Source organism: Saccostrea cucullata, unplaced genomic scaffold (assembly GCF_032062105.1).
Source record: "Saccostrea cucullata isolate Sc308-1 unplaced genomic scaffold, CSIRO_AGI_Scuc_v1 ctg1250, whole genome shotgun sequence".
In the NCBI taxonomy this organism is placed as follows: Eukaryota; Metazoa; Mollusca; class Bivalvia; order Ostreida; family Ostreidae; genus Saccostrea; species Saccostrea cuccullata.
Genome location: NW_026928546.1, coordinates 206,751 through 342,544, shown reverse-complemented (window position 1 = coordinate 342,544; position 135,794 = coordinate 206,751). Strand labels below are relative to the sequence as shown.

At 34.8% G+C, this 135,794-nt stretch overlaps 8 protein-coding genes across 8 annotated transcripts; 5 read left to right on the top strand and 3 right to left on the bottom strand.

Moving 5' to 3' along the window:
• Positions 1 to 14,233: 14,233 nt before the first annotated feature.
• Positions 14,234 to 21,003, top strand: LOC134277890 (uncharacterized). Its single transcript, XM_062760181.1, has 3 exons — positions 14,234 to 14,297; positions 15,482 to 16,063; positions 20,885 to 21,003. The coding sequence occupies exons 1-3, from the start codon at positions 14,234 to 14,236 to the stop codon at positions 21,001 to 21,003; spliced, it is 765 nt and encodes a 254-aa protein (XP_062616165.1).
• A 4,784-nt stretch (positions 21,004 to 25,787) lies between these two features.
• Positions 25,788 to 56,548, top strand: LOC134277888 (uncharacterized). Its single transcript, XM_062760180.1, has 6 exons — positions 25,788 to 25,796; positions 26,653 to 27,873; positions 30,790 to 30,859; positions 36,401 to 36,592; positions 36,793 to 37,014; positions 55,613 to 56,548. The coding sequence occupies exons 1-6, from the start codon at positions 25,788 to 25,790 to the stop codon at positions 56,278 to 56,280; spliced, it is 2,382 nt and encodes a 793-aa protein (XP_062616164.1). The 3' UTR covers positions 56,281 to 56,548.
• A 3,350-nt stretch (positions 56,549 to 59,898) lies between these two features.
• On the bottom strand, positions 59,899 to 63,588 carry LOC134277899 (uncharacterized). The gene is made up of 3 exons (XM_062760194.1): positions 63,458 to 63,588; positions 60,917 to 61,050; positions 59,899 to 60,292 (listed from the first exon to the last, which is right to left on the bottom strand). The coding sequence occupies exons 1-3, from the start codon at positions 63,550 to 63,552 to the stop codon at positions 59,916 to 59,918; spliced, it is 606 nt and encodes a 201-aa protein (XP_062616178.1). The 5' UTR covers positions 63,553 to 63,588; the 3' UTR covers positions 59,899 to 59,915.
• A 5,824-nt stretch (positions 63,589 to 69,412) lies between these two features.
• LOC134277898 (neurogenic locus protein delta-like) lies at positions 69,413 to 94,080 on the bottom strand. Its single transcript, XM_062760193.1, has 11 exons — positions 93,845 to 94,080; positions 87,259 to 87,413; positions 82,365 to 82,497; positions 80,897 to 81,048; positions 80,448 to 80,584; positions 80,024 to 80,149; positions 78,999 to 79,475; positions 76,636 to 76,789; positions 74,242 to 74,428; positions 70,516 to 70,622; positions 69,413 to 70,167 (listed from the first exon to the last, which is right to left on the bottom strand). The coding sequence occupies exons 1-11, from the start codon at positions 93,887 to 93,889 to the stop codon at positions 70,005 to 70,007; spliced, it is 1,836 nt and encodes a 611-aa protein (XP_062616177.1). The 5' UTR covers positions 93,890 to 94,080; the 3' UTR covers positions 69,413 to 70,004.
• Positions 94,081 to 99,103: 5,023 nt separating this feature from the next.
• LOC134277883 (3-beta-hydroxysteroid-Delta(8),Delta(7)-isomerase-like) lies at positions 99,104 to 102,084 on the bottom strand. The gene is made up of 3 exons (XM_062760176.1): positions 101,603 to 102,084; positions 100,201 to 100,237; positions 99,104 to 99,522 (listed from the first exon to the last, which is right to left on the bottom strand). Exons 1-3 carry the CDS (start codon positions 101,892 to 101,894, stop codon positions 99,180 to 99,182), a joined length of 672 nt encoding a protein of 223 aa, XP_062616160.1. The 5' UTR covers positions 101,895 to 102,084; the 3' UTR covers positions 99,104 to 99,179.
• Positions 102,085 to 103,983: 1,899 nt separating this feature from the next.
• On the top strand, positions 103,984 to 104,886 carry LOC134277882 (uncharacterized). The gene has a single exon (XM_062760174.1). The coding sequence runs from the start codon at positions 104,062 to 104,064 to the stop codon at positions 104,707 to 104,709; it is 648 nt and encodes a 215-aa protein (XP_062616158.1). The 5' UTR covers positions 103,984 to 104,061; the 3' UTR covers positions 104,710 to 104,886.
• A 4,031-nt stretch (positions 104,887 to 108,917) lies between these two features.
• On the top strand, positions 108,918 to 112,032 carry LOC134277881 (protein CLN8-like). Its single transcript, XM_062760173.1, has 2 exons — positions 108,918 to 109,084; positions 111,143 to 112,032. The coding sequence occupies exon 2, from the start codon at positions 111,148 to 111,150 to the stop codon at positions 111,982 to 111,984; it is 837 nt and encodes a 278-aa protein (XP_062616157.1). The 5' UTR covers positions 108,918 to 109,084; positions 111,143 to 111,147; the 3' UTR covers positions 111,985 to 112,032.
• A 5,622-nt stretch (positions 112,033 to 117,654) lies between these two features.
• LOC134277887 (uncharacterized) lies at positions 117,655 to 121,782 on the top strand. The gene is made up of 3 exons (XM_062760179.1): positions 117,655 to 117,955; positions 119,399 to 119,475; positions 121,624 to 121,782. The coding sequence occupies exons 1-3, from the start codon at positions 117,655 to 117,657 to the stop codon at positions 121,780 to 121,782; spliced, it is 537 nt and encodes a 178-aa protein (XP_062616163.1).
• Positions 121,783 to 135,794: the final 14,012 nt, after the last annotated feature.

Sequence of the window (135,794 nt, the reverse complement as noted above, 5' to 3'; positions counted from 1 at the left end):
AAACTTTGAGGTTAGGTAGAGCTAAGTTTGGAAAGGTGCATAAGGTATATCAAATTTACCGGAAATGACGCACGTCGGCGCTCGCTATGGCCCGAAAATAGTCGTATCTTGAATTTCAAATTTTTTACACCTTTTCTACGATATTTTTTTACCTGAAAATATTTTGTTAAGACATACTGAACAAAAGAAGTGTAGAATTCCAAGACCTTTCAAATGATATCTCGACAAAAGGGCTAGCCCCTAAATTTAGGGGCCTGAAGGGGCCAAAAGTTTTTTCTTTATATCTCAAAATCTATAAAGAATTTTTAATACATCGAAGAAGCAAAGTTGTTCAAAATGTCAAGCTTAATGTATTGGCGTCGTCAAAATTCGTCCGGCGATGTCTCTTCCGGCCAAACCGGAAGTAGTCGGAAAACGCGAATTTTAGCCGTTCTTGACACGTTTTTAGGTAACAGATGTCACTGGGACAATAAAAAATTATTTTCCGTCCGTCGTCGTCACTTCCGGTCACACCGGAAGTAGCAAAAAATGGCTTATTTTTGCAATGATTAACATAGCTTTAGAGGATTCAATCTATTTCTGGGCGTTATTTCTCACTTTTGTTAAAAATAAAATCTACTTCCGGTCAAACAGGACGGAAGACCTACTCGTTGCTTTGCAACGAGCTCGGCTCTAGTTATTATTATTTCTATTCTTTTTTCTTCTTACAAAATTTGTGCAGAGGATTTCTCGGAGATGGCTCGATCGATTTTATCCAAATTTTTATGGCTGATGTATTGACATCTGAAGTTAATTCCGGCAAGTCTTTTTTTGGAAATTCCTTTTTAGTCGAGAGTTATCGCCCTTTTATCGAAATTTAGAGGACCTCCGTGTCTGTCACGTTACTCAAAAACGGCTCAAGCTAGAAAGCTGAATTTTTCAGGGATGATAGAGGACATGTTGCCATGTTGCACCTAGGTCATGATATTTTCCGGAAGTGTCTAGTATGGAAACTCGGTAGGGGTAAAATTTAGGACACGAATCAAGACTGATTTTTTAAGACATTTTGCATCATATCTTTTAATGTATAATTATTTTGATAAAACATACTGATCAAAATTTGTGCAGAATGACAAGATCCTTAATATGATATCAAGAAAAAAGTGCTGATTCATCACATTAGGGGCCGAGAGGGGCCAAAAATCTTCAATCGATAACTCTTAAGCAGTCAATATTTTGTTATACATTACTGAAGCAAAAATGTTTATCTCAACAATCTACAACTATATATTATAATTTGGATGTCCTATGGTGCATATTAAGGGTCCATAAGGGGCCAGAATGCTAAATCTTTGACGCTTCTTATCTCAAAAGTGGGAAATATTTTGATAAGTAATATTGAACAAAAGATGTTTCAAAATAATGTTCTAAACAATATGACACCCTTCATTTTTCGCTAAACGTCCCCATTAAGGAGTTGAAGGGTTGGCCCCTAAATATTTCTTTTGCAAATAACTCGAAAACGAAACAGAATCTCTGAAGAGTTGTTGAACAAAAAGTATTCAAAATCATGAGAACTTTGAGATGAGATCAGGAAAAAGGGGCTGGGCACTCAAATTAGGGGCCAAAAGGGGCCAAAAATCTTTTTTCGATAACTCTTAAGCAGTCAATATTTTGTTATACATTACTGATGCAAAAATGTTTATCTTAACAATTTACAACTTTACATAATGATTTAAATGTCATATGGTGCATAATAAGGGGCCAGTATGCTAAATCTTTGACGCTTTTTTATCTCAAAAGAAGGAAATATTTTGATAAGCAATATTAAACAAAAGATGTTCAAAATAATGTTCTGAATAATATGCAACCTTTCATTTTTCGCAAAACGTCCCCATTAAGGAGTTGAAGGTTGGCCCCTAAATATTTCTTATGCAAAAAACTCGAAAACAAAAAAGAATCTCTGAATAGTTGTTGAACAAAAAATGTTTAAAATCCTGAGAGGTTTAATTCAAAATCCAGAAAAAGGGTCTGGACACTCAAATTAGGACCGAGAGGGTCAAAAGTCTTTAATTGATAACTCTTAAGCAGTCAATATTTTGTTATACATTACTGAAGCAAAAATGTTTATCTCAACAATCTACAAATATATATTATGATTTTCATGTCATATAGTGCATAATAAGGGGCCATAAGGGGACAGAATGCTAATTCTTTGACGCTCTATATCTCAAAAGTAGGAATATTTTGATAAGTAATATTGAACAAAAAATGTTCAAAATAATGTTTTAAACAATATGACACCTTTCATTTTTCGCTAAACGTCCCCATTAAGGAGTTGAAGGGTTGGCCCCTAAATATTTCTTTTGCAAATAACTCGAAAACGAAAGAGAATCTCTGAATAATTGTTGAACAAAAAGTGTTCAGAATCCTGATAGCTTTAAGATGAAATGAAGAAAAAAGGGCTGATCCCTAATATTAGGGGCCGTGAGGGTCAAAAGTATAATTCTTAAGTCTTTAATTTTTAAAGTCTGTTTACAGCTTATGGAGGCAAAATCGTTCTTCTTCACAATCTTTATCATTCTTTTAGAATGAAAATCTCAATCAAAATCTCATCTCATCTTATCAAGATTCGGACGGAAGACCCACTCGTTGCTCGAAACGAGATCGTATCTAGTTATTATTGTTTTTTTTCTTACCGATTTTCGCACGCAATTTCTCGAAAACGACTCGATGGATTTCCCTGAAACTTACAGGACTTATGTTACATCACTTGAACCTTATGCGTCTTTTTGTGTTTTGATGACGTCACTTCCAGTCGGGAATTATCAGCACTTTAATGGTTTTTTGAGGGTCTGTTTGCCCGCACCATTTCTCCTAAACGGCTTAAGATAGAAACTTGATACTATCAGGTATGGTAGACCTATGTTTGTAGATTTGCAGCATGTATTTCGTTTTTATCGAAAGTGCCGCACGTCGGCGCTCGCTATGGCTCGAAAAAAGTCGTATTGCGAATTTCACATTTTTTAACACCTTTTTTACGATATCTTTTTCCCTGTTAATATTTTGTCAAGACATATAGAACAAAAGAAGTGGAGAATTCCAAGATCTTTCAAGTCTAATCTTGTAAAAAGGGCTGGCCCCTCAAAATAAGGGCCTGAAGGGGCCAAAAATTTTTTTATATCTCAAAACGTATTGAGAATTTGTAATATGTCAAAGAAGCAAAGTTGTTCAAAATGTCAAGGCTGAGAAGCTTAATTTATTTGAGTCGTCAAAATACATTCGGCATCGTCACTTATGGCCAAGCCGGAAGTAGCCGAAAAACACATATATTTTTGCCGTTCTTGATAGGTTTTTGGGTAACATATGTCTCTGGGAGCATAAAAATAAATTTTCCGTCCGTCGTTGTCACTTCCGGTCAAACTGGAAGCAAAAAATGCTTTTTTTGCATTAATCAGCATTTTAGCATAGAGGATTCAAAGCATTTTTGGGCGTTATTTCACATTTTTGTTGAAAATAAAGCCACTTCCAATCAAACAGGGGGGGACCTTTTCGTTGCTTTGCAACGAGCTCGGCTCTAGTTAAGGTCTTCCGTTTCAACGGAAGACCTTATTTTTCTGTTGTTTCTTTTCAACTTTTCTTATTATTATACTTACCGATTTTGTGCACGCGATTTCTCGTAAATGCGTCGATGAATTTTCATGAAACTTTCCCCATTGATGACAAATTAAATGAACTTTTTTTTTTAATTTGATGACGTCACTTCCGGTTCGGAGTTTTCGGCGATTTAGTGATTTTTAGAGGGTCATTTTGTCAGGCAGTTTTCTCAGAAAGCGCTTAACACAGAAGCATGAAATTTTCAGTGCTGATAGAGCAACTTTTGGAGATGTGTATTTGGTATATATCAACCACCAGAAGTATGAAGCGCCGACGCTCGCTATGGCCCGAAAAAAGTCCTACCGCGAATTTCAAAATTTTTGACACCTTTTCTTCGATATTTTTTTTACCTGGAAATATTTTGTAAAATATAAAACAAAAGAAGTGGAGAATTACATGATCTTTCAAATAATATCACGAAAAAAGGGCTGGCCCCTATAATTAAGGGCCTAGAGGGATAATACCTCAAAAAGTATTTAGTATTTAGAATTTGTAACATGTTAAAGAAACAAATTGTTCAAAATGTCAAGCTCAATCTTTAGAGTCGTCAAAATACGTCCGGCGTCGTCACTTCCGGCCAATCCGGAAGTAGTTTAAAAAACGTGTATTTTTGCCGTCCTTTACAAGATTTGGGGTAACATATGTCTCTAAGAGTATAAAAATAATTTTTCCGTCCGTTCGTCGTTACTTCCGGTCAAACCGGAAGTAGCAAAAAAGTGGCTTTTTTGCATTTAATTGAATTAACATAGCTTTAAAGGATTCAAAACATTTTTAGGCGTTATTTCTCATTTTTGTTAAAAATGAAAGCTCCTTCCGGTCAAACCGGACGGAAAACCTACTTGTTGCTTTGCAACGAGCTTTGCTCTAGTTATTATTATTAAAGTCTTCCGTCTTGAGCGGAAGACCTTCTGGTTATACTTCGGTTTCTTTCTCACTTTTTTTCTTCTATATTATTATTCTATTTTTCTTACCGATTTTGTGCACGCGATTTCTCGAAAACAGCTCAATCGAGTTTAATGAAACTTTCAGGACTTATGTAACATTACTTGAACCTGATACATATTTTTTTGATTTGATGACGTCACTTCATCGTTGATTTTACGATTTTGAAGGGTCAGACTTTCTAACAAATGGCTCTAGATAGAAACATGGAACTTTTAGGTATGATAGACCTATGTCTATAGATATGCGTAAGGTATATCATTTTTATCGAAAGTGCCGCACGTCGGCGCCATCTATGGTTCGAAAAATGTCACATTGCAAATTTCAAAATTTCTAGCACCTTTTCTACGATATCTTTTTACCTGGAAATATTTTGTTAAAACATATAGAACAAAAGAAATGTAGAATTCCAAGATCTTACAAATGAAATCTTGAGAAAAAGGGCTGGCCCCTACATTTAAGGGCCTAGAGGGGCCGAAAGATTTTCTTTTAATTCTCAAAAAGGATTGAGAATTTGTAATACGTCTTAGAAGCAGAGTTGTTCAAAATGTCAAGCTTCATCTACTGGGGTCGTCAAAGTACGTCCGGCGACGTCACTTCCGACCAAACCGGAAGTAGTTGGAAAATGCGTATTTTTGCCATTCTTGACAACTTTTTGGGTAACATATGTCACTAGAAGCCTTAAACTTAATTTTCCGTCCGTAGACGTCACTTCTGGTCAAACCGGAAGTAGCCAAAAATAGCTTATCTTAAAGGTATTTAACGAAAATTTGAAATTATAATGTTACTGTAGACGACTTAGCTCATTGCTTTCTTTTTTTTGACGTCACTTACCGCACTTCCGGTCAAAACAGGACGGAAGACCTACTCGTTGTTTTGCAACGAGCTTTGCTCTAGTTATTATTATTATTATTATTATTCTTCCAACCGATTTTGTATAAGCGATTTCTCAGAGATGGCTCGTCCGATTTATACCAAACTTTCAGATCTGAAAGATATTTAATTGATCTTGATAGGTTTTTCTGCTGCTTTTTGATTATCTCACTTCCGGTCGTGAGATATGGACGATTTTCTGATTTTCAGAGGATGGGCTTGTCCTGGAAACTCCTCCGAAACGACTTAAGATATCGACTTAAGATTTTATGTGAAAATAGAGGAAGGTTTGTTGAGTTGTAATTGGGTCTCCAAATCTTTCTAGCGCAGAAGGCGCCGGAACTCAGTGGGGCCCAAAAAATGTCTTAGAAATATCTCACACAATTTGACACATTTTCTTTCATATCTTCACACCTGTTCATAATTTGTTAAAGCAAATTGAAGGAAAAAATCTGCAACATCACAAGACTTTTCATTTGATGTCAAAAAAATAGGACTGACCCCTCAAATTAGGGACTCGGAGGGTCCAAAAGTCTTTTATCTATAACTCTCTAATGATCAATATTTTGTTATACATTACTGAAGCGAAAGTATTCAGTGTCAATCTTAAAACTTTATTTCCGTTTCACTGCCTTAGTTTTACTGGGCTAGATACGATATTTAATGTGTAGAATGTGTTAAATATACTTTCTTAACGTCGATATAAAATAAAGGCGATAAAAGCGTTTTATTTATTTAATTTTATTGAAGCCATCGCACCTTTTTAATAGATCAGTCTAAAGAAAATGCGCAAATATTTACTCGTGGAGTGTGGCGCGAAATTTTGAACAGTGGCATGCCTTTTATAATTCTTAGACAGGTGTACTGTTGCAAAAGTATACACAAAAATACGAAGTAAAATACGCAGTACTCAAATAGGGTTCAATCCTCCTTGTGACCAAAAATTTGAATCACTTTTAGCTCGATTTTACGAGGTTTTTTTTTTCCTGAATCGGACGAAAGACCTATCTAGATCGTATCTAGTTATTATTAAGGTCTTCCGTCTTCACGGAAGACCTTATAGTGATTCTGTTTCTTATTATTATTCTTCCTTCTGACCAAAATTTTGTGCAGGCGATTTCTCGAGAACTATTCAGCCGTTTTCATTGAAATTTTCAGGAATAAAAGATGATTATATGAATTTTATATAAAATTCCGTTTTTTTGAACATTCGCTTCCGTTGACAAGTTATGGGCAATTTCCTGATTTTAAAATGCAATTTTGTCGCCCCTTTTTATCGAAAATGGCTAAGGATATGAACTGGAGACCTATGGGAGATGATAGATCATGACTGTCTGGTTCGCAGAATTACCTTTTCGTGTGTCGTCAGTACATCCGGTAGCTAACGGAAGCATTTTTTTTAACATGTAATTTTTCAACATTTTTGTTTTTCAATATTTTTCATTCATTTTTGGTATGATAATAAAAACCCTTCTTATAATGCTTACTATATAAGTTGTTTGAATATTGATAAATCGAAACTCTAGATATTAGCATTCAAAAATCTGAAGCGGGTTCAAAATGGCGGCTGTCTCCGGCATTTCGCTATAAGGTGTACGGAGGCAGCCGAGCGTTTGCTTAAACGAAGGTAACATAAGGATAAATGAAATGTAAAGGACTACTTGGATTGTCATGTCTTAGTTACGTTGCCAGGGTTCTCCACATTTGAAAATTTAACCATGGAGGAAGCTGCGTGAAGACAAAATGTGACCGAAAACACAAATGCGCGTTAGACTTCCTAATCTTCATTAATCAATGACATTTGTAAACTTAACCATTGCAACACAAAACAATGGAATAACTAACACTGTTTAAAGTTAAAAAAAATAAAAATTAAAATTTAAAAGGATTTATCCTGTATTTTACCTCACAAATGTACCAGAATTTGCCCAAAACTGTAGTAATCTTCCGAGTGAATTAAAAAACTTGTTGATACATTAACCAGGGCAATATCATTCAGAAATTAATAATTGTAAGAATTGTTGTAGCCTGTTGTATGAATGTTTTGTTTAGATATGACTAAAACTAATGAACGGGTAGTATTTTTTTTAAGTAAACACACAAAGGAACAATTGGATAAGTGTCCATTCTATTTTTCTAGATAATGCGTTTTTCACCAAGTTTTGTTTACTTCTCCACGTGCCCCAGTGCTAAAAACAGCGCCACGCGACGTCTCATAACAACGGGAAGTAACTCTAACGGCGATTGACACTGAGGTCCTATGCACATTTTATCGAAATCGATAATAAATTTAAAGCTTAAAAAACATAGCATGGGAAATTGATTAAATACAGAGGAATATGAATTTTTTACAGAGTATATTTTTGGGCTAATATCATCAAGATTGCCGACGTTAAAAAAAAAACTATTTAGTTTCGACTGCCCTGGCTCGGATGCATGTCTACTACGAGACATCGTTACTATGTCTTTGAAATTTTGTAAATCTTTTAATTATTATGTAGTGACTGAACACAGTTAGAATTCAACAAAATAACGTGTAATACAAAAATACAGAGCCCCGTTAACAGTAGTTTATATAGTAGATAACTCCTCATACTGTTAAAACAGCTGGCCGACCGACCTTCTATTAATGAATTCTCACGCTTCACGGCACATTCGCACCGTGGGTAATAAGCACTATTATCTGTCCCCGTGCGCTTGGGGGCTTCACACCACGTTGTATAAACACAATTAACTACTCAGATAGTATATTGCAGGTGTCATCTCTGAAAATGCAAGTTTTAAATTCTAAAATTTAACCATGGCGGGCGCGGATTTTAACCATGGCGCGGCAAATTTAACCATGGCGCACCTCCATGGTAAAACCCCTTGTGGAGAACCCTGCGTTGCAATTCTGTGTCAAACCAAGTTCTCCTTAAACGTCTTCTAAAATTGGATTTGACTGGTTCTCAAAGTAGAAAAAAAAATTAAATGTGCAAATGAAATTCCATACCTAATATTTTCGGAAAAACGGATCTTCAATCATAGCTATAAGTAATAGTTTTTCAAGAAAGAATATCAAGGAATAAAACTGTTTTTTCCATGCACACTTGTGTCGTATTAAACTAATGGGGTTTATATTAACATTATTGCCTCAAAGATCTCATTCAAGCTATGGAGCACAAATGTTATCCAAATCCCTGACCGTCGTAAGGCGAGCCATGTTTTTCGCCGAAACAGTTGAACCTTTTCATGAAAGTTTAACTCATCGGGATAGTTTACTTTGGGATAAACAGGAAATTAACAAAAGTTAAAAATCCATAGCCGTTTCATTGCTTTAGTGTTACTTGCTTACATACGATATGGAATTTATAAACAGTGTTGAACATACTTCCTCGAATTATAGGGTATAAGAACACCTTTTTTTATTTCATTGAAGCTATCACACCTATTAAATAGAACATTCCAAAGAAAAGGCGCTAAGATTAACTCGTGGCGTTTGGCGCAAAATTATGAATAGTGACTCGACACCCATAATTCTAAGACAAAATCACTGTTAAACAGAGGTATGTATATACAAGATTTAGAGCATAATATTTTGCGCGTTGGATTTTCATGCTGGCGACTTGGATTCAATCACCCTTGTGTGCAATTTTTGTTTACTTTTTAAGCTCGATATTACGTTTTTTTTCGGAATCGGAGGGAAGACCTCTCGTTGCTCGCAACGAGATCTCATCTAGTTATTATTATTATTATTATTCCTGGGAAAATTTTGTACTCGAGTGATCTTGTAAACTACACATCCGACTTAGCTGAAATGCTTTAGGGTCAGTAAACATGTTATGTACCGTATATACTCGCCTATAAGTTGGATTTTTGGGAGTTAAACTTTGGTCCAAAACTCTATGTCCGACTTATAGGCGAGATATAAATATATAACTCATATTATGAGGATATATAAGTAGCATAGACAAGATGACATGGTTAAAATAGCAAGATTTCACACGCATGCACGTGCGCTTCGCTCTGATTGGCTGAAACTATAGTATCAATATCTTTCTTGTTTTTTTTATTAATAAAATAATTAATAAAATCCTTTGAAATTTTGAACGTAGCCATGCATTAGGATATCCTACAACAAGATATATAGCAATTATCATGAAAACACGTGCATGCACGTGCGCTGCAATCTGATTAGCTAAAACTTTACATAAATATAACTCCCTTGGTTTTCAACAAAACTGGATGGGATTTGGAACATAGATAGATATAATGGACTTCTACAAGAAGTTATGTCACCATGCACATGCATACATGTGCATGTACGTGCGCTGCAATCTGATTGGCTGAAACTTTAAACAGCTATATCTCCCTTGTTTTCAACCAAACAGGATGGGATATAGAACAAAGATAGATGTAATAGACTTATACAAGAAGGTATGGTCACCATATGCATGCTCATGTATAAACGTGCGTGCATGTGAAATAAGTAAAATCAAAAATACACTTGAATGAGCGTATTTTTTAATACTTTTGGATTAAATACTTTAATATTTAGTACATTAAAATATATAAATTGTGTAGAAAAGATGATATGGTCATTACGCACATGTATTCAAATGCGAACGCGTGCATTGCTAAAATTTTTATATAGTTGGTACACTTCTGGGTAAACGTTGTTAAAGTCTCAAATGCATAGAGTTTCTGTTATTAAATGAAGCTTACAGGGAATATGGCACTAAAAGGGAGTTAGGAGTGTTTGGGGAACATCTGTAACGGTCCCCGTTACAATTAGCACTAGTTTTACCTTTGCCTTACAATTTACCATTACCTCACTTTTCTCGAATTTGTTACCTTACCGGTAGTTTCAAAGAAACAAATCAAGATATACCATAAAACTTCAAATACTAACACATTTAATGTAGTGTGTCCTGGGCACAATATGTCTCAACCAGTTCATTCAACAAATCACATTTATTGAACAAATATCAGGTAAAAAGGTACAAAATAAAGAAAGTCACATTCAAATAGCTGTCTTCTATCAATAAAAAACTCCTAGTTCAATTTAAACATGCAAATTGGTATTGACACAAATGGCATTAAATAGTAAGAAAATAGAAAAATTACTAAATATGAATAAATTCTTTACAAAATTTACATTTATGGTATACAAATATAAGATATGATCAGAAGAACACAAACTACAAAATAACATCATATAAAAAAAACCAAAACAGCTCCGGTGAAATGTAACATGTTGTCAACATCACCGACCGTTAATCATCTGTATGCGATTTTTCACTATAAAAACTTGCCGTTATAACATTCATGTAACTTAAACAACATAATGATATTAATAAATGGTAAAAACATACATTGTTGTGGCATACAAGCTCCAAAATGGAAAAATCTGTGTGTGGTGTTTGCACGTGTTTACTATAACAAAAAGGGAGATAATTCTATTTAAGATCTATGGAGCCCAATACCTGTAATGAAATCCACCACAGTCCCCACCTGATATTGTAAATATCACTAATATATAAATTTAACATGAATTTTGGAAAATTCACAAGTTTCTACCTCACATAAAGTAATAATCAAACAAATAAGTGTAACACATATCATGTCAAAATATTTTATTTGTCCAGAAGGGTTAAGTCTCAGTCCTCGTGAATCAAAAGAACCAGTTCTGATATTGTAAGTCGTGCATTTGTCATCCTTTACTATTCTCACTTCCACTTTACGCACTTTGTCATCAGCACTTTTGATTGCGTTAGTTATGATTCCAAGCGGCCACTCACACCTTGCAGTGTTGAGTCTTTCACAAGAACAACGGCTCCTACACAGAGATCAGGTAAGATATTTTGCCATTTACGCCTTATTTGAAGTGTTTGTAGATATTTCTTTTTCCAGCGGTCCCAGAAAATATTAGCAAGATGTTGGAAACAGCGCCACTGTGATTTATATATATCCTTGATGCTGAATGGTCCAAAATTTGTCGGAATGTTGTAAGTTTTCTGAGTCAACAATATGTTTGGGCTGAGATTCATAGGGGCTTCTGGATCTAACACTGGGACGACTGGCCTGGAATTGACAATGGCACATACTTCGTTTTCTCGTTTTGCGAGTCGCAATTGTCAATGGCCCAAAGGTATCTAACCCAATGTAGGTGAAAGGAGGGCATGGTTGAATTCGGTCTGCTGGTAAGTCAGACATCAGTTGACAATGGTATTTTCCACGTAGTCGACGGCACTTTAGGACCTTTTGTAGGAGTGAGGATATTAAGCGCTTTGCTCCAGTATTCCAGAATCCTGCTGATTGCAGTGCCCCAGCTGTGAAATGTCTCCCTTGATGCTTTACCATTTCGTGAAAAAAACGTATAAGTAAGACAGCTGCGTGGTGATTCTTCGGAATGACAAGTGGATCTCGTTGATACTAACGTATCCTCTCTTCAATCTACCTCCCACACGCAGCAAACCGTTTTGATCAATAACTGGATTCAAAAAGATGAGGCTACTACTTCTTGGCAATAGCCTTTGTGATTGCAAACACACAATCTCCTGCGCAAAAACCTCCCGCTGGACCATGCGTATGATGAGGTCTTCAGATGAAAATGAGTCGTTAGAGGCTGCAAGATCCTTCGGAGAGTGATAACTCCTAGACAGTGCTCTCAGTCTGTCTATGGATCTCACTAATACTTTCCAAGTAAAGAATCTCTCAAGCCTATGAGTTACGCAAAATGCCTCAAGTTGATCGCTTTTGTCGTCGATAGTCGTTTTTAGAGTTTTAACGTCTTTAGTCTTGCGGATTTCAGCGTCATTCTCAGGATCACAGAGCTGATATTCTGTATTTAGATTCTCTGAGTTGAGGCGGTCCTAAAATCCACCTGTCGTTGATAATGTTCTCAGGAGTCATGTTTCTTGTGGCTGAATCGGTTGGGTTATGTTTAGTTGGAATATACTGCCATTGGTCATGTGTTGTTGATTTTCCGATTCGGTCGACCCGGTTTTCTACGTACTTTTAGGATCGCCTGATTTTCTTATGCATATAACCCAGGACAACGAGACTATCGGTGTAAAAACGCACAGAGTTAAAGTTCATGTCAAGTTCTTCACTAATAATATCATATATCAAGACAGACATCACAGCCGCACAGAGTTCCAAGTGTGGATCAGAATGTCCTTTTAGTGGTGCGAGCTTACACTTTCCCAGAACAAATCCCACATGAATGTTGTTTGACGCATCACTATATAGTGATACAGCTATAGCTGTTTCCGAGGCGTTGGAGAAAAATATGGAGCTCTGTGGACAAGGTCTCTTATAGAGAGATGGGCGCGTATGTTCTTGGAATATGCACATCTTCAAGGAATTTCAAAGAGCCTTTCCAATTAGACCATCTGTCCAATAGATGAGGAGGTAAGAGATCATCCCATTTGTATGAACCTCTTAATAAATCTCTCAATAAGACTTTTCCAGAGACTACAACTGGCGGAACGAATCCAATTCGGTCGAATATCCCGTTAGTTGTCGACAATAGTCCTCGCTTACTGAAAGGCCTATCTCCAACTGATAAACGGTAAGTGAATGATTAAGATTTAAGCTCCCAGTTCAATCCTAAGCTCCTTAAAATAGGAAGCTCGTCAACACTTACATCAATATCACTGAAGTCCTTTGCCCTGTCCTCAGGTGGAAATGCATCCATAACATGTTTGTCGTTTGATATTACCTAATGTAAATGCAGATTACCACCCACCTTAAGAGCAACTTGTGTTCGTTTAAGCAAGTCGATTGCTTCATCAGCTGTTGGGAGAGAAATCAACCCGTCATCGACATAAAAGTTTTGACTTACAAGATCTGTTTCGTCAGGTCCAAAAATATCCTCTTTGACACAGGCAGTCTTCCGGAGGCAATAAATAGAAACGGCTGGTGAAAGCGAATTGCCGAAAACGTGTACTCGCATTCGGAACTCCATCAACGGATTGTTTAAGTCATTGTCTTTGTACTAGAAAAAAGCGGAGGAAGTTCATGTGTCTCTCGTCAACTGAAAACAGTGAAACATAGATTCGATGTCTGCTGTTACAGCTACAGATTCTTTATGAAAACGTAAGAGTACACCGAGAAGTTTGTTGTTCAAATCTGGACCAGAAAGAAGAACATCATGCAGGGAAATATTCTGAAACTTGTCAGAGGAGTCAAATACAGCTCTCATTTGCGACGGCTTTTTGGGGTGGTATACCGAAATATGGGAAGACACCAACACCCTTCTTTTTTCATTAAGAGGGGGTGCGATTTCTGCATGGTTGTTGTCAAATATCTTTTAAATGAAGGTTATGAAATGCTCTCGTTTCATTGGGTCTTTTCGGAACCTGATATCCAGATTTTATGCTCGCTTGAGTGCGTTCGATCTGTTGTTTTGTAGTGGTTGTCGCTTTTCTCTAAATGGCAATGGAGCTTCCCAATTACCTTCAACACTTAGATGAACATCTTGATCAATAGTTCTGATGAATTCCTTATCATCTACCGAGAAACCGACTGTAACATCATCCTTTCGTTTCATGAAAATAGAAGAATCCAGATCTTGAGAATAGTGACCTGTATCTTTATTGTTGACTTCTACATGTATGTCATTGGGACATGGTTGAAACATGGATCTCCTCCCGTTAGGAAGCAGGTAAGTTTTGTTCACTACAACTGAGTTTGGACGATGAACTCTGTTTAAACACGATTCACCTACTATCATACAACCCAAGGTAAGTCTCTGCGCAAAGGGTGAATTTCTGGAACCTGTTCGCTGATATGCTACATGGTGTGCTTCTGGAATATCACAGCCAATCAAGATGAGAATCGGAAATTTTCGTCAACTTCAGGTATGTCGTCTGCAATGTCATGAAGGTGAGTATATGATTTCGCCTCGTCTGGAGTAGGTATTTCATTCCGGATGTCTGGAATGTTGCTTCATTTTATGACAATGGGTATGTCAACTAATGATGATCCATCAAGAGATGAAACAGTGAGATATCGGGCTTGTCTGCCTGGCATGTCAGTAACTCCAGCACAGGAAGTTAATTGATAGTCAGTCATTATACTTTCAATATCGAGCTGATCGAATACATCCGACTTTATCAGTGTTCTGTTGCTTTGGTCGTCTATTATTGCGTACGCATTTTGTGTCTTACTTGGATTGTGGGTTTGATTCAAGTTTACCATAACTACTTTAGCACACGACTTCCCTGAAAATCCATCTCTGCATATCTGAGTGCATATAATATAAGATATAAGATCAGATATATATAATATATGATCAGAAAAACACGAACTACAGAGTTACACCATATAAAATAAACCAAAAACAGCTCCAGTTAAAAGTAACTTGTTGACAACATCACCGATCTGTATGCAATTTTTCACTATAAAAACTTGCCGTTATAACATTCATGTAACTTAAACAACATAATATTAATAAATGGTAAATACATGTACATACTTTGTTGTGGCATACAAGTTCCAAAATGGAAAATTCCGTGTGTGGTGCTTGCACGTGTTTACTATGACAAAAAGGGAGACATGTAATTCTATTTAAGATCTATGGAGCCCAATACCTGTAATGAAATCCACCACATGTAGAATATTATTTGGTGAAAATTAGTAAAAAAGATTCTTCAAAATTATTTGCCTTTTCTAACATTGTGCATTTAACTCAGTTTTAAAGAAATCATTGAAGATATTTTCAAACTTCATGCACTAACGAAAAATTTCAGTTGCCTTATTAATCGACCCTGGCCGGGACATTCATGTCTGATGAAAATATTTTTCTAGTTTTCTTATGTTTGTTCTTAAGAAGCCAATCAGAGAGCTAGGAGTTATTCTATCTCAAATAATAATTTTATTGTTTAAAAAATGAGTATATATGCCGATATTACCTATAATACAACCAATAAAAATGTTTCTTGCCAATCCTTGCTTATGAGATAAATTGAAATAAAATGTATAATTACTCAACGGTGGGTTTTAAAATAAAACATTACTATAAAACAATTTCCTTCTTTTACAGTGGATGATGATGATTCACCATTGAAATCATTCATTAGGATTAACGCTGCAGATTTGAAATCAGATCCGTGCCTTGTATTTGACATCTCTGATGCATGTGAAAAAGAAGCCAATTTGGAACTAGGAAGTACTGCTAAAAACACTGCAAACCCGTGCAGTGCATTCGACATCACTGATACATGTGAAAAAGAAGCAAATTGGGAACTAGGAAGTAGTCCTAAAAACACTGAAGTAATTTATAGAAGAGAAGATAAGAAAGAGGAGAATGTGGACTTGTCTAGCCCACCAAATAAAAGTAAAAAAGAAAATTCAGTAAAGATAATGGCTCTCTCCTCAGAAGCTCAAGCTTCTATAGAAAATGATGAAATTTTCAAGAAAATCTTGTCTGGAAAAAATAAATTCCCATCTGTTAGCATACTTGATTTTGCTGGACAGTCGGCTTACTATGCTTGTCACCAAATTTATGTTACTCCAAAGGCCTTCTTCATCCTTGCATTGGACATGACTAAGAGGTTTGAAGATGTTGTCGAAAACGAGAAAGATAATCAAGAAGGATCAATCTTCTCAGTGTGGACATACAAAGGTAAAAAACTTGAAAATGTCAGATTTTAATAAAGTAAGGCCGGAGTTTACGTTTACGATTTTAATTTTGTTCACCGATAATAAACATCCATTCCTCACTTTGCTTCATAGATTAAAATATACAAAGAAACATTTTTAAAATATTTATGATGAAAAAATACCGTGCATTGAAATGATTGATTGGGTGTAAGTTTTTCTAAAATCCGTCCGAGAATATGTCTCTTAGCAGTGCAGGAACAGCGCACTAGACCGCTCGGCTATCTAGGCAGGTCAAAAAACTTTAAAAAAAAAAGCAATACGTAGGTATATGGGTTGTTCGAGAGTTCGAGAGTTCTTAACGCGAATTAACTGTAAAGTTTACACTTAATTGGGAGAATAATCTTGTTCAGTATCATCAGGAATTAGGTCTAGTTTGTGTTCATTCTGGTGAAGTTATTCAGTTTCAAAATACCATTAGGGCGGAATGACTTCAATCTGTGCATCCTGAACTTTTCTTTGTTTTTTCTCTGAGCGTCTGTCCATCTTGGGTTATGGTCAATCACCACTACTGTCATTTCCTCCCATTTGTGACCTTCAAGGCTGAAATTTTCCCCAACGGGTTCATTGAGTTTTTTGGTCCTAATTGTCGAACGGTGGTTATTGACTCTCCTGCGGAGATCTCCTGTTTCACCAATATACTGTTTGGAGCAAACTTTGCAACTGATGAGATAAATGCAGTTGTCAGTATGACAGGACAAATTCCCTAGTATTTATAGTTGCGGTCTGTAACAGGGCTGTTAAAACTGTCTGTGTCAGTGCTGTGCTTACAAAGAAGACAACCTCTGTCAGGGTAAGTTTAAAAGTCCCTTTTAAGTAATGAGTTGTCCAATCTGGTTCTTACTAACATGCCCTTTAGATTCCTTGGATGTCTGTATGCAGCTAATGGGGGTTCCTTTAAGACCTCTGCCATTCGTTTGTTTGAATGGGGAATTGGCAGGTTCTTTTGAAGGATACCACTAAGGTTCTTAAAGACGGGAGGGTATGTGGTTACCAGAGGGACACTGCCGCTATTGTCTTTCTCCTTATAGCGTACAGTGTAGCCTCATTTATCCGGACGCTTTGGTTCCCAGTCAATTTGTCCGGATATGTGAAGCGTCCGGATATCTGAATCACCAATTAAACAAGACAAAGTAACGTTTAAAAATTCTGTTCCGATGAAAAATCGTCCGGATACTGAAGCATCCGGATATCTGGCGGTGAGACCCTTAGGTACTCCCTTAAAAGTGTGTGGGCGATGACAGCTAGTGGGCATAAGATATAGGTGGGAGTCTGTGGGTTTGGTGTGGAGACTGAATTCGATTTCATCATCAATCAGGGTAGATGTAGTATCTTGGAATACGTTTTCAAATTAGATACGTCTGCTGTAGATTTGATAGAATGATGAAAGGTGTTGGCAAACGTAATAAATGCCCTGAGGCTCTCGCGACATTCCACCCACTTTATTTCTATATCGTCAATGAAACGCAACCAGCTATGGGGCCTAAATGGTGCTTGAAGTAACAAGTTGTGTTCAAGTCTGCCCATGTAGACATTGGCATAAGACAGTGCCATTTTCGTACCCATAGCAGTGCCATTAACCTGCAGGTAATGTTCTCCATTAAGAATGAAATTGTTGAACTTGAGAACATGTTCAAGGAGCTTGACAAGGGACTCGGTAAAAAGAATTTGTATGGATCTACTATCCCATATTCTCTATAGGCGTCGATACCCTCATCGTGCAGAATATTAGTGTACAAAGATGTGACGTCCATAGTCATGAGGAGGGTATGATATTGGAGGCCAGTAGAGCGGGCGTCTTGTTGATGTAGTAGGTGGTGTTCTTGAGATAGGATGACAAATTCTCTACGTATGGAGATGTAAATCAATGAATTCAGAAATTTTCTCCTTGGGGTGTTAAAGTGTGCTAACTATGGGGCGACCTGACATGCCTTCTATGTGTATCTTAGGAAGCAGATAGATATGTCCTGGTCTACAGTCAGTATTAATTAACGTTTCATAAACGTTCATACTAATCTCATTTTTCTCAAAATAGATATGTCCTGGTCTACAGTCAGTATTAATTAACGTTTCATAAACGTTCATACTAATCTCATTTTTCTCAAAAATGTCGTCAAGAGTTTTAGTAATGGCGGAGGAGAATTCTTTAGTCGGGTCAGAGTCCAGTTTCTCATAGAAACGTTCGTCTGAGAGTTGTCTTTAACCTTTGCCATGTATGTCTCTTTATCCAGTACTACAACTGTAGAACCTTTGTCTGCTTTCTTGATTACAATGTCATCCCCATTTTATTTTATGTTTTTAAGGCAGATCTCTTTTCCTTACTCAAACTGTCGGGAGTCTTGTCTGGCATTGATTGGAGATTCTCTATGTAAGTTCACAGTGACTCTTAGGCCTATAGAGAGAGTTTGTGTTCCTCTAAGTCGTGTAAATCTGGCTTGGAAGAGTCGTATGAATCTACTTCAAAGTCTTTTCTGGAGAAGTGCTTCTTCAAACAAAGTCTCCGGGAGAATGCTCGGGTGTCATCTCTGACTTGTTTTTCGTCAAACTCATGTTTGAATGAGATAGGAAGATTGGGGTAAGGGTTAGATTTATTGAATACTGGCCAGACGTCAGGAGTTTGTGTGGGTCCGTCCCTCACGATTGTCTTCATGGGCTTAAAGCATCTCGAGCGGGGTTTTACGTGTTTTGTTAACTCTGAACTCTGACCAGTTGTTAATAGACTGTGGCACACCTTTTTTTAAAAAGTCTTTTTGACTTTATTTGTTAGGGCCATAATATATGTGTCCAAATATTATGGGCTTCATCAACATCGGCCTGGAACGGGATCTCGTGTAGTGATGATTCTAAGGACTTGATCTCACTCTTCAATTGTCATAACTTGTGGATATCCCAAAAAAGACAGAGTGACATCAATTGTTTAGAACATCTTTTTGTAATAACATCCCAGCTTTTTTTGAAAGCGTTTGGAGAGTGGCCCTATGTTAGGCATAACATTTATCTGGAACCTTTCGGTAAAATGTCACACTCTAAGTAGGTCTGTAAATTAGAGATCCAGTGTTCAGTTTTTATCGATTTTTTGGTGTTCTTTCTTCAGAAGTTTGAATGATAGGTTATTTTTCATAGACATATTTGAAAGAAAATTCTAATAGCCTAAACAATAAAATTCCCTTTTTGATTTTAAACATGTGAAGTCGAAAATTCAACGAACGATTGTGATAAATTCTTATGCGTGAAAAGAAGAAAACACTTGCTGTGGCCTTCAACTCGACATTTAGATATATCGACGACGTATTGTCAATTAATAATGATAATTTCCATTCCTTCGTCGATACGATCCTGGTGAGCGTGAGATAAAAGATACCACAGAGTACGACACTTCTGCTTCATATTTAGATATTTTACTTAAAAAAGACACTAATGGTAATCTAACAACCAAGCTATATGATAAACGTGATGACTTTAACTTTTCTATCGTCAACTTCCCTTACTTATGCAGTAATATACCCTCATCACCTGCATACGGAGTATATATATCTCAGTTGATTCGATACGCAAGAGCATGCTCTAAGTATGATCAATTTCTTAAACGAGGTAAATTATTTACAAACAAGAATATCAACAGTCTCGATTAAAGTCATTATTTCGTAAGTTCTATGGTCGATACAATGACCTTGTCAGCAAATACAATTTATCATTGAGTCAAATGCTGACTGACGTTTGTCATACCAATTGTTAGTCAAATATTTATACATTGAATTGACTACGGATGTTTTCCGTTGTTTCCTGATCAACGAGCACAATGCGGGTGTGACCTGTCGGCGGGGGATGCTCACTCCTCCATGGTACCTGATCCCACCTCTGATGTTTCGGAGGTCCGTGTTTGCTCTGCTTTGATTTCGATTTTCTCTTACGAAGTTTCCGGAGATAAATCGTGCAAGAATTTAAAAATTAAAAATCAAAGGGTACATGAATAAAACTCTCTCTCTCTCTCTCTCTCTCTCTCTCTCTCTCTCTCTAGATATATATATATATATATATATATATATATATATATATATATATATATATATATATATATATATATAAGCACAAATTACAACAACTCTTAAACTAATATAACTGCCCTAAGTGAAGGAATATTAATATAGAAAGCACAGAGAAATTCACTTTTACATGGATACTCACTTCCGCCCCAGCCCGGGGTTGAACTCTCGACCTACGGAATCTGTCTCCTAGCAGTGCAGGAACAGCGCGTTAGACCGCTCGGCTATCTAGGCAAGTTAAAAAACTTGCTTTCGATGCCGATTGAATTCTCACAACGCTGCCCTACACTACACGGTCATCGAGAATGGAAGTGATATAAAGTTATTTGGACATAAGTTTTTATAGGATCGTTACCAATACATGTTGAGATGAAATTAATTTATTTAAAAAGCACAAATTAGAACAACTCTTAAACTAATATAACTGCCTTAAGTGAAGGAATATTTAAGAGTTGTTTTAATTTGTGCTTTATAAATAAAATTAATCTCTAAAAACTAATGTAATGTGTGTGTGTGTGTGTGTGTGTGTGTGTGTGTGTGTGTGTGTGTGTGTGTGTGTGTGAGAGGTGTGTGGGTGTGTGTGTGTGTGTGTGTGTGTGTGTATATTAAAGTTCTGGAGCAACTTTTCCTTTCCATGTTTATGGGTACAAACCAGTAGGGCTATACTCTAATGAGAGACACTTGCTTTTTTTTTATCACGATGCTTAATTTGTTATTTTAGATGATCTCTTTTTTTCTTTTAGACTACTTGAAGTTTTGGATTACTGCAATCAAAACATTTGGAGGCAAAAAGGCACCAGTTTTTCTTGTTGTCACACACACGGAAACAAAATCTAAAGATGTAAGTATGAGGATTGAATGAAACAACTTCGATAAAATTGCTACTAATCGAAGTAAAACAACAAAATTATACGTGATGGAAGCTATATTTATTTCAAATAAGAACTCAAAAACTCAAATAAACATGATTTCTATTTTTTTTTTAATCGTATTATATATAACGTGCGATTATGGTAGTCGCCGCACCTAAATAATGTTATATGATGAATACGCACCGTCATACGCTTAAACGTTTCCCCTTCGTTTTATTAAACAATATTTGTGATTCACGAATTGATTCACATATTTCACTTTCTTTAAGAATTCTTGGAACCCATTGTACACTCACTCTTTTTATAATTTAGTCTTCCGTCAAAATTCTTTGAACAGTACCATAAGATAAACTAAAAGTTTCTCATTTCGCTAAACGTGACACTGTCTTTTTTGACAACGTTTCCGCCCGACCTCCTATCGTTCGGTCTTTCTGTCCTCTGCTGATCATTCAATGACCCATTGCCCGCCCAAAATCGCTGAAACCATCTATAAAGAAGTCACTTATTTACATTCTTTCTTCTGTTCGTCTGATTACTGTAGAAGTGGAAAACATTACGGTGTTTTTAATTTCACTATGTTCACGATTTAAGAATTTTCCGCGAACTTTTAACCTCGTGATTATTATTTCATGTCATTTCTACCTAGAAACAGTCATAGTACCTGAATATTTACAAACGATTCTCCGTGAAATTAAAACCACCGTGAAAGGTAACTTTCTAACAACCCGTGAAATTTTAGACACGTGAAATTAAAGACGTCTACAGTAATCATCGTAACTGTCCCTTGTGGTAATATCCCATTGTTGAAATGGAAATGCATTACAGCCTGTTTCGGTTTTTTGTTTACCATTTCGACATTTCCTTTGTTCAATGTATCAGAGTAAAACAACAATGTTTATGATTAAAAATAACAATGATGTCATTTCATTTTCAACTAAAGACTAGAATTTGTCGTAAATATTTTCTTATAAAATATTTGGCGATTGGGCGCTTTTTAGATATTTTTAATGTTTGTCTTTTTTTTTCATTCTAAAAATATACACTTAAACGTGACGTTTAGTTGTGACAAGGCGACGACATCTCCTATGTTTATAAACATCTATAAAATAAATTAAATTAAATACTACGCAATGAAATTTTAAATTTTGATTAGACTTATTTTTATGCATATTATGGTGCATTATATTTGATAATATGATGCCAAATATAAAAGAGATGGACATTGTGACATTACTTTTGGATCAACCCTTGTATTTAGGCTAATAAAAATGTAAATAAGAATTGAATAAACAGATCCCAAATTACCTTTAGAATGTACAAGTTTTAAATATACTTCAAGAATACAAAAGAAAGGGTTTTTAGCCCATACGGATATAAAATGGTTAATCTTTACAAAATGAATTGGTTTCTATTTCATTTGATGACTAAAGGCAAAATATGTATAATAATTCAATTCTGTTCATAGCTCACTGAGTTGAAATATTTTCAGATCATCAGTTGTCCTGCGTCCATCCATCTGTATCTGTTTGTCCCTCTGTAAAATTATCACATCTTCAAGTTCTGAAATACCACTGAGCCAATATTAACCAAGTTAGCACAAAGTATCTTTTTTGTAAAGGGTCATGCTGTTTTCCAGTGGTAGATAATCAAGACAAAATAGGGAAAAGTCATAAAAAATTATCATTGACACAAGACGCACACTGTGCCAGAAAATAATTTACTCTATTGATACATGTAGCTTCCTGAGGAAGCGTACGACGGTCGAAAAAAATGTCCGCGAATTAATTGAATTACTAAAATAAAAGAAATAATATATGGTTTCAACGTTCGATATTTTTTATAGTATTCCTCTTCGATTTACATGCACATCTGCAACCGTTCTGCTCTTGCACGAATCACGTGATCTAGGCGGCCACGTGACTTGCTCCGTAGCGTTTTGTCACAAAAACCTAAAGTTTTTTGGAGTCTTGTATTTCTTACCATCAAGTTACTTGTTTTATAACAAGAAAACTCAAAGTGTCAGAAATGCCCAGATCTCTGCAATAGGATGGGTAGATAAGGATATCTTTTTCCAAATACATATTAGCATAACTACCATCACAATCTGAGTCCTCTGTCTCTGATTCAACATATGGGCGCTTCCTTTTAATCATATCTGATATGTTTAGAGTCTAAAGTAAAAGATATTCTAGGAAATTAATAATTATATAATTGTTCATGTTAAGACATTCAACTATTTTTCTATATGAAAATTCATAACTTTTTATAATAAATTGCTTAACATAGGAGACGTCTCTTTCTCAACTTGCATTATCCGGACAACAGAACAAATATCATTTTTAATCATCAACCTTTCTTCACTAAAACAATCAATTCAATCAAATTCTTGTTAGCCTTTTCTCTCTATCAACCGTGTAAAATTTTAATTTAAACTACTGCAAAGGAGTAACGAAGATAAACGTTAAACTGAACAACCGTTTGTTGCTATAGTACGACTGAGTCAACGTTTTTTTTTTTTTGTCACAAGTGATCTAAATATTGATGTAATTTCCACATTTTGACGTCACAACAATGGATAAAAACATTTCATTATATATGCTGTTAAAGAACATATGTATGACTATACGAGGGGTGATCAAAAAGCTCGCGAACTTATTGAATAACTTGCATAACAGAAATAATTTTTAGTTTCAGTGTTGATTATATTTTAAATTAATCAGCACATTTGTCAATATATTTTTTAGAGTTTTATATTTCTCTCCATGTAAGTTATTTTATATGACAAGAACTGTTCATTTGTCAGAAATGTTCAACAAAATGGGTGGATAAAAATATCCTTTCCAAAAATAAGCATGGCGATTATCAAAAGCCAAATCTTCTGTCTCGGAAGAGATGTTTATTCATTGTGGATAGAGAATGGGTACCTCCTTCTTATCATATCTAATATGTTTTGAATCTAAAGTGAGCGATATTTTAGGTATTTAATACTTATATTATTGTTAAAATATTCAACTATTTTTCAAATTGTAAATTGGACGTCTTTGATAGCAAATTGCTTAATTAAAAACATAACTTCTTTTAAACTTGCTTTCACCGGGCAACATAACAAATATCATTTTTAACCATCTGCCTTCCTTCACTACAACGACCAATCCAATCATTGATCTAATTTAAAGGAAGTCATTTGTCTTAATAAACTTTGTACAAATTATTATACATTGTGACGTCACAAACAATGAGCATGCAAAAAATGATTAAGCATATGCTATTTATAGAACTTTGGTATGGCTATGTGTGTACCAAATTGTTTTCTAATCTGAATTGTGGTTTAATAGATATAGAGATAGTTCGCAAGCTTTTTGATCACCCCTCGTATATGTGCCAAATTTCATGCTGATTTGAATTTTTTTTTATTAAATACAAAGATAGTTTGCGATTCAAAATTCTTCAAAACATGGTTCCTACGGATAGGATAGGACGTGTCACATACGTTACACATACTTATTGACTACCATATGTAACACATAAGTGTACATAGGTGTAAAACTATGCTGAAACGTATATGTTTCGAAAAAAAATCACATATTGTAAACGTAGGTGTAACAGAAATGCTGTGCGATTAGAATATTCAATTAATGCATCCCCGAATAAGAATTTGTACACCACGATAACTAACGTTTAAGAAAAGGTATATAAAACTGCTTTTGCGCATTTGTAATTCTTTGCTCTTCTCAGACCTTGGCTGTTTTTGTCAAGTGCATCTAATTGTAAATTTGTTTTGAGGGTTAAAAGCAAGGAATGCAAGTTTCTTTATTATTATTAGTTTGAATTTCAGACAAACGTGGATGACTACAATTTTTGATTTTTTAAAAACAATTGTTAATATATTCTTACACGCTGTCGTTTTCACTCATTGTTCAAAACATAGGGTGACCATTGAGTACTAAGTTTTCATCATTAAATGTTTTTTTTTTTTTTAAACAGTGTAAACTACCCCCAAGATAATGCGTATCTATGTGCTATGTGACTTAAAGTCAATCAAACATCATCATTGATAATTTGTTGAATTTTGGTAAACAGTAAAATGGTACCCATTTTTGATGCCCATTATATATATATTGAAATCCACCTGCTGATTTATCTAAAAGAAAGACATTGGTTGCTGTTAATTTCACATTTTTCAGGGATATTTATTTGGGATTCTTAGTAAGTTTTCAGCAGCTTCAATAAAACGTTTTACTTCACTCTAGTTTACTGATTCTTTACCACTCATTTTTAATGCAGAGTCTCGAATAGCCCTTATTTTCCAGCTTCTCACAATTAAACTATGTGATGAAAAGTTGTCACATAAACTGTAACCAATTCATTAAAGATTCAGTCCTGAGAGAAAGTTAAGCTTAATGTCAAATGATTTCAATGTTGTATATGTCACAGAGCTCAGGACATTATTTATTGAACAACCCTTGAAGTGTTCAGTGACTGATTGGAGTAACTTTTTTTTCAAAATGAAAACACAATAAGCTGATATTAAATAAATTCTAACTAAAGAATACAAGGGACAAGTCCTTGTTTTAAAGAAGAACATTCTTTAATTCACATCTGAAATAAAGGAATGGTTGTCCTCGAATATACAAAACAACGACATCTCCATGTAGTATGCATGGGTTTAATTCACGACACATTTAATCTAAATTTCTATGAGACCATAATACTAGGTTTAATTTCATGTCAGTAAAAATTGAAAAAAAATCAAAATTTGAAGAGCTGGGTCATGATGACTCAGGTAAGCAATGTGGTTCATGGGCCTCTTGTAAAAGTTCACTGTGTAAAAACACATTGCATATACAGTGCATGCAATAGTTATAAAAAATTTCTCCATTCCGAGAAACTATATTTTGCCTGTTGACATTCAAAGTGGCACTGTAATTCTACAATGGATACCAGATCCACAGTTTTATATGTAATCGATTTGAACTTTGTACCGATTTAAATACGAAAATACATGTTTCTCCATATTTTCAAGCATAAACAAATAATTTAACATAAGAGTAAATCATAGCATACAATTATGTTTTAATATTTTTATGCTTTCTTTATTTACTTACCGTTCACGGTAGCTCAGTCGGTAGAGCGCTCGCTCCGTGATCGGGAGGTCGTGAGTTTGTATCTCGGCCGCAACTGACCTAGTCGTTAAAATGGGTAGCAACTGTTCCTTCGCCATGCGCTCGGCACTTTGAAGTGAAAGTTGCGGATCCTTCGGATGAGACTTTAAAAATCGAGGCCCCGTGTCAGCAGCAGGCGATGGCACGATAAAGATTCCTCACTGCTCAATGGCCCTGAGTGCCGAGTAAAGGTCAAAATTTGAAGCCCTTCACCGGCATACGGTGACGTCTCCATATGAGTGACAAATTCTCTCGAGGGACGTTAAACAATATACAATCAATCAATCAACCTATAAATTAAAATACCTTAAACATATGCTGTGCTGAATTATTGAGACATTTCACTTACAATTCCTGTTAAATTTCCTTCCTTCAAGTCTTACTTAACTGGGCTTATTTTTAAAAAAGACTTGATTTACTTCTACCACTTTATCTCCTTTATTTTAGGGCTGATTCAATCTTTATTTACTTCTTCAGGAAATAGAGGAATACTTCGAAGAGTTCTGGAATGCTGTACCAGACGAGGACAGGGATTGGTTAAGTGATTCTCTGAATGATCGGGAATATGCAGTAGGTCTGGAGGAACTTAATGATAATACCAAGGAAATGCTGGAGTCAATAAAAAGGGCCATAGTCGACCTATTTACAGACGAGACCAATACAAAAATTGCATTGCCTTCTTCATGGGCTCTAATGGAGCAGTTATTGTATGAAGGAGGCTGGAAGGTTTTGTCCCTGAGTGAAATCTGGAAGCTCAATTCATCTCTTCCCGATGAATACCAAATCAAAAGTGATGAAGAAATGTCAAACTTTTTAAAATGTTTCTATGATAATGGCCTTCTTTTGAATTTTCAAGAAGCGAAATTGAAAGAACATGTTATACTAGACATTCAGTGGTTTGCTAATGCTTTCAGTAAGATAATTGCTGATGAAAACCACATCACTAAAGACTGTAAAAGGAAATTAATCAGAGAGTGGAAATCCTTTAACAAAACGGGGGAACTAAAAAATAAAGTGATAGATGCTTTGTGGAAAGATGAACCCTCTTACATGAAATACAAAAGTGAGATTATGTCATATATGGAGAAACTTCAAATGCTGGTACATTTGAATTCATATGAGGCTGTATCAGAAGGTGGCATGTCATGGTATGTCCCATGTATGAACAAAAAACAGTTTAAAGCTGACTTCCGTGAAGATGAATGGGAATGCTCGTCGATTTTGTGCTATCGATTCGCTTCCTTTGCCATGTTTGTGTTTTACAGACTTGTTGCATATTGCATAAGTTTTCTAAGATGGAGTGTTACAATAGACAAAGACAATGAAAAAAGTCCATGTCTTTATCAAACAGCAGCAGTGTTTGATCACAATGAACACACTGTTGTTGTTGGCATATGTAATGACGATATTCAGTTGCAGGTGCTGAGAATCAAACCATTGACTGTTGACAAAGAGGTATCAAATGAAATTGGAGTCTCCATTGATAAAGCAATAAAAAAATTGACAGAAACATTTATTGACACAAAAACATTCTACAGAGGATACAAATGTCTAAACATTATTTGTAATGACAAAGATGTATCTTTTATCCTTGCAAGTGAGCTTTCCAGAATCAAGGCCAGAGAAACGCAGTGCAAATGCCAACTTCAGGAGAAACATGTGATTAATGTACAGACCACTCTGGGATTTTGGGAAAAGGTAACAATTACTAATCTTTATACACCCTGGCAAACTAAAATTGAATAGTATATAGAAATCATGTCCGTCAGTCTGTATATTTCTACCTAGTCTATAAAGTTGTAGAGAAATAAAAAACACTGGAAAATCAATCTAGCACAGAATTTTTTACGACTTGAGGGAATCATTATTATTTCATTTTGACCAAAAGTCATTTGGGTTATTAAAGATCGATGAACAAAACAAATATTAAACTAAGAGACACTGGAAGATCACTTTACACAAAGATTGCTGACAGATGTGTCTTGATCTTGTTGTTACCTTATATAGTAAAAAAAGAACAATCAGAGGTTGATATTTAACTATAACAAACTCATTTTGAAAAAAAAAAAATATTTAAAAAATTTTTAAATTGTAATTTGGTACAGTCCACTACTTTTTCCCACATGCGACAATTTCAACGTTTCATCACATAGCAATGTCCCTAATCTTCGTTTAGCAGTGAGTGACCACTCAAATCAAAGCACATCAAGTTGTCTTTAATTTCCTTATTTAAAATCTCGAGGTGGCATGTCAGATTCGTTTTCCGGCAAAATGCGTCTGTCTGCGTAAACCTATGAAAATGAAAGGAAACATAGGGGAATTCAAGACTTCCCACTTCTTGATAAATTACATTTGCCAAGTTATTTTGTTACGAAACATACTCCTTATCAACAAGTATCAACAAGAATGAAACTTAGTTTAGTACATAATCACAATTTTTTTAAGTCAAGTCTGCAAACTAAGGATCTTGTAATTTTTCTGCACTAATCCTTTTTAATGATTCTAAAAATAATTAGAGGTATGTACCCAATACTGCCCAGAAATCGAAGACTGGGGGATACATAGTTTTCACCATGTTCGTCTTTCTGTTGTCTTGAAATATGTTTGCCTGTTTATCCGCAAAAAACCTGAACCTTGCCCATAACTTTTGACTGGTTGAGGCTATCGCTTCACATGTGTATTTTTTGTGACAAGTACTTTCTTTCATACTTCATATAAGTAAACCTTGTGACACGACCTTCGAATAGATACCAACACTTTTGATCCTTTGATCTTGACCTAGGAGATTTATACCTTGGCAATAAGATTTATACGATTAGGGCTAGGGCCTTCATGCTTTACAGATGTAATCATTGTGACAAGGCCTTCTTTAAGATACCAACAACTTTGACCTTGACCGGAGTTTGTCCTACTTTTAAAAAACTTTAGCCATCGACCATAAATTTTTATTGGTTAGGGAAATGGTTTTCATATTTCTCATATGTAATTCTATTGACAAGACCCTTCTTTAAATTCCAACAACTTTGACCCTTTTACCTTGACTTTGGAGTTTGACCTACTTTAACCCTGGTAATAACTTTTGAACATGTGGTGCTAGGACTTTTATATTTCACCAGTGCATTTCTTGTTGGAAGACCTTTCTTTGGGTTCCTACATATTTGATTTGCATTTGAGAAACTTAAGCCTTTGCTAAAAGGTGTCGTACGGGGAATCAGTGTTTCACAAACTCATCTTGTTGGATTTTTTATCCATGATTTCTTATTTTCTTGAAAAATTTGATAAGTAATGTGAAAAAATTTACGTGAAAGTGTAAATGTTCTTAATCTTTCTATGCTGTACAAAGTATTTTGCAAAAAACCCCAGCTGCGTCTATTCGCATGACAGATAATGTTAAATAAACTAATACAAATAATCTTAACATTTAACAAATGCTATTGTGACGCCATTTTCAAATTACGTCACAATCCGCTGATCTAACACTATCTCTTTAGTGTCTTTACAAACACTTTAAGATACATTATTTTTTCGTTGTTTTCCTCTCATATACATCATAAGTACCGATATATCTGTCACACAATTTGTGGCATGTGAATTAATTCTTCTTTTACTTATTTTAAAAAATTATTTCAAGTTTACTTTGTCAGCGTTCTCATGGAGGTAACGTTAAAGAATTTGATGCCCTGTAAATTAAATAATATAAATTAAACTAATTAGCATTAAATTATCGATGTGATTGATTGATTGATTGTATACTGTTTAACGTCTCTCTCCAGAATATTTCACTGATATGGAGACGTCACCATTGTCGTTGAAGGGCTGCAAATTTAGGCCTATGTACGGCACTTAGGACCTTTGAGCAGAGAGGGATCTTTATCGTGCCACACCTGCTGTGACACGGGGCCTCGGTTTATACGGTCTCATCCGAAGGACCGCCCCATTTAGTCGCCTTTTACGACAAACAAGGGGGTACTGAGGACCTATTCTAACCCGGATCCCCACAGGGAAAATTATCGATGTGAATGTGAGATTTAATTTGCAGGATCTTACGTTTAATTTTAATGAAATCTTTTGTGCTTATGGGGAATATATTCTTAGTACCCAATGTGTTTTTTGATTTAAATTTCAGACAATCGGGGAACTCTTTTACATACCTTTTAATGAAGATGTGTCACACAGTGATGATGTCACTTACAATCATTGAGCATTTATTATTAATTGATATGTTTTAATTCATATTGACACCGTTCATGGTAGCTCAGTCGGTAGAGCGCTCGCTCCGTGATCGGGAGGTCGTGAGTTCGCATCTCGACCTAGTCGTTAAAATGGGTAGCAACTGTTCCTTCGCCATGCGCTCGGCACTTTGAAGTGAAAGTTGCGGGTCCTTCGGATGAGACCTTTAAAACCGAGGCCCCGTGTCAGCGGCAGGCGTTGGCACGATTAAGATCCCTCACTGCTCAAAGGCCCTGAGTGACGAGTAAAGGTCAAAATTTGAAGCCCTGCACCGGCATACGGTGACGTCTCCATATGAGTGAAAAATAATTTTTCGAGAGGGACGTTAAACTATATACAATCAATCAATTAATTCATATTGACTACAATATTTGTCATTTCCAGAAACCTGTAAAAGATGCAGAAGAACACAGAGGTTTATTACAGTCCTCTTTAGATAGCCTTGATGCAGGAGGTAAGGCAATATAAATGGTGACTGAATTAGACAGCTTTGATGTGAATTTCATTTATCCCAAAAATTGAATCTTGGGGAAATTACTGTTTTTGTCCTGTCTGAAATTTTTTGCTGACCTGGGCTCAAGTGAGCTTTTCTGAACGAAAATTGTCCTTGTCTTTCATCGCTGTCGTCGTTTTCGTAGTGAATTTTCACAATTAGATCTTCTCCAGAACTACTGGGCCCATTTCAACCAAACTTAGCACAGAGTATCCTTCGTTCAAGGGAATTCAAGTTTGTAAAAATGAAGGGTCGCGCACTCTTTCAAGAGGATGTAATTAAAAATGACATCTTTTAAAAATCTTCTCTAAAACACTGGGCCAGGAAAAATAAATGCATGTTAAATCATACTCAGGTAGTGAGATTAAAGTTCATGATGACTCCTGGGGTTAGGGTGGCCACAATAGACAATCAAATTTTGAAAAGTAGAAAAGGCGGTGGCCTTCAACTCGACATTAAGATATATCGCCGACGTATGGTCAATTAACAATGGTTATTTCCATTTCTATGTGGATACGATAGATCCTGGAGAGCTTGAAATAAAAGATACCACAGAGTCTAATACATCTGTTTCATATTTGGATATCTCACTAGAGAAGGACGTTAATGGTAATCTAACAATAAAGCTTTATGATAAACGTGGTGATTAACTTTTCATTTTCCATTTTCTCTTTTTCAACATCCCTAACTTATGCAGCAATATATACCTTCATCACCTGCATCCGGGTTTTATATATTTCAGTTGATCATGCTCTAGTATGAATTAGTCGCCCGCATGGCGCAGTGGTTAGAGCGTCTGCTATATAAAGTCGCGAAGTAAGGAGTTAATCCTTACGTCGCGGTTTCGAATCCTACTGTAGGACGTGGAGAACGGTCCTTCGGTTTAGACCGCATAAACCGAGGTCCCGTGTCGTAGTAGGTGTTGGCACGAAAAGGATCCATCACTTCTAAATGGCCATAAGTGTCGAGTAAAGGACAAAATTTGCAGTTCTCCATCGGTAAGCGGTTGTGTCTCCATTTGAGTGAAATTCTCGAGAGTGACGTTAAACAACAACAGGTGAACTGTGCCGAAGCATATTCAAGAAGTGGTTTAAATCAAAGGTCGAATCTCAAAAATTTAAAAAAGTGTAACTACATTTATATAAATGTAATAGATTAAATAAAAAATTATCCATACTTTATCTATATTTTTATAGTTAAACTAGATGAAATATCGCACAAGCGCGGGTGAAATTGATTTCTTTTACTGCTAACAGAATTATTCCAAAACGTATCTTTCACTTTCTATTGATAATTAATTATACAGGCTTATTGCGTGAAAAATACTTCAAAATCTCGCAGTTAGTTTCGGAAAAGAAAGGATAACTATAAGATATATATATATATCCCCTGAATATTTTACAATTTAAAAATTGTCGTTTTCTCCTTTAATAACATGTTATAAAGCAATAAACATTTTGTTTGTTTTTTACCTGTAGTATTACGCTGTACATAATGTACTACGGATGTTTATTTACATTTTCTCTTTTCATGTTAGAAACCTTATTTTAATATCCATTGTAATATTGCCTATTATACTTCGAATGCTCTGTTTTCATTCACATCAAGGGAAAAAGAAGCAAATGTGCACATTTAGCTAAGTTTGTCGCCCTTCTTAAAAAATTAGCTTATAATTTTCACCCCATATGTAGACAGGCCTAATAGGTACACTAGTATATAGGTATTTAATAAAAAAATGTATTGATCAAAGCACACGGTTTAAAAACTTAAGTAAAATATATAAAATAAAAATGCTTCACTTTTACTTTATATACTTAAAGCAATATGAGCTGCATTTTTGAGAATTTTGTTTTACTGGTAAAATGCATTATTATGATAAATTTGAACGTAATTTAAACCCTTACAAGTAATAGCTTTTCAAAAAAGCTTGCCTGACTAATGCAATCAATATCTATGGAACCTATAATCATGATAAGTTTTATATATAAACGTTTACATTGGGGTTAGATTAACAGCCCGTTATGCATAAATGATCCAACGAACTTGACGGTGATTCCTTATATTCCTCAATCCTGGAATAGGAGGGACACTTTTCCTAAGTCTATTTTCTGTGTTTCATAGGAGAAAGAATTTTATCTCTGAAAACTGGGGAGGGGGTTGCAATTCCAGGCGAGATATGATCAGAAATATTATGTATATTTGGCCAGTTTTCCTCTTAAGAACTCTTTTCGGTTTCGTTTAATTTACTTTAAATGATGTAACTTCTAATTTATTTATATCACCTATATGTTTTTTCCCAAAGTTCGAAATTCCGATAAAAAGAACAGACTTGAAGTTTTCATTTCCATTCAGTGCAGTAGAATCATCCAGGAAAAGGGCGCGAAGATATACACGTGACATTTGGCGCAAAATGATTGTGACACCCCTTACCTAGAAGACAAATAGACTCATCCAATAGTACAGAAACGCAAAAAAAAGGTCAAACGGACATGTCCGTATATGAAATCGCATGAAATAAACAGCTGCATGCAAAAAACTAAAGGAAATAAACACATCAATATATTGTATAAGTAAGACGGTAATTTTTTTCTGCCAAATGTTTCCTTAAAGGGAGGTAACAAATTCCAGTGATAATCAGCATGCACAAAATTTTGCTGGCTAACAGTGACTTCTTCTCTTCGCACCTCGGAAATATCAATCCTTATACAGTCTGACGCCGTGACGTCAGGCTATGATCACTAAGACCAAAATAAAGTTTTAAAATGTTTCAGAAGAAATATTTCTGTACGGTCGAATATGCAGTATTATATAAGAAACCATAATTGTACAGGACGACATAAATGCAATTTGGCTTCAATGAAGGCTTATAAAAATTTCTTCCATCCCAAATATGAACAACATAAGTTCATAAATGTTCTATTTTTCTGTCATTGAAATTATAAGTCACAAATTTGCAACAAAATTTTCCAATGTCAAACATGCAGCTCATATGGCTTTAAACAAATAACAATGGCAATCAATCGACATTCATTTGCTTTATAAGCACAACTAATTTTCAAAATAAAGATAAATTCATATACTCATTGTGTTACCAATTACTTTACAAATATTTCCATACCATTCATGATTATCGTCTTGATTTTCTTTTTAGCATCGGGTTCGATGCCATCTGACATTCTAGAACTTTTAATAAAGAGTGCATGAGATTGGACATAAACGGAAAGGATTTGAGCATTTTGTCTTTTTATCAGTAATCACACTTATTTTTTTATATCACCTAAAATCATTGAATAATTCATCAATAATGTTAAATGATATGATTGAAGGTTTGCTTGTTGTCAGTTTCATAAAAAATGCCAGTAACTTAGATCCGCAAACCGGAACCACCACCTCTTTTTTGCGATTTCGAGCTGTTTACCAAAAAATGAAGGTAGACTTTTAAACAAACTTAGGATAATTACTATGAGAGTGAAATCTGAATATAGTTTACGGACATCACCTTAAATCAAATATATTTCTAGAGGAGCAAGTAAGAACTCTGATGCAGTCGTTTAGAAGTTTATTTGCAAAATTTATTAATTTATAAGTATATTATATATATTGTACACATGTAAATTAATTTTTCGTAGGTCATTACAAACATATTGTGTATCTTGATTTTACTTGGATCTAATATTCAATAAAATGACTGTGTGTAATGGTTAATGTTTCTTTTTTTGGAACAGAATAGTATCTGAATTACGAAAGTTGTCCAAAAAGTTCGTGGACAATGACGTTTTTGTCAAAATGAATGGTTCAAGATATAATTATTGTATACCAAAATATTAGTTATGAAAATCCAAGTAAGAATAGTTTGGTTTTATTGTTTGAACTAAATATTTTCGTAAAAATCGCGTTCATTCAAGGTCACCGATAGTGCGCACGGAACAGTGTTAAAATACCATAAACTTTTTAATAAAGTGTCGTGATTAAAAGAATATTTTCTTTATAAAACGAGTCAAAGCTTAATAAAAATTAAATGTATCACAAACAAAGCGGTTATCATAATTTTCTGATACAATGTACCTTTAGTCTCGCTGGACAGCATCTAATCATATAATTATAGTTTAATATGGTTGAAACGGCGTCAGACATAAAATAGCTATTCAAATAACTTGAAATTATTGGAGTATATTTTGTTCGTTGATTTGTAATTGGTGTATTTGAATTTTCAACGGTTTGTAAAATGTTGCGATCTATAAGCGATGAAAAAAACTAGGGTTTTTTTTTTAAATAGGGTATACTTATTAATGACGTTGTTATAAATCTAGCACCGTCGGCCTGGGCTGTGCGGCCCGTGTATGCGAGGTGTTTATATTGATAACGCTCGTAAATTATCGATTTGAATTTTAAAAATTAAATCAATTATGGTCTATACATATAAATTTTATTGACTTCATTTGGCAATGTGGCGAAATAAAGAAAATTAGCGTGTGTCTATGAACATGGGATAAAAATTCAAAATCCATATTTTTGACGTTATCATGAAATTAACGTTACGCCAGACTGGCCGATGCGGCTTGCATTTACATCTATGATGTTAATAATTTAGTGCGCAATGTTTTGATTTTTAATTTGTATATTTAATAAATTATGGTCTATATTAAAACATTATCGTACATGTTTCCTTCTGTCAATATTTCTCCTTTTCGACTTCTGAAATACAACTTTGCAAATTTTAACCAAAGCTGACACAATCATCCTTGATTGATTTAGATAAGTTTCAAATTTTACACAATACATGTATACGCAGAAAGGAATTTCCTTTACATATAACTTTAAGACCATCTTATTCTTAATGATATTGAAACATCCTTATGGTGTGTGGGTTTAGAGACCCTTTAGACTTAGGGTGAAGCTATGATATCGGGTCACACGTTTTTCAAGAGAAATCTTTTTAAAAACATGATGAAAAACAACAGGGCTAAAGTCACTCAAAAGAGCTTTGTGACCCATAGGTTTTTTTGTTTCTGTACATGTTTAAATGTTCAATTCAATGGGCTAATTTCATTTTGCTTAATGATTCCTTATTATAACTGGTGTGTTCATCTGGCTATTCTAGTTGACTTATAAAATTTTGAAATGCAAATATTGAATAATGCTGAGTTTCAACGGACAATGGTAAAAAGATATTTTTTTAAAGTGAAACAATTTGTATTCATTTTCATGTCATCTGTGTCACTCGGGTTACTAACTTTTATCGGTTTATGTACGTGTTCTTGTGTCAATTGTCGTCAATTGTACATTGGTCATATATTTCTGGATCCATTGAACTAATCTTAATTCGATTTTAGTGTATAGTATATTCGGATAAGAGAAAAAAAATGTTTATTTCATGGTATTGCCCCAAGATGGGTTTTGTTAGAACTATCAAATAAATGCAATTTATCTTTCTTGGAAAGCAATCAAACTTTTGGTGTATTAAAAAGGATTTGTTAGATCACTTTTCATTATTTTTATCAGAATCAGCATCAGGAAAGTTTCAAAAGACGATTGATAATTCACAGCGGAGTAAAGAACCAGAAACCTTGTTCTGCGAAGAATGGCATAAAAGTGTTGGTCACTTGGTGTGTAGTGATGGGATAGCTGGTACCGCATTCAGGGTTGGAAGTCGTTATCTGATGACAGCATCCCATGTGATAAGAAACACTTTAGGTTAGTATCTAAGCATTATGATAAACTTTTAGCATGAATTATATATCCTTCATTGTTGGTATTTTTTTTTTCAAGTAATTACTACCATACCAAAATGATGTATATTTATGTCCAATTTTTTCTTGTTAAAGTATCTGAACAAGTGCAAATGCTAACTAAAGTTGCTAAAACCAAAAAGAAGTTGTTTATAATTCGTCTAGAAATGTACACCGATAAGATCATAGAGAACACCCAGTCTGATCCATATCGCAGGATTAATTATTCAAGGCTATTGCAAAAACTGCAAGTAGGGGAATCCGGAAGAGATATTGAAGAGAAATTAAAAAATGGGATTCATGAATGGCTGAAAAAGACTAGTTATCAAGTATTGATCACCAGCCTACTGAGTGCTTTGGTGGATACAGGATTTTCATGTGCCAAAGGTAATATTTCGAATAATGGACACACATTTTATTACTGCAGATAAGATAAAATAAATGATCCAAGCACTTCAAAATAAAGATAAGATTTTCCAGGGCATCATATAGTCATACATTACATATATTTTGAACATTTATGCATGTTCCATTAATGTGGGATTTATAATCAATGTGTAGAGTTATCTTCAAGAGGGAACCTGATCGCTGAACGCAAGTTTTGTTTGGGCATCTCCATATGAGTAAAACATTCTCGAGAGGGACGTTAAACAATATATAATCAATCAATCAAATTTTGTTTGAAAAATAAGGTACATTAAAAATGTACCCCTGCTATAAAAGTATGTCATAAAGGTTATGTCCGTCCTTTCGTTTCGTACATTCATAACACTTTTAGGAAACCTATCCCTTATCTACAACTCCTCCTTTGTGTAGTCCCGTAAGGATCCGGGTTAGAATAGATCCTCAGTACCCCCTTGCTTGTCGTAAAAGGCGACTAAATGGGACGGTCCTTCGGATGAGACCGTATAAACCGTGTCACAGCAGGTGTGGCACGAAAAAGATCCCTCCCTGCTGACAGGCCGTAAGAGCCGGGAATAGGCCTACATTTGCAGCCCTTCACCGGCAATGGTGACTTCTCCATATCAGTGAAATATTCTAGAGAGGGACGTTAAATAGTGTACAATCAATCAATCAATCATTTGTGTATTTGCAAGTCTGAGAAAGATTAGTATAAAATATTTAGCAACAAGTATCCTTATCAGGGCTCAATGATGATTATTTTTCCCCCTGTTTGAATTCATGAGGGAGATACATGTACATGAATCTTTATATATCTATGTAGGAAAATTATGCTATCTTCCTGTAATATTTCAGCTTAAACTGATGTGAATCCGTAACAGAGGACACACTGGTTGTTAATGCTGCTATCATGACACCAAATATTAGTATATCAAGTATATATAAGGAGACTGGGAAATCTTCTGTTTGGTGCATGTCCATTCTGCTGTCATTTTTTTACTCTAGCAAAACCATAAATCAATGCATCAGAGGGTATGTCATATTTCATAAAATCTTCGGGTCAAAAAAATTCCCAAAGAGTCAAAATTAATAAACTTCATGAATGTGGTGAATCACAATCACACGGAAATCTTCTTTTTATAATTTATTATGACGATTAAAGGCAATAACAAATCCACAAGGGTTAACAATCAAAATACCACATTGGCTAAGATAATCAGATGGTTTCTGATATGTATTCAATATTTCTTCAATGTAAACTCAATACAAAATCGATAAACTCAATAGTTATCAAGATCACAAAAACTCTCATATATATAGTATCGAAGAAACATCTAGAAATAGAAACTTCGATAAAATTCTAGATCATCACATTCTTAAATATTCTAGAGACTTCTTGATAATTAATTCACGAAACATTTAGAACATTCTAGATTATACCTGTACATCATTCAATTTCTAGAAAATACATTAAAATTGCGACAATTCGCAACACTCCCAAGACCAAGGAAAGTTAATTTAATTGTTCCTTTATCAGTTTTGTCGCTCTTTCAGCGGCCTGTCTTTTTGCTCTAGGTAACGGAGGAATAACATCGACTGCTGGCTCTTCCTTCGTCATATCACTATCACCAAGGTCAGATTTATCGGTGCATTCTATGGGATAAAGTAAATTTAACGGTCGGTTTAATGTTCTTTTGTTAGGTAACATTACCTTTCCGGACCTGTATTGTCCATCTTTACTCATTGTCAAATCGCAAATTCTTCCAATCTTCCAGCTTCCTCTAGGGAGATCTTCTTTGATGAGGACAACATCACCAATTTGTACCGGCCTGTTGTCTTGAATCCGTTTTCCTTTTAATTTATAGGATGTTCTTTCTCTTAGACTTAAAAGATACTCATCTCTCCATGTCCTCCAGAATGTATCTAAAAGTCGTTGACCTTTTTTCCAAATTGCCAGTAAAGTGTTTACAGAGCTTGCAACAGGTACATAGTCTGGGTCCATGGGATCAAAATTTTCACTATCTTGAAGTCCTATTTTTGGATTCAAAGTGAGAAAATGCGCTGGAGTAAGGGTGATGTTTGAATTAATATCGTCTCCAATATAGACTAAGGGTCTCGAATTCACGACTGCTTCAGCTTCTGCAAGCATCGTTCTCATTTGCTCATTTGTTAAACAGAGTTTTCCTATAGTTTTTCTTAAGCATCGTTTGACAACACCAACCAGACGTTCATAAAATCCTCCCATCCATGGTGCCAGTTCCACAATAAATTGCCACTGAATCTCTTCATTTGCAATATAACTTTGGACATCATTATCAGACGTAACCTTTTCCCAACTTTTATCCAAAACCAGGCTTGCAAGTTTAAATTGAGCACCATTATCAGAGATAATTTGTTTTGGCTTGCCCCAACGCGCAATAAATCTCCTTAGTCCTAGGAGAAACTGTTCTGTGGACATGTCCTGCATGAGTTCAAGATGTATGGCCCTTACTACCAAGCAGGTAAATAGACAGACCCATACCTTTTTATTGCCAGTTTCTGTTTTGATGAAGATTGGTCCAAAGTAATCCACTCCCGTGTACGTAAATGGTGCTGATTCACTCACACGTTTCTTTGGTAGTGGAGGCATCAGTGGCATCTTGTATGGACCACCCTCAAACCGCTTACAGATTGTGCATTTATGAAGTATTCTTTTTACTTCTGCTCTTCCCTGCGGAATCCAGTAGTCTTGACGAACCAATGACAGTGTTTGGGAGATTCCAACATGAAATGATTTTTTGTGGATGTAATCAATAATCAGTCCCGTCACATGGTTCTTTCTTGGAAGGAGGATAGGAGATCTTGCACCTTCTGTCAGCTGAGCATGCTTGAGTCTTCCAATGCATCTGATAATCCCTTCCTGATCCAATACAAGTCCTAATTGACTAATTAAATTATTTCTCTTATTTTCCTTGAGTGAGGTTTTGACATCACCATAGTTTTGAGTCTGGATATTCTTGATTATAAGAATTTTAGCATTCTGCAGTTCTGAGTAAGTTAGATGGTTCCATGGCATTGGAATTTTCTTCACTCTTTTGATAAACCTAAGAGTCCATGCTAAAACTCGAGTAAGGTTTATAAATGATGAAAAATTTTGGTAGTCAATGATGTTTGGATATCCAGTTGATTCAGAATCTGAGTTGTTATTTCTTCCGTTAGGACTCTCCCCAGCCACCAGTTTTGCTTCATAAACTATCTTTGGAGTCTTGCATTCTGATTCTATGACACTCTGCATTTCTTTACAGGTTTGTTGACTGTTCCATGAAGGCCAATTGTCTTTCCTTTTAATTAACCATTCTGGACCATTCCACCATTGTTCAAATTCTTGAAGAGTTTTAACTGCTGTTCCTCTGCTTGCAATATCAGCTGGATTATCCTTTGTAGACACATATTGAAAAGTGATATCTTTGTTGTTTCTGATTTCTTTTACTCTGTTTTCCACAAAAGTTTTAAGAGGTTTCTTCATTCTTATCCAATGTAATACACATTGGGAATCGGTCCAAAGGATCTTTTCTGTGACAGGTAACTTCAGTTGTTGTTCAACAAAGTTAATGCAGCGGACTCCAATGACAACAGCCAATAGTTCCAATCTAGGCAGTGTTATTTTCTTGAGTGGCACTAACCGAGTTTTTGAAAACAACAGGTTGACAGTACTTCTTTCTTTTTTGCTCTGGTGTAAATAGATCGCACAGGCGTACGCTTTAGTTGATGCATCACAAAAGCACATTAATTTGTATGTCACTGTACCAGTGAGTCCTATAAAACGAGGAATAGGGCAATTGGGAATATCATCCAGGTCTGCGGATATATTTTCCCAGCGCTGAATGTCTTCTTTGGTCAGTTCTTCATCCCACTCTTTCTTTTGGTTCCATAATGTTTGTAGAAACAACTTTGTTCTCAAAGTAACTGGGGTGAAGAATCCAAGTGGATCAAAAACAGAAGCAATTCTTTGAAGGACTTTCCTCTTGGTGATAGGTGGAATATGAGTTTCATCTTTTGGACTGTTTATGAATAGGGAGTCCTCAGAAAGTTTCCAAGACAAACCAAGAATTTTTATGGTTTCTCTGTTTGCTTGATCAGCTTGAGGAATACACTGGCTAAATTCTGTGGAGTTAGATGCCCAGTCTCGTAAATTCATTGACATGGTACTGAAGATCTCTTTGGCGTCTGTATATAGTTTCCTAGCCTCTGAGACGGACTCTACACCAGTGATAACATTATCCACGTAAATATTGCTTCTTATGTTTTCAGCTGTTGCAGTGTTGTAGTTTCCAAGATGGTAATCTAAAGTTGCAGCTAATAGAAAAGGGCTTGATATAACTCCAAATGGAACTCTCGTAAATCTATATACTTGAATATTGTTCTCTGTGGATGGAGTTTCAATATCCTTTAACCAAAAAAATCTTGTCACATCTCTGTCCTTTCCTTGTAATTCAATCTGTAGAAATGCCTTTTCTATGTCAGCAATAATTGCAATCCTTTTCATTCTAAATCTCATCAACAGTCCACACAAATCATTTAGCATCACTGGTCCTCTGTAAAGACACTCGTTAAGGCTGTTACACTCTGGTTTGACCTTTGCCGATGCATCATAGACGATCCGTACTTTTGTGGTAGGCTTTGTTGGATCAATGACAGCATGATGGGGTATGTAGTGTTTGATACTATTCTTCACTTCACTGCTCTTTGTCACCTTTTCAATTATGCCTTGCTTGCACTGGTCCTGAATTATTCCATCATATTGGTGAAGCAGCTCAGGGTTCTTTTTTAATTTTTGAAGTAGAGATTTCAACCTTCCAAAAGCAAGTTCTCTGTTCTCTGGGAGTTCAGGTTGCTCATCCTTCCAGGGCCAAGTGACTTGATATCTACCATTGACTAGTTTTATTGTGTCGTTAAAGTTTTTTAAAGCCTTGTCATCATCTGATGAATTGGGCTGATCCTTGATTCCAATAGTTTCCAAGTTCCAGTACTCGTCTAGTGATGGCTTCAAGGGCAAACATTCATCGACAGACGAATGAAGACAATATTCCGTTGTTAGATTGTTTCCATTTACAATCAGCATTTGGTGTAAATTATCTCTGGATACCTCAAAGTTAGCTTGTGTTCTTCCAGTGAGAATCCATCCTACCTTTGATGAGAGCAAGTAAAGTCCATGGTCAACTTCAATTTTTTCTGATGATACCAAATCAAGATAATAGTCATTCCCAATAAGGATGTCTATGGTTGAATTCTCTGTAGTTTTTGGTAAGGTATCTGCAAACTGTAGATGTTTCACTGTACCTTTTCAATGATGTTAGGTGATAACGGTCTTCTGTGTATTGGTCCGGTTATTTGAGGCACAACATTTGCTTCAATTCTCATATAGTGTCCATCCTTCAGTTTAATTCTTAAAGATACATTTGGAGTTTTTACTATTTTTGGTTTCGTGGATCCAAAGGTGACAAGTGATATTTCCTCTGTTCTTTTTCTTTTCAAATTCAATTTTGAAGCTAATTCCTCGGTAACATACGTTCTTTGAGATCCAGAGTCCATGAGAATTCTGATTGTTTCAAATCTCGATCCAATCAGATCTGATGCATCAATTTTTGCAGTTTGCATTAGGACCATACTTCCTGATGACAGTAGGCTGTTTTCTCGAACATTGTTAACTGTTTCTGAGTCACATAGTTCGGATGTTTCAACAAAGTGTGAGGTTTCTCTCAAAGGCAGCAATTTCTTGTTGCAGAGACTTCGGTGATGTTTCTTTGTCTGATGGCAATGGAAACATGGTTTGTCGACTTTGCAGTCTTTGCTAAGATGACCTGGCCTAAGACAAATGTAACATCTTCCCTTAATCTTCTGTTTTCTGTCTTCAACTGTCCTGAATTCTTGGCATTCGTCACTCCAGTGATTTTGTTCACAGAAGATACAAATGGGATACTTTCTTTGAATTTTGTTTCTTCTTGGAGATTCTTTAAATGATGTTGTTAAGGCTTCCGCAGATGTATGTTTTCTTTCATGTTTATATAGCATTCCAGGTGATGGGGGTTTTCTAGCAGGTTGTTCTTCATGACCGGCTAGGTTTTCCATATCTGTAGACTCTCTGGCTGCTATGTAGTTATCAAGAAACATTCTCAGCTTTTGCACAGTCCACTTCTCTTTCTTTCCTTTCTGTATTTCTAATTGTAATCTGGCTTCTTTTGGTAACTTCGTTATAATCATGGAAACAAAGACATCCTGGTTTACGTCCTGTTCCAATGCTTCTAGGCTGCGCATATGCTTTTCTAAATCATCAAATAGTCTACGGAGACTGGAAGTATTATTGAGTGCAGGCTTAATGTTTATAAGGTCCACGTAATGTTTGTTAATTACAGACTGCACATCTCCGAATCGTTCCTTCAATATGGAGAGAGCTACATCATAATTTTCACGGGAGAGCATGAGGCCGGAAATAGCAGATTGTGCCTTTCCTTCCATTTTACTTTTCAAGTAGTTGAACTTCTCAATATTGGAAAGCCTTGTGTTTTTGTGTACGGAAGCCTCAAAGGAGTCCCAGAACTCTTTCCACTTTAACTTGTCTCCGTTGAATGAAGGGAGCTCAAACTTTGGTAGTTTAACTACTGGAGTCTCTTTGCAAATCTTCTCCTTTCTGTGCAGTTCCTGAATCTGGAGTTCTTGGAAATGCATCAGTTGTTCCTGCATTTTTGTCTGCAAATCTATCATGTGGTCGATTCGAGGGTCATTTGGTGCTTCACTTTTCATATATGGAATGTCCACTTGTTCCAGTCTTTTTTCCAATAGTAGAAGTTCTTCTGAGCGCTCTGTAACATCTGTGAGCAATTCAAACAACTTCTCACTATCTTCTGTAAATTTTTCAATTTCAGACTCATTGTCTTGTTTTGATTCCAAGGCAATGGAAAGTTCTTTCATCGATTCTTCTAATTTAGCACCAAAGTCCTTTAACCGTCTCAAGGAAGATTGAATCTGTCTTATCCTGGTTGTCAAATCCTCTTCTTCAGCTTCTGAAGAAAGAAATGTCTTACTTTTGATCATTTCCTTCAGCAGTAGATTCTTGTACCTTGTACAAAGTCCTTTCAAGTATGAGGTTGACATCTTCTTCTTTTCGGTGATAACTTCTTGATTTCAGGCTCCAATTCCCGGGTTCCGGCACCAAACAATGTGGTGAATCACAATCACACGGAAATCTTCTTTTTATAATTTATTATGACGATTAAAGGCAATAACAAATCCACAAGGGTTAACAATCAAAATACCACATTGGCTAAGATAATCAGATGGTTTCTGATATGTATTCAATATTTCTTCAATGTAAACTCAATACAAAATCGATAAACTCAATAGTTATCAAGATCACAAAAACTTTCATATATATAGTATCGAAGAAACATCTAGAAATAGAAACTTCGATAAAATTCTAGATCATCACATTCTTAAATATTCTAGAGACTTCTTGATAATTAATTCACGAAACATTTAGAACATTCTAGATTATACCTGTACATCATTCAATTTCTAGAAAATACATTAAAATTGCGACAATTCGCAACAATGAAATATATATTTGATTTGACTTTAATTCACTAAGAAATTGGAGTTTATAATCCTTTTAATAGTATTATAGCAAAATAAAACGTTTAAGTAAACTATGACACGATATCGAATCATTTTCAGTAGTTCAAGATGTTAGGTATCGTAAAATATTTATAGTATGACCCTTGGGACGAGTCTTCTACTGGTGGACTGAAAGTCCCTTATGGTCGCTAAGCCTAGTAGTTACATGTACGTCCTTCGGCAATAGTTTCAAAATACGATATCTATTTAATTGCTAGGGTAAAATTCAGAAATTTATTTCAAAATTAAGGGTGATTACTCTGACCCTTCGAAGCATTTGGATTCAGTCTTTAGCACCCTTTTTTTTAGCTCTTCAATGGTGTTTTAGTTGTTTTGTTATTGTTTTTAAATATTTCGGATTTCTAACATTTTGGCATGAGCATCATTAAAGAGACCTTATTTGTGGAAATGCGCATCTAGTGCATCAAAATTGGCACCGTATGAGATTCACAGTAGACTCAATTAATTTTTTGTTTTTTTTCAAATGATGCAGAGTCAATCCAATACCATGATTAAAAGCGAAAATGTTTACTAGTATGTAGAAAGAGAGTAAACCAATATTTCAGGTTAAAATAAAATAAAAATACATTTTTTAACTTTATTTTCAAACCAGAAAGACCAGCGGGGAAGTCATGTTAACAAATCGGAGTGCCATACCTTTCTCTCTTTAAATGTATAATAAGGGTATTTTTGTGTGAAATGATTATTTTGGAGTTTTCTCGATATTTCTGATGATGTACTTGATAAATAAGTTTAATCAAGATTTTTTGTAAAAATGTCCAAAAACTTGTAGTTGAGCTGGATTGGGGGGGGGGGGGTGGTACATATTGTCATTTTGTAAATATTGCCGTCGGCGACAATATATACCCACCATCACTGCACATATTTCCGTCCATTGGTACATATTATAGCCGGCTGAAAAAGTTACACATGAACATATTTTCGCTGGCGACATTATGTGCCTTACTCTCACTGCACATTATTTTTCCGTAAAGTTATCGGTGAGAAAATCTCACTGACATGTCTCATATGCTTTTTCATGTAGATTGAATGTAACGGTACATTTTGTCGTCCTGTTCATATTCACCGCTAATAATAATGTGAATCCACCCTCTCTGCCTTGTTTGTCTGTCCGCTGATATCTTCTGTACCATGCCTCAAGTCCATCTATGTTCTTTCATTTTTTTTCCGTCGCCATGTCTTTTTTGTCGATCTCTCTTTCGTTCTCCTGGTGAAGTCCATCGGTATATCCGATGTTTTCATTCTAAAGACATGGTAAATTCATTTCCACCATTTTTCCTTATTCTGGTCGGATATAGCAGCTGTCTGTATTCTTTCATACAGCTCCTCATTGCTGATCATGTTCGGTCAGAATACCTTGAGTATTTTACAAAGTCATCTTGTTTAGAAGGTGCATAGTATTTGGGTGATGTTATTTATCACTTTCCAGGACTCATATCCATAGAGGAGGACCCCAATGAGAGTTGTTTTGAATATGTTTATTTTGGTTTCGGTTCTGATAGTTGAAGATTTCCAAATGTTCCGCAAGTTTGCAAAATTGGCACGGGCTTTTGCAATTGTATTTTCAACGTCACGTTCAAGGTGGAATCTATATTGACTGTGATCTTGCTGCTAATGTACATAGAACTGTCTGCTTCTTCTTTTCTGTTTTTGTTTGCTGTAACTTTTTTATCTCTATTTGTGTTTATCTTCATTAATTTTGTTTTGTTTATATTTATCTTAGGTCAAATTTATCTGCTATACTTCACCAGGTCATCAGTTTTGTTTTGGATATCCTTACATTGCTGCGGTAGTAAAGCAATTTCATCTGCAAAGTCAAGATCTTCTAGTGATTGTTGAAATGTCCAGGATACTTTTCTATTAGCCTTACTGGTAGTGATTTTCATAAGCTAGTCTATACAGAGAGTAAAGAGCAAGGCTGAAATCAGACATCGCTGTCGTACCATCATTTAGATTTGGAATTTGTCCGTCAGCTATCTGCCACTGATCACCTTTACCTGGAAGGGCATGTACAGCATCTGAATGATTGAAATGATCATGTTAGGGATGTCATAGTGTCTGAGAAACTTCCATAAATCAGGACGATGTATACTGCCGAATGCTTTGGTTAAGTCGATAAAATTGACATACAGCGTTGCTCTGTTAAAAAATTTGTCTCGAAGAAATTATCTGGTTTGTGCCTGATTTTTCTTTTCTGAATTCAGCTTGTTCTTAAAAAGAAGATATGTCTACCACTGAGACCATTCTGTTTAAGAAGACATTGGTTAAGACTTTGCTGGTAACTGACAACAAGGCCCATTCGTCATTATTTGAACAAAATTGTTTTGTTTTCGTGTGTTTGTTGTTTATCATCCTTCTTTTTAGGAATTTTTCACTCATATGGAAATGCTACCACATGCCGAGGCGGAGAACTGCAAATTTAGACTTGTACTCGGACTCAAGGGCATTGAGCAGCGAGGGATCTTTTTTTCTTGCCAACAGCTACAAAATTTTACGTTTTTTTAAGCTTACATATAATTGTGATTAAAATTTTCTAACCCAGTAGTTTCATGTATTTAGAAGATTTTGAAAGAAAAATTGAAATTCTCCCAGAAGTTCTTGAAGTTGAAAATGTAAAAAAAAAGTTATCAGACGGATTAACAGACGGGCGACAGATAAAAAGTGATCGGAAAAGCACTCTTAAACTTTCAGCTCTGGTGAGCTAAATGTAAACCGAAACATCATTAAAATCAGCACATGTATGAAAATAACGCTAAAAATAATTTCCAGATAATCATTACTAATAAACAAAAAAAGAATAAAATTCAATCTCGAATTGCATTAAACGAAAAAAATAGGCTGATTTATAAGCTATATGATACAATGTATGTATGTATCTAAAAAATTACGGTAACTTTACATATCATAGTGATGTACACCAAACCTGAACGCAATTTTCTGATCAAAACTTTTCTATTCACGAGTCTTGCAAAATAAATACAATTTGTTTAATAATTGAATCTGCAATACACTTTGTCTATCCTTCTGTATGATAGTGTGTGTGTGATTGTATGCGAATCTCTCTCTCTCTTCATGACCTTAGTAAAAATTCCTAACACAATATATTGGTGGCAAAATGTGAAAATGTTCACTGCACATATTGTCTTCGAAGACAAAATGTTATGATGCGTGACTGTCTATTTTGACGTCCATTATGCAGGAGGAGGAGAAAATTTGTCTGGGTACATTGGCTGGAACGTTATTGTTGACAAACCAATCATGTAGAATCGTTCGTGCATCGTGCGTGATCGTTCGTGTAACGTGCGAGATCGTGCGTGTAACAGTCTCAATCGTTTGCAGTTTTAATCGTGCGTGAATGTTATCTGTGAAACAAGTATTTCGTTTATATTTTATTTTTTTAATCCAAATAAAAGGAATGAAGCGCAGTTTACATAATTGAATGCGGAACGAACTAACTATTGCTTGTAAACAAGCAGATTAGTAAGTCGTACAATATCATGTTCTCGTATAGCGTGACTTATTGTGATAAACCGTACTAAGATGTTTTACTATATTTTTCTGAAGTTCATTCTTGTTTGGTGCTAATTGTGGTAAGATATTTTATTTTTAATTTTCAAATAATCTAAAAGAAATATTTTTCTAAATAAATAAATATTTTTCAAACCTTACATAAATGTTTAGTATGTACATGCACGTCACGCACATGATTTTCGGGGTTTTGTTCAACCGTGTTTATCTCTGTAGCTTACTTTTAATAACTTTTTAAAGTAAAACAATAATTGGCAATGTCGTTTTTCATGTTTTAGAGATTCATGAACATTTTGAAGTAGTGAAAACATATAGATATAACTTTTAAGTTAAGTCATTTCATGCTGCCATTGTTTTCCCAATCGTATCTCTCATTCTACATATTATGAGATCCAATTCAATCAAATTTTACGGTCCAGCTCCTACTATCTTCTGATAGAATAAAAAAAATCCGTTTTCTTATGTCGGAGAATTATCTAAATAATTATTTATTATCTAAAATAATCTAAAAAAAAATCTTACATGTATTTAGCACCAGAAATACCCATTTCCGTTTTTTTTTTTCAAAGTCGATGAAATAATATATTTATTTATAATTATTTGAATCTAAAATCAATATAAAGCCCTATTTCGTTTTGGAAGTATCGATTCCTAAATAATTTGAACTATTTTGCGTGAAGAATCGTGCGTTTGCGTTAGCAATCGTATAAGATCGTGTGACGTGTAGAATCGTGAACGTGAAGGATCGTTCGTGTATCAGGTTTAATCGTGCGGAATCGTGCGTGTAACGTGATCGTTCGTTTAGGTTGTCATCAATAACGTTCCAGCCACTGTACATATTGTAGCCAGCGACAATATGTGTCGATGCATAACGATATGAGTAGTGAAGGTGAAAAGATATTGTCGTCGGAGTTAATTTGTACTGTCACAAAAGACGAAAAGATTAGTGCAAATTCGGCTTAACAATTTGTTTGAAAAAGTCAGTTATCATTCAACTTTATAATAAAATGTATTTGCTAGCAATGGCATGTTTAAAAGGCGTCTTCTTTTGCTGCCATGACAATGTTGTGTGATTTTCTTAGACTTTTCTTTTTAGAAATTATATATTTGTGTAAATAATGGAAACATCGCTGTAGGAAAAAATGTTTACGTGTGTTATAATTAACACATTCATAAGTAAATGCATAATTAAAAGCATTTTGAAACTAGTTGCTGTCATGAGACAATAATACCTGCACGAAGGAATTTCCCTCTAAATGTACACTACTTCATATTGGGCTTAACAAGGAAAAAGTAAAAATAATTTTAAAATTTACGCAGTACACTCGTCAAATCGAGCATAAAATGCTACGGTGATCATATGACCTATAAGCCTCTAATAGGTATTTCATATACTTATTTCATTACCAGTCTAGAATAATAGAATTTATTTAACGATGTAAATTACATTTTGATAAAAGGGTGATATAAATTTTTGCCCATAATTGGAACTTTTTAATTTTATTTTCTCAGCAGGCATGTTGCATCGTTTTTGCATTGTTTTTGAAAGTGGGGGCCAACCACAGATTTTTTTTTACTTACCTGTAAAAGATGACAAGAAAAAAAGGGAAAATGCCAAAACTCGAAAATCCTCTTTCGTGGGTGGGGGGGGGGGAAGGGGGGGGGATAGTGGCCAACTTTTTCCGAGGCCAACTTCCTTTTCCTTCAAATTTTTTTGCATACATTACTACATTTACTTCATATCACTATACTGTTGCAAGAAGTAGGGGGCCAACCAACTTTTCAGTGAACATTTTCAATAGTAAATGTAATATTGGGGAAAAAGTGTGGGAGGCCTGGCACCGCTGCCCCCCCCCCCCCTCCCTCTGTTGCTACGTCCCTGCTCAACAAGAACTAATATTCTTTTAGTAAAAAGAACGTTCTGAATATACTATGATTTTTGAATCCATGATATTGACATTGAAGTTTGACCTACTTTAAAAAAAATTAACATTATTTTGAAAGATCGGGAATTTATATTACTATCATTTTTTAAATTACCCCTTTTGAGATCAACATTGTGAAATAAGGACCCGATACCTGGCCCACGAGATGACCTGGCCTGACCGAGGCCGCGTAAGGCCGAGGTCAAGGCAGGTCATCGAGTGGGCCAGGTCTCGGGTCCTTATTTCACCATGTTGAACTCAAAAGGGGTAATCAATTGTTTTATCATACCGATATTTATTTAACAATATGAATCTCTAACTGTTATTCAATTCTTTCTTTGATCGGGATAGGGATTTGCTACGCTCCGTATAGTGAAGTTGTTTACATTGACGTCTGCAAGTCGAGTAATTTTTTGCATCATGATTTAGTGATTTACTGATCAAAACAATATTTGGTTGATAGAGACATACATTGTTATGACTAGCGTTTACTTTTCCTCTACACAGTCAAAATTTAACAAAAAATTCAACTCTTTAAAGAGCCGCTTCTAACGTGTCATTCCATATTTTGAAATGAGTAAACCGATAAAACTTTACCATTTTCTGTATGGTACTGCAAAACAGACCATGCACAATTTTAAAAACACGTTGTTTTTCTCGAATAATTATTATTTAATGCATTAACTTTACTCAAAAAGGATTTTTTGATTTAGAGGATATCATTTAAATATCGGTCATTAATAAAAATGACTGGGTCATTATATCCCACATGCAATGATTCCTAGGTCATTGTCGCTATAAACAGGACCATTTGGAGTCATTGTTCTGTTTTAAAATTACCAGCCAATCAATTTCAAGTTTATCAATAGAGGTATAATAAACATGTTTATTACCTGTGACAAGACCTTTTTTAATATATCATGACTTTTGACTCTGTGACATTGACCTTGAAATTTAACCTATTTTTTATAAATGTTATATTTTCTGATACTTTTTAATTGAGAAAGATAGAAATTTCATATTTGACATGTACATAACCTGTAACAAGATGTTCTATGTTTTCATCTTGACCTTGATGTTTCACCTAATTTTCAAAGATTTTAGCTTCGTTGATTTCTCATGGGTAACATATGATAGGCCGTTCATATTTGAAACAATACGCCATAAATAAAAGCATCCCATCCACTAAGACACGGAAAGGAAAGGGACCAAAATTCTTTAAATTTGCTGCTTAGTCATTTTGATATGGAAAAATCTTCTCAGTGTAGATTCAAGGTTTTTTTTTTTTGCTCTGCCTTAAATATGGTTGAGGCATGTACTGTTTTTCATGTCCGTCTTTCGTCCTTCCGTCTGTCTTTCGGTAGCGCTTTGCTTTTAGCTAAGTCCAAGCCCAGTTTCAAAGAAACTGTTCAAGCTATTTTTATCAAAATTTATTTTCTGATACATATTTATGAGAGCTATGCAACTGCATCAACGTTTCCTGACCTTGACCTTTCCTTTGACTTTGGCCTAACTTTTCTTAAACTAGTGTTTAGCTCAGTTTTAAAGATATTATTAAAGATAATGTAATTAAACTTCATATGTTGATGCATACTAATGGATTCATTGATTATATGTTGTTTAACGTCCCTCTCGAGAATTTTTCACTCATATGGAGACGCCACCTCTTGCCGGTGGAGAGCTGCAAGTTTTGTCCTATGCTCAGCACTGAGGGCCATTGAGCGGTGAGGGGTCTTACAGAACTTACTGCGACACGGGACCTCGGTTTATACGGTCTCATCCGAACTTCAGTGGAATTCGAACCCGCAACGTAGGGATCAAATCTTTACTAAGCGACTTTAGAGCAGACGCTCTAACCACTGCGCCACGCGGGCGCATACTGATCGAAGCTTTTCAACTGCATCAACATATTTGACCTTGACTTTTCGGTTCAACTAGCGTATACGAAAAGTAGATCAGTAAAACCGATTAACATCTATCAAATTTAAATATAGAAAGAAATAGATTCCTTTTTAAAACAAAAAATGAGTGTTTTGCCTCATTACGTCAGAAGAACGCGTTTAAAAAAGTCCACATGAAGAGTTTTTCTATGAATGGTCGACATTTGACACTTAACCTGCATTATTATCACTAAGGTTGACAGGTCAACAGTTGACACTTAATTTGCAAACTCTTATCTCTCAAAATTAAGGTGGACAGGTCTTCAAATTGCTAAATCTTATCCATCACAACATATGTCGACAAGCCGACACTTGACACTTAATTGGAAAAGTATTTTCTCGAAAACTACTGAGAGATTATGGTTAGTCCTAGAACCCATCGGAAAGATTATGCTTAGTACTGGAACCCAATTGAAATATTAGGGTTAGTCCTCAAATCTACCCGTGAGATCAGAGTTAGTGCAGGAACTTACTAGAGATAATAATCCGTCGACTTGTCAACCTGTCAACTCGTTGACTCGTTTACCTGTCGACCTGTCAATTTGTTGACCTGTCAACCCGTCGACAAGTTTACCCGTTGACCTGTCAACCAGTCGACTTGTTCTACTGTATACTTGTAGACCTGTCAAGCAAACAATCTGTCAACCTTTCAACCTGTGGACCTGTCAACCAATCGACTCGTCAAACAAACAGTATGTCAACCCGTCGACTTGTCATCCTGTCGACCTGTCTTCCCGTCGACCTGTCACCCTGTCCACTTGTTTACATGTTCACAATTTTACCAAAAAGATCCTATGCTACATAGAATTTCACCAAATTCCTCATATTCTTTAGTAATGCACATTAATTCTTCAGCTCTTTGGCGTATGAAAATATTTATCTGTACTACTTATCCATACATCCTAAATGACCATGACCTCATTTTTCTTTTAATAAGTGTCTAGATCAGTTTTTAAAAAAACAACCCAAAATATATTTATAAAACTTCAAATGCTGATATATATACTGCTAACAGTTATCAATTGCATCAACCTTTTTTGACCCTGACTTTTCATTTGACCTTGATACTGACGTAAGCTTTACAACTGCATCATCATTTTGACCTTAGCCTTTCCTTTGACCTTGACCTCTTCTTTCTTAAATAAGCGTTCGGCTCAGTTTCAAAAAAATCATCCAAGATATCTTTATCAAACCTAATATGCTGATAAGTATTTGTAAAATTATTCAACTTCATCAAAAAACTTTTCACATTGCACTTTCCTGTGACCCTGACCTCCCTTCTCTTTACTTTGTATTTTGCTTAGTTCTAACGAAACAATTGAAGATATTTTTACTAAATCTATAATCAATTATTTTAGATTTAAGTTTCAATTTTAAAGAAACTGTTCTAGATATTCTTATCAAATTTTATATACCAAAACAAATTTTCATGTTGTATTAGTAAAATACATTTAGTGGGTAATTCATGTCCTATGGACATATTTCTAGTTTTTCAAATCTTAACCTCCGAGGGTAGGATCAGGCCACAGAAAAGGGTTCAAAGCTTTATATAGGAAAAAAGATTTTTTTTCACTCATCAAAATTCTTCTTTTCAAAAACAACAAAAGCATGATCAATATGAAAACTTTCTCAAGAAGTGTAGATTCAAGTTTGTACAAATCATGACCATATGGGTTAGAAATGGGTGATTTGTTTACCTGCCCTTATTTGGCATCCACATGGAAATGCAAATTTTGAAAATATTTTACACATCCACGTGACAAAACCAATCATCTTCCAGTTCTGGAGAACCAAGTGGGCGATTAAACATGTTAATTAATAAAATTAAATTGACCCTCATCTGACCCCCCCCCCCCCTGGTGAAAAAAAAATTCCGAAACCTTGATGCACATCTACATGACACCGCCAACTATCTCCAGGAAGAAATTAGGCTTCTATGTGAAATGTAAGAAGAGTTCAGGGAACCAAGGGCTTTTTGCATAAAAAAAACATCATTTTTCGACCCCCATTTGACTCCAAGTGTGAAAATGAAAATTCTGAAACCTTACTGCACTTCTACATGACACCACTAACCATCTTCCAAAAAGATTATTAGGCTACTGTGTAAAATGTAAGAGGAGTTCAGGGAACCAGGGCCAATGAATTTGAATTAAAAACATTATTTTTCGACCCCAATTTAACCCCCAGAGTAAAAATGACAATTTCAAAATCTTAATGCAAATCTACCGTGTACATGACACCATCAACTATCTCCTAAAAGATGATTAGGCTTCTGTGTAAAATGTAAAAGGGGTTTGAGGAAGAAGAGTGTGGCAGACGGACGGACGGAAAGAAGGAAAAACAATATACCCGAAGTTTCTTTAGAGTCTAAAGAAGAACAGATATAAAAGTTTAAAGGATACATCGTATAATGTTTAAGGTCAGACTAGACGATCCTCAAAATATGTTTTGTATATCTTCGTAATATAAATAAAATATATTTAAAATTTTAATAACATTCTGGTTTCTAAACCAGTTTCTAAATGTTTTTAAAAATTCCAAACACTTAAACATTTGAAATTGGAAAATTATTTTTCTTCCCCAAAGGATTATATAAGAAAAACTACCCCTGGTATCTTGCAGAAATGCATGGTAAGGTACCTCCATTTTTTGTGAGTAAACATGTTTAAGTAGCAATACTTCAATGACAAACTATTAGAAAAACTTATTTATTATTAAGGAACTTCTCGTCTGTCCTTAAGTTCACATTATATTGATATGGTAATAAATTCTATAAAAAAAAAAAAAAAAAAAAAAAAAATCAATTCAAACTTTTTGTGACATTTATATTCTATCGATTTTCTCATGGTAAACTTTAAAAAGTTACGCATTTTCGAACAGTACGTAGAATTTTGGATAATTATAAGACATTCTTATTAGAGAACTGTATGTTAGCCTATTGTGGAAATCTACACAAAGTTAATGCAATAATTTTCCCTACTAAACTCTGTTATAATAAAAATACTAGAATTACATGCTTTTTGGGTAGCATGTTAAATAGTATTCCCTCGAAAACAATTGCTAACTGAAGGTAATCTGAGTTCTGCAAATATTTTCTAGGGGGTAACAATTTCACATGTTACCCTAATTAAACGTATTTTTTTTAATATTGAATGAATTTAAAATGTATCTTAAAGAAAACGTTACAGTGACCCGTACGCACAGACACCCTGAGCAGTTAACAACTTTTATACTATTACTGCATTTTGGTCAACCTATGCTATGTAATTTTACTCTGAAGAGGCGGTATACAAATGCTTTAAATTAATCAAATTTGACTTTTAAACGTGAAAGTATAGCATTGAAATATTTTTATATATTTTTTATGCATAAAGAGGGTTTAAATTTTCAGAAACATTTCCCATGGACACATCAACATTTCTTTGAATAATATACTTCTCTATTTAAATATATCCTTTTCACGCAGATAATACAAAGGGCTCACTATTACATCTACTAAAAAATGCCGTTTTTTTGTAGACAAATCCATGAAATACATCGAGGACAACCCTATTTATGTATATTTTGGTCGTACAAGAGAACACGTTAACTATAAACCATATCCTTTGAGATATGACATTCCATTCTACAGCAAACAGGAAGAAGATGACATTGCTTTATTAGAAGTTGATTGGACAGAATTACCAAAGCCATTTATTTTGGATATATCTCGCAAGCAACCAGAAAATGTAACCATTATTGGTCACCCAGCCTACCATGGCAATGAACAGATAATTGACAGAAAATGTCCTTTAATTTCGGAATGTGAAGCCTTTCAAACGTACTGTAAAGCACTTTTGTGGTGGAAGAGTAATTATCCTGAATTGGAGACAGAAAAAATTAAAAAAGCTTATGATTTCGACAAGAGGCTAAAGGTAAGGGTACTCTTCCACTGCTCAGAATCTACAACTCATGGTGCTTCTGGAGGCCCTGGGATCATTGATTTAGATAAAGGCTTGCCAAAAGTGTATGTAATGCTCCAAGAAGGAATCCCAGGCTTTGTGCATGATGCATCTATGAAAGAAATATTGAGGACTTGCCCTAAGGAATGCCTTGTTGAGAGTGGGATCAGCATGTCAAGAATCTATGAACTTTTAAGCAGTATACCTCAACTTAAAGAATTGCGAGATAACATTTTTCATACTTGATAATGATTGTGGTTTTCTTTAATCACTGTAGACCTCTGGATTTTTAATGGTAATAGTTGTCAGAATCAGAAAGCTAATAGATAAGCAAATTGATTAATTTGTCAGCATAAAATTTAAAATCAGACAGATGTGATACTTGACACAACGAAGTAATATCTTTACTATGGCTTAGGGACAAAATTGCGTTCAATGGTCCTATTAAAAAAATTGTATAACTGCTTATTAAAATAAATATGTAGGAGACACTTTAAGGAAGTTGTAATTTTTTTAAAAAGTGACCCCAAAACCATTAGGTTTCTGACAGATTCTTGTACAGGAAACAAGTAAAAAGTTTGTTGTATATGATGTTAAATGAAATTTAATAACCTTAAGATGTTTATATACAGTAAAACACACTTATAACGATAATACAGCTTTATTATTAACTTAATCTGTTATATCTGTTAAGTTCACAATATATGTTTTAAAGCCACGGAGAATGAAAATCTCTTTGCTGTAAGATGCATGTTTGCTGTAATCTCTACTACAGCTGCACAGTAGTAAAATTTCCAAACCGTTTTCCGATTTTCCTGTTTATATCCTGGGTTTTCTTTTCTCTGCTTGCCCTTCCCAACATTCAAAGACGACTCTTTGTCTCAGTGAAAAATTTTATTTTCTTGCAACTTTATCGAAGATTTCTGTATGAACAAAAAAATTCATAGTTTATTTATTTGCAGATTTTTTTTTCTTTTCTGAGGTCTTTTATCCCATTTTAAAAAAAAATCAAAATTACATTTTTCATGTTTTGTTTTCGTACAAACATTTTAAAAGGCAACAGAATTATCAATACTGTTAAACTCTTGTTCTTCAATTTAAACTTAGTATTTTAAGAAAAAATGTTATAAGACTATTCTAAACACTTCATTCTAAGTTGAGAAATAAAGTTTATTAAAGATATGTATAAACATAGACAGAGAAAAAATATTGATTTAAGTATAATGCTGACTTTATAATCCACTGCCAATCATTAAAAGATATAGTTGTTTTTCTTTATAAATAACCAACTTTAAAAATCAACATGCCCCGTGGGGATCCGGGTTAGAATAGGTCCTCAGTACCCCCTTACTTGTCGTAAAGGGCGACTAAATGGGGCGGTGCTACGGACCATATAAACCTAGGCCCCGTGTCACAGCAGGTGTGGCACGATAAAGATCCCTCCCTGCTCAAAGGCCCTGAGTGCCGAGCATAGGCCTAAATTTGTAGCCCTTCACCGGCAATGGTGACGTCTCCATATCAGTGGAATATTCTGGAGAGGGACGTTAAACAGTATACAATCAATCTATCAATCAATAAAAACCAACATCAAAGTCAGTTTCAAATGTAATCTTACATTCTCGCCCAACCTGCCTCCTCATTTACTTTTGTGTGATTCTCGACAACGACAGCAGGTACAGATCATCAAAAACCAAGTAATTTTTACAATGTATATGTCAATTTATTATTTCTCTTATACTTAGATGAGGAAAACAGTTTCTTACATTCATATGAGTTTCTTCCATTCATATGGTCGCCTACATGTACATGGCGCAGTGGTTAGAGCGTCTGCTCTAGAGTCACGGAGTAGGGAGTTAAATCCTTACGTCACGGGTTCGAATCCGACTGTGGGACGTAGAGACCGGTCCTTCGAAAGAGACCGTTTAAACCGAGGTCCCGTGTCGCAGTAGGTGCTGGCACGAAAAAAGATCCCTCACTGCTCAATGATCCTGAGTGCCGAGTATATATAGCACAATATTTGCAGCTCTCCACCGGAAAATGGTGGCGTCTCCATATGAGTGAAAAATTCTCAAGAGGGACGTTAAACAATATACAATCAATCTTTGTTACTCTGATCTATCAATCCATTCATATGTCGACTCGATATATCCCAGTGAGCATGAAATAAACAATACCACATAGTTTGGTACATCTGTCTCATATGTGGATATTTTACCAGAAAAAGGCATTAATTGTAATATAACAACCAAGCTTGAAGATAAATTTGATGACTTAACTTCTATCGTCAGCTTCCTTTACATATGAAACAATATACCTTTTAATCTGCATATGGATTCGATACGCAAGAGCATACTCAACATACGTACACTTTCAAAAAAGAATATAAACAGTCTATTAAAATGTTATCTTTCCGCAAGTTCTTTGGTCGATACAAAGACCTTGTCAGCTAATATATAATCTTTCAATAAGTTAAATTCTGACTGATATTTTCATACTTGTACTACCGTAAAGCGGGTGTAAAATTTGGCGTTTTGCTTGCTCAAAGGTATGCAAATAATTTTGGCGGACACGGAGTTCCATGCCAGGACAAAGCAAAAGAGAAGAAATTCGTCTTTTAGATAAGGTTCAGTATGTTTGATATACGTTTGAATAACAATTTAAACAAATATTGCTTATAAAACGGCAGATCAAAGTTATTTAAGTGATTTTTCTTGTACTCATTAGTGATAATAAAGAGTACAAAAAAAAAAATGGCGATCAAAATTTCAGCGGCTGACTATAAAACCGCTAAAATTAGCCAAAGTTAGCACCCCGCTAAAAATACCCGCTATACGGTCTTTGTCAACGAAATTTTCATTTATTTCTCGATCAAGGAAAAGGACAAGGAAAATAGGGCGTTGTGATCGGTCGGCAGGAGATATTTACTCCTCAATGGCACCTGATCTTAATTCTGATGTTTTAGAGGTATGTGTTTGCTCTGTTCCTGATATCTATCATTTGAATGGACTTTTGAGATTGAAAACTATTCGTTACCACCATATAATTCGTTTATACATGCAAACAGTAGTTCTTGGTTTACTTGCGATAAAATTGTAGTTGACATCCAACATATTATTTGAAAAATTGAAAATGATTCTTTGAATAGATAGACAATGTTAAATGATACAGATAACGTTATTTTCTTGAAATGCCAAAGTCAAAGCTAATGGATTTGTTTTAAAAAAAAATTGATACGACAAGCAACTTTCTAAATATAAAATCTAATAATTGCTGATTAAAAAAAAATTATGAAAATCAATTAAAATTATCGAAATTAAGCACATAACCCGAAAAGTCACTTTTGAGAAATGATTTTTTATCTATGCTATTCCACATGCTTCTTACGTTTCCGTACAGAACAACGGTCGAAAAGGAAAGTTCATCACAGAGCCGTATTGAAAACAATCTAATCCATGTCTAAAATTAGAATTATATGGTCACAATTGAAACCAAATTACAATCCCCAAGTTTTCTACCTCTGTCATTATATGGATGACTTATTTTACAATAAACGAATCTTTGTTTCTATGAGTCTAATAAATTGAATGAAATATTACCAATTTTGCACAATTTCATGTTGAGGGTATGTGTAAAAGAAGATAAAATTTCGTCTTTGAGGTACTGTATTATGATTTTTTTTTACTAATATATTTTCTCTTGAACATATATTGAAGAGATTCTCATATTAATGGGTTAAGAAATCAATACTCCATTATTTTTCGGGAAATTAGATTTGATGAGCTTTAATATAACTAACAATGATTGTACTTCAAAATAGTATTTTAACAATAAATAATTCTGTCTGAATTTGTTGCTTATTTGTTCTTTATTATAGAATGTCATCAGCCCTCTATTTCATTGTCAATAAGTCCTGCTTTATCGTTGGTCGGAGTATGTGCCTCATCTTTCCGTTCATCACTGTCTCCTGCTGTTGACCGGTCCTCGGGGTCTGACCCACCTGTCTGTGTCTCCACGTGCGATCTGATATCGATGTCACTGGGAGCGGCAGAGGCTGATGGACTACTGACGGATTCTGTCGTCGGAGTAGATGACCCCGGAGTGGACTCGACATTCCCCGGGGGACTAATGATATCACTGTATCTAGGAGGACCGTTTGGGTCAGATACTTTGAGGGTCCGGTGTCCGTCTTGTACTGTCTGAGAATAGCTAGGAGGAGGATTTATATCATATCTTGTATCTGGCAGTCGTACCACTGACACTGCAAAAAGAACATACATCTTTTATGTAACATAGGTTTAGACAAACAATGCAGATATGTAATATTGAATGTACCTCGCAATTGCTACTATTCAATTGCGGGGGAGTGGAGGAGGCTCTTAACTTTGCAAGATATCAGGTCGATACTATGGTTCACATTAGTGACTATCAAAGATTCAAACAATCATTATGCAGAAAGTACAATACATTACATTAAAACATCTACGTAAGACGAAAATACTTCCCCTGACCTTCCAATAGGATTCCCGCATTTCTACAATTTTTATCAGTTAAGAATATTTGCTAAAATTTATATGTCAAATTAATATATATCGGTGAACTGCCAATCAAAGGAACCACAGAGTCCGACATATCTGTTTCATATTTGGATTGTATACTTGTTATTCCCTTCCAACTTATTTGTTAACCAGGAGGATACTCTGATATACATTTAAGTATTAAGCTTGATGCGGAGAGAAATCAAGAATCGAACTCCAAGCATCATTTTACAACTCATTACCTAGGGACATCTGGTAAGGTATATATATACAAAACAATTAAGGAACGAGTGAAAGAAAAAAATGTCGTGTTCCCTATACTATCAATATCGGAGAAGATTTCATACCTGCATTTCCCGAATTGTTCTCTGTCTCTGGTGTTTTTCTCTTACATTTGATGTAACAAAAGAAACACAGAAGAACTAGAACTATGGATCCGAAAAAGAGACCAACAAAAATCCACATCAGACGAGAATTACTTCTGAAAATAAACAAAATACTCTAATTAAACAAGAATCCACATCACACGAGAATTACTTCTGAAAAAAAAAACAAAGCAAAAAATAAAAATGAAATAATATTTTCTGAGAGAAGGCAAAGTAGTCAAATGAAACAAAAATCCAAATCAGATGAGAATTACTTCTGAAAAAATAAACAAAGCAAATAAATCAAATGAAAGAAAAATCCACATTACCCGAAAAGTACTTCTGAAAAAATAAAACAAAGCAAAGTAGTTAAAAGAAACAAAAATCCACATCATACAAGAATTACCTAAAAAACAACGCAGTGTACTAAATTTAAACTAAGATCCTTAGTTAATGAGTTGTTTTTAAAGACAATACATAGAGGTCAAACTAAGCAATAATAAAAAATAGATGGTTTTTTTCTTCTGTGACATGTAACCATAAAAAATGGATATAATTTTTAGCTGAGACTGTGTCTATGCCCCTTTAAATACTGGTTTCACCTTTTATTTATAGTGCTCATAATAAGTTTTATACAAATGTATTGTTCTGTTAATTACCCTGAGCAGGCCAAAAGAAAAAGCAAGATAGAGTGAGACAAAAAAGTTTCAAATAAATTAGCTGCTCCTCTCTGTTACGTAATGGTATTTTAAAGAGACAAACTAATACGCGACTACAACTAATAAAGAGACAAACTAATACGCGACTACAATTAATAAAGAGACAAACTAATACGCGACTACAATTAATAAAGAGACAAACTAATACGCAACTACAATTAATAAAGAGACAAACTAATACGCGACTACAATTAATAAAGAGACAAACTAATACGCGACTACAATTAATAAAGAGACAAACTAATACGCGACTACAATTAATAAAGAGACAAACTAATACGCGACTACAATTAATAAAGAGACAAACTAATACGCAACTACAATTAATAAAGAGACAAACTAATACGCGACTACAATTAATAAAGAGACAAACTAATACGTGACTACAATTAATAAAGAGACAAACTAATACGCGACTACAATTAATAAAGAGACAAACTAATACGCAACTACAATTAATAAAGAGACAAACTAATACGCGACTACAATTAATAAAGAGACAAACTAATATGCGACTACAGGGAGGGAATATGGAGATTACGGACAGTTATCAAGCTCAAAGTCCATACAAACAAATCAAATCATGAGCAGAGCTAATAAAGATATCTAAATATGTATGTAAAATATCAATTTGACTAATGATATATTGCATTGCTGACAAGGTCAATCTTTCCAAAATAGAAAATGTAAAAAAAAAATTGACTTTAAACAAATCTGTAGATATCATTGTATCATCAGCTTATGTGTCAATAACCTGCCTCGTTTTAGGTATTATTTGTTCACAGAACAAGCTTTTATGTATCGACGTGGAGATAAATTCCAGATACAACTGTTGAAAGTGTAAGGAAAATTGTCCATAGAAAAATTAAAGCATCATGTTTGTCCTACGTTTTGGTGTTAATTAAATGTCATGCCTTTTTCTACCAAAATACATATTTTAAAAAATGGGCCAGGCTCTATGGTATCTTTTGCAGTATTGAGTTTAAGTTAATTAACCTTGTCAGCAAATTCAATTTATCATTGAGTCAAAAGCTGACTGACGTATTTCACTCTACATGTAATTAGTCCATTATACTTAATTGTCGACGTTTTTTTCGCTATTTCCCGATCATGACAAGGAACAAACGATGGATGTGACTGGTTTGCATTGGATGCTCAATCCTCCATGGCACCTGATCCAACCTCTGATGTTTTGGAGGTACGTATTTGCTCTGCTCCTATTTTGAATTGTTTGATAAACTTTTGATTGTGAATACTGTTCCTTATCTCCATATATTTCTTGGAAGGTAATCATTCTGCTCTATTTTGTAATTTGAACAAATAAAAGATTGGATAGCATATTATGAAAGGTAACCATCCTGCCCTGCTTTGTTATGAATGCGAATCATTGATTGGTTAATATCTCATGAAAGGGTACTATTTTGTCCTGCATTGTAATATATGTGAATCTTTGATTGGATAAATGCCAATGGAAGAGTGGTTATCATCCTACCCTGATATATCGGAAAGGGGATTCATTCTAACCTCTATAGGAAATCCAGGTTATTATTCTAATACGTATTGTATCGTGTACTTACTAAAGTAAGGTTATACTAACTCCTTCTGTAGGAGTAATGTATGACGTCATGTTAAGGGTTAACTCTGTGTTGTGTATTTAAGTTATGTTAACTCCGTCTGTAATAGGAATATATGACGTCAGGGTTAGGGTTAACCCTACCTTGTGTAATTACTTGATATATTAACTCCTTCTGTTAGAGGAATATATGACGTCAGGTTAAGGATTAACTCTGTGTTGTGTACTTACTGGCTATTTTGACTCCGCCTGTAGGAGGAATAGGTGACCGTTCTGCCTCTGTTGTATGTAACAAAAACTCTGCTCTCTACTTCTGGAAGGTACATTCCTACCAAAATAATTAAACAATACTTTCACGAAATACATATTTGACGATAACAAAGGGTTGCACATTGATGATATTTAAATTTCTTAACTTTTGTAATTTATTGTCTTTTTTTTCAACGAAAACCTATGTTTCTGCTTCGGACAAGAACCATTTTGACAAAACTTTTCTTGATAGCTTATATTACACTCATTTTGTCAAAGAAGAAAATCATACTACAGGTATATTTTCGCCCCATCCCCCTACAACAGGTGGGTGAATTAAAAGAACACAGTATAATTTCTTAAATAAAACAGTGAATGGGCGAATTTAAAACGGAGCGGAATTGTTTGCTAGACTAAAAGGGCGAAAATAAGACGCAGCGAAAATAATCCTGTATAAACTTTTTTATGAAATCAACAAAAAACAAAACGAAACATAAAAATTTCAACGTTCAGTTGTACAGAACGTGCACTAAATAAGCGACTGCAAGTAATTTATCAGAGTAAATGCTTTTATGATGAAAATGTAAGAATATTCAAATCTATTTTTTCGAAATTTATACTTCCTGTGTTTACAAGAGAAATACACCCTAATTTAGTATGTAAATCGGAGTATTTATTAAAGTATATTTGTATTTTATGTACCATTGGCCAGTTAGTTTGATATTAAGACGCGGAATTATGAGAAAGTTCTAAAATAAATAGAGATGAAATGAAGAAATGCATTAATTTTATTAATAAAGGATTCATTGAAATCGTGAAATTAAGTGATTGATTATTAGTGTGTAGTGTCTAGTTTAATCTACATGTAGATTTCAAGTTAACATTGATACACAAGGTTTGTAATACAAGCCTAAGATTTACACTGAAGTGTTAACAACAGTGATGACTTCCGGTTACTTCCGCTCTTAACAGGCGGAAGTTCTTAAGTACAAATTCATTGATAACACGTTATAGTAATTGTATTTCTACGCTTATCTCTATCTTATGTATTACATACGCTTACAAAAAATTCTTTCGCCTTTTCTTTTCTATACTAAATAAAAAGTTTTATATTTTATATTTAGTATCTATATCATTTTCAGTATATTGTTAACATGAAAAGGATAAATATAAGAAAAGTGATTGATCTTACTAAAACATAAAAATATACAGAGATGTGAACATATAAACACAAACCTCAAACATTAAGATAATTAAATATGTGAATATATACGAAGCCCTGGTAGTTCTAAAGGGGATAAAATGCATAAACAATAGTTTAGATTAATATCACAAAAAAGAATTGTACCACTCAAAACATGAATTTAATCTAATATTTAAATGTATTTATAATTTAATGGACTTTCATGTGAGTAAGATAATCTATGTTTTCATTACAACAAAAATTGAAATGTTCCAGTTTTACAGGATCAATTTCGTGTACTAAGTTAGAATTTGTATATTTTCATTCTTACAGGATTGCTGATATAACGTGACTTATTTGAGTCGTAAATAAATCTTTTTAAAGGAAGAATTTTTTATATTATGTATCAAGAAATGTTGATACGAACATAAAAACTCCTTAAAAAGATATCTAGTGTTGATCTTCAAAAAATGATAATTTGTTTAATTTTGACCTGATGGGTTAACAGCAATATTTTTTATCAAAATACTAAAAACTTTATAAAAGCAAGACTATCAACAGTATCGTTTAAAAGTATCATCATGAGTTCTGTAGTCGATACAATGAGTCTGTCAGAAAACATAATTCATCATTAAATCAAATGGTGACTGACATTTTTATACTGATTGTAAGTTCAGTGTTCATACACTGAGTTGTCTACAAATATTTTCGTTATTTTCTGATCATGACAAGAGCGGGTGTGACAGGTCTGCATGGCTCACTCCTACAAGGCACCTAATCCCACGTCTGATGTTTTGGAGGTCCGTGCTATGTCTGCTTTTATTTTTATTGTTTCATTGGCTTTTGAGCTCAATTACAATTCGTTATTTCCACATATTTGATATATATATATTACATGTCAAACTATAATCGGTTTCTTTGACCGAGTTTGAGGGTAATACAGGAAAATTTGAATAAGTGTCAGTGTTGTGTTAAACTATTTATTTTTAAAACAATAAAAAGTTCTTAGATTAAAAACTTACCATATATAATGCTTAATATTAAACTCCATGCTCCATGGAAAAGGGACTCCATCACGTCGTGCATATATGAATATTGATAATGTTACTATAACAATTAGTCATGGTGAATTAAAGCGACCCGGATGTATGGACGGACGTTATTAGCTCAAGTCGCTGAACCATCATCCATATATTTATCATGAGTAATTTACAAACTAATAAAGACATTTACAGCACTGCACCATCTCTATCATATGTCCTCGGTCAGACACTTAATGACCCAGTGTCGTCACAGTCAAACATCCGCAATGTTACACCAAGATGACGTCACTGTAGTGCTCGGTACATAGCGTTCTCATAGATTGATTCATTGTGCGATCAATCGATCGATTGATTGATTGTAGGACTACATACTCCTTAATGTCAGATTCAAATCTTCATTTACACTCCTAGGGAGATTTAAAAAAAAAATGACTTTGTTCGATACCTAGGACCACGAGGCACTGGTTTTTTTTTGTTTTTTTTTTTGTTTTTTTTTTGGGGGGGGGGTTACCGGGGCAAAGTCTACCGTGAAACGAAGCCTCGGTTTTTTAAAGGCTCATCTGTCAAACACGTGCCTTTCAATTCTAATGACGAAGGAACAGTCACTACTTATGTTTACGTCTTAGAATTCACCCCGCATGGTGAACAAGATTCTCGTTCAAAAACACGAATACGAGGCAAAACTTACATATGTTAAAAGGGATATAACATTTCTATATCTAAAAAATTTAATCATTTTCCTTTAACGTAAAACTTTGATAATAAACCTTCTACTAGATGACAATATCAAAATCAGATTTTAAAAAAAAAATTATAGGTATCGGGTAGCGAATTTTGTAATGTACTCATGTTAAGGTAATGATAATGATATAAAAATCATAAGTTCGATCGTCTGTTCATTGTTGTTCAATTATTTGTTCTGATGTAATTTTTAAAATCAGTAATGGAGATAATTTTATACGCCACTATTCTACTAAAAATATGGTCCATTGTAAATTCAAAGTAAGTTAACCATTTATATTTTAACCTGTACAATTATACAGAAGAAAGAAGAATATGATTTTTAAAATACTTAAAATCCAAATATTAGGACAAGCATGGATTTATACACGTGCTTTGAATATTTCATTTAGTCAGAAACCAAACAAGAATCCCTTCATACATACTTCTAGGCATATTATTGAAGAAAAAAAATAATCCCAGAATGTTTTTATTTGACTATTAACCCTGTTGGAATATCTTCATAAAGTCTACTAAAGTGTTGTTTTTTTGCCTTCTTTGATTTATTTGACAAATATCTTGTGATAAATTCTTCTTATTAGCGGGATTTAAGATTGGCATTCATCAGAGTTACTTCCCTTACCCTAACCCCAAAAGATAAAAAAGCACCATGTGTTTGTGATAAGAACATTCTGTGAATCTCAACAAGCAGAAGAGAGTATTAGAAAATTTTATTTTCAAAAACCTCAAAGAAATTGTTTTTCATAAAACTAAAAATTACGAGCATTGTCCGATCTGAAAAAAATCTTTTCAGCAATACAAATTTCTTAAGTGGGCAAAAAACATTAACCGACCCAGAATTTAGATCAGTATCTGTAATGAAATATATTTAGATAAAGAAAAGTACTCAAGGTCAACCTTTTTTGAAACAAGTCAAATTTGAAACAGAAAAAGATGGGCCTCCAAAACATCTGCCATAGAGGCGCCATGGAGGAATGCGTATTGAATCAACTGAGATATAAACCCTTTATGCAGGTTATGAAGGTATATTTTTGCATGAATACGGAAAGTTGATGATTTAAAAGTCATCAAACATAAAGCATTGTTTTAAGCTTACTATATATGTATGTATCAAGTAAAATTTTCAATGTGAAAACAGATGTGGAGACTTTGAAGTATCTTTGATTTCAAGTACACGGGGGGATATTTCGGATTGGCAATATCTATGTGGTTTCTGAAGACCAGGTCTTCCAACAATATATTGGAATTCCCTTGGGTACCGACTGCGCTCCGTTATTAGCAGACCTATTTTTGTATTCATTTGAAGCAGAAATTGTGCAAATCTTTGTGTCCTTCAACTCGACTGTAGATATATCGACGACGTATTGTCAATTAACAATAGCAATTTCCATTTCTACGTCGATAAAATATATCCTGGAGAGCTTGAGATAAAAGATACCACAAAGACTGGCACGTCTGTTTCATATTTGGATATTTTACTTGATTGATTGATTGATTGTATATTGTTTAACGTCCCTCTCGAGAATTTTTCACTCATATGGAGACGCCACCATTTGCCAGTGGAGAGCTGCAAATTTTGTCCTATACTCGGCACTCAGGGCCATTGAGCAGGGAGGGATCTTTTTCGTGCCAGCACCTACTGCGACACGGGGCCTCGGTTTATACGGTCTCATCCAAAGGACCGGTCTCCTCGTCCCGCAGTGGGATTCGAACCCGCGACGTAAGGATTGACTCTTTACTTCGCGACTCTAGAGCAGACTCTCTAACCACTGCGCCACGCGGGCGACGATATTTTACTTGAAAAAAACGTTATTGGTTATCTAACAACCAAACTATATGATAAACGTGATGACTAACTTTTCTATCGTCAACTTCCGTTACTTATGCGGCAATATACCTTCATCACCTGCATACAGGAGTTTATATATATCAGTTGATTCGATGCACAAGAGCATGTTCTACATATGAACAGTTTTTAAAACGAGATAAATTATTGACAAGCAAGTTGATGAAACACGAATATCAGCAGTCTCGTTCATGGCATCATTTCGTAAGTTGCATGGTCGACACAATGACCTTGTCAGCAAATACAATTTATCATTGAGTCAACTGCTGACTGACGTTTTTCATAGTCGTCAAAATGTCCAAATATCGAGTCGAAGACCACAGCATTTTTTTTCTCTCTTTTTATGAACAAAATTTTGGACATAGTCTGCTTTAATTGAATACAAAAATATTTCTGCTAATAACAGAGCAGTTGGTACCCATGGATATTCCAATAAATTGTTTGAAGACAAAAACTACATATAATTAACAGAAACTTAAGTTTTTTTTCCTATCGACCTATCTATTCCGAATTTTTAAAAAATTTCCTTGAATTTTTAGGTATACGCATCTTATTAACAACACTTTGAATATGTTAATGCATAGTACCCCTGAAGTTTCTCCTTCGCTATTTCTTATCATTTTAGTTTGGGATAAAGAAAGATAAAGAGGCTTGATAAAACATATACTGGAGGCGCTATATATCTGTTGTAAAGACCACTACGCATCACATTCTGACCTGTTGAAACATTGAACCCTACCTCAACGTTTTTGAAAGTGATGGGGGGGTTGTTAGGGCAGCCAGAGAATTTTTTTACTTACCTGTAAAAGTTAACAAGCAGAAAAAAGAAAAGAGGAAATTGCCCAAAGTCGAAAATTCTATTTCGTTGGGGATGGGGGGGGGGCGTTTTTCAATGAAATCTTCTTTCAGTACCAATTTTCATTAAACTCAAAACTACATTTCCCCTGAAAACAATGGAATGTTTATAGACGTGTTTCGGAAATCGACCACTGCTCGTTACATTCATCTTTAACCTTTCACCTTTAGCATTACTACATGGTCTAAGTACATGTAACACTCTTGTCCATAACCTGGACAAACGTTTACAACATGAAGAAGAGTTTTCAACAAATCATAATACAGCATTACTGTATATATATTTATTTTTCAAAATGCATAACTAATCTAGACATTCCAAACATCCTCTGATATTCATGTACACACAAAGAAGAAGGGTTTTTAATGTCAGTACAACATGTGTATCAGTACAAAAGTATTAATTAACAAAATGTATATAAATGCTACCTCTAACAAGAGATTGCCTACTACAAGTAATAGAATAGTGTTTTAAATTGGTAACTAAAAAATCACTGCAAACTTTTCAGTCATGGCACAAACATGTCTTATATATAATAATCAACACCTTAATTGGTATTGTCTAATAACGTCAAATTGCATCAAAAACATTCAAACAATTCACACTTAAGTCAATTTTAAATCAAAGCAAGGATTCAATTCACGTTCCACTCATGCAGAAAAAACCAAGATCACTCCACATAGTCAGTCCTGTTGTTAAGGCAGTGTGATTATATTCTTTTAAAATGAATATACAAAAGCATATGCTACAATCGAGTCCTCAATTTGGCACACTCTTAGAAAGCATTTGGTTTACAAGCATTTAAAGAAAATGGCGCTGGCTGCTTGATGTTGAGACATTTGTTAAGGTCCACAGTGACGTCACGGCATTGCTTTAAAATTCACTTTCCCGCTCCCCTGTTTTTGGTTATTCATTTCAAAATACAGAGAGTTCTCAAAAGACTGAGCATTAGAAGTATTAGAATCCGTCACATTTGTACTGCTCCTCGCCACGTTTGCTTTATTGTCCATTTCTTCTAGAGATCTAATAGAAAAATATATTATTATAAAGAGAACAACAAATCAATGTTCTAATGACCTATTTCAATAATAATTTTCAGTTTGTAAATTACCCCTGATATATCCATAGAAAGCCATAATAAAAACTTACTTTTTCTGGACTGTAGCTTGACTACATATACTTTTCCAGATTTAAACTTTAAACTAGTCAATTAAATCTTTCTTTTCTTGACTGCAGTTCAATAAAAACATAAAACTTTTCATTGTAGCCTGAATAAAACTTACTTTTCTAAATTGTACCTCGATGAAACCTTACTTGACTGAAGCTTGAGTAAACCTTACTTTTCTTGACTTTAGCGTGTCTAAAACTTACTTTTTCTTTCTAATAATGATAAAACCAATGACAAACATCACAAGAGCTACGATGGCTAAAACAGCTAGTAGGACAACGAACCAATAATGATGAATCCAGCCGTCATGCTGTAAATAGAATATACACTGCTATAGATGGAAATCAAACTTGACTATTACAAATGAATAATAGTGTATTAATTCATGCAACATACTTTAAATAAAAATGTATTTGCATGTGTATACTCTATGAAATGATACAAGTAAATAAATATAAACAGAAATGGATATGGAGATAGACTTTGATATAAATATTTCACAAACAAATGTTACATAAGTATCAAATAAACTTCGTGTAGGGTATGAATAAATTATTAAAAATGTAAATATAACATTTTTGTAGAACATTTATTTCCAAATTTTCAACAACAAAGATCAAGAATACTAACAAGGTTTGTAGTTTTTACTTCGATAATTTTGCCATTAAAAAGATTGTTTGATCCTTAAATTAAGGAAACTTGCTTTTCAATATGCATAATTTTATTCTCTCTCTCATTATTTTTACAGTAAACACTGCTGATTTCATTCCCTTTCTTGACGTATATTATTAAATGATACAGATATATGTCAAGATTTAATTAACAAAACCATATATGCATGCATACGTAAATCATTCATAAAAGTATTAATTAGCATTAAGAGATAAACAAATAACGAAATAAAAGGAAATTTCCTGAGTAAAAAATTGACATTTTTTAACTCAGAGAATGTCTTTAATGCCAAATATCATAAAGAGGTGTGTTATTATAATTTAACTTTTAGCCCTCGTGTTATCTTTTCAGAAAGGTGTTACATGTACGCAACTACATTGTAATTATTAACATAAGGGAAAACTTTTTTAACTCAAGAGAAAGCTAGTTAATTTACATAAAAAAATACAGTGTACAAACAAATCCAATTTATAGTTCATCATTAATATACAAGGCTTGCGGAAGTATTTGTAAGTTAAGACAATTGGACAAACAATATTCAAATGCGTCATCATTAAAACCATCTCTTTTCTCTGTATATACGTAAAAGTCGGTATGCAAAGCGAACAAATGTGTTGCATAAACTTGGAAATGTTTAATAGTAAAATAAAAGGAAGAAACGCTTGACTTCAGAAAAGATAGATCGATTATTGGTTTCTGATTTGATATAAACATTGTTCAGTGAAATATGACCAAACGTGACCAAATAATTACATCTTAAAAACATATACAAACTTAACACATGCATATTCCACTAGATATTCCGAATAGACACTTTTGTGTGACATCATATCATTTTTTTTTTAAATAGGAAAGTCTTCGTTTCATTTTGTTTCTAGAATCTTAAGAATTCCAGAATTCAAATTGCCCAGTAAACAAAAGTATGAGAAAGTCAGGAACACATAATATTAAACAAATATACTAGTTATTTACGCTTTGATATTACAAATACATGTTCAATGTGAAAACAATTAATTCAAAGTTGCTTTGCTTTATGGTAAAATTGACGTCTACACAAGTAAAGATAAAGACAACTTCTCATCCCTCCTCTAATATTCTGGAGGTCCGTGTTTGCTCTGCTGCTATTTTGTATTGTTTTATGGACTTTGATATTGATTACTGTTCGTTATCTCCATATCCTTCTTTTGTCCGCTTAATATTTAATATGACACCATTTCATTTTTTTTTCTTTATACAGGCGAATGAAAAATGAAAATAACAAACATTGATGGATCTCATAATTACAAGTGAGTGATCTTTGTAACAGGTGTATATATAATGTTCTTAGCTTTTTTTAAGTGGATGAATGCTTGTTGAACATAAACAATAGTTGAATATATATCATCAAAATATTGTATTTTTAAAAGAAATCATGTTCTTTCAGGAGATTTGAACATTATCTTTGTCCAGTGTACTCATCTTTATAATCAGATGTTTTGTTAATTACGATAACGTTGGTTCACTTCAATGAAAGTTATTTAAGGTCAGACGAGACGTTCCTCAAAATATGTCTTGTATATCTTCGTAATGTATGAAAAATATTCAAAATTCAGATAATATTTTAATAATATTCTGATTTCTAAACCAGTTTCTAAACGTTTTTCAAAAAAAAAAACCACTTAAACATTTAAAATTGGAAAATTATATTCTTCCAAAAAGGATTATGTAAAAAAAAAAAAAAAAAAAAAAAAAAACTACCCCTGGTATCTTGCAGAAATGCCTGGTAAGGTACCTTAATTTTTTGTGAGTAAACATGTTTAAGTATCAATACTTTAATGACAAACTCTTGGAAAATTTTATTTATTATTAAGGAACGTCTCGTCTGTCCTTAAGTGTATGGTGGTTCACAGTTCAGTAAGTTGTAAAGGGTAAAGTTTTGATGATTTATCTCACAAGTCTTTTCATTTCGCATAGTTTTTTTTAAATAGTTCCCTTAGTAAAAAGCAATTTCTTTTTATTCAGATCCAATCTTTGTATACACAATACACTCTTTGATCACTTAAATAAAAGAAAATAATAAAATGATGATTGATTGGGGTACAAGAAATATCTCAGTTCTGAAGGGCAAGTCAGCCCTAGTCCCTAGACGTTATCTTACCTTGTCCAATATGCCTGCCTCACTATTAATTCAGTACTAATAGTTAATAAGCAGCATATATCTAATTCACTTTTCGAGGGATGTGAGAGATGTACGTAACTTTAATTGTCTGGTGAGAACTGACCTGAATTTGTTTTTGGGAGGAGTTTGGCAGCGGTGTATGGGTGTGGCTGTTGGGGTGACTTACTGACCTGAATTTGTTTTTGGGAGGCGTTTGGCAGCGGTGTATGGGTGTGGCTGTTGGGGTGACTTACTGACCTGAATTTGTTTTTGGGAGGCGTTTGAAAGCGGTGTATGGGTGTGGCTGTCGGGGTGACTTACTGACCTGGATTTGTTTTTGGGAGGGGTTTGGCAGCGGTGTATGGGTGTGGCTGTTGGGGTGACTTACTGACCTGGATTTGTTTTTGGGAGGAGTTTGGCAGCGGTGTATGGTTGTGGCTGTTGGGGTGACTTACTGACCTGAATTTGTTTTTGGGAGGCGTTTGGCAGCGGCGTATGGGTGTGGCTGTCGGGATGACCTAATGACCTGGATTTGTTTGTGGTAGCGTTTGACAGCGGCGTATGGGTGTTGCTGTCGGGGTGACCTACTGACTTACTGACCTGGATTTGTTTTGGGGAGGCGTTTGACAGCGGTGCATTGGTGTGTCTGTCGGTCGACCTAATGACCTACTGACCTAGATACTGTAAACCAACTTTTATTCGCGTGCAAAATATTTTCGCAAAGTTCGCGAAAGCCTCGTCATAGCGAATATTTCTCGCCGCGAACCGTTCCTTATAGTATATAATATTTTTGTATTAAAAACAGATGCAAAAAGGCTTGATCGCGAAAATTAATCGTCGCGAATTAGTTTATCCCTGGTAAATCGCAAAATAAAGTCGTCGCGAATAAAATTGGTTTACAGTATGTTTTGGGGAGGCGTTTGGTAGCGGCGATTGGATGTGGCTGTCGGGGTGACCAACTGACTTACTGGCCTTGATTTGTTTTGGAAGTATTTGACAGCGGTGTGTGGGTGTGGCTGTCGGGGTGACCTACTGAGTTACTGACCTGGATTTGTTTTTGGGAGGCGTTTGGCAGCGGTGTATGGGTGAGGCTGTCGGGGTGACCTACTGAGTTACTGACCTGGATTTGTTTTTGGGAGGCGTTTGGCAGCGGTGTATGGGTGTGGCTGTCGGGGAGATTCCGCGGAATCGGGAGATAGCTATCCACCATTGAGGCGTGGGAGTCAGAGAGCACGCGCTGTAACTCTCCGACATTGAAGGGTTCTCCGTCCGACGTTCCTCTTACTCCTATCTCAGTTAAGATTTCACTGTAACAGAATGTAACAAAAGCTGTATAATATCTCTTTATTGTCCGTCAACACATGATTATGTCTTGATCTTTCAAACATTAATATCTCCTAAAACCGTGTATACCGGGTAACGCGGGGAAGACGCTAAAAGGCATTGGGGTCGTTTTCAGCGTATAGGGGAGTAGATTTCCACCGCTTCGGAGTCAGAAGAGATGTGGGTCACGTCGTTTTGGTATATATGAATAGTTTCAAAGTGTTTTAGAAAATTAAACATATAAGCTAGTCGGACAAATGACCAAGACAAAGCTTTACTATTGCTACCTTCCGAGGGCTATTTGTATTTTTTAAATACTTCTTACATATACTGAAAAAAGTCACATCTATTCTGACTCCGAAGCGATGAAAATCTACTCCCCCATACCTTAAAAACGACTCCCCTAAACTTTTTAGCGACTCCCCCGCGTTACCTGTTATATACAGTGTTTATAATCATTTAATATATACCTTATTATGTTCCCCAAACGGAGTTTGGGAACATATTGTTTTTACTCTGTTTCTTATTATTATTATTATTATTATTATTCTTTTTTTCTTATTTGTTCTCCGGTACTTTTTTGTCCGGAAGTGTTCTCAGAAACTGTTCACCCAACTGACCTAAAACCTTTTTAGGGTTAATAGGTGTGTTTTGAAACTCATTATATAAGAATATATTGATAGTGTAAATAATATGACACTGTCAAATTAGCACGAACTCACGCGCATGCACGTGCGCCTTGCTCTGATTGGCTGAAACAAAAATCTCAATATCTCTTTTGTTTTTTGATGAAATGCTTTGAAATTTTGAAAATTGTCATGAAATAGGATATATTATAATATAATATGGAAAAAATTTCATGAAATCACGCGCATGCACGTGCGCTGCAATCTGATTGGCTGAAACTTTAAATGGCTATATCTCCTTTGTTTATTGACGAAATGCTTTGAAATTTAAAACATAGTCATGCATTAGGATATCCTGCAATATGATATACAAAAAATTTAAAGAAATCACGCGCATGCACGTGTGCTGCAATGTGATTGGCTGAAACTTGAAATGGCTATAACTCCTTTGGTTATCAACCAAACAAGATGAGATTTAGAACATAGATAGATATAAGGGCCTCCTACAAGAAGGTATGGTCATCATGCACGTGCACGCACCTGCCTGCATTTGGAACGAGTGAAATTAAAAATATACTTGAATGAGTGATTTTTAATACTTTTGGACTAAATGCTTTAATATACAGTATATTTAAATATATAGAAAGTGTAGACAAGATGAAATGATCATTACGCACGTGCATTCACATGCTCACGTGTGCAATGTTAAAATTTGAATATAATTGGTATCCTTCTTGGAAAACGTTGTTAAAGTCAAAAATGCACAGATATTGTCTTATTTAATAAAGCTTACAGGGAATATGGCACCAAAAGGGAGTTGGGGAGCGTTTGGGGAACATCTGTAACGGTCCCCGTTACAATTAGCACTAGTTAATATTGTGATTTTTTATCGATTCTGTTTCATTTTTGAAACAGATTTTTTTCTCTATCATTGTTTCATTCGAGATATCATTATTCACCACCTCCGTCGTTCCCTGTGACATTTTTAGTTGTTGCCTTTAACAAGAAATTTAATTTTGGTTTAAAGTCATCATTTCGAGTGTTTTATTATCGACATTATGGTAAAGACTTTGTAAGCTAATACAATCTAATATTAAGTCAAATGCTGACTAACATGTTTCATACAATTCGTCAGTCAAACGTTTATGCTATTTCAAGATCATGACAAGGAGCAAACATGGGTATGACTGGTCGGCAGGGGATGCACCATATCTCACTTCTGATGATTCCGAGGTCCGTGCTTGTTAAGCTATAGATTTAAAATATGTTTTTTAGCTCAAACACTATTCGTTATCTCTTAAAATTTTATATACTATTAATAACTAGTTTATATAAATTTGAAGGATGCTTATTTAAACGTAAACAAAAATATTACGTTTTGATAATTTAGCTTTAAAGGTGCATTGACACAGATTTGAAGTTAATATTTCCTGTATAATATTACGACTTACATATTTTAATAGAATTTCACACAAAAATATATTAAAAATCTTATTTCATCTAAAAGTTATTGAAATTTCAAATTTTCAGATGGTTTTGTGTCTAATTATATATAACATACATACCCCTCCTCTGTTTTAAAGACATCCTTCTCAATGTCCAACGTCAGCGTCCCTTTAATATTTGTAAAATCATGTATAATTTTCATAAGTGCTTTTCTGACTTCCTCTTCATTTCTGTTGTCTACCTTCCCGCGTAAAACCACCACAGCTTTCGGCGCTGAAAACAAAGTAAACATTTGAAAAACTACATCTACTTTCCCGCGTAAAACCACCACAGATTTGGTGCTAAAATTAAGCTAAGATATGAAAAACTACATCTACTTTCCCTCGTAAAATTAGTTTTGGTGTTGCAAATAAAGTAAACTATACTTTTACTTTCTTCGTAAAATCACATCAGCTTTTGGCCCTTCTAAGAAAGCCGACTTATGATACGGTCAATTCATTATTTTCATGGGGGTGAAATTTTCGTGGTATTAAGAGACCCGTGAATTTATGTCCACCCATCACGAAATGCAATTTTTAACATATATTATCTCTGAATAGTTCCACATATTTTCGTCAAACTATGCCAATTTGAACCCTTGAAAATATGTGATTTTACAGTTATCTACTTCTAGTTTCCCCTGTCAACTCATGCCAGCTATTTGGCAATGCAATGATATAAAGCTTTTGATAAACTACTTTTTCCCGTAGAAACCCACTCCAGCTTTGGTGTTGCAAATGAAATTATGATAAACTACGTTTACTATCCCTCGTACAACAGAATCGCTTTTGACGCTACAAATAAAGTAAATTCATTGAATTGAATTGAAAAATGCTACTTTCATACTCAATCTTAAAATGATTCTAATTTATTTGATAGAACTTTGGTGTATACATGTTAGAAAAAATAAAACTGAAATTGTTTTTAAAATGGTTTTGGTGAAATTATGCATTACACACTGTTCACTGTTATAGTTTTCTTGAAGTTTTAGAAATAGACCCTTTTCCTATGACATATTTTGTCTAGGAGTTTTTCCCCTTAGCCGCCATATTGTAGGGCAACATTCCCAGATTCCTTCATTATTCAATCAAGTTTAATTTGTTATACTGGTTACTGTGGTAAAGATAATGCTATTTTTCATATGAATATTTGTTTGTTAAAGCCTCTATTGATTCATGATTATAAGATTGTGAATATTTCCCCCCATATATGCCTTGCATGCATGTTTACAATTGGTTGCTCAAATTAGGTAAATTCACTACTTTGCCCTACAAGATGGCGGGTAAGGGGAATAACTCCTAGGCAACATATGTCACAGGAAAAGGGTTTATTGAAAGTACTTTTTACTTATCTGTTAATATATTTAAAATTCAGATAAAGTAAATTTACATTTCTTAATTCAAATAACACCAAAAGAAGCTATTATATCGTTTGTTTCTTAGCAGATGGTTGTAATGAAAAAGAGACTGTAAAATTTAATTTTAATCGTTAATTGTCATTAAATGACTTATTAGGTAAAGGACGAAAATAAATGATTAGATTGCTCTAAAAAATCATTCAATTATTAAATGTAACAGCACGGCATTTATACTGACATTACATAATGCATGATGATATTGAATCAGGTAACATTTGTATCATATTATTTTTACAGATGGAACAAGTGCTACAAAAAAATTCATTTGATATTTTAATGGGTATAGTTTGTTTAGTATAAGAAGGTATGTTATAATTATTTGTAAATTTATTTGTGATGAAATATAATATGGAGATAATGAAAAGCATTCAAGCCTAACTGTCCATTAAACAATACAACATAGAGCATAACAACAATAGACCTCCAAAACATTAAAGCTGGGATCAGGTGCCCTGGAGGAGTGAACATCCCCTGCTGATCGGTCACACCCGCCATGTGCTCTTTGTCATGAGCGGGAAATAACGGGAAAACCCGTCGACATTTCAGTGTGTAAATAATAATCTAACAACAAAGTATTAAAATTATCATTCAGTACCATACTAAAGGATAGATTGTACATGTATTTGCTTGTAAAGTAATCGTATTCAAAGATTAAATGTAATATCCTAAATGACTTATTTTAATGGTTTGGTAATTTTTCCACTGGTAGATTGAATTGAACAAACATCTTCATAACTGACCACTTTGTTAGAATATGGTTCAGAATGATTAGCATATTATGACAAAATGATTGTCATTTAATGATGGAGAATTAAAATTAACGTGATCAGTAATTACGTTTCATTTTTACTGTTAAGTGTAGATGGCGCTGAACAAAAAAGTGTTTGGGTATTTTCAATCTAATAGTGATATATAGTAGTGAAAGAATGTTAATTAGTATATTGCTTTCATGTTATTTTTGATGTATTTAGCGGTATAGGATAAAAATGATTAATTAATGGTGATTACTAAGAATCTATGCCTCACCTTCAGTAACAGTACTTGTGGGGACAGGAGTTGTCGTTACTGTCTGTGTTACGTTAACGTTATCCGTCACATTTTCGACGTTTGTTACATTCTTAACTAACGTTTCACAATGCTTTCCTATGTAATGCACGGGACAATCACAGAAATACCAGTCCTCTTTGTAATTCTCCTGTATGCACTTTCCACCATTCAAACACACGTTTTCCTGAGTTAAACAAACACTGATATTTTCGCAGTGAAGTCCCTGTGAATCTATAGGACACAGACACATATATCCTTCCTTATCTTTAGGTATACACGTTCCATTTCTCTGACAGGGATTGAACTCACAGGGGTCATACTCCTCCGCACACCTATCCCCCCGCCACCCTATAGTACAGTTACAGGTCAGGGTATTGTTTGTCACGTGACAGGATCCATTGTTGTGACAGTAGCCATCAGAACACTCTGTTAGCACTGGCTCTGTACAGTTGTCTCCTACAATGTTGTGTAAAGGCAAAGATATTAGACGTAGGAATAGCGTTTTAATTTAATTTTTAAGGGATGACTTAAAATAGCAAATACTACAAAATCACATATTTTCGTGGGGTCAAATTTTCAGTTTTGATAAAAACTCTTGGTTTCTGGGGATTTGAATTTGTGGATGAAGAATTGCTAAGTAGATATGTATGTAACATTTTACATTTCGTGGTGGACATAAATTCGTGGGTCTCTTCATACCTTGAAAACAACGAAAATTAACCCCAGCGAAAATTTGTGATTTCACAGTAATAGTAAAATAAAACCAATGAATATTGTAGTTTCTTTAATGGAAAAAATTCTATTACTTTGATAAACAACATTTTTTATAGTCAAATAAATAAATTTGTTATTCAAATACAATAACTATAACGAGATCTTTTCAATATTTTACATCAAAATTTTGTTTAATTTGAAAAGAACTAAAATATATCTAATAATGAAATTTTGAAATACTTTAAATTGAACCTTTAGACTCATTAAATTGAAGATAATTTTTCCCGTACCTGTAAAACCTTTAATACACCCGCAGGTATATTCTGAGGTGGCATTGTTACAGATCTGGTTGTGGCCACATCGCTGTGTCCCGCACATCTCCTCTGGCTGTTTATCACAATTATCCCCCTCCCAACCTTAAACAGGGATAAGCTTTCGTTATTATTTCATTAAGGTACTCAGATCCTCCGCCAGGAAGGATAACTCTTAAATTTGTAATTTATCACAGTTATCCTCCTCACAACCTTAAAGTGTGAAGGCCTATCATTATCATTTCATTAATTCTTAATTACTTTACTTGTGTAAAGATTCACTATCTCAGATAAGTTCAAACTTTTAAGAAATATCAGATATTTTGTTTTGAAAGATGTATGAGAATATCCTGTTTATAACATTTAGTTTTCCTGAAATAATCAATTATAACATTATACATACCCTCCATACACACTTTCGCTCCTGTCTTCATGTCACAAGTGTAATGTCCTGTAACATCATTACGTTCCTCACACATTACATCACATCCGGTTCCGTAGTAGTTCTCCTCACAATAAACACTCACTTTGTAATCTAGTCTAAAACAATGGAAACGTTCAGAAACGTCAATAAAAATACATATAAACCAGCATGATTATTTGGAGAAATATTCATATACATACTATCTGCTGATGCAGGACACCAAACAAAACAAAATCCATAGTTATGATTGTGTCAATAGTTAACTTGTGTACAGGATTAATTAATAAAGGCATTGCCTACTGCCCGATCCTTTTTTGATTATTCAAAAAACAGGATAAAATATATTGTTTAAATAAAAACTGGCAATCTTCTTTTATTTGTCAATCTGTTTACCATGCCTGTTTGACAACAGAGAGCCCGATACTTACAAAGTCCTAGGTGTCGCTAACCGGAAGCTCTGGTCACGTGACAACTTTTTAGTTTTTGCTGCAGATAATGTGAAGTTCCCATACAGAAAGTCTACTTTATCATCTGAATTATCATCTACATCGAAAACATCAACCTTAAGTTGTGCTTTCTCCTGTAAACCAAAATTAATGCAATGTAATGTAACTCATCTTCATCAAACATCAAACTTAAGTTATGCTTTCTCCTGTCAACCAAAATTAATGTAATGTAACTCTTCTACATCCAAAACATCGACTTTAAGTTGTGCTTTCTCCTGTAAACCTAAATTAATGTAATGTACTCTAACTCATCTACATAAAAAACAACGACCTTAAGTTGTGCTTTCTGCTGTAAACCAAAATTAATGTTATGTTACTCATCTACATCAAAAACATCAACCTTAAGTTGTGCTTTCTCGTGTCAACCAAAATTAATGTAATGTAATGTAACTCATCTTCATCAAACATCAAACTTAAGTTGTGCTTTCTCCTGTAACTCAAAATTAATGTAATGTTACTCATATACATTAAAACATTAACCTTAAGTTGTGCTTTCTCCAATAAATCAAAAGTTAAGGTATACTGGGTATAATCTACATGTATGAATATACAGAACTGGTTATCCATATTTTACTATGGAGGAAACACAATATAAGTAAATGAGCATAAGAAATGTTATCACCTTGATTAAGATAAGTTCTTATCTGTCTGTTTACAGCCTCAATGGACGAATGCGGACGATGAACTGTTTTAAAGCGTTTAATAAAAAATATAAATATCTATAATGTATTTGTTTGAAAGACTTTCTTTAATTTAATTCTAAGTTGTAGGAAAGAAATTAACTTGACTTTGCAAACCCCTTTATTTTCACTCACTGTATGGTAATTATTTGTGTTCTTTTTGAGCTCAAATTGCCAGATTTCTTAGCTTGTCATAGTACCTTTCTCATTTTAACCATATTACTACATTTCAGATGTCTTGTTAAAATATCTGTAATTATCATTTCAACAGTTTACATCTACATTAATTTCCTACCATCTGAAATCCTCATCAATAATATTAATTAAACAAGATATCTAAAAAGAATATTAATGAAATAAGACATTTAAACAGTTGATATTTACATTCAAAAAATTAAGTCTGAATTATACTCCATACCCTCAACTAAGTAGTATCTTATTACCTTCCAGATATCTAGATAAAATATCATTGGATTTCTCACTCCACCAAAGGACACAGCGAATATATTGACACTAGGCTGTTAATAATTACCTTCCAGATATCTAGATAAAATATCATTGGATTTCTCATTCCACCAAAGGACACAGCGAATATATTGACACTAGGTGGTTAATAATTACCATCTAGATATCCAGATAAAAAATCATTGGATTTCGCACTCCACCGAAGGAGACGGCGAATATATTGACACTAGGCTGTTCATAATTACCTTCCAGATATCTAGATAAAATATCATTGGATTTCTCACTCCACCGAAGGCGTCGGCGAATATATTGACGTTAGCGTTATCAATGGCGCCTGACGACTTTCTCCCTATAAGACAACGGTTCACGTCTCTGTTGCTGAAAAAACACAAAAATAAACAACTAAATTCAAAGTGTGTCACAAGAGCTGTCAGCAAGTGCTAAGATACAGACATGATATTAGGTACTGTAGGTGTATTTAAAAAAGTAGGCTTCATATTTTGAAAGATTTGGTTCAGACAACGGTGTGCTTATTTATGAATATAGCTAAGAAAATCATTTGTGTATAAAATACATGGCTCGGAGATGCATAGCACTTATTCATGATTACGCTAACAACTCCATACCCAGTGACTACGCTAAATTTTGAAAACGTCAACATAAGTACACGTACTGTATATTGACGTCTCTTTCACAAAAATTGATTTATAGCTTAAAATCATGTGAGGCACAGTTTTAAATAATAAAATGCTTCTTTGTTGTAAGTACGGGAAGAAATTTCGCAGCTATTGCAGAAAAAATCTGGCGTATGTGGATTTTGTAATTTTTTTCTGCAATTCGTGCAACGTTAATTCCCTGAATAACAAACAAAGAAAGCATTTTATTGTTTATATTTACATTTGTATTAAAAATCATTCAAAGTAAAATTGAATTTGTGAACTTTTATTTTGAGATGAATATGTAATTGTATGTAGAAATGATGGAACAGCCATTGTTTGATAAAAATACACACATTGCTTGCACAGTGTTGTTCATGCACTGATTAATGGTAATGACAACAAAAGTGAAGGGAACAATATTCAGTGGATGTAAATATTTGAATTTTCTTTATGTGTTAATCATTTTTTAAAACTTGGCATCGCTTTTGGCATTCGTGTTTATCCATATCTTGATTTTTCATTTGCATAAGTTTTGTTTTGTTCAAGCTGTTGATGTATTAGTAACTACACATGATATTTGGCATAAATCAATGACTAAATCTACGGAAATATTTCTTATCTTTCTGTGCAAATTTTACCTCATTTTTATACCTTGTATTGCTTCTATTTGTTTACGTTTAAAACTTCAAACTAGATTTTATATAGATTATGTATGAAGCCTGATTGTTTCAAGATAGGATAAGACAGTAACAAAGGACATAAGCTTTCAAGAACTTTTTGTACGTTTCTTTTTTTAAAACTATTTTGAGGAGTTTTTTAAACCCTATATCTCCCTATCAAGTTAGAACAAGAAAACATCAAAGACATGAATTAACCTCTCTTACCAAACATAGCTACAGATATTCCATCTTATTCACACGGATTGGATAAACAGATATTAATGATAAGTCCATTATCACCAGTGATCTTTTTTAGTTACTTAAGTGTATAAGCATTGTACCTTACGTAATGATAACTTTTAAAGACATTCTAAGATAATAGTGCCATTAGATCATTTAAGATAAAAAAAATTAGGATGCATTACCAGGGGTTACAATTGATGACAATTGATGAAAAATATTGAATAATTCAAATAAAAATTTTCAAAAACATTCTTAATTTGTATTTTCGGTATTTTTTTTTCTCAACCTTGTTTCAAAATATGTACACAATTTCATATGTAGACAATAAAATGTAGAAAACATTTCCATAAAGTATTGAAAATGCAATACAGTTCAAACTTCGTTGAGTACATCTTAAAATCTATCTCATCTGAACTTATCTGCTTCATCTAGACAGATGACAAAGCAATGAATACATTTACTCACCTGCCTCATCTAAACAGATGACAAAGCAATGATTACATTTACTTACTTATCTGTCTCATCTAAACAGATGACAAAGCAATGATTACAGTTAATTACTTATCTGTCTCATCTAAACAGATGACAAAGCAATGATTACATTTACTTACTTATCTGTCTCATCTAGACAGATGACAAAGCGATGATCACATTTACTTACTTATCTGCCTCGTCTAGACAGAAGAAAAAGCGATGATTCCATTTACTAACTTATCTGTCTCATCTAAACAGATGACAAAGCGATGATTACATTTACTTACTTATCTGTCTCGTCTAAACAGATGACAAAGCAATGATTACATTTACTTACTTATCTGTCTCGTCTAAACAGATGACAAAGCAATGATTACATTTACTTACTTATCTGTCTCATCTAAACAGATGACGAAGCAATGATCACATTTACTTACTTATCGGCTTCATCTAGACAGAAGACAAAGCGATGATCACATTGACTTACTTATCTGCCTCACGTAGACAGAAGACAAAGCAATGATTACATTTACTTACTTATCTGTCTCGTCTAAACAGATGACAAAGCAATGATTACATTTACTTACTTATCTGTCTCATCTAAACAGATGACAAAGCAATGATAACATTTACTTACCTATCTGTCTCATCTAAACAGATGACAAAGCGATGATTACATTTACTTACTTATCTGTCTCATCTAAACAGATGACAAAGCGATGATTACATTTACTTACTTATCTGTCTCATCTAAACAGATGACAAAGCGATGATTACATTTACTTACTCATCTGTCTCATCTAAACAGATGACAAAGCGATGATTACATTTACTTACTTATCTGTCTCATCTAAACAGATGACAAAGTAATGATTACATTAACTTACTTATCTGTCTCATTCAAAGATATGACAAATCAATGATTACATTTACTTACTTATCTGCCTCATCTAAACAGATGACAAAGCAATGATTACATTTACTTACTTATCTGTCTCATCTAAACAGATGACAAAGCGATGATTACATTTACTTACTTATTTGTCTCATCTAAACAGATGACAAAGCAATGATTACATTTACTTACTTATCTGTCTCGTCTAAACAGATGACAAAGCAATGATTACATTTACTTACTTATCTGTCTCATCTAAACAGATGACGAAGCAATGATTACATTTACTTACTTATCGGCTTCATCTAGACAGAAGACAAAGCGATGATCACATTGACTTACTTATCTGCCTCATGTAGACAGAAGACAAAGCAATGATTACATTTACTTACTTATCTGTCTCGTCTAAACAGATGACAAAGCAATGATTACATTTACTTACTTATCTGTCTCATCTAAACAGATGACAAAGCAATGATAACATTTACTTACCTATCTGTCTCATCTAAACAGATGACAAAGCGATGATTACATTTACTTACTTATCTGTCTCATCTAAACATATGACAAAGCGATGATTACATTTACTTACTTATCTGTCTCATCTAAACAGATGACAAAGCGATGATTACATTTACTTACTCATCTGTCTCATCTAAACAGATGACAAAGCGATGATTACATTTACTTACTTATCTGTCTCATTCAAAGATATGACAAATCAATGATTACATTTACTTACTTATCTGCCTCATCTAAACAGATGACAAAGCAATGATTACATTTACTTACTTATCTGTCTCATCTAAACAGATGACAAAGCAATGATTACATTTACTTACTTATCTGTCTCATCTAAACAGATCACAAAGCAATGAGTACACCTACTTACTTATCTGTCTCATCTAAACAGATGACAAAGCAATGATTACATTTACTTACTTATCTGTCTCATCTAAACAGATGACAAAGCAATGATAACATTTACTTACTTATCTACCTCATCTACACAGATGACAAAGCGATGATCATATTTACTTACTTATCGGCTTCATCTAGACAGATGACAAATTGATGATCACATTAATTTACTTATCGGCTTCATCTAGACAGATGACAAAGCGATGATCACATTTACTTACTTATCTGCTTCATCTAAACAGATGACAAATCGATGATTACATTTACTTACTTATCTGTCTCATCTAAACAAATGACAAAGCGATGATTACATTTACTTACTTATTTGTCTCATTTACTTACTTATCTGTCTCATCTGAACAGATGACAAAGCGATGATCACATTTACTTATCTTGTTCATCTAAATAGATGACAAAGCGATGATTACATTTACTTACTTATCTGCTTCATCTAAACAGATGACAAAGCGATGATTACATTTACTTACTTATCTGCTTCATCTAAACAGATGACAAAGCGATGATTACATTTACTTACTTACCTGCTTAATCTAAACAGATGACAAAGCGATGATTACATTTACTTACTTATCTGCTTCATCTAGACAGATGACAAAGCGATGACCACATTAACTTACTTATCTGCTTCATCTAGACAGATGACGAAGCAATGATCACATTTACTTACTTATCGGCTTCATCTAGACAGATGACAAAGCGATGATTACATTGACTTACTTATCTGCCTCATCTAGACAGAAGACAAAGCGATGATCACATTTACTTACTTATCTGCTTCATCTAAATAGATGACAAATCGATTATTACATTTACTTACTTATCTGCCTAATCTAATCAGATGACAAAGCGATGATTACATTTACTTACTTATCTGTCTCATCTAAACAGATGACAAAGCGATTATTACATTTACTTACTTATCTGCTTCATCTAGACAGATGACAAAGCGATGACCACTTTTACTTACTTATCTGCTTCATCTAGACAGATGACGAAGCAATGATCACATTTACTTACTTATCGGCTTCATCTAGACAGATGACAAAGCGATGATCACATTGACTTACTTATCTGCCTCATCTAAACAGAAGACAAAGCGATGATCACATTTACTTACTTATCTGCTTCATCTAAACAGATGACAAATCGATGATTACATTTACTTACTTATCTGCCTCATTTAATCAGATGACAAAGCGATGATTACATTTACTTACTTATCTGCTTCATCTAAACACATGACAAAGCGATGATTACATTTACTTACTTATCTGCTTCATCTAGACAGATGACAAAGCGATGATCACATTTACTGAAGCAGAAGAATCCCCTCCCGTCACAGCAGTGTCCGTTCTCCCCGGTCCCTGCGTGGTTAATATATCGGACGAACCGTACCTCCAGAATCGCTTTGTTCAAAACAGTCTACCATAAAAAGCATGAAATAAACATTTAAAACAATTTGGTTATTAATGTTTTACACAAATAACATTACTTGCAACCTCCAGGCTGCTCTATACATATAAGTTTAAGTCTTCTTTTATGAAGTGAATCTGTAAAAAAATATATATATTTTTCATATTTAAAATATACAGTTGCTTATCATTTACTATCGAAAAATGACAGGTCCCTTTTTAGAACATCGAAATTACTTATCGCATAAAAACGTACTCTACACAATTCGTGTTTTTTTTATTCTTAAAGTGAAATACATTTTTGAATAGAGGTTATGCATGTGTCTGGTTTTACTTTATATTTTATGCAGCCAACATTTAATTGAGAAATTGAAGTTTAAAAGGGAATCGTTTTAGTTCAATTTATATCCGACTAAAAGGTTTCAAAATATTCTTGACTGTAGTCCTCATTTTTAAGACGCATGCCTTTTTCACACATATCGAAGTTGTTTGATGATCAAGACTCAATTCCATTGTTTTCTTTATTTATTTCCTGGTCGACAATTGATGGTTACATCAATGTTATCATATATATGATGATATATATGGTTTTTCACATTCACAATACACGTGTCTTCACGCTTTCGTTGTTATAAAATTAAGTTTTACTTTTCTGCAAGGGTCTTTCAGGGTATAAATGTTTTACTTGTACAATGAAGGTAGACACTACGTGGAATATAATCAAGTTTTACTTTTCTGTAAGGGTCCGTCAGGGTATAAATGTTAAGTATACGGTGAAGTTTAAGCACTATGATGTACAGAGGCGCTATTTGTTCAGTCTGTTTATACGACGTTGTCAGGGACAGACGGTGTGTAAAATAATTCTGTGGTTTTCGCGGCAAGTCTGTATATATCACAGAATTGTTTTAAGCTGTTAATATTTTTTTTAATGAAAGCAAAATGCTGTTCTGTATAATATAAAGTAAATCTTTCTTTTTTAAAAAAATGAATCAGTCTAGCTACTTGACAAATATATGAATTAGACTTGGAGTATTTTAAGGTATTTACAAAGTGTTCAGCAAGATGCATGCAAGTTGGGTAATATTTTCATGGACATTTACTCAGCATAAAAACATGTAAGAATAAAGTGTTTTTAATCTGGTTTTTTGAAATCGTTGTTACAATCATTAAATTTGTTATCTACTTGGTTGAATGAAACGAGGAATGTTGATAAACTGTTTATAGAATGCTGATAGACTGTTAATAGAATGTTGATAAGCTGTTGAAACAATGTTGATAGACTGTTGATAGAATGTTGATAGAATGAAGTGTGAAATTATTGTGGATTATTGTGGACACAGTGTAATCATTTCATTATTCACCGGTCTTTATATGTCTCCAATTTCATTCGAGGCACACAAGCACGTTCTAAGATCAATTTATAAACCGAGTCATGCTACCGATTACGAACATGCTGTTACAGGGCACTCAATATTCTTGTTGGCAGAGTTTACCGCGATTTGTATCAGGTATATTCCACACTTATTCTTAGGTTACTGTTATATAGAATTTTATAACTTCAGAATAAACTATATGTAAAAATAATGATACATGAATCTTCAAACTGGGGGTTATGTTTTTTTTTTATCAAGAAATAATAGAACTGCATTGATACATGATACGCAGAAAAATCAAACAGCCCCAATGTTTTATCTCTAACATCATTAAGAAGTGAAGACCTAGGTAAGGGTTAGGAACAGACCCAATGTTTTATCTTTAACATCATTAAGAAGTGAAGGCTTAGGTTAGGGTGAGGAACAGTCCCAATGTTTTATCTTTAACATCATTAAGAGGTGAAGGCCTAGGTTAGGGTGAGGAACAGTCCCAATGTTTTATCTCTAACATCATTAAGAAGTGAAGGCCTAGGTTAATGTGAGAAACAGTCCCAATGTTTTATCTCTAACATCATTAAGAAGTGAAGGCCTAGGTTAATGTGAGAAACAGTCCCAATGTTTTATCTCTAACATCATTAAGAAGTGAAGGTCTAGGTTAGGGTGAGGAACAGACCCAATGTTTTATCTCTAACATCATTAAGAAGTGAAGGTCTAGGTTAATGTGAGAAACAGTCCCAATGTTTTATCTCTAACATCATTAAGAAGTGAAGGCCTAGGTTAATGTGAGAAACAGTCCCAATGTTTTATCTCTAACATCATTAAGAAGTGAAGGCCTAGGTTAGGGGAGGAACAGACCCAATGTTTTATCTCTAACATCATTAAGAAGTGAAGGTCTAGGTTAATGTGAGAAACAGTCCCAATGTTTTATCTCTAACATCATTAAGAAGTGAAGACCTAGGTTAATGTGAGGAACAGACCCAATGTTTTATCTCTAACATCATTAAGAAGTGAAGGTCTAGGTTAATGTGAGGAACAGACCCAATGTTTTATCTCTAACATCATTAAGAAGTGAAGGTCTAGGTTAGGGTGAGGAACAGACCCAATGTTTTATCTCTAACATCATTAAGAAGTGAAGGTCTAGGTTAGGGGGAGGACCAGCCTCAATGTTTTATCTCTAACATCATTAAGAAGTGAAGGCCTAGGTTAGGGTGAGGAACAGTCCCAATGTTTTATCTCTAACATCATTAAGAAGTGAAGGCCTAGGTTAATGTGAGAAACAGTCCCAATGTTTTATCTCTAACATCATTAAGAGGTGAAGGCCTAGGTTAGGGTGAGGAACAGTCCCAATGTTTTATCTCTAACATCATTAAGAAGTGAAGGCTTAGGTGAGGGTGAGGGACAGACCCAATGTTTTATCTTTAACATCATTAAGAGGTGAAGGCCTAGGTTAGGGGGAGGAACAGCCCCAATGTTTTATCTCTAACATCATTAAGAAGTGAAGGTATAGGTTAATGTGAGAAACAGACCCAATGTTTTATCTCTAACATCATTAAGAAGTGAAGGCCTAGGTTAATGTGAGAAACAGCCTCAATGTTTTATCTCTAACATCATTAAGAAGTGAAGGTCTAGGTTAGGGGGAGGACCAGCCTCAATGTTTTATCTCTAACATCATTAAGAAGTGAAGGTCTAGGTTAGTGTGAGGAACAGAGACAATGTTTTATCTCTAACATCATTAAGAAGTGAAGGTCTAGGTTAGGAGGAGAACAGTCCCAGTATTTTATCTCTAACATCATTAAGAAGTGAAGGCCTAGGTTAGGGGGAAGAACAGACCCAATGTTTTATCTCTAACATCACTAAGAAGTGAAGGCCTAGGTTACGGGGAGGAACAGCCTCAATGCTTTATCTTTAACATCATTAAGAAGTGAAGGTCTAGGTTAGAGTGAGGAATAGACCCAATGTTTTATCTCTAACATCATTAAGAAGTGAAGACCTAGGTTAGGGAAGGAACAGCCCGTATTTAAGGACCCGTCACTTTATGCCTGCTTTCTGCTTCGAGACGTCGCGGGAAGAAACCGCTTGTTTTTATAATACAGTGGAGCTTATGATTGATAGTGATACCTAGACCATCAGCAATAAAACCAGTCTGATTCCTCGTGGTCTCCACTGACCCACTGCGGAAACATGGAATCTGTGGTCACTGAACTTATTCTGGAGAATATACATAAGGAAGGCAAATGCATACTAGTACTTAATCTCCGGTTTTCAGTTTGTCTAGAGAGATTTCTACTGTTCGTTATCTCCTTATCATTCTATCATCTAATAGAACCCTTACCGGGCTCAATGTATTTCTACTGATATGTTCCTATATGAACTGTCAAACCTAAGTCAAAAATGACAAAAAACGTTTATGTAACCATCAATTTTCGACCGGGAAATAAATAAAGTAAACAATGAAAATGAATCTTGATCATCAAACCATGTGTGTGAAAGAGGCATGCGTCTCAATGATGAAGATGATAGTAGTGAATATTTTGAAAACTTGTATAATCGGATGAAAATCGAACAAAAACGATTCCCTTTAAAATTGTTTCAATTCCTCAAGTAAATGTTGGCTGCATAAAATATAAATTGGAACCAGACACATGCATCACCTATTTTCAAAGATGTATTTCACTTTAAGAATTTAAAACTCTAACTGATTACAATACGTTTTTTGTGCATAAGTAAAATTCGATGTTCTAAAATAGGGACCTGTCGTGTTTCTTTTTTTTTATAGTAAATGATGAGTAACTCTACGTACTAAATGTGAAAAAAATATATATTTTTACGGATTCATGTTGTGGAAGTAAATATGTTGTGTATCTCGTAATTTATAAAGGGAACGAGCATTCTGATTAACAATTTATTTAATGTTTAGAAAACCTTTAATTCTGAATAACTTCTCCCACCTCAATTCCCATATACCAACACTTAAACTTATATATATATAGAGTAGTCCGGTCCTCCGGGCTGCAATAATTTGGCATGCAATCATGTTCAACTTCAGATTTAAAAAAAATAATAAAAGACACATGTTAAAACTGCATGTTTCCAATAAATTGTCTGTTTTAGATCAAGATAAGCTATACACACTGTACACATGCGTGTCGTGTTGGACAACATAAAGAACCTGAATGCCACCGTAATTCCCTTACTACACTGACAATACAATCAAGCTGCATTATGTATATTAAGTGTCACATTTGGACACAAATTGTATGTTTTTAATCAGTCTACAAGAACGTTTAGTGTCAACCATTTGTTGAGAATGTTAATGGATGTTTAACGATTGAGTACCTTTTTATGAACTTTTTCTACAACTGCATTACGTTCAGAATACGTACTTCATCACTTATTTTTATTTTAGAGTCTATCTCAAATGATCATTCATAAATTATTGAAAAGTACATGATTAATTATAATACATATTTCAATGTCGTTACTTTTTATTAATGTTTACAACCTAGACATGAGCAGTACTACGTATTTATTAGCTCTAGCTCTGTATGGCAAACCTGTTCAACTTCTTCTTTAAAAAATGAAAATATAACTTATTTGAGAAAACACGATACAATACTTCACAAAAATGTAATTACTCTTTGTTTCTTTCACAGAACATAGAAATAAATACCTGATGCTCAATCTATCATAGATGATACAATGAAAGTTGATAAAATGATCAATCAAGTATTTTAATGTGAATTCCTTTCCCCCTCCTGTTTAACGTTTGATTCCTGTTCTCATTAATCAGACTTTGTTTTTTGTTGTGTTTTTTTTTTGTTTTCTTTTTTCTTTTTTTTTTTGGGGGGGGGGGGGACTAGCAGAACATCATACACTAATAAAACGGCTATCTTTACCACTGATCTTATACAAACCTATACGATACAAACCTACAATACAAACCTACATGCTACTTTACTGTTCATGTCATTAAAACAAAAATTAATTTAAGAACTATAGTCATACAATTCAGTCATGTATATTATAACAAACAAACACACAGATACTTGTATATCTGTAAACGTGGATTACATTGGAGAATATTGTAAACAAACACAGACCGGGGATGAAGGAACGCTTCACAAACATTAAGTCGTTAGACCACAGACAACCTGACAGACGACAAAACGGCTCTGTCAGATAAGTCAAGTCTAAACCAGAAAAATGTATAAATGAATAACAAAATGGTTCGTGTCATCCAAGAAGTAACATAATTTCAATGGGTTTTTTTTTTTAAAAATCATAATTAGAATAAAAGGACGTACATAAAATACTTCAAGGGAAAATCTTCTTTTCGCTTGATTTACATATTCGTGTCACGGAACAGAAGATTGCAAAATAAAATGCAGTAAATTTTCTGGATTAACAAACTACAGAGGTCTAACAGTAATATGTTATTGAAAAATGACGGGATAAAGACAGAGGCGTTACGATAATTCTTTGTGTTATAATGACAGGATAACGACAGAAGTGTTACGATCGCGACCTCAGGTAATTTCCAAACATCTTATGACAGTTACTTCTGGAAACTTTTACATCTTATGCTAATTAAACAAAATCATGTGCTTATGAATCTGTATAGCAGCTATTCGTCATTATCAATAAAAATGTGAGGTTTATCTGAAGCGTGCAACTTAAGATATAACCGAAGACACAGTGTGGTAAATGTCGTAGTTAAATCTGTGAATTGCATATTTAAGTAAGGTTAAATGTAAAGGACAAAGTCAGCCCTACTGTCGAACACCCACTTTAATTACGGAAAAAACAGAATCACCTCTGAGTTATCTCTTATATACTCTGTTTTACCTGCTAATACAGTCTGTTGTTTATCAAAGCCACATAAAGTAAATTCATGCCTTCATTATGTTTTCCTCTGAATTCTAAACCCTGAATTCATTATTGATTGCACAAACGGAAACAAACTGAATATAAAATAAGACTGTCACAGTAAATCGCCTTGAAGTTTTCCATGAGCTTTTGACAAGCACAAACAGACAATACATAAACATGTCTAAAGTTCTCAACTTACCGGCAAAATTACACAAAATATCAATCCTAAAAACACAAAATCCATCTTGTCAAAGGGAAAAAAAACTGTAAACGGATGCTACTTCAATGGAAAAATATAAGTTAGCTACTCCATCTCTGATTCAAAATAAAATCCGAAGGAAAACAGCGTTAATAAAGTGTGGGACTGAGAGAGTGTGTACACAGGCTGGTGACAGGGAAACGCTGTAAGGTTGTTGACAGGCAGCTATAAAGAAACACAGCCCCGGGACAAAATATGACGTCACGGCATTAATCATTATTGTGTTTTTAATCAGGTGTGGTTTGACTATTAGGTAATCAATTTTAATTTTTTATTTATTATTTTTTATAAATAAACTGAAATTTTTGGGAGTAAATGAAATTATTACATAAAACATAAATCTACTATGAGTCCAATGTATGATATTAAAATATAAGTGAACTATAATGCGTGTTTGAAGTGAACAACTGCAGGTGCGCTAAAGATACAGGTATTCGCTGCTGACTCAGGATAAAAATATTATCTCTTCATCAAACAAGCATTTCCATCATTTTACAGGAAACAAGAGACAGATATACAGGGTTCTCAGTTTCAGTAAAGAAGTAACTTTTAATCCGTCATATCTCAAAAACTCTGACGATCTCCGAGAAATGTAAAAGGGGAAAAACCTTAAAAACCTACAAATCTAATGATATTTAAAACAACTTTATCCAATAAACATAATAGAGTTAAAATATAAAATAAATCAAGATTGATAGATTTATAATTCCATGTCAGACAGACTTAATACATGTAATTTTAATATTTAGTATTAATACCACTTTATGGTTCTAGTTCGTTATCTAATATTTATGTCAAACCTCTAACGTAACTGACTATTCTCGTAAAATATCCAACACCAATACTGAATTTTATTCTCTATTTACTAAAACATTCTAGTACATTGTTAAATAATTCCTCTCAATTAAAGGCCACGTGCAGGAAAATAAATTATTTTGTTTGTTTGATGCTTAACATATATATACCTCTCAACAAAGCTATTGAACACTGTTCTGAAGAAAATATTCTGCAAAGACAAAATTTTATTCAAAGTTATTTAAACCAGTTTTTTTTAGAGTTATTTCAAATGTCCTTTTGAGAACGTGTGATAAAATTTTAAACAAAAATCCGGGAAATATCAACTGACGTCTGTCTATATTACTGAAGTAAAATTTAAAAAAAAAAAAAAAGGTTAACCGAATATATTTTAATTTTCGTTCAACGTTTCACGATAATGGGATTTCATGTGACAATGTAGAGAATGAAAGGACGGTTGTAGAGTTAGAATTTTGAGCATCGTAGCACTAGCTAGTTTACAATTTCTTTAAAACTAATATTTAAAAAAAAAAATTGTCCGAAAAAAATCGTTTATCATATATCTATTTGTTTATTGATTCCTTTATTTAGCTATTTAGTTTGTTTAATCTTTAATTTTTAGCCATTCGGTGAAAAAAATTGATACTTTATAAAGCAATGATAATCATAGAAGCAGATCTGTAGCTCTCCCAAAAATATATGTTTTTCAATTAATGTCGAATGAACCACATGCATACAATTTGTATAAAAGTCCAAGGGCGGACCTTTTCCAACAGAGACAGGCGGACCTGATATGTTATCGTATTTGGTCCGGCCGGACCTTTAAACGAGGCGGACCAAATGTTATGCGACAACGGTTTGCCAATATATCTTTTTTGGAGAGCTATATACAGTTTTGTAGGAGAGTTATATACAGTTCTACAGCTATAATAATTATATATGCTTTTGACAGAAATTTAAGGGCCTGTTTATTCCGTATTATTTAGTGTTCTAATTTAATCTGTTGATCTGCCAATTAATATTAATACATACAGCAGTGTTACTTCAGGAGGGAAGGAAGGAATCAATTACAACTAGTGCTTATTGTAACGGGGACCGTTACAGATGTTCCCCAAACGCTCCCCAACTCCCTCTTATAGGCATATTTCCTGTAAGCGTAATTAGATAAGACAAACTCTATGCATTTTATAATTTAACAACGTTTACCCAGAAGCGTACCATGTTCATTCAAATTTCATCAGTGCACACTTGCGCATGTGAATGCATGTGCGTAATGACCATATCATTGTCTACACAATCTATATATTTAATGTGCTAAATATTAAAGTATAAAAAAAATCGCTCATACAAGTGTTTTTTTTTATTTTACCTATTTCACGTGCACGCACGTGCATACATGAACATGGTGACCATACCTTCTTGTAGAAGTCCATTACATCTATCTATGTTCTAAATCCCACCCCGTTTGGTTTAAAACCAAGGGAGTTATAGCTATTTAAAGCATAAGCCAATCAGATTGCAGTGCATGTGCATGCACGCGTTTTCATGACAATTGCTATATATCTTATTGTAGGATATCCTAATACATGCCTATGTTTAAAATTTCAAAGGATTTCGTCAAAAAACAAGAAAGATATTGAGACTTTTCAGCCAATCAGAGCAAAGCGCACGTGCATGCGCGTGAAATCTTGCTTTTTTGACCATGTCGTCTTGTCTATGCTTCTAATATATACCTATAATATGAGTTTCAAAGCATTTCATCAATAATTTAAATAGCTACGTCTGTATCAATTATGTTGGACATTTCTCATGTTGCACGTGCAAGCTCTTGCAAGCACACGTGCATGCACATGCTTTCATGATAATTCTTAAATTACAGGCTGTCGATCTCCCTAATGTATGACTATGTTAAAAATTTCAAATGATTTTATCAAAAAAAAAGAAAGATATTGAGACTTTAGTTTCAGCCAATCAGAGCAAAGCGCACGTGCATGCGCGTGCGATCTTGCTATTTTGACCATGTCATCTTGTGCATACTACTAATATATCCTTACATTATGAGTTTCAAAACATTTTGTCAAAAAATAGAAAAGTTACGGTTTTATCCATTATATATTGGTCATTTAAAGTTTTGCACGTGCGCGCAAAATGACCTTGATTCCGCAAATCTACATAACATTTCTACTGACCCTAAAAACATTTCACCTAAATCGGATGTGTAGTTTACAAGATCATTCGCGGACAAAATTTTCCCGAGAAGAAAAATAATAATAATAATAATAAGAAACAGAGTAAAAACAATATGTTCCCCAACTTCGTTTGGGGAACATAATAAAGAGCTGTGTAAATTAACAAAGCATACAAAATCATAGGATCACAGAAAGTAGAGGGGTGTCAAGGTGTAAATTAACAAAGCATACAAAATCATAGGATCACAGAAAGTAGAGGGGTGTCAAGGTGTAAATTAACAAAGCATAAAAAATCATAGGATCACAGAAAGTAGAGGGGTGTCAAGGTCATTTTTATCAAATATTAACCTTCTGACATTGAAACAAGAACTTTGTATAAAAGAATAGGAAACATCAATAAATATAACAGAAGGGACATAATGGAATTTCTGAACTCAAAAATAATTTAAAGAAAGAAAATTTTATTCTGCAAATATTTCTGTACCCAGTAATACTCACTGCTATTTAACACATGCCAGGCATAAAAGACAATTTTTTTTTATAATACTGATTTGCCTAAATTCTGTCGATGTTACATTTGTTTTCCCCAAATGATGTGTATCGGCGTATTTATTTAAGCATTGAATTCATATTTTTGGATGTCTTCGGTCCTATAACACACCTGGCCGTGCCTACAAATTGAATACCGCGCGTTAGCGTCATAGTGTCATAAGGAATATTACACTGAATGTAAATATTCTTGATTGGACAAACACTATAGCCACAGACAGAGTTAAAATTCTTGAACTAAATTGTTCGTTTGCTTGTGTTTTTTTTTTCTTTTTTTTTGGGGGGGGGGGTGATTATGTTTTTTTTTTTAAATATTTGAACTTAATTGTACTGAAGTCACGGATTAAGCAAATATTTTTTTTATCAGAAAAAGGATTAGTGCACGTGCTAAAATGAACAAAAATTTGTTAAATATTATTCATCTCATAAAGAAAGAGGGCGTATAAGGCGTGTACAATCCCCCGCTCTGAGACAAAATGTTTCTCAATTTTCAAAATTCACAAAAAAGTTTTTTTTTCTAAAATCATGTTCTCGGTATAATGTCATCTTCAAAATATTTTATTATTTTATTTTACTGAACGACTTATCATTTGATAATCTTTATTTCAAAGTTGACAGTTAAGGATATTTAGTGGAAAATGGGTTTAATAGAGCTATAAAAAACGAATTTTGAACATGAATGGGTCAAGTCTCCATTCTTCGTGAACGCTTAAATGATGGAAATGTAAATGTGAAATCCGTTTCATTTGTCAAAAAAATGGAATCTGAACCCATTCTATATGAAAATCGAACTTTTCTGAAAAAAATTTCGCTTCAACAAATCCGTCCATTTAAATCACACTGAAAGATCTCAATAGTGCATATACTTCGTAGCGTAGTGGTTAAAACGGTTGGTCTTGGACCAAGCCTACCTACGCTATGGAGAGAGTTTTCTCTCTTTTTTTTTTCAAATGTCTTAAAACATGAGTAAAAATAAATTATTCATAAATTGTTAAAACAATGAAATATAGAATTTGATATGTAAAAGATGATATAAACCATAAAATTTTGAAAAAATACTACTTTTTGAATTGAGAAATGTCTTTTTCAGAGCGGGGGATTCCCCCCGCCTTGTACGCCTCCATTCTTTAACCAAATCAAAGAAAAACATGTTTCTTGAAATCACACATGATACATTGCAAGAAGTGACCAAACATTGATTAGTTACTGGTAATGTATATCTGTAATGTGTTATGGATTTATCCCCCTTTTAAAAATTGTTCGCGGGAAAATTCTTAGTGGAAAAAGACAATAAATGTCATCAAAGTAAGATTCCTAATAGAATCACATGTTAACTGACTGTTTTGTTTTGTTTGTTTGTTTGTTTGTTTGTTTTTTTTTTTTTGTTGTTTCTCTTGTGAACAAATGCCAGTCGTTTATAAGAAAGCATGTCGTGATAGTTCTCAATAGAGAATGTCCTACCGCGGTACATGTACCTATATATATATAACCTTTTGTTCTTTAATCCAACAGTTTGGATGTTGTACCTAGGATTACACCGATATCTGGAAGATAAATTCTGTTCTAATGTCTAGAAGTACATATACTATAATTTACTCAACAGACTCCTGATAAGAAATCGATGACCAGTATCGGTATATTCAGTCCTTCTTTAAAAGAGAAGACGTTTAAAACCGATAGTTTATTGTAAATAACAAGAATTAAAACATTACAATTTACATTTGTACACCTCCGGGTACAGTTTATTTCTGTTTCTTTCCTCTCGTCGATTCCCTACTTGTCCCTACTGTCAGTGCTATATACGCCTGCACTATAAGAATTAAAGGTACAAAAATCCAAAATAAGTTCAGAAACACAAAATAAAACCAAAAATGTAGAGGATGTCCGAATTCCCCGTGGATAAAACCGTCCTTGGCTTCTATACACATATACAGTGTGTCGCCGTACAGCTGACAAAGGGAGACAATTAACTGAAGCGGATATCTGTGACGACTTCCGGTAAGATGCGCAATGGCCGCCGCGAAACTCAGCGGCCCGTCAACCAGCGCCGTAATGGTCTCCATGCAAACAACAAAGGAGTCTGACCTGAAAATAATACCAGAGCAGCGTCATTTTTACTGATGAATACATAAGATGTGTGTTAATGATCAACTTCGAAGTCAAATGATTTATTTTTTCATACATGTATTTCAATATAAACAGAAAAAAAATACACATTAAATTAAAAGGAGGCAGATCATGAAAATTATTGACATATTTGTCTCATAAATACAGTAATTTTTTTCTTTACGACGCATATAATCCATGAAGTAATTAATATATTCAGTGAATACAATCCTAAATTTACGCTTGTATTTATTCCTAAAACATTGTAATTAACATTGAAATAACGACTTTATTCTAACATCCTGTATTAACACTAAACTACACAGATCTAAGGAAAACAAAATGACATAGGGTACACCTTACCTGATCTACATCTAACTTGTATAGCGTAGTCAATACATGTATAAGTTTTACGTATAGCTTAGTCAATATAAGATTTACGTATAGCTTAGTCAAAATAAAATAATACTAAATAAGAATTGTTTGAAAATTTATCAACACCCTGTTCTAGATAATTTCTTACTCAAACAATTCGTCTTACTTCATCAAACATTAGAGCAGCACCCGAGATGCTATCAGAAAAGGAGAGGAGTGTGTGTGTGTGTGTGGGGGGGGGGGGGTCCGGACTGTAACTTCTAGATTCTATTTATAACTTACGTTAGGTATCGACTGTCACCATGGGCGTATTCTTTCCCTAAAAAAAAAAACAAATTATTATAGCGGGAGAGAGATTAAATCAAGATACATTTACAAACTTTCTTCATTTCTCATTGAATTTCTTGTTTCAACTGAATTAAAAAAAACAATTTTAATGTCTGCAATTCCTTTCTAAGGTACTTCTAATTATCAGCAAAAATATGAACATCATTTGTTGGTTTACAAAGGATTGATTGATTGATTGTATACTGTTTAACGTCCCTCTCCAGAACATTTCACTGATATGGAGATGTCACCATTGCCGGTGAAGGGTTGCAAATTTAGGCCTATGCTCGGCAATTACGGCCTTTGAGCAGGGAGGGATCTTTATCGTGCCACACCTGCTGTGACACGGGGCCTCGGTTTATACGGTCTCATCCGAAGGACCGCCCCATTTATTCGCCTTTTACGACAAGCAAGGGGGTACTGAGGACCTATTCTAACCCGGATCCCCACGGGGCGGTTTACAAAGGAGATACAGAACTTAAAATCCTTCATAATGTTAACAAGGCTTGTGCCTTGTTTTTGTTTACATATATAAAATATCACATTTACAACAAAACGAAATTGGTCAAATCACTAGAAACTATCTAATCGTTTATAATTAACTCCTTTGTTTACATAACAAAGGTTTGAAGCTCTAAATCAGTCTTGTATATCTCGAAAAACTGAATTCAAATTTTTGATGTATATTAGAAATACTTATTACATGATTTGTAGTCATAAAGATATGGATTTTTATTTAGCTGAAACTGTGTATGCCCCTTTAACCTAACTGACAATTTACATATAATATAAACATGTGTATTGTAAGAGATACAGAAACCACGCACCTCAAAACCTGACTTCTCATTCTGCCTTTATGAACGATTGTCGGATTAACATTTTATGGGGGGACCCCGTAACATTAGATCCGCCACAGTATACATGTTTATACTACAAACGGAGTTATGCTACATGTATAATTATAATTATGAAGTATACGCACTGTGTTATCCCTTCTCTCTGAACATTATACATGTGTAACACTTAAAAACTGTTTACAAATTATTTTAGTAATAGTTCCGCTGTTTTATATGTAATCAGTTTAATATCAAGTATCCTCTTTATACTTTTGACATAACGTTCATTCTCATTTAAACCATTTTAAGGCATCCAAAGTATTTTAAGTGGTATGCATTTGCTCACTGTATATTAACATGCATATATAATTATTACAATTACCTTTTTATGATACAAAGAAAGAAATAGGAAGATAAAGAAAGTTGTTAACGATAAGAGAGAGAGAGAGATTAAAAAGAAAGAGCAGAGAGAGAGATGAATGAGAGAGAGATGAGAACGCTAACAATACACAACAGCTTACACATTTCTGCCAGATAGGATCCGCCTCCCACAAGTGTTTTGTGATTTACCGCGAAGTATCCCTCTAATACACAGTGAATAAAACCACACGCCACAAACCAGCATATTATCACGCGATCCGCGCCTCCTTTCTTATAACGTCCTGCTAAAATCCACGTGCCGATAAGCGCCAGGGCGACCAAGCCAAAGAACAATCCTAGGAGTTCCGTTAGGGGGACACGGTTAGGTTTGTATCCCAGGAGACTCAGGGAGCGGGGGAAATAAGGATGGGGGGTCTCATCTCCCTCAGGCATTCTTCAATAGCGGACCACCGTCACAGCACGGGTAGAGAGACACGCCACCACTGTTTACATGTCGTCTTCACGGATCATTGATTTTCTCCTGACTTTTAAACCTTCATCGTCACACTCTCAGGGTACAGATGTACTGAGACAGAGCATGGAAAGTCCCGCGTTACTGATCAGGGATTCTGCCGCTTCCAATTAATAAAGACAAGGTCAGACTGATCGCTTCGATTGGTCGAATCTGTGTATAAATATTAACTGTCTACTGAGTTCCGATAAAAGGTCTGAACCCATAACATGTTTAACACTCTTATTCAAACAGTTATTTTTACTTTAGTCACAAATAATGTGTTTTATATTCATAAAAAAAAAATATTCAAAATTATTTTGAATGTCTATTTAGAATTTCTTGACATAATTTATAAAACATTCATAAAACTTTTTATTAACCGCAAATGTTACACCGTAAAGCACTTTATTTGCAAATAAAACCTTTTCTTTAAATTTTCTATGATAAAATGCCCCCAAAAATATTAAATAATTTAAAGGAAATATCGGCCTTTCAATGCTTAAACTTCAGTTTATTTATTTTTTTATTCTGTGGCTCCAATCATATTAATTTAATCAAATGCTTGCGTCCGTGATATTATCACGATTATCGTTCTTTGATTGTTAGTCGAACGATTTCAGATAATGAACTACTGTAGGCGTCGGAACCCTGGGTGGCTGGTAGCATTTAGCCCCCCCTCCCCTCTTATTGCAATGATAGACTTAATATAGGCATTTAAGTTTTCGGAAAGTTGGTTAAACTCCCATTTTTAATTAGCCCCCTTTCAATTTTCTTCCGACGCCCATGCAGTGACTAATAAGATTGTACACAAGGTTTACGATATAATATGAACAGCGGTAATAATTAATTTGCCAGTCAAACAGGCAAAAATTTTGAGTATAGTTAATATCTACTTGTTCGAAGCTAAGGTTTACAGAATACGAAAGAGTATAAGAATTTTGCAAACTTTTAAATTAGTGTATCCCTAACGCAGACAGAAGGCATGCGTCTATGTTAATTCAGTATCTCTGGCGCAGCTCTCGTCAGGCTGTGATGTTTAACTTCTAGCGGGAATTCATCTGTCAGACCTGAGTCTGGACAGCTCATCACTCCCCTCACCATTATTACGCGGGCGTTAACCTCCACGGTTTTGGCATTTCATTTGTATGGAAGCCTGGAGAGATTTTTCCACCATTGAATTTAAGTTCTACTGATACCAAGACCACAGGAATATCCTGAATTATTAAGAAACGATTTAGTGTTTCTGGTACAACTCCATGATTTACTGCCCCTGTCCATTCCCGCTGTTGCTCCCGAGGGTTCACGAATAACCTTCAACTTCCCTGCAGAACTGTAGCTCTCCGATTTGTTTTTATCGGACAGACCGGAGGTTTTGTCCATCCGATTTTTTTCAGACCAGCAAGCTACAGTTCTGCAGATACATGTAGATGTAGATTAAAAATGCTTGTTTGTTGTCCAAGCAATAATTTTATTGTAACTTTTGAATTCACCGGGATGGGTGGGCCTAAAATCCTGCGATTGATATTGCATTAACACGATACCGTGGTATATTACTTGCAAATATACTACTGAATGAAGTACAGCCTAATATATATCTACCATTGAATTATCGTGTTTTTGTAATAAAGAGTAATTACTTCAAAGAATCTGCAGAAACCTCTAGTCAGGGATTTCTTGGAGTGGACCGAATTCTTACCTTCTAATACCAACTCTTAAAATGACCGCATTCCTGGGGCAATCAAAGATTAATTTGTCCCGGAACACGAAGTCTGTAACAAGAATGAATCTTAAGTTACTCCCTACTTAAAGCTGTATTCACAGGAAAAATACAGAAAGTTTTCTGAGTAAAAAGAAATATTGAATGTCCACTCTTGTGTATCTTTACATTCTTATACAGAGCCCTCGGAATACGACGCTTAAATAACATTTTATTCCCTACTCTAGACGTACTTGAATAAAACATTCATAGAAAATCGTAGGGAAATTTTCTGACTGAAATGAAACAATGACTTGTTCAGTGGATATTATATCAAAAGCGGGGCATCGTATACAATAGTGAATTGTCTGCATTCCAGGGATTCTACACGAGAGAGCAGCAGTGTTATTATGGAGGTCCGCGCGGTGGTCTGGTTTGTGTGTTTGTTTGTTTGTCTGTCCGTGGTCAGCGGTTGTCTAGTGGACGATAAATACAATGAAGTGACCCCCGAGGATTTGGTGTCGCGGCTCCAGGTCATTGTGTACGGGGAGGTGATTGATTTCGTCCAGGGGGACCCCCTCATTGACGCCACATTCCGTGTGTTCTGTATCGTCAAAGGCAACACGACAATCCTGGAGAACATCACGATAGAGGGCGTCAGTCCGCGATCCGCCTGCTCAGGGACCTACGTCTACTGGGTCAAGGTCACCTCAAACTTCGAGAAAACCGGCGCCGTCATGATCCTTGGTCTCCGGGAAACTAAAAGGTCGGGGGTTTACGAGTTCCACGAAATCAACGATCTTCAATCCTCGGCCTTTAACGATTCTTCAGAGTCGTGGAAACTAATCAGCAAGGTCGTGAAGACAGACATGTTCCCTCCCATCAACTCGGCATCAAACAGGTGTCCGGAGAAATCTGACCAAAAGGGTCCATCACCGGACACGAATCCAGTGGCCAGCGAACAGGGAGGAAATAACAGCGTGACGATCAGACTGGACACCGTGACGCTCTGGACGTGGGTCATCATGGGGTCACTACTGTGGTCACGTGACCCGTGACATACGTGAATGGTTTAATATGGACGTATTAGTGAGTGGGGTGAGATTGAGAGAAAATGACATGAACCTTGTACGACATCTTTCTGTTGATTCTATTTATTTTCTTAGGGTCGTTGTGATCACGTGATTGTTAACATTCTATTTGTTCCTTGTAAGGTAATAAATTATTTACTATAATTCACTCAGTATTTTATATATATATATATATATATATATATATATATATATATATATATATATATATATATATATATATATATATATATATATATATATATATATATATTAAAAACTCGTAGCACATTTTACAAACACGCAGAAAATGGTTTATTCAATGTGTAGGCGGTGACACAATCTGTTAGTGCGTGTTTATGTTTTATGTCAGAAACAGGCGTGTACGGACGGAATGGTCTTATATATGTATATCGTTTATATTAACCACTGTGTTAACATATAAATATAGTGTAGAATAACAATTTCTCTCTCTCTCTCTCTCTCTCTCTCTCTCTCTCTCTCTCTCTCTCTCTCTCTCTCTCTCTTGTTCTCTCTCTCTCTCTGGAAACAAAAAGAAGTGAATGCACTGCATTCAAGACATCACATTTAATTTTTTGTCATATTATGAACTTTTTTTTTCTAAGGCCAGATTGCGGAAAATTCGATTTCTCAAAAATTATTTTTATTATTTTTTTAATTCCTTGATAAGGTAAAAATTGTTATCTTTTTACAATGCTGATATTAATACTTTAAGGGTCATTGAACCATTAATTAATTTTAGGTGCATGAAATAAAATTTTTGCACACAACGACTTCATAATCAAGATTTATACGTTTTAGACCTTTTTCTTTAATAATGCTTTGCAGGGGAGCAGATTTCCTTAAGTATAAGTCACATTATCCAACGATGGGATATACGATGAGAAACCGATGCGTTTTTTTGATGAAATTGGCGTGGTTGCCGGCCGGGCACCACTAGTGATCGGACGGTGACTGAATCCTTTTTGCGAATCGGTGGGGTCATCGGTAGGAAATAATTCGTAGTTAAAATTCAGCGATGTCTCCAACGATGCCTCACATCGCTCCTCATCGATAACCCATCATTAACACATCTTTCAAGGATCGGCCGATGTATGGCCGAGCATCGTCCAATATCCGTTGAATCTGAGGTCATTGGGGGTTGAGTGGTGTTCAACAGATAACGACCGATCATCGGTCGATGTTCGACCAAACATTGGCCCGTAGTCGACCGATGTACGAACGATGTTCACCAATGTATGAGCGATGTAATATACATCGGCCGATTATCCTGGAACATCGTTTTATGCTTAGCAATGCATCGCTGAACCTTTATGAGTCCGGCCGGCAACCACGCCATTTTTCTCATAAAACTCATTGGTTGCCCATCGTATGCACATCGCTGGATAATGTGACTGATACTTTAAGGACTACTGGGCCGATGTGGACCGATGTTGGGGCATCGTTAACACCACGGATTACTACCGATTACCACCGGTCTACGGCTACCGGCCGGGAAATGTGACCTAGGCATTAGCTGCTTTAAGATATAGATTTTCTTGTTCTGTTTATCTTTTCTTTAATACAAGATGAAACACAGAATATTTAGGCAAAGTATATTCCTGAATACACACGTATATAGCTACCGATAGAAGAATTCTAACAATATAATTCACAGGCACTTGACTTTACTTATTATTTTTTTAATAATAAAAGTATAGTCATATTACCCATACCTAATAATAAAGTATCGGTATATTTTTCTTTATTTAAAGAAAAATAAGCAACGTCAGGTGCTTGTGTGTATTATAGATATTGTACTTCGGGTGCTCTTATTTATTTTATCCGGCAAAAAGAAAAGTAGCCAATATGCACATTTTACTGATTAATTGAATCTTAAAGAAATATTTTGTTAAAATTAGCTCTTAACTTCCTATGAATACCCCCAGTAAACCGAGTATTCAATACAAAAGACTATTCAGAAAAAAACTGAAATGCATTGATTAAAACACAACATTTTATCACAGCTTTCAGGCACAGATCCATCATTTTCTTCCGGGGGGGGGGGGGGGGGGGGGGGGGGGGGGGGGGGGGGGGGGTCAGTCACTCTAGTGAAAAAAAAAATTCCAACCTAGAAATTTGTTGACAAGCAAAAATAAAAACCTTATCTCGCCAAAACATGAAAATTCTTTTTCGTGGGGGTGGGGGTGGGGGTGGGGTAGTCGCTGACTTCCAAATCTTCTTCATTACCAACTTAACCAATAACCATATCCAAGTTTTTGAGGGGTATGGGGTAGGGTCTGCGTTTTCTAGGGGGGGGGGGGGTCCAAGATCACTTTTTTACTCGGTTTATAGTAAATAAATTTAGTAGCTCTGCAAATTCCAGGGTTCCCCCGACCCCCCTCTAGAACAGCGCATGGCGTTAAATGTATTTGAACAATACCATATTCATTGTTCCTAAAATTCTCCTTTTATGTAAGCAAGTTAATTCCAGTGTTTAAAGTGTACTTGGGGTTCGTTGCCACGATGCTATCAGTAAGGAATATTCAGTAGTATACAAAATTTATCGATAAATTTATTTGGAAAACCTACTAAAAGTTTTTTGTTATATAAATATATTCACAACTGTTATCAATGATTTATCATAATTTCATTTCAAATCGACGAATGAACCCTTTTTAATCCATTTATTATTATTCAAAACTTGTTTTTCATATCATTTCAATAAAGTTTTGATTGAATAATTCAGTGGTGACATAACATAAAATAAATAAACAATTGCCTTGTTGTCATTTTCATTTAAAATTGCCAGTAACTTGGATCCGCCAATCGGAAACGCCACCGTACTCACATTTTTCAATGTATAGGAGTGAAATATTAACATAGTTACATCATCTTGCAGCTTCGTGTGAAAGCTTCTTATATATTTCCGCAAAAATTTCTTCATTACTTAAACCGTATTTTATCGTAAAGCACGACGGACATTTAACCACACAAACAGCGTAAGTTTTTTTTTTTAGGTTCAGCCAATTTAGTTATCACCCTAATCCAGACACGCGGTGATACTAACTGTATAGCATTTCAGGACGCAGATTTTAAGGGGAGAATGGGATTTAAAATAATATTAATGAATGTTCATTTTGGCACTGGAAATAATCAGTTGCTATACATGTACTACATAATGAAACACTAGCATTTAGAGGGTAACCACAAAATCTCTTTTCTCTGTCTTTTTCTCTGTTCTCTCTGTCTTCCTCTCTCTCCCCTCTCTCTGTCTTTCTCTCTATCCCCCTCTCTCTCTTGCTCTCCTCCTCTCTCTGTTCTCTCCGTCTTTCTCTCTCTCCCCCCTTTCTCTGTCTTTCTCTCCCCCCTCTCTCTCTGTTCTCTGTCTTTCTCTCTCTCTCAGTTTTTCTCTCTCTCTTCTCTATGTCTTCGCTCTCTCTGGCTCTGTAACTTTGTCTATTCTCTCTCTCATCTCTCTCCTCTGTTTCTCTCTCTCTCTGTCTTTCTTTCTGTGTGTGTCTTTTTCTATCTGTCTCTTTCACTCTCCCCCCCTCTCTTTCATCTCCCCGTCGATCTCTTCTCTCTCTCTGTCCGTTTCTCTCCTTCTCTCTTTCTTTTTTCCCTGTGTGTCTGTCTCTTTCCTCTTTATATACTGGTCAGTTGACACCAGTGCCTGAGGGATTAGTCCTGCGATCAGGATATATTCGGCTTTCTCTATATCTCTCTCTCCCCTCTCTCTTCTCTCTCTCTGTCTTTCTCTCTCTCTTTATATATCTGGTCAGTTGACACCAGTGATGTGGGATTTGTCATACAATCAGGATATCTCCGGCTATCTCTCTCTCTCCCCTCTCTCTCTTCACTCTGTCTTTCTCTCTCTCTTCACTCTCTCTGTCTTTCTCTCTCTCTTTATATACTGGTCAGTTGACACCAGTGCCGAGGGATTAGTCAGGTACAATTAGGATATCTCCAGCAATCTCTTTTATCCCTATCGTATGTGTATAAACTGTATAGCTGTACTTGTTCATATATACACGCAGTCTGATCGTAGGGTCCGCGGCTTCGTCCATGTTTACACGATGTGTAGCCCGTTACGTTTGAGTGCGTTTATAATGTTAGACCTGTATGATATGAAGTGATAACGGAGTGATAGGGAGATTTAAGTACACATGTACCGACTTGTTATCATTTCTCGTGATATACCACGAGATTTCCTATTGTCCAGTTTAGATGTTTAAAGCAGGACAGAAACTAGGGACATAAACATTTTCCCCAATCCTAGAGGACTGAGAGGAGGAGCTCTAACCCGACCGTCTAAGAGAAGGAGAACTAACCCGACCGACTGCAGACTCCAGGATTTAAGGTACCGCGATAAACAGTGGGGAAAAGTATGATAAATATTTACAAATACTAGTGTCCTCTACAAAAAATTATAATTTACAATTAACAGTCATATTCGACTGTACAGAAATATTTCTTCTGAAACAATTTAAAATTTTATTTTGGTTTTATTGATCATAAGAGTTTAAATTACACACAAATTAATCATAATTTATAACACAATTTAACAACAGAATAAATTTATCAAAATGCAGCTATTAATGCAAAAATAAATAAATAAATAAATAAATAAATAAATAAATAAATAAATAAATAAATAAATAAATAAATATTTGTAGAGGACACTAAGTTACCTGATTAGTGTTCCTGTATTTGGTTTTTATTACGGACCTTGTTTTATTTTATTTTCTGCAAATTAATATAATTGAACCATTACAATGGCAGATAGAGTTATGAAAACAATATTTTATTTTAAAAAGTAGATAAATAATTTTTAATTGTTTTATTTTGTTTTAAGGCTTTAGTATATTTTACCTGTGTGGGTGAGAGGAATTGGGGTAGGGGTGGGGGAGAGAGAGAAAATCACGTAAAGTACTGAGAGTATCAGAATGCCTTGAAAATAGTTTAGATATATAATATGAGTCGATATATTAAAATTAGAACATATGAATATAATAAAATAACAACTACATTATAATTGATAAGTAGCGCAGACTTCGATATTTCCGACTTGGAACCTTATCAAAACATGTTATGTATATCATATCTTATATATGGGGTATATATCTGAGCTAAAAAAAATAGTAGGAGATTGAGTGTAGATATACATGATATGTTATTTATGTTTACGTTCACATTCAAATTTCTCCAATTTTGAACTTGAAGAACCTCACGTATTTTTTAGGAGTCGGTATATTGTATATACAGGGAAATTTTCGCCCAGGTTTATTTTTCGCCCCTTTCGCCCTCGTCGGAAGTGGATGAATTTAAAACGGGGCGAATTCAAAGTAAACAATATAATATCTTAAACAAAAATCTTTCTGGGCGAATTTAAAACGGGACAAACTTGTTTCCGAATATGAAAGGGCAAAAATAATACGGGGCGAAAATAACCCTGTATGCAGTATATATCTACAGAAGCCCATTTAGGACTAAAATATATATAGCTTTGAATTCGAAATATCGATTAGTTATGACGAATTAAAATCGTTATAACAATAAATTGATTAATTATTGTATTGTTTTATATATATCTTTGGAATTCCATTGATATAAATTGAGTAATTTACTAAAAAATCTTATCTTTGTCAAAAGTAATAAAACAAATAGAAAGATATTTTAAATTTTGGTTATCGGAACATATCAAAAAGACGCCATAAATGTCTTTTTTTTTAGTGTAAAAAATGCATCATTTTTATCAAATGATCCATCAAGCCATAATTCAAGGCCTAATCTAGCAAATCAAAATCAAAATATCCGATTTAATTTCGGGAAAATATCTCCCTTTTCTTATAACGTAAGCATCTGATTCAACAATAAAATGCTAAAATATCATGATCATGTGCCGCATCAGTATACGATTTCTCTCCTCAACTGCGACCTACTCCTTCCGAATCCAAATCAAAGGCGCCCCATTCCTTCCGTTCTCCGCTAGGTTTTAGGTTTTATAAAAACAAATTTCTTGGTAGTAACCTATTTTTGGAAAAAAAAGCTGAACTCGAGCAAACATGTGTATATTTAACATGTAATTCGTCAAGACGGCAAAAAAAAATTTTTTTCTTTTATTATCTCAAATAATGGAAAGAGGTAACTAAGGAGATTTCTTTGCTTTGGTACCCAGCACGAATTCTTTATGCTAGCTACTAGCGTTCAAGACCGAAGCTCCACGTAGAGGCTAGGCCCTTCTATCTTGAGCGCATTCTTTGTAAATGTTTCTTTTAAACCTGTTTACGATTTTCGGACCGTGTTCAGCTGCTATTGTTCTGTCTTTCAGACCTATTTACGGTTGTCTAAATTTTCATTTCAATTTCCAGCTATGATAACCACCTTTAGTCTAACTTAATCTTTGATTCTGTTTCAGTCACGATGGGACTTGTGGAACACATTCATCCTGCTTTGGCAGAAATGGATTATCGTAAAGGGACTGTAAAAGCCGCCTTCATTTTCGGTTCATTTATGTTTTTCGCCGTCCTGTACGTTCTGACGGGAACAGTTTCCATGGCAACGTGGACTTACCGGAACTTACGTGAAAAAGAGAAGATGTTTTGGAAGTTGGCGGTTGTCCGCGCGGTGTATGGGATTTTTTGCACTATTGTCGGGATGTGGGCGATTTTCGTGGACACAGAGTTAGAGAAGGACCCCGTGTTCGCCACGTCCCCCACGAGTTATTTCGCCCTAACCGTCACGGTCGGCTTCTTCGTGTTTGAATGTAGCGCCATCATGGTGTCTGACATTGTGTACAGAAAGGTGAGCATTCTGTTAAACATTCACCACTGGCTGTCTTTGTTTGGCTACACCACTCTGATGCTCACGGAGGCTGCGCACTGCTTCGGAACAAAAGGACTGATTCTAGAAATGAGTACCCCTTTCTCGGCCATCTGTTGGACCGTGCTGAAGGCGGGGAAAGCGGATTCTTTGCTTTGGCGCGCTAACCAGTTTATTCTGGTCCACACATTTCACCTGCGTTCCGTGGTGGAGTGTTTTATGTGGTACCTGACGTATATTCACTGGGAGCGGATCTGGTCGGCCATGCCGTTGTCCATCTTCTCTTTCCTTTACATTCAGCTGACACTTGTAACCTTTCTCATGACGCCATATTGGACCTACAAGAAAACGCAGCAGATGATCACCCCCGTGGACTGGAACTTTGAAGACTCCGAGGCCAACAAAGCGCGAAACGGTGACGTCAAGAAGTCCGCGTGATTTATAGAAAACTTTATTTCTCCACGGTAATGCAGCCTGACAACTAAACCGTTCTGAACTGAACTGCTCACTTCAAAATACTCATGTCTGTCATGATCTCATCATCAGCCTCCTACGGAGGGAAAAAAGTCACGTGACAGAAACTTCCCTACCTCCTGATGAATGAGATTGGGCAACGTTTATAATTTTAATTTTTTGTAATTAATGTGTGCATGGCACGTATATATATTATACATCACAATGATTATTTATCAAATGTTTTTAGATAGATTTTTAATCGTCTTTTATAAATGCACATGTTGTTGTTATGTTAACAATAAATACCCATATATCTCGCAAGTATGAGTTTAACGAATTGACAAAAAAAAAAACCTGACACATATTAGTCAAAATACTATCAGACTAACGTTAGTCCGTACTGACATTTAAGTACTGTCTAGCCGATGTAAGTTACTATTCTTTTGAAAGTTACATACCGTTTTATCGTACTCATGTAAGTATTTAATTTTTTACCGTTAGCGGTAAATGTTACCCATGTAAGATAAGTACTTTTTAACCTCGCTGTTACGGTATTTTCATACTCATGTAAGTTACGGTATCAAATGGCCAGCCCAATATAGCCTAGGGTAGTTTCTGAACTGTGTAAGCCACGGTACTTTTTAAACCATACAAATTACGGTATTCTGTGACCCTCCGTGACCTTATACTTTCTGATAATTAAAGCCCTGGTAGATGTTTCCCTATTTGTAAGGGTACAATGTGAATCAATAAGTCACATTAATATTTTACGCCATGCGCAAGATTCCAGATTGCAGCCCACTACAGAAAGAGGTGCAAATGGTATCCTCATCATCCAAAAAATGGGGAAAAGTAGTACTTGAACATACAAGCACATATCAAATTACAAAATTTACTGAGCATTGTTTACTTAAATATTGAAGATTTTCATTCCTAAATTTTATTCTCTTAAGGAGGCTGGGGGGTGATCTAATTAACCATCAGATTTAACTTAATTTTTCATATATGATATCTTTAGCTATCGCGACCCCCGAGCCCTCTAAATATGATTTATATATCCAATTTAAAGTAATCTCTCCTTTAAAGCTGGTCAATAAACCTTAAAAATAATGTGAATATATGTATAAGTTTAACTAGTCCAGAAAACAATAGCCATAAGTGAGTATAACTAGTTTAGAAAACAGTAGTCATAAGTGTGTATAACTAGTCCAGACAACAGAAGTCATAAGTGTGTATAACTAGTCCAGATAACAGTAGTCATAAGTGTGCATAACTAATCCAGATAACAGAAGTCATGAGTGTGTATAACTACTTCAGATAACAATAGTCATACGTGGGTATAACTAGTCCAGATAAAAGTAGTCATAAGTGTGCATAACTAATCCAGATAACAGAAGTCATACAGTAAGTGTGTATAAATAGTCCAGATTACAGTAGTCATAAGTGTATATAACTAGTCCAGATTACAGTAGTCATAAGTGTATATCACTAGTCCAGATAACAGAAGTCATAAGTGTGTATAACTAGTCCAGATAACAGTAGTCATAAGTGTGTATAACTAGTCCAGATAACAGAAGTCATAAGTGTGTATAACTAGTCCAGATAACAGAAGTCATAAGTGTGTATAACTAGTCCAGATAACAGTAGTCATAAGTGTGTATAACTAGTCCAGATAACAGTAGTCATAAGTGGGTATAACTAGTCCAGATAACAGAAGTCATAAGTGTGTATAACTAGTCCAGATAATAGTAGTCATTAGATAACAGTAGTCCTAAGTGGGTATAACTAGTCCAGACAACAGAATTCATAAGTGAGTATAACTAGTCCAGATAACAGTAGTCATAAGTGTATAACTAGTCCAGAAAACAGTTCTTATAAATGGATATATCTAGTCCAGATAACAAAGGTCATAAGTGTGTGTAACTAGTCCAGATAACAGAAGTTATAAGTGAGTATAACTAGTCCAGATAACTGTAGTCATAAGTGTGTATAACTAGTCCAGATAAGTAGTCATAAGTGTATATAACTAGTCCAGATAAAAGTAGTCATTAGTGGGTATAACTAGTCCAGAAAACAGAATTCATAAGTGTGTATAACCTGTCCAGATAACAGTAGTCATAAGTGTATAACTAGTCCAAATAACAGTAGTCATAAGTGTGTATAACTAGTTCAGATAACAGTAGTCATAAGTGAGTATAACTAGTCCAAATAACAGAAGTCATAAGTGTGTATAACTAGTCCAGATAACAGTTGTTATAAATGGATATATCTAGTCCTGATAACAAAAGTCATAAGTGGGTATAACTAGTCCAGAAAGCAGTAGTCATAAGTGTGTGTAACTAGTCCAGATAACAGAAGTTATAAGTGAGTATAACTATTCCAGATAACTGTAGTCATAAGTGTGTATAACTAGTCCAAATAACAGTAGTCATAAGTGTGTATAACTAGTCCAGATAAACAGTAGTCATTAATGGGTATAACTAGTCCAGATAACAGAAGTCATAAGTGTGTATAACTAGTCCAGATAACAGTAGTCATAAGTGTGTATAACTAGTCCAGATAAACAGTAGTCATAAATGGGTACAACTAGTCCAAATAACAGTAGTTATAAGTGTGTGTAACTAGTCCAGAAGGCAGTAGTCATAATTGGGTATAACTAGTCCAGATAACAGTAGTCATCAGTGTTTATAACTAATCTAGATAACAGTAGTCATAAGTGTGTATAACTAGTCCAAATCACAGTAGTCATAAGTGAGTATAATTAGTCCAGATAACAGTAGTCATAAGTGTGTATAACTAGTTCAGATAACAGTAGTCATAAGTGAGTATAACTAGTCCAGAAAACAGTTGTTATAAATGGATATATCTAGTCCTGATAACAAAAGTCATAAGTGGGTATAACTAGTCCAGAAAGCAGTAGTCATAAGTGTGTGTAACTAGTCCAGATAACAGAAGTTATAAGTGAGTATAACTATTCCAGATAACAGTAGTCATAAGTGGGTATAACTAGTCCAGATAACAGTAGTCATAAGTGAGTATAACTAGTCCAGAAAGAAGTAGTCATAAGTGTGTATAACTAGTCCAGATAACAGTAGTCATAAGTGAGTATACCTAATTCAGAAAACAGTAGTCATGAATGGGTATAACGTCCAGAAAGAAAAAAGTCCTAAGTGAGTATATGTAGTCAAAGTAGTCATATTGACAAGAAGGTTGTTGGTATAGTGTATATTCTGTGTAGTTTATGTGGGTATAGTGTACATTCTGTGTAGTTTATGTGGGTATAGTGTATATTCTGTATAGTTTATGTGGGCATAGTGTATATTCTGTATAGTTTATGTGGGTATAGTGTACACTCTGTATAGTTTATGTGGGTATAGTGTATATTCTGTATAGTTTATGTGGGTATAGTGTATATTCTGTATAGTTTATGTGGGTATAGTGTACACTCTGTATAGTTTATGTGGGTATAGTGTATATTCTGTATAGTTTATGTGGGTATAGTGTATATTCTGTATAGTTTATGTGGGTATAGTGTATATTCTGTATAGTTTATGTGGATATAGTGTATATTCTGTGTAGTTTATGTGGGTATAGTGTATATTCTGTGCAGTTTATAAAATTAAAAGTTTTCTTGTACTTTGTGACAGAGTTAGATAAAAATACGATTAATAGCCATTTATTATTAAGTCGACACATACAAACTGTTGATAATAGCAGAGTCATTACCAAATGTACTACTGTTATAATACAAATGTACTTTTTTTGTTATATCAAATTATCAAGATCGGTATCTTAATTAACTCAAGGAGTGATACATAATAAAAGAAAATTGAAAGTCGAAGTCTTCATGGGAAATAACATTTATCAGATGAAAAAATAATCAATAGTAATGAGAATTAAAAATGTATAAAGGGCTCTTGAAAATTGTTAAATCCATCACAGCGTAATCGGGAGGTGAAAGATGCTGCTCCGTCAATTAGTATGTCCCTGCCTTTTCATTGTTCTGTCACTGAGTGAAATATACTGTTACAGAGGTAAGATCTTTCAAGGTTAAACGGAACATACTCCTACAGGGGTAAGATTGTTCTTTCATTAAATGGAACATATTCATAAAGGGGTAATATTGTTCACACTGACTGGAACATATTCATACAGGCATGAATTGTTCTGTCATTGAATGGAACAAATTCCAACAGAGGTACATGTAGGGATTTTAAACAACAATGATAGGGTTTCGTAATACATGTACATGTACATGGGCATATATGAAAAGCTTTATACTCTTTATAAAAATTTGTCTTAAGCAGTTGTGTTTTCAGGAATTTATGTATATCTTCAGAGTTGGTGAGGAGAAAACCATTTTCAAAATTATGAACCTATGTATACGTTGTTTTATGCTCACATTTTAGCACATGTTTGTACAATATGGTAGAAATAAATAATAAAAATAATAAAGGAGAGATCAACATCTGCCACAGTACAAAAACATTGACTCTGGGAGATTCCGTTACTTACGAATATTTGACTGAATTTGTGTTTTCTTTAAGAACCATGATTTAAAGTTCGAATCATTTCCTTTTCAAATGCATTTTGTATGACGTTCTAAGACAAAAAAGAATTGTGGCCCCCCGCTTCCGGTGTCTTTGTAGATGAGAAGTCATTTTTTACGACATATTGTCTCAAATACGAACGTCCTGTCATATGTCATTTAGAAATTAAAAAACAATCCTGAAGGTCAAGGTCAATAGGTCACAATGCATAGCATGCTAGGAAATATTTTGTCACAGGTAATGCACATGTCAGATATGAAAGCCATATCTCTTCTCAATATGAGGAACAAGAAGTGTTTGTGAAACAATGAAGACCACTAATGGCAACATAGCGAAGATGAAACTTTTCTTAAATGCAAATTAAATATATTATTATTACCCAAAGATTTTTTTTTGAAGTAAAAGTAGGTGAAACTCAAAGGTCAAGGTCATTCTTGAAATCCAATGAAAGGTCCTGTCACAAGGATTAAATATGTAAAACACGAAAGCATTAGCCCTAACCCTTTAAAAGTTATCGTTAAAGTTTGTTTTTTAAAAGTAAGTTAAACTCCAAGGTCAAGGTCAAAGGGTCGAAGTTCTTTGTATCCAATGAAGAGTCTTCTCACGAGAATTACTTAAGTGAAGTATGAAAGCCCTATCCCTTACCGTTCAAAAGTTATGGACAAGGTTTAAATTTTTTTCACAAGTAAAGAAATCTCCAAGGTCAAGGGTAATAGGTCAAGGTTGTTGGTATCTAAGGCCATGCCACAAGAAATACATATGTGAAATATGAAAGTCCAACATTTTAGCATTTCAAAGTTATGGCCAAAGTAAAAGTTCGGAATTTTTGTGTAAAGGTAGATCAAACTTCAAGGTCAAAAGGTCACATTTGTTGGTACCCAAAGAAAAGTTTTGTCACAAGGTGTACACATTATTTAAAACAAGTGAATGAATTGCACTAAAGAAAATCAAAGATATAAGAGAAACCGTTTAACTTTTATTTATTTATTGGTGATCTATACTTTTTTGAGATATCAAGAAATCTCGAAAACTGACCCCACCTCTGGATTTTCCAGGTTTCCATATTTTAGCCCATTTCAGTGATTTCATAGATTTGTATCATATGTTGTTTAGATCGTTTTTTTTAAATATTTTTCTGACAGTTGCACGGACTCACAATTATTTTACCGAATGTAAACGTTGTCACGAGGAGGGAACTGAGAGATGTGAGCGACTGAACGTTACAGGGTTTGAGTTTTCTTCCCGCTGTATTTGTATATATGGTTACGTCGGTCTTTACTGCCAACACTACGGATGTCGCCATGACGAGACCTGCTTTAATAACGGTACGTGTGACGCTAGCGACATCAACACAGATGGGATCTGCCGTTGTCCGCCTAAATGGTCCGGAAGTAAATGTCAATGTAAGTTCTAATGCATGATTTTGTACTTACTAAATTTCTTTACTTGGAGAAAACTTTCCTGCTTTTAGCAAACATTGTTCACTAAGCAATCTAGTTGCAAAAATGTAGCCTTCTCTTCCTTTTTGGAAGGGGCCACAACTCCGTAAGATCTCTGTAATAGTCTCGGTGCGGATGTGATCTTTAATTGCTACAGTGGGATTCGAACCCGCGACGTAAGGATCCACGCCTTACTTTGCAACTCTAGAGCAGACGCTCTAATCACTGCTCCACGCCGGCGACAACAAAATATTGATTTAATTTGTCCCTTAGGATTTCTTTTTGTTAGGGCTAATTTTGTAATAAATCGGAATTAGCAAAGTGGGTTGAAATACTAGTAGGCAATTTTGAATCACCCAATCAAATTTTATTATGTGTAGCCAAAGAGAGTTGATGTTTTAGCCAACCAAATAATTAAAATTATTAACCAATCATTAGAAATTAGGCATAAAAAAAGGAGAAATAGTATAAATACAGGGATCAATCTAGTTTCGTTTACTTTTGGTGTTTTTCTACTTGTCGGAGTTAGGTGACTTTGGAAGGGTACCTGGGCTGTGTCGGGAAACAACAGAATTGTTAGTTAGACCACTCAGCCAAGGGACCCAGGGACCCAGGTCCCTAGTGTCTTTGTGACTAGCTATGGTGTCTCAGTGACTTTAGCTTGTGTCTAACCAAAAGTAATACAGTGTCCTGTTGATAGCAATGGTGCCCTTGTGACTTTAGCTTGTTTTTGTGTGTCTTACGGTGTATCTGTGACTTTGTGATTTTTATAGGGTGTGTTTTAAGGTAGTTGTAGACTGTGACGGGAAACAACAGAATTGTTTGTTAAATCACTCAGTCTGCAGCTCCTATAAAATACCGTCATAAATATAAGTGTATGTTGTATATGTAAATATCTCAAAATATGATATAAAATGTTATATTTTTATGTTGTTGAAGTTGATATCTCGTCAACCTATTGTCTGTAATGTTGATAACTTGCGCACCAGAAGGTGATATCTTTGTTGTATATTCGATATCCAGTCAGAATATGTGTTGTAATGTTTTTGATATCTCATTAGAAGACGATATCTGAGTTGTATTTGTTGGAATTTCATCAGAGGGAAATATCTGTGTTGCATTTGTTTTTCATCAGAAGGCAATATCTGTTATGTGTTATGTGTTGAAAAGTTGATATCTCGTCATATGTCGATATCTATGTTGTAATGTTGTATTTATGGATACTCAGTATCTCCTCAGATGACAATATCTATGCTTTAATGTTTTATAGATATCTCGTCAGATGTCAATATCTATGTTTTTATGTTATTTTATGGATATCTCGTCAGATGTCGATATCTGTGTTTAATGTTGTATTTATGGATATCTCGTCAGATGTCGATATCAATGTTGTAATGTTGTATCTAGATGGAATCTATCGGTTTGGGTGGGACATAGACACAGAAAAGGATTTCGTCAAAACCGGAAATATTACCTTCCATCCAGTAAGTCGTCATTTTTAAATCATCGCGTATTTCATCTACATGTATACATTAAATCATCTCCTAGTTTATCAATACAGTATATCATCTCTTATTTTATCTATATAGTAAATCATCTCCTATTTTATCAATACAGTAAATTATCTTATATTTTATCTATACAGAATATCATCGCGTATTTTATCTATGCAGTAAATCATTGCGTATCTTATCTATACAGTAAACCATCTCGTATTTTATCTATACTGTAAATCATCGCGTATCCTATCTATACAGTGAATCATCGCATATTTTATCCATTCAGTAAATCATCGCGGATCTTATCTATACAGTGAATCATCGCGTATTTTATCCATTTAGTAAATCATCGCGTATCTTATCTATACAGTAAACCATTTCGTATTTTATCTATACAGAATATCATGGCGTATTTTATCTATACAGAATATCATCGCGTATCTTATCTATACAGTAAGAAGGATATTGAGATAACGAACAGTATTCCATATCAAAGTCCATAAAACAATAAATAATAGGAGCAGAGCAAACACAGACCCCCGAAACATCAAAGGTGGGATCAGGTGCCATGGAGGACTAAACATCCCTGCTGACCGATCACATCAGTTGTGTGTGATTTTTGTCATGATCAGGAAATAACGGAAAAACCCGTGTTTAAATAATGGACTAACAATTAGTATGAAAAACGTCAGTTCCGCACTTGACTCAATGATAAATTATATTTGCTGACAAGGTCATTGTATCGATGATAGAACTTACAAAATGATGACTTTAAACGAGACTGCTGATATTCTTGTTTAATCAACTTACAGGCAAGTAATTTAGCTTGTTTTAGAAATTGTTCATGCATAGAGCATCTCGTATTTTATCTACACAGTAAATCACCGCATATCTTATCAATACAATAAATCATATTTACAAGCAGTTCTCTCGAGTGTCCAGTTTGTAAACAAAACAGTTTTAAAATCATTCTTTCTAATAAAAACATGAAAAAAAGAATAATTATTATTTGGCTTTACTAGAGTATATTGGTCAAAAATTTTTAATTTTAGTAAAATTTTGTGGAATTATTAGAAAAACACCTTAAATGGGCTAGGGATTGTGGCCATTTTAAGACTATTTTGACCTCCTTTAGAAGAAAAACTCCATATTATATAAATATAGCCCTTTGATGAGGTCAATCCATAGATATATCGACTTCACAGAAAAGCATATCGAACGAGCACGAAGTGCGAGGTCGATATGCTTTTCTGTGAAGTCGATATATCTATGGATTGACCGAATTAAAGGGCTACATTTGTTATATTATTTTTCACATAGATTGACAAAACAAATTATGAAAATAATTGGAAAAGTTTTCTCCCTTTAACATTTAGAGACTAGAGATCAAAATAAATTACACCGTTTAATGAAAATGCGTTTCCTTATATTGATGGAGTGACTTAGAAGATTTACTTATTCAGAATACTTCATTTATTTGATTAAGTTTTGTACCAATATTTGACACACATATCAAATATGTTTGAATTAATGTGAAGAAATCCTAATCCAATGCCTTCTTTTGACTCATCAAATACAGAACATTGAAAAAAAGTTGGTAAAAGTTGAAATAAATATTTTTTTTTCTATAAACATCAAATCATACACTGTATTAGCTTTGATTGAATACAGTACTATTTTGTTTCACAGAAATTATCTCCATTTTAAGAAACCTCAAGTCGATATGCATTTCAGATTCTATAAATAGTAACTCAAGTCTTTATGCTGTTATATACTAAATCATGTGATCAAGTTTGAGCCAATCAGAGAGCTGGGAATAAATGATAAAAATAATATAAAAATATATAAAATTGTCAAATGTTAAAACTAAAATGTATGAAGTTTTTCTTTGCTAAATTGACTGTTGAAAGCTTAAGATATCATATTTAGTATTTAACTTAAAAGTTAAATTTGGTGGTTAAACGGTTGACTCCTCAGCCTCCTTAAAGTTAAGTGGAATAAAGAGGTACCTAGGAAAAGATACGATGCATTGTAAAAAATGATACTACCTTTAAAGTAAACTGTAATTATACAGTTTGTCTTGGATCTGAATGTTTATTGTAATTGGTTTTGTTGACCCTTTACTTATAAAAGGACGGACAGGATGGCACTGTGCACCACGGCCGGATTATAAGGGGCGAGAAGTTTGAGCTGACCATCTACGGAATAGGAAAAAGATACGACAGTAAGACTTCAATTACCAAGATTAACTTTAATTTGACAAAAGGAAAAAAGTGTTTAATGGATTCCTAAATGAGTGAGTAAATCAAAAATATTTGATCTTTTATATTGCTGTTAAAGTAAACAGCCCATGTACGTAAAATGTTAAGTTAATTAACAGCCCATGCACGTAAAATATTAAAGTAAACAGCCCATGCACGTAAAATTTTAAAGTAAACAGCCCATGCACGTAAAATTTTAAAGTAAACAGCCCATGCACACACGAACTTTTAATCGCGCGATGACATAAAGGAGGAGGAAATAAGCACCTTAAATATACCTGATCTTAGAAGCTCTGTCAATCATCTGAAATTAAGCCTGGGATAGGATACTTTGATTTGATTGACATATAGTTTTCTGCCGTTGTGTATATCTTGTTTACCTTGTGTGGACACCGTACCGACTATCAAATTAACATTCAGGCTTTTGATGTCTAGCGCACATGCCGTCGTGATAATGAAGCAAGCAAAGTGCTCTTGTTTAATTTATAAGAATATGCCATAAGTAAAATCAATCCATCAAATAATTAAATAAATGATTTTAATTTTGATAGGGGAGGGAGGGGGTAGGGGTCATTTCACAGTAATTGCAATTACAATCGATCATTTTAATTAGTCAATTCATTAGTTAACGCACATTTATTCATCCATAATGCATTAGGCGTCAAAAGCCTGAATATTAATCACAACGGCAGAAAACTATATGTCGATCAAATCAAAGTATCCAAACCCAGGTGTAATTTCAGATGATTTGCAGGGGTTTTAAGATCAGTTACAGTAAATTTGAGGGAAGTGCTTCCCCTCCCCCCCCCTTTAACGTTATGAAGCATTTCCCAGATACACATAAAATCGTTTTCAGGTTTGGGACAATTTACTTTCTTTTTTCTATATCTTTTACATGAAATTACATTTAGATTATATAATACATTGTCTTAGTTTTAACAGTATCTTTGATATATTTATTACAGACAGCGATTTTTGTGTGAGGTTTTGGTACAACTTAGCCGATAAAAGAGCGGATCTTGAAGTCATACTGTTGAGGACAAACATGGGCCCTAACCAGCCGAGGCTGCAGTTTGGAAACGGAAACATTACAGAGTATGGAGTATGGAGAGAGGCCAAGGTCTTCATCCACGGGTTTGAGGAGACAAACCTGGTAAGCAGAGTCGATACATAAAAAGACACAATGACTTCATCCACGGGATAATGTTCACAAACCTGGTAAGTAGAGTCGATACATAAAAAGACACAATGTCTTCATCCACGGGATAATGTACACAAACCTGGTAAGTAGAGTCGATACATAAAAAGACACAATGACTTCATCCACGGGATAATGTTCACAAACCTGGTAAATAGAGTCGATACATAAAAAGACACAATGACTTCATCCACGGGATAATGTTCACAAACCTGGTAAATAGAGTCGATACATAAAAAGACACAATGACTTCATCCACGGGATAATGTTCACAAACCTGGTAAGTATAGAGTCGATACATAAAAAGACACAATGTCTTCATCCACGGGATAATGTTCACAAACCTGGTAAGTAAAGTGGATACATAAAAAGACACAATGTCTTCATCCACGGGATAATGTTCACAAACCTGGAAAGAAGAGTCGATACATAAAAAGACAATGTCTTCATCCACGGGATAATGTTCACAAACCTGGTAAGTAAAGTCGATACATAAAAAGACACAATGTCTTCATCCACGGGATAATGTACACAAACCTGGTAAGTAGAGTCGATACATAAAAAGACACAATGTCTTCATCCACGGGATAATGTTCACAAACCTGGTAAGTAGAGTCGATACATAAAAAGACACAATGTCTTCATCCACGGGATAATGTACACAAACCTGGTAAGTAGAGTCGATACATAAAAAGACACAATGACTTCATCCACAGGATAATGTTCACAAACCTGGTAAATAGAGTCGATACATAAAAAGACACAATGTCTTCATCCACGGGATAATGTTCACAAACCTGGTAAGTAAAGTGGATACATAAAAAGACACAATGTCTTCATCCACGGGATAATGTTCACAAACCTGGAAAGAAGAGTCGATACATAAAAAGACAATGTCTTCATCCACGGGATAATGTTCACAAACCTGGTAAGTAAAGTCGATACATAAAAAGACACAATGTCTTCATCCACGGGATAATGTACACAAACCTGGTAAGTAGAGTCGATACATAAAAAGACACAATGACTTCATCCACGGGATAATGTTCACAAACCTGGTAAGTAGAGTCGATACATAAAAAGACACAATGTCTTCATCCACGGGATAATGTACACAAACCTGGTAAGTAGAGTCGATACATAAAAAGACACAATGACTTCATCCACGGGATAATGTTCACAAACCTGGTAAATAGAGTCGATACATAAAAAGACACAATGTCTTCATCCACGGGATAATGTTCACAAACCTGGAAAGAAGAGTCGATACATAAAAAGACACAATGACTTCATCCACGGGATAATGTTCACAAACCTGGTAAGTAAAGTCGATACATAAAAAGACACAATGTCTTCATCCACGGGATAATGTACACAAACCTGGTAAGTAGAGTCGATACATAAAAAGACACAATGACTTCATCCACGGGATAATGTTCACAAACCTGGTAAGTAGAGTCGATACATAAAAAGACACAATGTCTTCATCCACGGGATAATGTACACAAACCTGGTAAGTAGATTCGATACATAAAAAGACACAATGTCTTCATCCACGGGATAATGTTCACAAACCTGGTAAGTAAAGTGGATACATAAAAAGACACAATGTCTTCATCCACGGGATAATGTTCACAAACCTGGAAAGAAGAGTCGATACATAAAAAGACAATGTCTTCATCCACGGGATAATGTTCACAAACCTGGTAAGTAAAGTCGATACATAAAAAGACACAATGTCTTCATCCACGGGATAATGTTCACAAACCTGGTAAGGAGAGTCGATACATAAAAAGACACAATGACTTCATCCACGGGATAATGTTCACAAACCTGGTAAATAGAGTCGATACATAAAAAGACACAATGTCTTCATCCACGGGATAATGTTCACAAACCTGGTAAGTATAGAGTCGATACATAAAAAGACACAGTGTCTTCATCCACGGGATAATGTACACAAACCTGGTAAGTATAGTCGATACATAAAAAGACACAAAGTGTTCATCCACGGGATAATGTTTACAAACCTGGTAAGAAGAGTTGATACATAAAAAGACACAATGACTTCATCCACGGGATAATGTTCAGAAACCTGGTGAGTAGAGTCGATACATAAAAAGACAAAAGGACTTCATCCACGTGATAATGTTCACAAACCTGGTAAGAAGAATCGACAAATAAAAAGACACAATGTCTTCATCCACAAGATAATGTTTACAAACCTGGTAAATAGAGTCGATACATAAAAAGACACAATGACTTCATCCACGGGATAATGTTTACAAACCTGGTAAGTAAAGTCGATACATAAAAAGACACAATGTCTTCATCCACGGGATAATGTTCACAAACCTGTTAAGAAGAGTCGATACATAAAAAGACACAATGTCTTCATCCACGGGATAATGTTCACAAACCTGGTAAGTAAAGTCGATACATAAAAAGACACAATGCCTTCATCCACGGGATAATGTTCACAAACCTGGTTAGTAGAGTCGATACATAAAAAGACACAAAGTGTTCATCCACGGGATAATGTTTACAAACCTGGTAAGAAGAGTCGATACATAAAAAGACACAATGTCTTCATCCACGGGATAATGTACACAAACCTGGTAAGTAGAGTCGATACATAAAAAGACACAATGTCTTCATCCACGGGATAATGTTCAGAAACCTGGTGAGTAGAGTCGACAAATAAAAAGACACAATGTCTTCATCCACGGGATAATGTTCACAAACCTGGTAAGTAGAGTCGATACATAAAAAGACACAATGACTTCATCCACGGGATAATGTTCAGAAACCTGGTGAGTAGAGTAGACAAATAAAAAGACACAATGTCTTCATCCACGGGATAATGTTTACAAACCTGGTAAATAGAGTCGATACATAAAAAGACACAATAACTTCATCCACGGGATAATGTTTACAAATCTGGTAAGAAGAGTCGATACATAAAAAGACACAATGTCTTCATCCACGGGATAATGTTCACAAACTTGGTAAGTAGAGTCGATACATAAAAATGACAAAGGGACTTTATCTAAAGAATGAAAGGGTGTTAAGAAGAGTATACACATGAAAACAAAAGGACTTCATTTCACCAAATGATGGAGAATGATTTGAAAAAAAAAAACGTAAAGAAACTCCTCAGGCCCAGGGGGCAGGAACCATGAAATTCACTATATTTGTCCCCCTTCACCCATTGATGCTTTGTGCCAAATTTGGTTGAAATTGGTTAAGTGGTTGCAGAGAAGATGCTGAAAATGTACAAATGTTAATGCACGGCGCACGACGACGGACGAAAACGGATAGCAATAGGTAGACTGGGTTTACTCGGGTGACCTAAAAAGGGGTCAACTTGGAAATTGTTTTTAATCAATGGTTCTACTTAAAATGGTTAAAACGTTTCCAAATTGTTATCAAATCTTTAACTCAGATGGGTCTATGAGCATAAATTGGACATCTTCGATCCTTCAGCATTTGGCTGATGAATCAATTAAAGAATAATTCGTAGTCTTTGGTCGTATATACATGTAAGGGGTACAAGTAAACAGTTTCAAATATGTAAAATATGGAAAGTTTGTGAAACATTTTTCACGAACATAACTTTTATCTAAAAATCTGTACATGTAAATACTGTGACGATTCATCACTTTCTCGTACCTTTACTAATTGATACTTTAATTATTTTATTATGTATTTGGTCAGATAATTAAGGGCTCCACTAGTAGTACTACTAAGTACCTGGCACTGGACCAAATCAAAGTTAAAAGGAGCACCTGTGATGACATTGGGCTGTGAATCATCTGTGACGACATCGGATTGAGAATCACCTGTGAGTTCATCAGGCTGTGTATAACTAACGCTGAATCCACAGCAAATAAAAATCTATCCCACTATTCTGTAATGTAGTTCCTATTTCGATATTCTATTCTAAATATTCTGCGCTATACATGTAACTCCTTTCTAAATGATCTGTACAATTTCTCACTACGCTACTTTTTGAGGCTAAAAGAAAAAAAAAATAGAAATTATAATCTGATATTATAAAAATAAAATTCATTTATAAAGCTGGATGTTCGTTATTTATTCCATGTTCTCTGATTGCCATTTTATGATGTCATTTTGTAAAGTGGCCTTCAACTCGACATTTAGATATATCGACGACGTATTGTCAATTAATAATGATAATTTCTATTCCTACGTCGACACGATATATCCTGGTGAGCTTGAGATAAAAGATACCACAGAGTGCGACACTTCTGCTTCATACTTGGATATTTTACTTGAAAAAGACACTAATGGTAATCTAACAACCAAGCTATATGATAAACGTGATGACTTTAACTTTTCTATCGTCAACTTCCCTTACTTATGCAGCAATATACCTTCATCACCTGCATACGGAGTATTTATATCTCAGTTGATTCGATACGCAAGAGCATGCTCTACGTATGAACAATTTCTTAAACGAGGTAAATTATTGACAAGCAAGTTGATGAAAGAAGAATATCAACAGTCTCGTTTAAAGTCATCATTTCGTAAATTCTATGGTCGATACAATGACCTTGTCAGCAAATACAATTTATCATTGAATGAAATGCTGACTGACGATTTTCATACCAATTGTTAGTCCATTATTTATACACTGAATTGACCACGGATTTTTTCCGTTATTTCCTGATTATGACAACGAGCACATGGCGGGTGTGACCGGTCGGCAGGGGATGCTCACTCCTCCATGGCACCTGATCCCACCTCTGATGTTTCGGAGGTCCGTGTTTGCTCTGCTCTTATTTTGTATATTTGTTGAATGGACGTTGAGATTGAATACTGTTCGTTATTTCCATATCCTTCATTCATTGGGATACAACATAAAGTTGATCACGTGATCAAATTCTATAAAGCTCCTCTATAACTCACGATCGAGTAAACGTCACATTAGATTTTTCTGAATGGTTCTAGCAGTTTCCTGCATGTCTATAAGCACAGGACTTCGCAACCTATCAACTTTACCTAAATTTTCAGTAAATGAAAAAAATGAAAAAAAACGTAATACCCATAATAATTATTATGAGTGTAACGTATTTTAATTTTTAATTTACTGAAAATTTCGGTAAAATTGATAGGTATGCGGACTCCTGTACTATATAAAGAAGAAAGTCTAATCATGTGACAACTGCGTGTCATGGAAAATTGAATTTTTTAGTCATATAACGTATAAGGAATGACATCAGCAAATGTTAAACAATTAGCTAAAACAAACCCCACATGACTTTAAAATCATGAAGTTTCTCAAACGATTTACACTGGCCATGTTATTAAAAAGAAAGATTTTTGAAAATTCCTGTGAATTTACATCAACAAAGGAAGTAAATATTGAAAAAAAATTGAAAAAGGCTCATATGATTTCTTTCGTTTGAGGAACGAATTAGACAAATCAATTTCTACTTGGTGTGATAATGAATTACTTTTTCGGAATTACAAGGATTTTCATTCGAATACCTGGTGAATATCACGTGGTTCTTTCGAACCCGTTTCGTTAGCAAGGCTAAATCAGAGGTGAATAGTGGTTTAAGGTCATACGCAACGTAGTTTGAACTTTTTTGGAGTCTTCCCTGGAGTTGAAGAGTTCCACTAAATGAAGGAACTGTGTGCAATATTTTTAATGTCTTTATATGATTTGTACACCTCTTCTAAAACAATTTTTGTTGAAAAAAAAATCTGGAATTCATGTTTTATAATTTTTGTAAATTTTTATTTGAATTATGCAAAAACTTTCAAAATTCGATATCTTTTCAAAACCCCTGGTAAGGCATGCTGATTTTTTGTCTAAGAACATGTAATGATATTATAAGTTTAAACTTAGAATATCTTGGAAAATTATCAGTAGGTAAGGTACGTTGCGTATGTCCTTAAATACCAGTTTAGGACGACACGTAGAGTACAATAAAGTTTAAATTCTATCAATAATTTATTCAATCCAACATAAACTTGTATAATATGAAACCGGGTGGAAATACACAAGACAAACACATTCCATCTGGTTTATAATACGTGGGTTTTATTGTGATGGTAGACTATTGCCCATTATGGTAAAGATGACATATAGATGACCCTGTAAATATGTATTAAAATTATAAACACAAGAACAATAACTCTGAATGCAAATTTTCACAAGCAAAGCAGTTTTAACATAAAATAAAACCAAAATTTCCAATGTAAACTATTATCCTTTTTAACAACAATGTTTGTCATAAACTCATTATTAATAAGCTTAGAATATTTATAGTTTCTGATGAACACAAACTAGGTAAATTTCAAATAACAGAAAACCTCACGCAAAACTCTCAAATTACATGAATTGAACAAATAAAGAAAAATGAGTTTAAATACTTTCAAAAATAGTGTATAATTCATTAATATTTAAAAATGATGCTGTGTTCATTTTTATATCAACACACAGTTAAGCTTACCTCCCATGAGGTGCAAAGGTCTGCTACAGTATATAAACAAAACTCAGCTGTCTCAATAATATGGTACGTGTTCTAAATGTAAAAAATGATATACTGCTCAATGTAGGGAATTATTTAGAAAAATGAATACTTTAGGAATTTGTTTACTTAACTTCAAAACTTTATAACTTAAAAACACTCATTTTCTCCATTCTAATTTTAGCAAATTATTTAGAAATAAAATAAACTTTATTTAATGCTATTATATTTACATTACTTATTTACAGCTTTCACACAAATCTCACACAAGACATTCACTCCCTAGCATACTCAGTCTAACATTCAAACATTCACACAAAGTAGATAAAGTAGGGAAAATAAAGAAATGTGAAAACCTAAACTAAACACTAACCTGGTAATGGAATAATCTCAGTCCATACTTATTTCAAACTTAGGAATATCAAGTACTGATCAAACCAAAACTTCTAAAAATGTCTCAGAACATACACACCCATCAGAACGCTTGGGCATGAAAAACAAGAATAGAATTCCCTCCTAAAATCACCTGACCAATCCAGAATGACCACTATCTAACCAGATCTATAAATAACTACAAATCTACAGGTAAACCCAAAAGATAACTAAATACTTTACCTGTAAGACTTCATAAATGATAAAATAACAAAACACATACTTTAATTTATAGTTTGAATGAAATAAATCTTTATTTAAATATTTCAATTTAAACTCTGAAAATGATCATAAAATCAAAGAAAATACCTGAAAAATAAATTCATTAAAAACATGTAAAATTTCACTCTATTACATACTCCCCCGCGTTGGAAAATGACGTCTCGGCATTTCACATCTGATCTGTTTCTGAAAACAAGATTTGTTTATTTAGATGATAAAATTTCGAGAATAGTTCTGCCAGCTTCTTCCTGCAAATTAGAAAACAAAGAAGAATTAGAAACTAAAGAAGTAATGCATGAAACTTTCTTTTCCCAATCTTCTTTTTGAGTAGCTTGTACATGCACTGCAGATTTATTCAAAATGAACTCTCCTGCTTGATATCGAACAGGTAGTTTCTTTTGTCTTGTTGACCTTCTCAGAGGAACTTCTATTTCCTGAGATGGTGCTGCCTCTGGAATTTGCTCCTGAGCAATCTCTCCTTCTCCACTAGCGCTAGTTGTCACAATATTTGGTAAATTAGTCTCCTGAACCACATCAGATTCCTCAGCAATCACTGGACTGCTGTCCTCAGGCTCTTCTTGACTAATTTCTACTCTCCATTCAGTCTCATCCTCAGAATCACTATCATTGGTTTGATCATGAATGGTAATAGTTTGTTCCTCATCAACTCTTTGTACTGCAGGCTTAGTCTTAACCTTTCTTGGAGCTGGTTTTGGTGCTGCTGGTGCATCATTTAGGAAACCGACTGGAAGTAAGAGATTACGGTGCAGTGTTCGAGTCCGGCCTTCACCATTTTCCCTCTTGACTGTGAAAACAGGAATGTCTCCATTTGGTTGACCAATAACTGTGTACGGTTCCTGCTCCCATCTGTCAGAAAGCTTGTGTTTACCATCAAAAGCTACTATTTTGACCAGAACTCGATCTCCTACCTTCACTGTTCCGCCTCTTACCTTTGTGTTGTAGGTATCCCTCTGCTTAGTCCGTGCTTTCTCAGACGCTGCTGCTGCTAACTCATATGCCTGTTGTATTCTGCGTCGCAGGTCAGCTACATACTGAGTCGTTGGTTCCTTCTCATTCTCTCTAAGGCCAAAAGTCATGTCCACTGGCAATCTAGGATTTCTACCAAACATTAGTAGATAAGGTGTCTGTCCCGTGCTCTCGTGACGAGTACAATTGTAGGCATGTACTAGCGGATTGACGTATGCCTTCCAATTGGCCTTTTTCTCAGATGGCAGGGAACCAAGCATATCTAGCAGAGTCCTGTTGAATCTCTCACACATACCGTTTCCCATCGCATGGTAGCTCGTTGTCCTTGACTTACACATACCTGTAATACTGCACAATTCCTTAATCACCTTGCTCTCGAAGTTGGCACCCTGATCAGAATGAATTCTGGCTGGTATACCATAATGGAGAATAAAGTGGTTGAAGAATGCTTCTGCTGTAGTCTTGGCTAACTGGTTCCTGGTAGGTATTGCAATGGCATAGCGAGTGAAATGGTCAGTGATCACCAAGATGTTCTGGTACCCTCCCTTGGATGTTTCTAGACTTAAGTAGTCCATACAGACCAACTCCAAAGGTGCACTGGTGGTGATGTTCACAAGAGGAGCTCGTTGATTGGTTGGTGTCTTCCTCCTTGTACATCTTCCACACTCGCTGATCCATGTCTCTACATCGCTGTGCATCCCAGGCCAGTAAAATCTATCCTTGATAAGCGACAAAGTTCTGTCTTTCCCAGGATGACCCATATCGTTGTGCATTGCCTCTATCACAGTTGATGCATGTGCAATAGGTAGGACAAGTTGATGTTTCAATCCTTCGTCTGTTGTTGTTTCTCGATGCAACACACCATCTATTATCCTCAAGTTGCTAAATTGTCGTAACAGGGGGTTTGGTCCTACTTCCTTCCTGGATGGTTTTACTTTAGATCTAACATACTCCTTCACTCTTTTAATGTCTGGATCTAGATCTTGGGCTTTACACCAATCAATAATATTTCCTGTACTGGTTCCTCGTGGATCCTCATCATCAACAACTAGTGTTGGAGATAAAGTCAGAGATTCTACATAAGCTGGTACAGTAGACTGGCAAATGGCTTGTACAGTCTCAGTGTTGATGGGTAGACGACTAAGACCATCAGCATCAGCATTGTTCCTTCCTGCTCTATACTTGATGTCAAAGTTGAAAGATGCAAGGGCTGCTAACCACCGATGTCCAGTCGCGTCCAATTTGGCTGTAGTCAACACATAGGTAACAGGATTGTTATCTGTTAAGACTGTGAAATGTTGGCCATACAGGTAGTCCTTGAACTTATCGCAAACTGCCCACTTCAATGCCAAAAATTCTCTCTTATGTGGAGGATAATTTCTCTCTGCTTTGTTGAGTCCACGGCTGGCATAGCTGATGACACGCTTCACTTTGTTTTGCTCCTGATATAAGACTGCTCCTAGTGAATCACCTGAGGCATCTGTATGCAACTCATAAGGTAAGGTGCTGTCGGCATATCCTAATATCGGTGCAGAAACTAAGTGAGTCTTCAGTGTCTCAAAGGCTTTGTCTTGTTCTATTCCCCAATGCCATTCTTTAATCTGTTTGTTCTTTCCTTTTGACTTCTTGAGAGGAGATGGCATCAAGTCAGTTAACGGCCTGCAGATCCTACTAAAATTCTCAATAAACCGTCTATAATATCCGACGAATCCGAGAAATCTGCGTACATCCTCTGGTGTTTTGGGTTTCGGCCAATTAACAACTTTCTCTGTCTTCTCTGAATCGATCTCGACACCATTCTGTGACACAATATGGCCAATGAACTTTACTTTCCTCTTGAAGAATTGGCATTTGGATGGAGCTATTTTCAGTGTAGCCTCTCTTATTCTGTTGAACACAAGTTGTATGTTGTGCAGATGTTCTTCAAAAGTCTTGCCAAAAATTATCACATCGTCTATGAATACACAGCACACTTTCAAATTCAGGTCAGCTAAGATGTTCTCCATAAGTCTCTGGTAAGTGGCCGGAGAATTAGTGAGTCCAAATGGCATGCGATTGAATTCATAAAATCCTAGCGGTCCGACAGAAAATGCTGTGCGTTCCTTATGACTCTCCAATATCTCCACCTGATGATATCCTGACTTCATATCAATGTGAGAGAAGAACTTATTTCCTGCCATACAGTCTAAGAGATCCTCGAGTCTTGGAAGTGCGTAACTGTCCTTCTTGGTCAGTTGGTTCAGTTGTCTGTAGTCGACACATAAACGCAGACTCCCATTCTTCTTTCTCACAAGTACCACATTAGATGCGTATGGAGAATGTGAAGGTCGTATGATACCAATGTCAAGTAGTTGTCTCAGATGCGATCTTACTTCGTCAAACATGGATGCAGGTATTCTTCTGTACCGCTGTTTAAAAGGGGTGTCATCTAACAAATCTATCCTGTGCTTCACTCTCTCTGTGTGTCCTACATCATGGTCTCCTTTGCTGAATATATCCGAGAACTGTAATAGAAGATACTTACCTTTCTCCAACTGTTCATCTGATAAATCACTCTCTATGATGTCAATCTCATCTAAAAGGTTGAACTTCTCAGACGGTTCAGGCATATTGGGTAGATTTTCAATGATGACGGGTTGAACCTCACATATGATACCTCTGGATGGAATCGTCAAAGTCCTTGAAGTTGTGTTGGAAAGATGAACTGTGACCTGTCTGTTATTCCTGAAGTAGTAAGGTCTTAGAACTGGTTCGACATCAAAATCTTTGTAGTCTGGTGATAATTCTGTTGATTGAAGAATAGAAGCAGTTCCCTGGTATGGTAGTTCCTTATCATAATAACCCTCAACTTCCGTCACTGAATTTGGTGGAAGCGTTACTCTGCAATTCGTTTTCACTACAGCTAATCTGTTGTTATTCCTTCGAAGTTCTTTTTCCCTAAGTGTCAGACATCTCATGGTCATAAACCAAGGTGTAGTCAGGTTAGCTGTTTGTAGATATCTCGCACCATGTTCTTCTTTCAGTTGTTCTATCATTGAGTGTAATATGTTGGTACCTAGGAGTACTGGAACTTGATGACTATATTGACTATCTGGAGTAACTAGCATTATGGTTCTCGTAATGATGTTACTGTTCCCTGGAGTTTTGATGTCAGCCTCTATATATCCCTCATACGGTAGTTGCGATCCTCCCGCACATTCTATTTCCACAATCTCATCCAACGGTTTCATCTCAATTAAGTCTGATAATTCCTCTCTGTAAAATCCTTTACTAATTGTTGACACGGTTGACCCTGTGTCCAAGAGAGCTTTAATTCTTTTCCCGTATAAAATGATTTCCGTTTCCGTTGGTTTCCCAAACATTCCTGGTGGTATAGATGTGCGTACCCTGTTGTTTGTAATAGTGGGACCATCGATAATTCTTCTATTTAAGCCTAGTACTGGCCCCTCCGTCCAGGCTTCCTGAAGTTTAAATGACTCCTCATGTGGTCAAGTTTCACCCGACATCCAATCTGTAGGTGTCCTGGCTGCTTACATCTATAACAATAGACAGTATCACTGTTGTTTCCCTTAGCTCCCTGGGATGATTCTTGTTGATCCCTATCATATGTATCCTCACGTTGCTGTACAGGTGGTCTATTGTTTTTCCATCCTCTGTTGTTCCAGGATCCTCTCTGATTTCCTCTTCCTCTGAAATAACTACCTCTGTATTGCTGATGTTGGGTCTCTAAGTTTGTTACTTTATGCGTAAGTTGTTTCACCATACCCTTAAGCTCTGCAATGTCATCATCTGATGATGTAATGGCTGCTTTGGCTATCTGGGGCTTTGTTGGCTTCTTATGGTCTTTCTCCAGTTGTCGCAATGCAATACGCAGTTTATTGAAATCTTTCTCTGTGTCGTACTTGTGGCCACTAATATCCTTCAATTCGTCTCTAAGTCCCATCCATAGCATTCCATGTAACATACCATTCACTTCTGAATTCTTAACAACTCCTTTCTCCAACCCTCTTCCAATGATGTCCTCTAATCTTCCACTCCATGATGACACGTCTTCATCCTCTCTCTGTTTGGCACTATAAAACTCGGCTAAAAGCTGCTCTTTATTTGCCACACTACCATAAACACTGTCAAGAGTTTCTAAAACATCACTCAATGGTTTGTCCAGTCCTTGGTAAATTAACATTCTAGCGGCAGATCCGGTCAAAGAGCGACGGATGGCAAACTCTTTCTGTTCCTTCGTGTAACCAGGATCTTTCATCACCATTTTCACTTCATACCGCCAAATGTCATATGCTACTTCACCTTTGATATCACCACCGGAAAATGTTCTTATCTTAGGGGGATAAGGCGACAAAGTCACTGTTTTTGTCTTAGGGGTTGTCCCTGTACCTTCTGGCGGTAGAGTGAGTGGAGGAACTTTGAATTTCACATCTGGTTTGGTTTCCTTCGAATGAACAATGTACTCCTTGATCCATTTGTCTAATTCAGCTGGGTTGTCTCCCTTAGGGTGGAGTCCCATGGCCTGAAATGTTTTGAACATCTGGTCGTAAACAATCGTTTCCACAGGTTGTGAAGTAGTAGTAGGACTTGTAGGTTGGGTTGTAATAGGACTTGTAGGCTGAGTTGTAATAGTGTCCTGTTTGTCCGCCATGATGATCTCTGTATAATAATACAAGTCACAAAATGAAAATCAATAAAATA

Coding starts and splice junctions, on each gene's coding strand:
- LOC134277888 (XM_062760180.1), top strand. Junction 27,874..30,789: donor CTCTGGGATTTTGGGAAAAG/GTAACAATTACT, acceptor TGTCATTTCCAG/AAACCTGTAAAAGATGCAGA. Junction 36,593..36,792: donor TGTGATAAGAAACACTTTAG/GTTAGTATCTAA, acceptor TAATTCGTCTAG/AAATGTACACCGATAAGATC.
- LOC134277881 (XM_062760173.1), top strand. CDS start 111,148: ATGGGACTTGTGGAACACATTCATCCTGCTTTGGCAGAAATGGATTAT.
- LOC134277890 (XM_062760181.1), top strand. CDS start 14,234: ATGGTGTGCTTCTGGAATATCACAGCCAATCAAGATGAGAATCGGAAA. Junction 14,298..15,481: donor GAAATTTTCGTCAACTTCAG/GTATGTCGTCTG, acceptor CTTCTTTTACAG/TGGATGATGATGATTCACCA. Junction 16,064..20,884: donor CTCAGTGTGGACATACAAAG/GTAAAAAACTTG, acceptor TTTTTCTTTTAG/ACTACTTGAAGTTTTGGATT.
- LOC134277882 (XM_062760174.1), top strand. CDS start 104,062: ATGGAGGTCCGCGCGGTGGTCTGGTTTGTGTGTTTGTTTGTTTGTCTG.
- LOC134277899 (XM_062760194.1), bottom strand. CDS start 63,552: ATGTACCTTCCAGAAGTAGAGAGCAGAGTTTTTGTTACATACAACAGA. Junction 61,051..63,457: donor AGGCGGAGTCAAAATAGCCA/GTAAGTACACAA, acceptor GTTTATTTTCAG/AAGTAATTCTCGTCTGATGT. Junction 60,293..60,916: donor GAACAATTCGGGAAATGCAG/GTATGAAATCTT, acceptor TTCTTTTTGCAG/TGTCAGTGGTACGACTGCCA.
- LOC134277898 (XM_062760193.1), bottom strand. CDS start 93,889: ATGGATTTTGTGTTTTTAGGATTGATATTTTGTGTAATTTTGCCG. Junction 87,414..93,844: donor TATTTTGTGTAATTTTGCCG/GTAAGTTGAGAA, acceptor TTTTTATGGTAG/ACTGTTTTGAACAAAGCGAT. Junction 76,790..78,998: donor CACAAGTACTGTTACTGAAG/GTGAGGCATAGA, acceptor CTTTGTTTTCAG/CGCCGAAAGCTGTGGTGGTT.
- LOC134277883 (XM_062760176.1), bottom strand. CDS start 101,894: ATGCCTGAGGGAGATGAGACCCCCCATCCTTATTTCCCCCGCTCCCTG. Junction 100,238..101,602: donor ATCCTATCTGGCAGAAATGT/GTAAGCTGTTGT, acceptor TTTTTTTTTTAG/GGAAAGAATACGCCCATGGT. Junction 99,523..100,200: donor GGTGACAGTCGATACCTAAC/GTAAGTTATAAA, acceptor TATTATTTTCAG/GTCAGACTCCTTTGTTGTTT.
- LOC134277887 (XM_062760179.1), top strand. CDS start 117,655: ATGTTGTTTAGATCGTTTTTTTTAAATATTTTTCTGACAGTTGCACGG. Junction 117,956..119,398: donor GTCCGGAAGTAAATGTCAAT/GTAAGTTCTAAT, acceptor TGTTGTATCTAG/ATGGAATCTATCGGTTTGGG. Junction 119,476..121,623: donor GAAATATTACCTTCCATCCA/GTAAGTCGTCAT, acceptor TACTTATAAAAG/GACGGACAGGATGGCACTGT.